The sequence below is a fragment of the Myotis myotis genome, unplaced genomic scaffold, assembly GCF_014108235.1.
Source record: "Myotis myotis isolate mMyoMyo1 unplaced genomic scaffold, mMyoMyo1.p scaffold_m19_p_18, whole genome shotgun sequence".
Lineage (NCBI taxonomy): Eukaryota > Metazoa > Chordata > Mammalia > Chiroptera > Vespertilionidae > Myotis > Myotis myotis.
This window is the reverse complement of record NW_023416322.1, coordinates 10,998,948-11,143,126: the sequence shown is the minus strand read 5'-3', so window position 1 is coordinate 11,143,126 and position 144,179 is coordinate 10,998,948. Positions and strand designations below refer to the sequence as shown.

Here is a 144,179-nt window from a genome sequence, read left to right as displayed (position 1 = left end):
TTGCGACTTTCTGACGAGACTGAAATAGGCTTTTGCGGGCTATCCTGGGAACCCAAACAATATTTTTTTTAGTATATTTCAATGGGAAAATGAAGATCAGCTTTTAAAGAGCAGATATGTCAACAATGCGAATTTGGGAATGCTGGCAGGGTCCTCAACTAGAATGGTATGTCTTGAGATGATGGCCTGTGTCTTACATTGTTTGCCGTGTGTGGCTTAGCACCTCGTAGGAACTTAAGAAATGATTTTCTGAGTGCTCGTCGTCTGCCCTCCCAGGCGGAGCACAGAAACACCTCGTCCCTGTGGGCCTGGGCCTGATCTCTCTCTGCAACACCCACTCGGGCCCTGATACTGGTGTGGCGTTTGGGATCAGCCCCGGCCCAGCTCCCCTGTCTGGAGAGAAACAGTTTCTGTCTGCATTAGAGCTCCTGTCCCTATAGAGTGGTCCTAATGAGGACATGAGAGGACGTAGAGGCTGCCCCAAGCCTGCTGTCCTGGCTGATGCCAAATGGGAGTCTGTGGCAGTGACAGGGTGCTTGCATTCCAAACCCTGGGCAAGGGCTGGGTAAAAGTTCAGCTCCTTCCCTTTAAAGAAAAAAAAAAAAATTCTTCGTCTTTGGCATCGCAAAGTTTTGACCCAGATCCGTCAGAGGCCATGGGGAGCTCGCGATGTTTGGAGGGCCGGGCTAATTTCCGAGGCCTGTAGCTGCAGAGGAGCCCGGGAGGACCAGTGGCCTGCTGGCTTGGAGGGGAAGCCCTGCCTTTGCAAGTCTGCCCCGGCCCAGCCTCCGCAGGCCCCCCGAGTGTGCCCGGGAGGAGCCAGCCCCTTCTCACTCACTCACAAGTTATCTCTACCCCCGAAGTCAAACACGGCACGCAGCACCCTGTAAAGTCGCTTCCTGGTAGGCTCGAGCGTGCTTGCTAAGTAAACATCCTCCCCTGGTTTTTTTGGAACCAAATTCGTTTCTGCTTCCTGGTCATCCCATTGGGCTGTTTCTGTTCTCGGTGCCGCGCAGAATCAAGTTAACAGAAGAAAGAGCTAGAACCGGGCAGAGGCACCTAAAATGACCGGTTCAATCCTAGCGACATGGTAAGAACGGTGATGGGGCTGTGGGAAGAAGAAGAAGAGAAGACTTAGGTGAAGAGTGAAACCTAACAAAAGCTTCCCAAACATAGAGCTTGTCATACTGCTTTGCAAGTCAGAGTCGGTTCCGGCTGAGCCCCTGAGACGGGGACCTTTCTTTGCATTTACCCAAGCTCAGAGGCTGACCACAGTCGGCCTCTACCTGCAACCCCTGTGGCTGTGAACGGCCCTCCTCTGACCCGAAGTCACTCTTGCTCCGTCTCTCATGACTGACTTGCCTCTTCTTTCTCACCGCCACCCACCCGTGACATCCCCAGCGCCATGGCAGTGAGCAGCCAGGTCATTCACCAGGTTCACCGGGTGATGGGCCAACTGTGCGCGGAGCCCTACTTCCCCCTGGTTCTCTGTCCTGGAGCAGGAGGCTCCCTGGCAGAGCTCAGAGCCCTTTGTTTATTTGATCCTGGGCTCTTGGATAAATCAGGAATGTCCTGACATGAACTTAGGCATGTTTTTCTTCCATGGAAAAGGAAACTCCGGCAAATGGTATTTAAGTAGGCAGAGGACCATTCCGGGGGGCTGGCTCTAGTGCCATCAAGGCCGCCTTCCTTCGGTCATCAGACCAGTAGGTAACTTCTTCATTGGCATGCTCTACCCTGGAGCCCAGAAGGTGTGAATTTGAAGCACTTTGCCCCCCGCGGGGAGCCTGGCACCGATGATGCCCTGGGCTTCTTTGAAAACCGTGGAGTGCCGTGGTTGTCTTCCAAGTGGTCTTCTTGCTGTGTGAAACCGGGGCCCAGGGTAGTTGCTTGAAGAAGGCGGCTGGGGAGGCAGTGCACGGGAGAACGTGGCTGCCTGGCCTCTCTGTCTCAAGCCATCTTCTTGGGAGTGGCAGGGTTCTTGACGTGATGTATTTTATGAGTCACCTGCCCCAGGACCCGAGTATCTCTCTCACTTCCAGTCAGGTCTAGCCTCCTATGGTGCAACTGGTTGTCAGAAACCTTTATGGGTCTGGATTCTTTGGATGTAGTGATGTGGGATCCAAGACCCCTTGGGTCTGCCTAGGTATACAGGGTCCAGAGATAGCATCGGAATTGTTCTGGAAACATATCTGGGTCTGTGCTTTGCTGTAGTGGAGACCTGTCAGTCTCCTAAGACAGTCTCAGGCCTTCTCCAGAGCATTGGTTTCCCCCCCTTCCCCCATCCCCAAAAGAGTGTCCAGGTATGTGAATACCCAGGCATTACCATCACAGGGGCAGTGGGGGTGGGCTGGTGGCGCCTTATCTCACTTGGCTGCCCACCCCCAGAGAGAAGAACCCAGTCCTTGGCCACTCCAGGTCCAGGCGTGGCTGCCGCTCTGTTTTGCTGCTTTTCATGTTGTCGGAGGATCTTCTTGGGAACAAATGACTCAGCAACCTGGATCTCCGGGACTGAGTGTGGCATAAGTGCCTTTTGAGGAGCGATTTGGACGGATCCACCCCGTCTCTAAAATTCTGAGCTCAGGAAGAATGGAGACCCAGACGCTTTTGCTCTGCATTCTTCAGGCTGCCATTCAATTTGGGCTCTCGGGTTCCTGCCCCGCTACAAGGATCTCACTCGTGGGATAAGCCAGGCAATGTTTTAATTACACTTCTTGTCTTTAGGAAATTCCAGGGAGAAAAAGGTCCTGGTTGGGGGCCAAAAAAGCAAAACACAGCACAGACCAGCTGCGCTGTGAATCTGGACTTGTCTGTGGCAGAAAGAGTTAACAGGACAGTGGTCTCAGGGTGAGGACCATTTTCTTCTTATGGCCAGCCGGGAGAAGCTCACAGGGCCTTCTCCCAGGGCTCAAGAAAAGATGACGCAACATTTGGTGTGGGACAGCCCTGTCTGCCTTGTGGGTGCTGTCCCTCAAAGAGTTAAGCTGGTCTTGTGGCTGGGAAGCCCTCAGGGAAGGTGTGAGCCTGCAGGGACCAGGCTCTCGATGCCCCAGAGCAGTGAGGTGTGGGGTAAAAATGGGACTGGGGAAAGTGTGGCCAGGGAGCCGAGTGCAGGCCCAACTTTTTTTTTTTTTTTTTTTTTTTTTTGCCTTGTTTGACCAGCCTTGGCACTGCCCTCAGGCTCTCCAGGGGAAAAGCTGCAGTTCTGCTCTTGCAACACAAGGAGCAGACTGGAGAATTTAGATCTGCGTCACAGAGCTCAGAGAGAGAGAGGGGGAGAGGGAGAGAGAGAGAGCGCTCCGTCGATAGGTCTGCTAGCAACAGCCGTGCTGCAGCAGAGAGAGAGAAATCAAGAAACAAGTCATAGCAACACCGGGCACCAGGTTCTGCCAGCTCACTTGCCAAGCCGTTCAGAAATCTGCTGGGGGCCGGAGGCCTCTGGGTAGCCTAGGCTATAAGAGGATGATACGCAAGGTGGCACGGGCGGTTCCCGTGGGGAGGAGGTGGGGGGGGGGGAGGTAGGGGTGGGAGCAAGAGGTGGTGGGGCCACAGTGGAAGACTTAACCGGACCGATTTCTGGAACATTCGAGACTGCGGCATCTTACAGCCGGACCAAGATTTGGGTCTGCGCAGCCGGCGATGGGCGGTCCGATGGGCTTCAGGACTTGATGGCGTAACCCTCTTCTTCCCCCACGTACGTATTTGCTGGGATCGGGGGCGATGTCTCTGCGTATGTGGGCGCTCTGTGTTTCTCACCCCCTTTCTCACTTTTTGCTATTTTTTTCTTGGAGAGAGAGCTTTTTTTCTTTTTTTTTTCCCACTTCAGTTTCTTTTCCCTTCGTGTCAGCTGCTCAGACCTGTTCAGGGGCGAGGAGAGAGGAGCAAGCTTTCCCAGGCGTCCCACCTGACCTCCTACTCTTTATCCTCCTGTTCTCCTGTTGGGCAGACACACGGACTGGTTTTCCAGGTTAAGTGTCAGCACTGTCTGTCTGTCCGAGCAGGTCTCAGGTGGAAGGGGGGGGCGGGGGAGGGGGAGTGAGAAGGAGAGGTGCTGAGAGGGAGGCCAGGGCACAGTTGCCCAGGGGCTGCCTTACTGAAACGCTCAGCCCTGGGAATCTGGCTGGTGAGGAGCAGGTGGGCAGGGTGGGGTGTGGGCTGGGAGACGTGGGGTGAAGCTGGTTGGCTTGTCACTGCGTAGTTGGGGAAAGTGGGGAATGGTGACGCAGTCACTGTTGCATCTTGTTAGGATCTCTGGGGGGACAGGTAGTGAGGTTCCCGGGGTGTGGGGGGCCAGCCGAGAGGGTTTAAAGACGAGCTGAGCGGGGAAGCCAGCATTTAGAGATTAAATGTCATCCCTTTGGCGTTGGAAAGTTGTTTACCTTGCGCGCTCTGTGTCTCCATGTTGGCACCCTTCCAGTTCACATGTGATGGCCTTCCTTGTACTGCTGCATCATTAACTAAGTGACTGAGCTGGCCTTCCATTGGCCAGGGGAGGGCTCTCACTCCAGACACTTCCTCTGATTGGTGGGTTGGCCCGTGGCAGGTGAAAACCTCTCTCTCATTGGCTGAGGGCAAGGTATCAAATCTGAATTTGCATTTCACTTGCTTAAAGGGGAGGGGGGAGAAGCCCAGCAGCTTTCTAAAATCTGTTTAGGGGTGTGCGTATGTGCTCCTGGGTGCCTGCTTTTGACTGACCAGCAGAATCCTCTTCCTGGGCCTTTTTATTTCATGCACTTTAAGGAAGGGGAGCTCAGGGCACCCCAAACTTCGTACAGGGGGAAGGGCTGGGGAGGTAGACAGGTGCACAGAGGGTTGGCCCAACTGGAAGAAAATATCTGTCCTTTAGTTTGGTGTCAGAAAAGGGAATTTTCCAACCAGCCACACCTCAGTGTTGCGGCAAAATAATTCTTGGCTCCCCTGGAAACGCCCGGGCAAGGTAGGGCAGAGCTGCTGCCGCTGCTATTGCCACCCCCCGGGCTTCCTGCTGACTCTGGGCTACTCCCAGGGGGGACCAGAGATTTGCATTGACGTCTGGGGCTGCCCAGAGCTGAGCCCAGTGTGGGAAGGACCTGCCTTCTGGAAGCTGCTGCTCCCTGGCGCTTGCAAAGGTGAGGATGGGACCGACCCCCCGGACGTTGCTCAGAAGCTGCGTATCAGGTGGGGTTTCAGGGAGAGCCCCTGGGGCCTGAGAGGTGAGCCAGGCTTGTCCTTCTGGGGAGAGACGAGAGTGAGAGCAAAACTAGGGCAGCAGGCTGTTCCTCTGGTTGGGGGGCAGGGGACGGGGGAAATTCAGGGTTCCAGCTCCCCATCCCGTCTGTGGTGCAGGTCTCACATTGGTGGGGAGGGGGTCCCCGAGCCCTGCCCTGCGCAGTGGCCCCCGCCCATGACTGCGCATCTGGGAGCACAATGCGCCCTGGGTCTCTGGCCTAGGGCAGCACCGCCCTTCTTCTTACATAACGGAGGGCACGGCTGCGCCTGCTCGGCCCTTCCTCGCCAGCCTACCTCCTGGCTCCCGGGGCCCACGAAGCTGGGGAGGGTCTCACAGGGGAGCCATGAAAGGTTCCGCTCTCGTCCGGTCAGAGGTAGGAGCTAGGTTTGCAGACAGCTGTTCCTCGTATTGGGGTGTAGAACGTAGGCTGTCCTTCTGAGTGCCCGGGGCCACCTCTGGCCCCCAGGACCTCCCGGGGGCATGGGCTGATGCCCTTCCTCCCCTCTTATGCTTCTGGCGTTTGAGAGGCAGTTTCTGAGGGGGACGATGTGCCAGTTGGGAGAGTGAGGAAAGGTTGGGAGGCCCCGGTGGGAGGTGGTTGGCCGTCGACTACTCTTGTCACTGGCCCTCTGTTCCCTAGGTGGGCTGATAATGTGCTTGGACTCCTTTTCTTGCAAGGCTGCCATTTTGGAGGTATGTGTGCTGGTCTCTGACATGGTGGCGTTGGTTTTTCTGGTCCTGCTGTGCCGGTTCTGCAGTGGGCGGGGAGGGGGGGTGCAGGGGCTGTGATGGGGGGGGGGGAGCGGGGGGGGGCATGCGGGGGGGCAGAGGTGGGCATCGGTGGCTGCCGCAGTGAAGGTGGCCCAGTCCCAACCCCAAGCACAGCCCTGGGGGGGGGGGGCTCACCACTGGGGCCCGGGTGTTGCCAGAGCATGGGCCCTGCTGAACCAAGGCCTGGGTCATCATGCCTCAGCCTGAGGCTTAGGGCTGTCGGGCGAACGGCTGGATCTTGGGGGTGGGGGGGCGTGGAGAGGAGGCAGAGCCATGGCAGCTCATCTTAGACGTGTGGGATCTGTGCTTGGGGTTCCCCAAATAGGTCTGCCTGGGGCAGGCAGCCTCCCACAGGCAGGGGTTGGGGGGTCCCTGGCAGTTCGAGGATCTGTTCGGATGACCCTGTCTGTTTGCCATTTTCCCCTCTGTTTGTGCTCAGGCCCCTGCCAGAGCCGATCCCCCGAGCCCAGCAGGCGCCCTGCCGTCCCCATCCCCATCCCCGTGCCATTCCCCGTGCCATTCCCGACCAGCTGCGTGCAGCAGCCATCTTGTCTTCCTGCCCAGAAACGTGAAATGGTTTCTCCTCGATCCAGAGGAGAGCCTTCCCCTCGCAGGCTGCCTGCCGGGGGCTGTCTGCAGCCAGCCTTAGATCCTGTCCCTAGGTGGCCACAGATTCTCGCAAAACCAGGTGACTTCCTTTTGCTTGCTTTTCCCGTCTCTGCTTTCACCGGTGGCATTTTCCGTGGCACCCACCCACCTGCCGCAGTGCCCGCTGTCCCCCGCGGACCTGTCCTCCCCTTCACCAGCGGGGTCCTCAGAGCCACCCCTGCCCCCTTGGGCCCAGCTCCCATGGGCTTCATCCCCCCTTTATGTTCCTTTAGTTGTTGTTTTTTATCTGTAAATCTCACGTCACCTATTAGATTGTGAGCTCACACGTAGCCAGTGGGTGCCTCCTCCCTGCTGGGTCCCCCATCCAGCTCTCTCACAGCGGTCATTTCATTTATTCCTCACCCCAACCCTGCGGGGAGCACCCATGGCCGGTAAGTGTTCTGATCATGGTTCGAACCCTGGTCTCTCAAAGCCTTTGTGTGTTTTTTTTCCCTCTCTCCATCCTCTGTGTCTGCAAAATGCCTTTGAACGACGAGGTAGGTCCCCCCAACATGACTATTTAAGGAATTTTGTAAGCTCCTCATGCGTGGTGGGACTTTGGGTAGCCGGTCCTTTTGCACCTACGGCCTGGGTCCCTTGGCTGGCCCATACCACCCTCATTGACTTTATCCTCTTCGGTTGTGGCCAGTTTCATTCATGAGGCCGGCTTCTTGCTTTATAGCTGATATGGATGGACTGACAAACCTCAGTGATCCTGGAAGAGGATGAGGGGGTTGGGTGGGGATGGTGTCTTCTGAGCAGAAATCAGCTCCAGAACCCAGAAGGGAGTGGAGAGCGTGGGAGGCAGAGAGCAGGGGCGTGGATTGCTCTTGCACAGACGGAGGTTTGCGTCTGGACCCTGCCTCGTCTTCACCGGGTGGTTTTAGACAAATTACTTGATCTTCCTAAGTCTCCGTGTCCTCAGTCAGGAAGACGGCGCCACTGTGACTACACAGAAATGCCTGATACCTTGCCAAGCAAATAGGTTCCCGACCGAAAGTGTGGCTCCCTTGCCCCTACCCAGTAGGTTTGCAGGGACGTGAGGAAGGAACACAGCAGTTGGCTGGGCTCGAGAAGAAATGGGGGCGAGGGGAGCTTGCGTGCCTTCAGGGACAGCAGAAGCAGAGCCAGGGGAGTGGGAGTGCGGAGAAGGTCTCCAGACAGCAGGCACCTGAAGCCTGCCAGGCGTGCCCTTCCCCACCCAGAGTAAATGCCCCTCCACCGTCTGCCTCAGAGCGAGGCCACGGGAACGGAGCCGGAGGACCGGTGGTGGCAGAGGGAGGGTTAACCGGGGCGCCTTCCTGGGAGCCTCTGGATGCCAGGTTAGTTTCCCTCCCCTCCTCGCAGCAGTGGTTGCCTGCTTCCTGCCACGCATCCGTGGGAGGGGAGCCGGGCACCCCGAGGCCCCTCGTCACCAATTCTGGGGCTGCAGAGCGGAGAGTGACGACAGCCATGAGTCGCCAGCCGACGGCAGTGGGGACCCTGGTGACGGCTGCTCTTGTTTTTTTCCTCTCTGGATGATGACTCAGTGCGTTGGGAGCAGGAAGATGGAGCGCTCAGCTGAATGGCCAGGACATTCTGTCAGCGTGAAAGCAGACGCAGCTTGTCGGGGCTGGGAGCTGACCCCGCGGCGGCCACCAGGGTCATTTTCAACACGGGCTGGGCAGCAAGAAGCCCACCGCTGGGTATCGGGGCCGGGGGGAGCCCCGGGGACTCACCAGGGTTCTGTGGGCCCTTGCTTCTTAGAATCGGAAAAGAACATGCAGCTGTTTGTATTTTTAGATGAACTTGACAAACAGGGTCGCTTCTTGAGCTCCTCTCATGAGTCCCAAATGGGAGACATCTTGCCAGGGCCCCTTGGGGATGCCTCCCTGTGGCTGGTTGCCTTGGACAGAAGGTGGGGGTCTCTTCTTGGGGTGGGGGCCGGGCTAGCAGGAGCGCTCCGGGACCCCACGGACAAATGCCCATCGTGGGGATGTGGCATCTTAGGTTTTTCTCAGCTGGCATCGTGTGAAGATGGTGGAGACGCATCCCTGGCCTTAAGCTGAAGCTCAGCTCTTGAGTAGCCTGCTTGGGCCTCCCCTTTCCTGCCTTCCCAAATCAAAGCTTATCTCCCCTTCATCTGCCTCCCTCCCTTCTCAGGGAAAATTATAGACCTTGAGTTCCTGACCTGGGGGTGTGTGTGTCATGGCGGCTCAGAGTTCTAGGCTTTTCCTGAATCTGCCGCATTGCGCTGAGTGCATGTGACCTGCCCCCAAGCCCCGCCTGCCCGCCGGCCCCGCCCCACCATCCCTGCTTGGGAGGAAGGGAGAACACGGAGCTCCATTGCCGTTGAATGGTGGCCAAACCATTATCCCCAGCATCTGGCTTCGCTCTCTCTCCTCCCCCTTCCGTGTCGCAGGGCAGGGGAGCCGACCACCTGTGGGTGGGGACGGAGGGGCAGCCTGGCCCGGGGCTCCCGGCCTCCCGTCCCTGTGTCCCCTTGCTCCGTCTCACGCGTCCCCACAGGCGATGCTGGCACCTCCTCCCTTCCCCAGAGACCTCGGGCGGGACTCACGGGGGACCTCTGGAAGGAGTGGCTTGGGGGCCTTGGGAGGCTGAGGGAGCAGGGAGACCTGACCGAGGTCACAGCGGACAGTTGGTCAGAGCGATGGGTGAGCCGCCGTCCCCACCCAGAGCTCACAGGCAGCACCAGCCCCTTTGCGTCATGTCTCTTTGAGCCTGAGTACAGAGCAACTTGACCTAAAAAAAAATCATCTATAGGTGGGTGTTGGATGCTTTGAGTCTCCTGTTTCCTTGTCCAGAAGCTGTGTGTATGAAGAGAGCCCCGATGCTGTAGTTCAGAGAGCTCCGTCGTCCCTCAGGTTTTGTTGTTGTTGTTTAATAATGTTATTGATTTCAGAGAGGAAGGGAGAGGAAGAGAAGGGTAGAAACATCAAAGATGAGAGAGGATCATTGATTCATTGGTCAGCTGCCTCCTGCGCGCCCCCCACTGGGGATCGAACCCACAACCTGGGCATGTGAATCCAACCATGACCCCCCTGGTTCACAGGTCGGCGCTCAACCACCGAGCCACGCCAGCCTCAGGTTTGTCTTTGAAAGAGCTGGTGGACAGGCCTTCCTTGACAAGACGCTGTGCCCAGTGGCACTGGTCTTTCCCCAGGACGATGGGCCCAGCAAAGTGTTGCTTCTGTCATTGGATGCTGAGCCGCAGCGGAGGGCCACGGTCCCAGGGCCACATCATAACCCTAATGGGGCCTGGCTGGAGCCTGCACAACGAATTGCTTGTGGTTGGCCCCGTAGCTGAGCCCACCTGTCTTCCTTTTGCTTCTTCCCCACAGAGAACTCAAGAGGAGTTGAGCTCCGTGAGTGACAACTTCGTGGAGACACGGCCCAGCTGAGGAGGGTGCTGGTTGCAGAAGACAGCGGCCATCCTGTGGGGTCCTGTGCGCCCGTTTGCATTTATTTGTAACCCCCCAAAAGAGACAGATGCGTGGCAGCCCGGCTCCGTGCAGTAAGTGTTTGTCTGCATTCTTTTATTCCTTCAGACATCGGGAGTGGATAGATGTTTTTTGACCCCAGCCAGCTGCTGTGGCGTCTCCGTTCTGTTCCGGCACGCCCCACCCTTGGTGCTCCGGAAGAGAGGACTGGATTGCTTTTCTCCTGCTGTGCGGAGAGCTGGAGAGAGGCTAGAACTCAGGGTTCAGCCCCCCCACACACACACACACCCCTCTCATTTCGGAGACGTCGGTTTTCCCTAAAATGGAGCCAAAAGCCCGTGTCCCTCAGTGCAGAGTGTTAATGGGCCAAATGGAAGGACCCTGTTTGCCCTCCCTGCCCCCGGCAGGGAGGTGAGGCTCTCAGTTGGCTGGCTGAGGGAGGCTGGTCCTTGCCAGCATCTAGCATGGTTCTCTGCCAAGTTCTAGCTCCAAATCTCTAGGCCGGTTGGAACCTAGACTATATATAGCCTTCGCTAAGCAGTTCTTATCGGACGCGTCTGCCCTCCCCTGTGGGAGAGCAGTAGTTCTACCGGAGGATCAGAACCTCGAGAGTGAGGCGTCTCTCAGGGGCCTTTCATTCTGGGAGGGGCGTGTGTGTGCGTGTGTGCATGTGCGTGTGTGTGTGTGTGCGTGCGTGCGCGTGTGTGTGCGTGTGTGTGCGCGTGCATGTGTGTGCGGCGTGCGTGTGTGCGTGTGTGCGTGCGCGTGCGCGTGTGCGTGCGCGTGTGTGTGCGTGTGCGTGTGCGTGTGCGTGTGTGTGTGTGTGTGTGTGTGTTCGCCCGATTCAGGGCTGCCAAGCTCTCTTCCCCTCATTTAGATGCGGATGGATACAAAGGTCATATGGATGAGGGTACTGATGTAGGAGGGGCTGACAGCCTGGATGGATTTGGACTTTGGACGAGGAGAGACCAGGCCCTGGCTGTGGCCCTGGATGTGGCTGAAGGCACAGCGTGACCCGTGGCGAAGACCAGCCTCTGGTATGTCTTCTGGGTTTCCTGTTTGCCTTGCCTTGACCTCCCCCTTCCTTCTGTTGGACCTCTTGTCTTCCCTGCCTTTCCCCACCCCTTCCTCCTCCTTCCTTTGATTTTCTTTAGGATACATGAGGGCAAGCTCAGCTCCGGCATCCGGGAACTGCGCCTGCTCCCTGCCCTCACCCCCCCCCCCCCCTTGGAGTTTCTGGAAATCTGCCTTCGCCAGGCAGAGGTGTCAGCCGACCTCAGGAGAGTTGGTGGTGACTGAGGGTGTCATGCTGGGTGGTACAGGCAGAGTGGGCTGGATTCTCTGCCTTCTCCCTCTTGCAGGTGCTGTTGAGCCACCGCTGCAGTTCCGGGACCCAAAGTGCTGATGGATGTGGCGCACCACCAGGCTGCTCCGTGGAAACCTGATGCAGCCTGGAAAATATGACTTAACCCCTTCCCGGCCGCCCGGGTAAGTCAGGTGTGGCCTGTCCCCTTCTCGTTTTTTCCCCAACCCCTTCTCTTCCCATGGAGGCCATTTTCCTTATTCGGTGAGGAATCCTTCAATGTCTTCATTCAGAGTCTCCCAAACGACTTTTCTCTCCTTCCCATTCTCTTCCTCCCAGCTCTTCTGTGAACGGGGTTAGTTGCCAGCAGATACCGGGGGCAGGTGGCCCACGAAGCGACCTGGCTGCTGGGGTGTGTGGGAGATGGCTGGGAGGTTGCTGGATGTGGCTGCCGGCAGAGCAGTTGTGTCTCCCGCGTCAGTGACGGGCTACTCTCCTCAGCCCCCAGTATATCACGTAGCCTGAGCTTCCCAGTAACCCCTCAAGGTCCTGGGAACCCTGGCACTGGGGTGTCCTCTTCCCGGAGTCATCTCTGGGGATGTCCGTTCTTACTCTAGCACCTTTAGTCTTGTGGCCTCAGTCTAGAGCTCAGTCTGGAGTGTAGACTGTGGCCTGGGCAGTAGATTTAGGGGCTCTTTCCCTACCTTTTAAAAAAAATATATTTTTATTGAATTCAGAGAGGAAGGGAGAGGGAGAGAGAGATAGAAACATCAATGATGAGAGAAAAATCATTGATCGGCTGCCTCCTGCACACCCCACACTGGGGATTGAGCCCGCAACCTGGGCATGTGCCGTGATCGGGAATTGAACCGTGACCTCCTGGTTCATAGGTTGATGCTCAACCACAGAGCCACACTGCCCGGGTTGCCTACCTTTGTGTGTGTGTGTGTGTGTGTGTGTGTGGGTGTGTGTGTGTGTCAGTGTCACTTTCTTCCTCTAAGCTATTATTGCCTTGGCCTTAAAAAAAAAATTCCACGCCCAGTAAGCCATGGCAGAGCATCTGTAGGCAGTGGATGTAGAAATGTTTTTCTCTGCCTCGCTTGAGGATAATAGCATGGGTGATTAAAAACGATGACGGCTGCAGAACTGGGGAGGCCTGTCGCCTTGTAGAGACAATTCAGAGAGCCGACTCCCGGCGCTGGCCTTGTCGCCGGGAAACCTCACCCCTACCAAGTAGATTCCGGCAACGCTCTGGGCCAGTAGCACTGGTTGGAATTAGCCAGGGCAGCTTTGTCTGGTGTCTGAAGAGAAAAGGAGGGTTGCTGCGTAATTTGATGACACCCTCGCTAACAACCGGAGGCCCTGTGGGGTCCCACCTCTCCGCTCTCTTCCTCACCCCACTCCCTCCCCTGGGAAGGCAGGCCAGTGCTTCCACCATGTTTCAGTTCTTTCATTTCTCTTCCCATCTGAGATGCATCTGTGAATTGGCTCTGAGCAGCCTGAGATCCTCCAGAGCAGTGGTTCTCAACCTTGGCTGCACAATAGAATCACCTGGGAATCTTTTTAAAATCCTGATTTCTGGGCCTCATCCTCCGGAAATTCTGTTTCTTTGTTACTAATGTTGTGGCCCCACCCCATAACAAAGAAACAGAATTTCCAGAGGATGAGGCCCAGAAATCAGGATTTTAAAAAGATTCCCAGGTGATTCTAATGTGCAGCCAAGGTTGAGAACCACTGCTCCAGACGGAGGCACCCAGGGCTGTGGGGATGAGTCGGGTTTCTCTTCCTTCAAGGAACTTGACCAGTCTCAGCCCCTCCAGCAGCCTGACGGGCTACTCTCCTCAGCCATGGAGCAAGCGATGGCTAAGGGTGTTGGGTCTGGAACATGAATAAAGAGGAGGGGTCGACTTTGGTGCTGCTGGGGAGACGAAGAGGCACGGGCCAAGTCCCTCCAGATGTGCCGGCTGTGGGGCTGGAGCCAGACGGAGCTGTTGGCCATGGTCAAGGGGCCTCTGCTCTCCCGTGTGCGGTGCATCCCTGGCCGGGCTCTGGGTGACCGCCACTCCCACTCGCAGCCCTGCCTGTCCAGATTGGGAGAGCCAGGGTGGGCAGCTAAGGTGCCTGTCACCTCTGGCCTTTCCAGACCCGGGTGGAGCTTCCCTGTTGATTTTCCTATGTGTGCTCCTCGCCTCATTCTTGTGTCCCTGCTCACCAGCCGGGAGCACTGTGTGTTGCAAGTCAGGCCAGCAGAGCAGTTGACACCTCCTGGGGAGGGCAGGAGGGGGGGGCGGCGGGGGGGGGGCGGTGCGGGTAGGACAGGCATATCTGGCACTTTTTCCTTGACCTTTGGAACCTTGTGGTCTGGAAGCCAGGAGGCAGGGTGAGGCCTTTCCATCTGAGTCCAGCAGAGGTTAACCGAGCTGGTGGCACCCGAGCTGTGGTGGCGTGGCTTGGGCAGCGGGCATTGGAGGCGGGGCCCTGCCAGGGGACCTGATTGGTCAGCACCTTCTCGGTCCCATTGAATCCTGGTCTGGTCGGGGCTGTGAACGGTTTAATGCATGCCTTGGCTCTGTCCCCTGGCACTGGTGCCCCCGAGGCTGCAGCCACAGCTTCAGAGAGGATCTGTACCTTGTGCCGGTCACTTCTGTGGGCACGTTGCCTTCCTGGGAGATATGTGAGAGATACCGCCTGCCCTTTCCCACCAGCTGGCTGTGCCAGGGAGGCCCTCGCTTCACTTTGCTCTTCTGGGACTTGCAGTGTCTGTGAGGAAAGCAGAGGCTGTGGTTGGGTTCCCGCTGGCTCCCTCCACGGGAGCTGCCTGTGGGCCGATAGAGCCGGGGAACACCTGCAGGCCCCAAGGCCCATGCAGAACCTGATGCAATCATGTTGAGCCTGGGCAGGGGAGGAGCGGGAGGATGAGGATGGAGAACGCCACGTAGGGAGATGGCTGTGTATTGATCGCAGGTTGAAGGCCAAGAGGGCGTGGGAGGGTGTATCCCGTGTCCAGCCAGGGCTGCCTGCTGGGGCCTGGAATGGACGTGTGAGCACTTGGAGCCCAGCTCAGGGCCCGTGCTGAGCCTGGGAGGCGTGGGATGGGCAGCAGAGCTCTTGGTCTCAGCAGGCAGTCCCGGGATAGGGAAACTGACCTGTGTGCAGAGCCCGCCTCTGCTTATCTGATTTCAGCGTCAGAACCACCGTATGAAGCAGGTGTTACTTCCCTCTTACGGTGAAAGAAACTGTGACTGTGAAGTGACTTCACCAAGGTCACTCACTCGGTAAGTGGGGTTGCTGAGATTTCAACCCAGGCACGTCCAAAGCCTGTGCTTTTCATTCTCGCCCGCTGGGGCTGGTGCAGACATTTTGGGGAGCTGAGGCCCTCCGTGGGGAGGCGGCCAGGAGAACGGATGTGAACAGAGTGGAAGGCCAGGCGCCCGTTTTGGGGGGAGGCTGGGCCCAGGAAGGCCCTCTGGGATATCCATGGACGGGCAGGATGGAGCAGGCAAATCCATCCCCTCCTCAAATCTGGATTCGGCCTCTGCAATGTGCCAGGGCCTGGACGGGGTGCTGGGGAGGCAGCATGCTGGTGTGGCGGAGGTAGAAAACAGGAATAAACAGAATAGAAAGGAACATAAAGTAGACGTTCCGGAAAAGGAGGACCCCCACGCATAAGGAGTGGGGGTCCAGATGTTGGTCGGGAGGGAATGTAGGGGCCCGAAGGACCTCAGCCACATGGGGAAGCCATAGTATTCAGGCCTCCAGAGAGTTAGGATGGAGATGGATGCCAAGCCCTCTCGTTCTGTCACCTAGGAAAGGCATCCAAGGTCCGCACAGCTCAGAGGAACTGGCACGGACCTCGGAGGCCGTAGCCATCAGGCCGTGGGTCTCCCGCAGACCAGGGTGTGTCCATTGGCCATGGCAGCCCTCGGGGCTCCGTCTCCCACCCTCAGCGGCGCCTGCTGGTGTCCCTGCCTCAGCCCGGTCACCGCGCCCCTTGCCCCACAGCACGGGCACCTCGGGATACGGCTTTGCCGAGTCACCGGTGAAATATGTGCCCGGGGGAGGCAGAGCTCTGTGCCCAGCCTCTCCTGGCACAGCACGTGCTTCTGAGATGGTGGCGATAGGGAAGGGACAGGCGGAGGGGAAGGGACGAGAAGTCACCCCGTGTTACCGAGGCCTGGGTGAGCCTGATGTCTTGAGGCGGAGGCAGTGGGCGGCTGGGGACGTGGGAGGGAGAGTTCCGTGGGGCCGGCTCCAGGGCCCAGGGCTTGTTTACGTGGCGCCAGCGGAACAGCGGCCGGGCCACGTGACTCAGGCCACGTGCTGCTCCTTCCCTCCTGGCCCCGGGTCACACCCGCTCCCCTCCCCACCACGGACACTGCCCTCTGCCGCCAGGGGCCTGGGGTGGCACGGGGTGCGGTGGGGGCTCAGGGAACGCCGGCTTCCGTGACTTGGTGGAGACGGGTCAGCAGGCCTTGGCTCCCTTGGTGAAAGCCCATTCGCTTTACCTCTTTGGGACTCGCTCGCATTCTCGAGAAAATGAGGGGGTTGGCAAAGAAGCCTTTGGGAGGTTCCTGCCAACTCCGGCAGGGGCTCCCTGGATGTGGGTGGAGGTAGATCTTAGCCAGAAACTCTGGACAAGGGCAGCTGGACCCCAGCTAGGGAGAAGGGAGGGGTCTGAGGACCCGCCTCCAGCGGCAGTCCTGTGCTCTGAAGAGGCACTGATGCTGTCAATCAGGGCAGGCAGGCGGGTGGGGACAACTTTCAAAGGCCCCCTCCCCCAGAAGCAAGTGGGAAGGTGGCTGATGAGGACCCTCCGGTGACAGAGGACGGGGACGCTGCTCCCACCAAGAGGCTTGTCTAGATGGGCCAGCGTGTGGGAGCTGCCGGGGCAAGCTGTGCCTGTGGGTTGGGGTGAGTTGAGGTGCCGTGTTCTAGAAAGATGCACACACTGCTCTGTCTGGCCCCGAGTCCGGAGAGAACATGGGGGTGCAGGCAGGTCCTGTGTGTCCTGGCCCTTCCCCGAGACACCTGCTCGGGGTCTGTGCCCTTTGCTGTCAGGAAGTTTTCCTTTATATTTAGCCTCTTTTCTCATGAGGTTGTTTGCGCCCTTCTATTTAAAAAGAGAGAAGAAGAAAAAAACACACACACAAAAACAAAAATATCTCAGAGCCGCCAGTTCCATTTTGGCTTTTGAGTCTTGAGTCACTAGTTCAAAGGTAGCAAAAATAACACGCGTGCGGGAGAGCCCAGGTCCAGGTCCTGCGGGCGGTTGTGCAAGGCCAGCCCGAGGCCAGCAGGGCTGGGAGCCGGGCCCTGGGCAGCCTCCATCCCCATGGTCCACTCCTTCTCCCCCGGGGCTGAGGGCTCACATCGTGCAGCCCGCTAACCAGAATGCAGGCTTTAAAAATGGCTCCATCTCTCCAAGATACCATCTGCTTACTAGACACTTACCTGGGCTTCAGCACTGTGAGCCCACCGCCCTCGCCCCAGGATGGGGATTTGGGCTGGGACTCTGGCAGGAGAGGAATTGATCGGCAACCGCCCTCTCTCACGCACACCATGTGATGCTCGCAGCTCTTTTCACGTTTTCCAGCTCATTTGGTCCCCACACAGCCCTGCGAGGGTAGATGGTGTTATCCCTATAGTTGATGAAGCTCAGCCAGAGAGTCCTGCCAAGATCTCATCCCTGGTACCCGCTGAATTTGGGTCCGACCCAGGTCCCGACTCCAGTTGTCATTTCCTTGGGTTCCAGCCGTGTTCCGTCGCTGGTCAGTGGGGTGGGGCGGGGCAGGGATGGGGAGCGGGTCTCGGCAGTTGCCTTGATCTCTGTCGGCTGCAGGTCTCTTCTCAGAACACCCGGGGTCTCGTGTTCTCTGATGCTCTCAGCTCCTTGGAGCTCCTGTGAGAACCCAGTGGTGCTTCTCGGCTGGGAAGCAGCCGTTCCCCGGCGTCTGCGAGGTCTCACGCTCCGCACCACTGACCCGGCTGCGCGGCACCTGGCGTGTGCACGCAGGCCCGTCTCCGCCAGGCGGCTCTCTGAAACCAGGCCCGTTCGCGGGGCCTTGGGGGTCTCTCCGGCCGGTGTGGGAGGTCTGCCCGGCGCCTTGCCCGGCGTGCACCTGCGCTGTGTGTGTTACCTGTCTGCTGGCGAAAGCGCAGCGCCTGCCGGGGGGATTGGCTCATGTCCAGTGGGAAGTAAGATGCCGTCCTGGAAACGGGGAACGTTGGCTTCATGGCTGACTCGAAGAGGCAGACCTCCCCCGTGGAGAGGAAGGCGGGTCAGAGAATTCCTGGGCACCTGTGCTCCCTGAATAGTGAGCCTGACCCCCACTCTTTCTAGGGGTGCTGAGGCAGAGCAGGGAACAGCCTGTCTTCTTGGCGGGGTGGCCCTCTGAGGGATCTTCAGTTGAACAGCCAGGGCTTGTAGGAAGGGGGCGAGGAGTGTTGTGTGTTTATTTACTTGACCCGGATGGTTCAGGCTGGATCTGCAGGTGTTCCCTGCGGAAGGCTTAGGATTGGACGGGGCCGCATGCCCGTGTTTGCTCAGGTCGGTCCCTCTGTGCCCCCCGAATCCAGCCTCAGCATGTAGAGCAGCCCTGTGATGGGGAACCCACAGCGGGTAGCTTTGGTGGACGAAGCCGTCTGTAAGGTCCCCTGCGGTGGAGGGAGGTTTGTCCTCTTGATCCCAGTTTTTTCCGTTCACCTGGAGGACGGGAGGATGGCTGAGCCTGTGCAGGGAGGGTGACTTAGGCTAGACTCCAGGGAGAACTGGCTGGCATCCCCTTTGCTGAGGGCTCCCTAACAATGACGAGTCCTCTTTCTCTGGGGGGCAGCGGGGCGGGGGGCGGGGCGGAGGATTGGATGTCCTCCCAGCCCCAGGCCCGTGGACGCTGAGGCTGCCTGGAACAGCATGAGGTGTGGGTCCCAGGGGCTAGAACGCCCTCGGACTGCACGGTCTGTCTTTCTTTCCTGCCTTTGAGGCAAGCCTAGGCTGGGGGGCGGGGGGAGCTCTCGCCTGGTTCCCCCTTGCAGAGACAACTTCTGGAACTGACCCTGTAGGACTGATACGATTTGCAAGTAAAAAAAGGGCAAAGACATGGTGCTCTTCATCCCTATCAGGAAAGAACCCTGAGCTGCTCTAGGCCTGTCTTTGTACCGCCCGCCCTGAGCTCCCCACAGCCCTAGGGACCTTCACTGGGCACTGGAGATGTGGGGGGTAGGAGGGGGTGGGACACGAGGCAGGACCGGGCCTGGTTTGCTGGGAAGAAGGTAGGAGGTAGAAGAGGACTATCTCAGGCAGATGCACTGCTCGGGGGCCACTGGCAGTACCTGCTCTGCTGGAGGCACAGGTGTGTGTGCACATGGGCATACTATTTAGAGGAAACCCGAAGCCGGAAATAAACCCGTTAATGGCTGCATGAGGGTTGTATTAAATATGGAGAACCGGGTAGCCTTTCTTGTTATGACTCCTGCAGCTTTAGCTTCGAACGGCCTGACAGGTGGGGGCCATTTCAGTGGGCCCTCCTTCCTGTAAGATCACGCTTGTTTTGGGTTGCCTTTCTCTCCTTTCTTTGCTGTCTCCACTCTCACCCGTTCCTTTAGCGAGTGAACATTTGCCCATGCACATGTTCTCTTGGGTGGGCGTGGGGTGTGGTGCTTTCCGTGTCTCTGGCATCCTTGAACGTATCACTTTTATTTCGGATGCGAACAAGCCACACGCTCACTGCAGAGATGAGCCATCTCTGAGGGGGCAGGAGCCTGTAGGCAGACCCTCCCCGCCCCTCCTAGTCCCCAGACCCCTGAGGAGGTGAGCATCAGGGGTCTTTGCTGGGACCAGCTCAGGCCACGCAGGGCAAGCCACCTCCTTTTTTTTTTTTTTTTTTTTTTTTTTTTTCAGAGAGGAAGGGAGAGGGATAGGGTTAGAAACATCAATGAGAGAGAAACATCGATCAGCTGCCTCCTGCACACCTCCCACTGGGGATGTGCCTGCAACCCAGGTACATGCCCTTGACCGGAATCAAACCTGGGACCCTTCAGTCCGCAGGCTGATGCTCTATCCACTGAGCCAAACCGGTTAGGGCCAGGCCACTCTTTGGGGTGGGGGTTGCTCACACATGAATCCCCCAGATACTAGCTGGTTCTTCTTTTCAGCATGGCCCCTGAGTAAGAGCCTTGGATGTCAGAGACCACCTGTCTCCCAGCTTGGGGAGGAGAGGACAGGCCAAGAGGCGGGGACACAGGCTCCTGGCCCCTGGCCTCTCGCGACAGGTGGGCTGTGTTCAAAAAGGAGCTCATTTCACCTCTTGGCCCTAATGGAAGTTATTTGTATTTTTCTCTCCCTCTCTCTTTTCCCTCCTCTCTCTCCTTCAACCCACCCCAGCCTCCAAAAGAATTTAATCTGCTGGACAACAAACAATACTGTTATAAAACTTTGAAAACAAGAGGGCGAGGCCTCCCTGACAAGGAGAAGGGCATGCCGGGTAACAGCGAGGGAGCCTGCCAGGCCACGGTGGAGCCGGGCAGGAGCCCAGTTGGCTGCGTACCTGGGTGCCTGCCCCCGTCTAGCCCACCAGCCGTGCCATCGCCGGTCCAGAGGGGAAGGAACTGAAAGGAAACGGGGGGGGGGGGGGCAGAGACGCGCTTGAAAAGGGGAAGTTGTATGTGTTCCCCGTTCTCTGATCTGATGGGAATGCACTAGACTGTGAAACTTCCTCCTCCCCACCTCCCTCCCTCCCTCCCTCCCCCCTCCCTCTCCTCCTGCCTCCTCCCACCACTCACTGTTCCAGGTTCTGAGACTGGCAAACAGAGGCCCTGAGAGCAGAATGAGGCTGGCCCAGCAATGTAGGCACAGCCACCAGCCCCGCCAGCGTCAGGGGAAGCAGGAGAGGAAGGTGCTCGGGTTGGCTTTGGACTCTGGACCTACCCCCCCCCCCGCCCCCATCTGCCCAGCCTCCCTCCCTCCCGCTAGGGAAGTGGAACCATGTCCCAGGGTGTGCCCCGTCCATGTGCTCAGCCAGGTGTGTGCCCAGGTACCGGGTAGAACGGCCACTCGGAGGTTAGTGGATATGCCCGGGCTTCCAGGAGGTGCTCCGGGAGGTGCGTGGCCTGGGGAGAAGCTCTGCTCTCCCTCCAAGAGCAGCGGGGCCTGTGCTGCTACCCAGGCCAGGCGCGGAGGGAGGGCCTCTCCCAGCAGCAGGCCTGCGGGGCTGCGAGTGGGGCGCCCACAGACGCCGTGTCTGCTGCTGCCTCTGCCTGGGGAGGTGGGAGGCTGGGCCTGGCCTCTCTCCCTGGACCTCCAGAGTTAGGTCTCACCTGCGGTGTCCCCTCTGAGTCCACCTGGACGGAGTCAAGGACAGAAGTTGGTGGTTTTCCTCTGGCTCCACATTGGCCTGGACCTGGCCACTGGGTGGTGGGCATTGTGTTTGTGTGACAGGCCGTGGGCACGCTCCCTTTTCCTCCCGTGGGAAGCTCCGGCTCAGGGCTGTGCCCATCCTCCGAGGTCCTGGGCTGAGCCGTTCCCACTCCATCCCGCCTCCTTCCCTTGGCTCCCCTCTGCCTCCTGCTGCCTCCCACGCCCACTGTACCCAGGGGCTGGGGAGCCATGGGACCTCCTCCCCTCCTGCCTGCCCGACCGAGGGTCCCCTGCCCTGAACTGAGTGGGTTTCCAGCCCCAGGTTCTTGCTGGCGGAGTCAGGAAGGGACAGAGAGCACCACCTGGGAGCATAGGCTTCCATACCCCGGGCTCCTGGGAGGCCAGAATTGCCGGCGCTGGGCCCCCACAAGTGAGGAGGCTGTGGCTTCTTGCCCTGAGGCCTCCATGGGCATTTAGGGGCTCTGCGTGGGGATCTGGGGCCTGGGAAGTGTGGTGGTCCCTGGCTGCTGAGCCCCCTTTTGGGGGACAAACAGCCCCAAGCAGAGAGCCATCTCCATGGTCCCCTTCACACGCCAGGCCTCCGTCCCCTGCCCTTCCTTTCACGACCCTTTCCTCTGATTCATTAACCACAGCGAGTTGGCACAGGCCGCACCCTGACAGCTCAAGACAAAGTGTCCAGGACACTGGGCCTGGGCGAGAGCAGGGAGTGACAGGAAGCGGGGCCAGGCCTCTGGGTCCGTACAGACAATGGACTGGGGCTGTCTGGAGGGCAGAACGTTCCGCTTTTTCCGAAGGGCCTTCCCCGGGCCCCTCTCTCAGCACGATGACCCGGCCAGGCCGCCGGGAGCCCTGAAACCAGCATTCCCAGGGGCAGGAAGAAGCCTGATCGGGCTCTGCTTCCGGCACCCCTCCCCCGCCCGGGCTGGAACTTGCGTCAGTCAGTCACGTAAGTGGCTGTGACTCAGCACCCAGCCCTGCGGGGAGGGAGAGCTGCTGCCTCCACGGAGCCTCAGCCTCGGGCTCTGGCTGTGCGCGCGGCCTGGCTGCGCAGAGCACATCAGCTGCGCTGGTTCCTGGGGGGGATATGTGGGTCCCCGGGGCTTGGTGACGGGTTTCATCCACCAGCGTGCCTCTCCTGCCCACTCTCCTCCGGGCTATCTCGTGGGCACCTGGCTGGGCCTGCGATCGGTGGGTCATTAGGGCTTTGAAAGACACAGCGTCCTTTAGAGAATGGAGCGGGAGCTCTCTCTGCCGTCTCCAGACGGTTCTGTCACCGACAGCCAGGCACTGAAGTTAACCCTCGATGTTTCCGTGGGGCTGGCACCGCGGCTGTTGCTGCTGGACGTGTCTGACTGGCATGCCTTCAGACACCACGTGGCCTCCCCGGGCACGCGGCTCCTGGCGCTGCGGCCGCTTCTCTGTCTTGTTTCCTGCAGGGTCCGGCGCCCGACGTGCGGTGACCAGTCTGCACCAGCCTCCGCCGAGGAACACTCCGGGGCCGTGCCAGGGAGGCGCTCAGAGTCGCGAGCAGGAAGTAAAGGCCTGGGTTCTCATTCACTGTGTGGTGACCTATCCTCCGAGCTCGGGTCCCTGCCCAGGCTGGGGAGGGTCCCGGGCATTGGGGGGTGGCGGGTGGGGGGTGGACAAACTGCAAACAGAATGTGGGCACAGAAATGCACTGGGGCTGCGCTTGGCTCCCAGAGCCCCGTTTCTGTACGGGGGCACCTCCCAGGGTGACAAACCCCCTCCTTGGGGTGGGCACTTCCCCTCCCAGGCTGCCCACCCAGCCCTTCTCCACTGGCCCCAGTGTGTACGGGGCCCTTAGGCCAATGGGAGGATCCTGCCCCCTGCAGGCGATGGCAGAGCTCTCCTGAGCTGCACAGACCTAGGTGCCAGGGAGAGCAGGCCCTGCAGCCCTCAGCGGCCTCCCCAGACCCCACCAGGGAGCCCAGCAGCTGCTTGCAGGTGCATCCGTGCTCAGGCTCAGCAGCTGAGAGAGAAGCCTGGTTCTGAGAGAGAAGCCTGGTTCTGAGAGAGAAGCCTGGTTCTGGCAGGAAAGCTGGCACCTCCGCAGACGGTTTCATCCCATAGGATGGGAAGGGCGGACCGTTTGGTGCTGAGATGACCTCCTCTCCCCTCTTCTTCTTGAAGAGAGTTCCCCGTGATGCTTCGCTAATGATTTTGTATCTCTTCTTCCAGAGGACTCGGAGTATTTTAGAACCGGGAGGCTGGGAGCCCACACCCTGGCTGGTGCCCCCTAGTTCCCTGTGACAGCGACAGGGCCCTGGGCTGGCCAGCCGGCCTCTGAACTCCTGGCTGGCGTTCCCTGGGCAGCAGGAGAGGCATAAATTAATCACCCAGATGATCAAATGACAAGTGTGCTCTAAGGAACAGAACTAGACGCTGAGCTGGTGACTTCGCCGGAAGCTGGGCTGAGGGGGTGGGGGCGAGGGGGTCGTTTTCCTGAGAGGGGAAACCTGAAGGGGGACCCCTGCATTGCTGGGGTGGGGGGGGGTGTTGACAGGTAGTAGCAGTGGGAGAGTGGATGGAGAATGTCCCAGAAAGTGGAGCGGCATATGCAGAGGCGGGGTGCTGCCTGGATCCCTGCAGGGTGTCTGTGTGACAGCATCAAGGGGAAGGTGGTAAGGATACTGGCATTGGAAGTTGCTAAGGAAGGAGCGCTTGGCTGGAGAAAAGCTGAGAATGACCCAGTGTAGATCTCTTCGTTGTACACGATTCAGACCGCATGGTAATGGCTGCCATTTAGCACTCGCTCCTGACCTTCCACCCCAGCAGGAACCTGGTTAACAGGCCCCGCTGCTGGCTGGAGGGTCCTCACTCGGCAGAGCCCGCCCAGCTGAGGCCTGGCAGAGCCCCGGGCTGCAGAGCCTGGTGCTGGGCTTCCCAGCGTAGGGGGAGGCTCCTCTCCAGGGGTGCCCACTCCCCACTCCCCACTCGCGCAGGCCGGCTGTGAGCCACTGCAAAGCGCCAGAGGTGCAGGAGCATAGGACCCGCTGCCCAGCCACGGCCCCTGGCGGGACCAGGCGTGCCCCTTCCCAACGCCTATTGTGAGGGTTAAAGAGTGCAACTCGGTGTTCAGACGCTACCGCCGCCTCTTCCCCAGAGCAGGACGTGCCGTTACCTCCAGGAACCATAGAAAACAGAAGCCTGTAGCTAGAGGCCTGAAGGGGGTAAGGAACCTGAAAGATACGGATGCTACTGCCTCCTCTTCCTCACGGTCATGGCCTCAGAGGAAATAGAGACGTGTTTTCTGAGCTTCAAACAACCAGAGGAGACGGGGCCCGCTAGGAGATGGGAAACCTAACTTAAACACAGTTTGAAAAATCTTATTTTCAGGCAGGTGTCCAAAGCAACACGAAACAAAACTCGGTGCTTGCGTTAGAGGGTGATCTACTTGCTACAGGTTTCGGACGCTGGTTTCCTTGGGTCGCACCAGAGGTTAAGTAAGACGGTGGGGTGGTGACACCTATGTGTGTCACGGTGGGGCCCGCGTCCTTCCTGAATAGGGCACAGGAGGGGGTGCCCCGGCCCGGGTGGCAGTCACCTTTGTGTAGTGCTAGCGCCTCCCACGCAGAGCAAGCGAGATCATGCCAGAAAACATCCCGCGTCCTGTGTAGATCTGACGTAGGGCGATCCCGACGTAGAAATGCATGGTGACAGCAGCCACGGCTGCTCGAGCTCAGCACGTGCACGCTGATTGGGAGGGACTAGTGGGGTTAGACGGGTTAGCGGAGAGTTGATGGATTTGTGCGGCGGCGTCAGCGTGAAGCGTCAGCCGTGACTTTCACGCGCCCCGAGCTTCGTTGTGGACCCTCCCGTCTGCCTTCCCAGCGGATCTGGTGACGCCACGCCTGGAACCGCAAGAAGATGTCCTCTCCGGGCCAGAGGCCGGGCCCTCCGATCGCACCTCCCTCTTTTCTCCAGCGAGACCCTCTTCTTCTGGAAGCTGGTTTCACATGGTGGCTTAGATTTTTCCATCTTTGTATCTAGCACCATTTGAAATCAGTGTTTTAGGAGTAAGAATTGCAGCACAGCCGAGGGCCGGCGACGGGAGCTGCGGCTCTGGGGACGGGCTCCTCCGAGGGCCGCCTGAGCCGGGTCAAGACCGAAGCAACTGGAAAAAGCAAAGCACCCCCTGGAGTCTGTTGGGTTTGGGGTAACAGTGTGTGTGTCAGGGGGTTTGAGCAGGGGCCGGGTCGGGATACCGCCGACAGGTAGCCACAGCCACCTGCTGGCAGGGCCTCTGAGCGCAGTGAGGGGCACTGCTGGGCGGGTACTTGCTTGTCGAGGGAGGGGAGAGGGCTGTGCACCTGGAGGACAGATTCGTCGGTCAGCGCTGTCCGCCTGCTCCCGGGCCCTGGGACACGCCGCTGCGTTGGCAGCGCGGCAGACGCAGACCTGCCACCTGCACGGCAGAGGGCAGGACCCCGGACCGCCACTGGAGCCATCTCTTACACAGGCTGACCGATTTCTCCTGGTGTTCAGAGTCTGTTTTTGTCTAGCACCATTTGAAATCGGTTATGATGTAGGGGGAAAAGCAGCAGCCTCGAAGCCTCGTGCCAAGTCTGCTCAGCCACGGCCTGTGCTTGCCTGGAAGATGGATGGGCGGGGGGCGGGGGGCGGGGGGGGGGCGGGGGAGGGAGGGCACGCTGTTTCCTACTAACTTCTGTACCTGCATTTGTGATACCGTACTGCGGAGGCAGGAGATGATGTGATGGATTTTTAAGAACAGATCGCTAACTTCTCGGAGGCCCTCGGTTGCCTCTTGCTGGAATGTAGTCCTGCTGTAAGTTCTACAGATTGGTTGCTTGTTGACTGACCTTTCTGTTAAGAAATAAACTGTCCGTGCATCTGAACGTAATAAATATTTTACTGTCTTCGATGTATCATGTCCTTGTTTTTCATTGTATTTCCCACTCAGAGTTCTGTGATGATGAGAAGCGGGGGGCCTGAAAGGTTAATTTCCTATGCAGATCTTACCTGCCTTATGAAGCATTCTAGTGGGTTGCAGCAGACACACAGTGAAAACGAAGCCCAGCCCTGGCCGGTTTGGCTCAGTGGATAGAGCATCGACCTGTGGACGGAAGGGTCACAGGTTCAATTCCGGTCAAGGACACATGCCCAGGTTGCGGGCTCGATCCCCAGTAGGGGGCGTGCAGGAGGCAGCTGATCAATGATTCTCTCTCATCATTGATGATTCTATCTCACTTTATCTTTCCCTTCCTAAGGTCAATAAAAAATTTTTTTTTTTAAAAAGCCCATTAAGGCAAAATGGAATTCTGGGAGCCAGGAAACAAGATGAGAGAGGATGACAGAGATGTGGGCCACCTGGGGCTAGGGAAGCTACACCTGATGGGGAAACCCACCTGGGCCCGGCCGCCCTGATCCCGGCAGGCAGCGCTCCTGCACGTGGCCGTAAAGCAGCCGCCTGCTGAGTTCCAGTGTGAGCCAAGCAGGAGAGGTCCGCTTGCTGCTCGGTTTCTCGCAAGGACAGGGCGCCGAGCTCCGGAGAGGGGCTCAGACGTTAGCCAGAGCTGACAGTACAGGGGCCGAGGCCTGTGGGGTCTTCAGGGTGCAGGGCCGTGGGCCCTTGCTGGAGCTTTTTGCACGGAACGTGCCCTGCCAACTGTGAAGGGCCTGCGGTGGTTTCACTTCGACCCCGTGGTTCCCGGTGAGTGGTGGCAGCTCAGCCACGCGGGCAGCGTCTCCTCCCAGCTGGCCCTGCCGGCCGGGTGAGGGGGGAAGCGCCTGCTGGGAAAACTCCCTGTGGATGCGATTCCCGCGGGACGGCAGCTCCAGGCCCGTGCACGCTGCTGATGGAAGATTCCATGTTCTGATCCCCAGGATGCGGTGGGGGGAATAGGTAAGACCCTCGGTGGTTTTGTTCACTTCTCTGGGAGGTAGTTGCTGAGCGCGTTGGGTTGGGTCAGTTGTAACAAATTGAACAATGTTTGCTCCATGCCCTGTGTCCCAAGCTCCAACCTAGGTACCGGGGGCGGGGGGGGGGGGGGTCCAAAAAAACAATAAAGACATGGATTCTGCCGACAGGTTGCTCTGATTCTGGTCGCCAGATGACTAAGTACTAGAAGTTCAAATTAGCAGGATGCTGCTTTGGGGCACATCTCGGATCTGATTTTCAAGGCCACGCACTTGAAAACGCTTCGTTGGCTGGGAGTCCCGCTTAGCTAAGATGTACCAGCTGGTTGGCTGTAGGTGTGTAAGTGGGAAGGCGTATTGGATGGAAGGCTCACCCGGGCCCGTGCAGGCTGTACTGGCAATAGCTCCCACCTGTGGAAATAAAGGCTGCGGCGTTCTTCATAAGCCCGAGACAGCAGAGCTGAACACAATTGAGGTGAAATAATGTGTTAAGTCTCGAACCTGGTAATTCTTCACATGAGGCGTTGGCCCAGGCCTCACTGAGAAGCCGGCATATAGTTCAGCGGGGCAGGCGGGGTGGCGGGAGAGAGACTAGTGTGTCCATATATTGGGGAGCTTAAGAGTTTTCCTTGAACACAAGGAAAGTTGTATTTTGGGTTTATTCTCATGAGACAGCTCCTCCCTACCTTCTGATCAGATTCACCCAAGGAGCCTTTAGAGCAGTGGTTCTCAACCTTCCTAATGCCGCGACCCTTTAATACAGTTCCTCATGTTGTGGTGACCCCCAACCGTAAAATTATTTTCGTTGCTGCTTCATAACTGTAATTTTGCTACTGCTATGAATCATAATGTAAATATCTGATATGCAGGATGTATTTTCAGTTACAAATTGAACATAAAGCATAGTGATTAATAATTAATATATTAATTATATATGTGTTTTCCGATGATCTTAGGCGATCCCTGTGAAAGGGTCGTTCGACCCCCAAAGGGGTCGCGACCCACAGGTTGAGAACCGCTGCTTTAGAGTGATGCTTAGCCGCCACCCTTACAGGTTCTGCCTGCACTCTTCCAGCAGTGGGACCTGGGCATTGCTTTTTGCTGTTTGTTTCAAACTCATCCCAGATGATGCTAATGCGTAGCCAGGGTTGACAACCACCTGTCTGTGGCTTGGCTTGTAGGTGGCTTTGCTCCTCACAGCGTGTTCTGAGGACCCATAGCATTGGGGGCTCATTTCCTGTGGCTGCGGTAACAAATCACAGCAGATTGGGCGTCAGTGTCTTCGGGCCTCTAGAAAAAATACTACAGACTGGGTAACTGGTAAATAACAGAAATGCGTTCCTCGCAGTTCTGGAGGCTGGGAAGCCCAAGATGGAGGCCCTGGCAGTGTCGACATCTAGTGAGAGCCAGCTTTGTGGTTCATGGACAGGGCCTTCTAGCTGTAAGTTCACATTGCAGAGGGCTGAGGGACTTTCTTGGGGTTCTGCTATAGGGACACAAATCCCATTCATGAAGCCTGGGCCCCCATAACCTAGTAACCTCCCAGTGGCCCCTAATGCCATCCCATTGGAGGTTAGGATTTAACACAGGAATGTTGGAGGAACACAAACATTCACCAGTGTCTCAAGACAACACACATTCTTTTTGTTCTGGAGGTCAGAAGTCTGAAATGGATTTCACTGGGTGGAAAGCAGGGTATTGGTAGGGACTGGGAGAGATTCAGTTCCCTTGCCTTTTCCAGCTTCTGGAGCTGCATTCTTTGTTTTTTGGCTCCTGCCTCAATCCAGCAGCATTTTGCTTGAGTGGTCACATCTCCCCCTGCCTTCCTCTTAGAAGGAGATTGTGATTACATTTAGGGCCCCACCTGGATAACCCAGGGTAACCGCCCCATCCAAGGTCTCATCAGAGAAAACCCTTTGCCGTGCAGGTGACATCACAGGTCCCAGGAATAGCATGGCCTCAACCCGGTATCTGTGAGGCCATCATTCAAACTACCACAAACAGCAGACCTGTTGAATCAGAATCTGCATTTTATCAAGATCACCTTGTGATTCACCTACACACTAAAACGTGAGAAGCAGGGTTCTGTGGGACCTTATCCAAAGATTCTCTTATAATGGAGTCCCATGTCAATGGCAACTTGAAGGAGTGTTTTCCTAGGAGCTTTTTCATTGGTGGTAGGTGGTCAGAGACCAATCCTTTTCTCAAACACCATAAACAAGTGCTCATCTAAATGGCAGTGGTCTCCAAAGGAAGCAACAAGCCCAAAGTCCCAGGAGAGTGGAGCTGTTGCTTGTTTCCGGTATTTGGCACAAGGCTTGCCACTGCAGCATACAATAATTCAATTTTTTAAAAAGCTACATAAAAGTAACATAACTATAAGCGGCTCCTCTGCAAACGTGGGTGTGACTACCCCGCTGCAGGTTTTCTTGGGCAAGTCGGGAATCGGGGTGGGTAACTTTCTCAGTGTGATCTATGCTATGGTAATTCGTTCCCTTTCTGCTGGTATGTAAACGAGGGGGAAGGGAAAATGGTTTACTGACCCCAAACCCCAATCTGGTACTTCCCCCATATTAAGCAATAAAGGACAGACTATAGACAGTAAAAACTGTTAATTTCACAGAAGGAAACCAGAAAAGAGGTAGTTAATACTAGACCCAAAAGGAAATAATAAAGGGCTTCTGGTAATTAGTGACTCAAACATCTGAATAAAGAGTGTGCAGGGCACCCAGCTGGTGTGGCTCAGTGGTTGAGTGTGGACCCATTCACCAGGAGATCACGGTTCCATTCTTGGTCAGGGCACATGCCTGGGTTGCGGTTTGATTCCCAGTGGATATATGTATGTTCAGGAGGCAGCTTATCAATGTTTTTCCCTCTGAAATCAATAAAAACATTTTAAAAACAAAAGAATTTGAAGGGCTAAGGAAGAGATTGTCCAATACTCCAACTGTCCACATGGGGGCAGCAGTGCTACGATTTACAAAAATAGCGCGCGCGCGCGTGTGTGTGTGTGTGTGTGTGTGTGTGTGTGTGTGTGTGTGTGTGTAAGAAACTTTTCATGGACAAGACTGGAAATGAAAGTAATGTAGGTTAGGGGAAAAAAAAATGAGTACCCTCAATTTTGCATGATTTCAGTACACTAGGTTAAATCCTGTTCAAATATGCAAATTCTTAAAATATGTAAAAAAGTTCATTCTGAGTTACCATATTAGCTGTCAGGCATTAGGCATTACTAAATTTTAGAATACCAGTTCCTTAAACCTAACATCTCCTTTAACAATGAAAATTCAAATTCCTCCCCTCCCACTTTTTAGCATTTTCGTAGAAGACTTTTATTGTCACCCACCTTGAATGGTCTCCTATATATTTTATACCAATATACAAGTATAAAAAATAACCTCAAGATAAAGCCAAATAAAATTTAAGCCCTAGCCGGTTTGGCTCAGTGAGTAGAGCGTCGGCCTACGGACTGAAGGGTCCCAGGTTCGATTCTGGCCAAGGGCACATGCCTGGGTTGCAGTCTTGATCCCCAGTGTGGGGCGTGCAGGAGGCAGCCAATCAATGATTCTCTCATCATTGATGTTTCTATCTCTCTCTCTCTCTCCCTCTCCCTTCCTCTCTGAAATCAATAAAAATATATATTTTAAAAAAATTTTTTAACAAAATGCTTTGTTTATAGTCAAGTTAATTTTCCTCCAGTGTCGGTATTAGAAAGATTGCTTCTTGTATTTTTTAAAAAATATATTTTATTGATTTTTTACAGAGAGAAAGGGAGAAGGATAGAGAATTAGAAACATTGATGAGAGAGAAACATTGATCAGCTGCCTCCTGCACACCTCCTACTGGGGATGTGCCCGCAACCAAGGTACATGCCCTCGACGGGAATCGAACCTGGGACCTTTCAGTCCACAGGCTGACACTCTATCCACTGAGGCAAACCAGCTAGGGCGCTTCTTGTATTTATAAGTTTCCACGTAGAAATGGACTGTGGATGAGAGTCACTAATGCAGAGGTTTCAACCTTAGCTGCATATTAGAAGCACTTGGGGAGCTTTAAAAACATCCCTCTGCCCAGGGCACAGAGCAGATCCATTATGTTGGGAAACGCTGGGTGAAAGCTCTGCCAGTGATTGCAGCCATGGCTGAGTCCCACGGAGCCGGATCTCAGAGGTTCAGCAACCTGATTTAATGTCAAGAGTAAGGGTTTTTTGTTTGTTTTTACCTAAGTAAAAAAAAAAAAAAAATCCTATTACACAAATCAAATCTTATAATTTCACTAGAGGCCCGTTGCACAAAACTCATGCACTGGGGATGGGGGGGGTTCCTCAGCACCATCTGCACCCTCTCCAATCTGGGAGCCCTCAGGGGATGTCCTACTGACAGCCTACTCAGAGCAGACACCAGGGCCCACTCCCTCTGGTTCTCTGCAGACCTGCCTGCCTGTCTGCTCTCTGACTCATAGCCACGGCCAGGGGCAAGCAGGGCCCTGTTGCCTGCTCTCTTCGGGGGCCTGCTTGCCCCTCACTACGGCAAGGGCTAAAAGGACTACTCCGGCGGGGCTGAGGGGACTGGGTGCCACCATCTTGTGGCTATGGGTGCCGCCTACTTTTGTGATGGAGGGATGGTCAATTTGCATATTCCATCTTTATTAGATAGGATTGTTGGACTTGGGATTGTAAGTACTTAGCCATACCCACACATTAAACTGATGTGGAAGGTATGTGTCCTAGCAGTGTCTACAGATACTCAGATGTGGTTGCCTCAAGCTGGGTGATAGGACACCTGGGCAGAAATCAGGAAAAGCTTCACCCAATGGGCATGAGGCGCTGGCCCTGGAAGATGCCCAGGATCTGACAGGACCACAGGCCTCTCAGGCACCGGTGAAGCAGGAATGCAGCACAGGGCAGATGGCACAGCTTGACTAACAGTGTGTTACTTAGAGAAATGCAACAGAAAGAGGAGCCCTGGGGAGAAAATTTGGGATTTAATTGTGGAAAGTCTTCAAGCATCATGCTGAGGAACTTGGACTTCTGCTGTAGGTGTCACTGAACACCTGTGAGCAGGAGAGGCAGGTGATGGGCCCAATGGGCTGGGAGTGGAGAAGCCTGGATGTATGTCAGGCTCTGAGATGTGAGGAGGAGTCATGACTGTGAGAGTGGAAAGGTTAGAGAGGGTGGGACCCCATTAGAAACATACTCTGATTTGAAATCAAGCACACTGGAAATGAGCACATTGACAGAAAGCAAATTTAAACCACTCTACATTTTATTTTATCAGATTTTAAGAACACATTTTTCAAAAAGCAATAAAGACCTCCATTCGTGGGGCTTCCCACTTCAAGCAAATACATTCTTGTCGTTTTAAGAAACATTTAATTCAAATATACTTCCTCCTCTGTCATTTAAACAAATTTTTCTACAGAAAAGTGGTTTCCCCATATATTTCAGTAACAGAATTTCACAACATAATAGTTATATGCATGTATCTCATATAAAATTTAAAAAGAGTAAACTTGAAGCACTCTTATAAAAGTTAATTTGGGGAAGCATAACAATCTTTGGTTGAAAAATGCCCCTCCCCAGAGATTACAAAGGGAAGGAACACTTTATAGAGTAAAATAGTATTTACTCTGGGCCACTCAGATTTTCCAAACATGTCCCTTTCAGGGCAACATTTCTTCAGACCAATTTGAGTCACTAAAAATAAAAATATAAATAAAAACAACCCCTTTAAGAATAAATGAGAGTGGCAGTTCCTCCTCTTGACCCATGGCTCATCTGAAAGAGACCCTGTCAGGTGTGAGGACTCAGAGAGGGAGGGAGCATGAAGTGATACCTGAGCTATGTGATTTCCCTTCCCTGCATAGGACCAACCACCAACACACAAAGTTTAGGTTTTTGTTTTTCTGAAATATGTGGCTTAATGTTTACTCTGCCTTTTAGCAGGTGAGGTGAGACCCACACAAAGAATAATTCTGATGCAACTTGGGACATCTGTTGAATTTACTCCCTACAAACTACTGTCAGGTGACTTACTGAAGTGAGAGCTTTTTATTCAAGTCAGGAGAGAAAACCCCCTAGGCCAGAATTCAGAGCGCATTCTATGTTCTCTTAAAGAGGGGAATTCTCCCCCAAAAAACTACAAGGCCACAGTGTTCACTTTGTACCAAGCGGGCATTTGTGTTAGGAATGTTAGCGCCCTCTAACTTTTCACAGAAGCAAGCAACTGAGCCTAAGTTGTTATTCTCAGGCTGGTTTGTTGATGTTAGAAAAGGTGAACAAATGCCACACGTTAACTTCATGGCTTCTCTAAATCACCAAGAAGTTAAAATATATTTTGCAAAATAGAAACTTATCCCATCCCCTGTAAAATTACTTTCCCATAATATTCTTAGTTAAGGAGGTCACACTTACTCAAATTCCCAGTTTTCAGTGATAATTGTTTTTAATTTTTAAGGGCTGAAGCAGTATACACATATCTGTACAGACTTTTTACAATAAACTATCTACAATACACATAATAGAGTTGTTAAAAGTCTTGAAAGTTGGTATTAACTTTGGAAATGAACATTGCAAAGTCACATTCTTTATAGATGAAATGTCTCATTTTAAACTATACTTTACTTCTCTAAATATTCAGAGTTTATAAAAAAACATCATTTCCCTACCATAATCCAAGGGCACTGTGTTGAATTGCTCTATAAATGCAAATTTTTTAAGGGATAACAGGCTAGATGTTCATTCCCAAGTTCACACCCATTTCAGAGGGGTCAAAGGATAGTGACTACATCCAAGCAGCATTGAGATGTTAGCATTATGCCTTCATAGTGAAATAAACCAGAGAACGCCTTTGTAGATCTTTTCCCCCTTCTAGTTCATTGAGATGTAATTGATATGTAAGATTATCAAAGTTTAAGGTGTACAGCGTAAGGATTTGATAAGTTTATTATGAAATGATGAGCAAATTTTAGTTACCATCTATCAACTCATATAGTTACAAAAAAAATCTTTTTCCTTGTCATCAGAATTTTTAAGATCTATTCTTTAAGGAACTTGCCAATATGCAATAAAGTATTACTAGTTATAGTCACCATGCTGTACGTTACATTCCAATATGTGCTTATAACTAAATTTGAATCTTTTGACCACTACCTTCATCCAATTCTCTCACCCCACCACCCACAAATCTGATTTCTTCTTTGATGAGTTTAAAATAGACTCTACATATAAAGGAGATCATACAGTATTTGTCTCTTTATATATATGACTTATTTCACTTAACAAAATGTCCTGAGGGCCAATACACGTTTTCCTTTTTAATGACTGAATAGTATTTCACTGTACGTGCATGCATCTCCCTTATCCACTGATTGGTTGACGGACACTTCAGACTGCTTCCATGTCTTTGTTATTGTAAATGGTGCTGCAACAAACAGGGAGGGGCCGAAGATTCTCTCTTCCACAGTGATTTCCCTTCACTCAGGTATATTCCCATAAGATCATAGGGTGGCTCCGGTTTTAATTTTGAGGGCCCTCCATACTGTTTTGCATAGTAGCCATCGAATTTAATGTGGGTCTTTCTTGACATTTTAAAAAAGATGAAGTGGTAGAGCATTCTGGAAAGTCCGTCAGAGAGTCTACGGTGCTGGAGTGCTTGATTTATTCTGGTATGTGCTGTAGGCAGCAGTGCCTTCTGTTTTCCTAAAGGCAAAATAAAGAGGTAGCATCAGAGACAAACACAATTTAAGTACAGAAGTTACATTCAGAAGCCTACCTAGAAAATGGACAATTCAACTGTAGAACCCCTTCTTCTACCCCTATATTGTATTATTTACTCCATGCAAACAAGAATTTTTAGAGCAGTTGTATATAAAGTACTTGGTAAATATCTCATAAATTATATTTAGGGCCAATGGGAAAGACTGGGGAGAAACGTGTTCTCCTAATATAGCAGTTTTAGATCTACCTCTGAGATAAAACTTTTAAAAGGTGATGATTCCAACAGTGTTCCTGCTCAATGATGCCTTTCTCCCATACTGTCAAGGAAACCACAGGTTCCCGTAAGGGATGCTCCTACCTAACTGACGTGGCCATCACACCATTATTGTAGCAACAGACATCTGCCTAAAACCTGCTATTCTAGCCCAGTGCTGTCCAAAAAAATGTGAGTCATAGGGGTAATTTTAAATTTTCTAGAAGCCACATTAAAAAAGTAAAAGAAACTGGAAAATTAATTTTAATATATATTTACTTGTCCCAATACAGTGAAAATATTAACATTTGCTACGATTTTACATTTTGTGTGCTAACGCTAAAATCTGGTGTGTATTTCACACTTCCAGCACATCTTGCATTGGACTAGCTACTTTTGAAGTCCTCAATAGGATTATTAACTACTAAATTGGAATATTAACAATCACTAAGTATTAAATTGGAAAATGGCAGCCGTAGTCCCTGCCTCAGTGAATGCACCATCGCAGGCAGGCTAAAGCTAAAATGGCCCAGCCAGTGATTCAGTTTGCTCCTCAGAGCAGGCACTTCAGGGACGCCTCCCAGTGCAAGGGCTCCAGGTTGGTTTGCATATTAGAATATTTCTCTTGGTGGGAGACCAGCTCTGTGAACCACCACTGTCACAGGACTGCCCTTGGGACAGAGCCAGGTCCTGAGGACTGTGGTGGGGAGGGAGGCAAAGGGTAGGCCTGTCACTGAGTTCTCCAACACCGCTTCCTTTTTCTGTGTTTCATAGTCGATTCATTTTATTTTCTGAAACTTCTTTAAAAAGAATTTGAAATATAATTGCAATATGTGATAAAAAGAATTCACAAATGTCTAAAAACACCTGATAAAATAACAGTGAAGCTACTTGATGATAAAAATCTGAAACCCAATTACTGGTTATTTTGTATTAACCTTGCCTTTCATTCAATTAATTTCAACTGTTTACAGACACCATGAAGCTCACGGCAATCTGAAAACAACAGTCCTGGTTGGCTTTAGCCTCAAGAGAATCCTGAGAGACCAGGAAGACAGGGGGGCTGGGAGGCCCAGCTGCCCGTCTAATTGGGATGTCACTTGCCTTTGCCCGGGGATCAAAGACACCACTTTGCTTTTACTAAGTTGCCCTCCCCAATGGGCTTTGTAGAATCTGCCCTAAGCTTCTGATTGTGACCTAGGTAGGGCCTCACATTACAGCTGTTGGATACAGATCTCCCTCTCTCCCTGCTATGTAGGCACAGTCCGCCACAAACAGGGGGGCACTTCCAGCTCCTGTCATTCAGACAGAAGGTGGAGGGGGTCATAGGGCTTAAGACAGTGCAATTCAAAATGTTTCAAAATCTGATTTTTTAAATTGCCTTCTCTTTCATATACTAAAACTATTCTGGTCAAGGGAGAGACAAATGCCTTCAGGGAGTCAACATTTGTAAGTTAAAATTGAACACATTCGCAAAATTAAGTAAAGCGTCTTTTGATTTCTGTAAAAGGAAACTTTCCCTCCCTGTACTTAACATGAACAAATTTATGATTATTTCCCATTGGGCTAAAAAAGTCCTCATTTATGGATGTACAGCTGCTAGATAAAGACAAGAGAACGTCACTCTAATGAGCCCACCTCAAACCAAACCCTGCCAGTCCACACTACTTTCCATTAAAACTGGAATGGTATTAAGTCGGTAATTTAGCAACGGAGACTGGAGTCTAAGTGTCCTTGTTAATGTTTACTGTCATCATATCTTAGCTGAGGTGACTGACATCTACATATTCACTCAACATTTTTCAAAAGAAAGGACATCTGAAAAGAAACACACAGGAAGCAGATACCTTATGATGATAAAAGCAAACCTTTCTCTCATCTCTTCTTCTCATAGAGAAATAAATTTTACTTCTTTGTGGCTCTCACCAGTTAGGTAGGTGCTGAACAGAGGAAGGGAAAAGGGCTGAATAAAATAGTGGTAACAAATCATAAGGAAGAGTGGCATAATAACGGGGATAAAATCAATGACAGGGCCGAACAGAAGGAAAGCTGACAATTAGCTCCAGACATCATGACGTTTCTGCCTCTTAGGAACTGGCAAGAGGAGCGTGGTGCCAGAAGCTACTTTCCGCCAGAATCTTACAGATCCTGAAGTGAACAAACTCTTTCACAGGCTAGCACGGTGGGGAGGAGAAATGGCCTGGGCTCTAGCACCTTAGGCTCCGAGGGAGCACACGGCACAGTATTAAATGCACGTAGTACTGTCTTAGAAATCTGCTTTATGACAAGCTGCACATCTGTAGCTGCTTCCTGACTTCTGCACTGAGGGAAGATCTCTGTAAACTCGTTATCAGACCTCTCCCATTTTCCTGGGCTGGGTCTAAATCTCATAAATGTGCTCTCTCCACTAACTACAAAATCTTTGTTTCTTCTTAGTCTTCTGTTTAAAATATTTGAAGAGTTTGTTGAATGCTTCAGAATTTGAGACCCAATTAGAAAAATGTGCACGTTCATTTGATCCTTCTGTTGTTGTGTCCCAGGTCACTATTCTGCCAGCCACCTGCCCTGGCCACTATATACAGTTAATCCCCCAAACCTGGTGACATTCATTTAAGCAGGTGGCTTAAAAACCACAGTTACTGCATCAGGCATGATTAACCTAATATTAAAAACGGGTTTATGCTATAACAAGTCATTAAATATCTTTAATGTAAGAAAGCAAAACGATTTAGTCACATTATTAAAATACATAAATTATGCAGAGAATTCTAATGAACATGGCAAACTCATACTTATCCTGGAATGATATAACTAGAATAAAGAAAACCATGCATCAGTGAGGAAAGTATTCACTACAAATGAGGGAAAATATTAATGTAAACAAAAGGCAGCTGGCAGCGCACAGTCAAGACACGCAAAACGTGACGGCAGCAATAGCGAAGGACAGGTCAAGGGCTGTGCACACCCAGACTGGAAAGTTCAGGGTAGCAGCTCAGGACGGAAACCGGACGGACGAGGAAGGAACGTGTAGATGGGGCCCATTTCTGACCAATTTGGGATCCTATTGTTAGTATTCTTAGCTGAGAGCTAAGAAATAGAAGAACGTACCAGAGTACTTAAATTTTGTGGCCATTTTCATCACGATAAAAAAAAAAAAAACATTTTAAAAAATATATTTTTATTGGTTTCACAGAGAGGAAGGGAGAGGGAAAGAAACATCAACGATGAGAGAGAATCATTGATTTGTTGTCTCATGCATGTCCCCTAGTGGGGATTGAGCCGGCAACTGGGGCATGTGCCCTGACTGGGCATGCAACCATGACCTCCTGATTCATAGGTTGACACTCAACTACTGAGCCAAACTGGCTGGGCTTCACCATAATTTAAATGATACTTAATAATCTTAAAAGGACTACTTATTCTATTTTGTACTTTGGTTTTTGTTTTGTTTGTCCTCTTTCTTTAGCCAATGGATGAGGGACAGTTTCCTTTTGATAGCAGTTTCCTCGTATGTAATCATTTTTGGTGACATTATCCCATACAGACTCCCAATCATGTGCTTTTTAGAAAATGATACAAGGGCCTCTAATCATTAGAGTCTAATGTATTCTCCTGCCCTCACATACCCTCTACCAAATGTTGCCTTGTACATTCTAGCAGTAATGTCTCCAAAGAAGTCTAAGGTATAATCAAGTCTTACATGTACATGGACGTTTTGTTTGTTTTGCTATACTATGTCTCATTCTTTACAATTTCGTGTTTCATTTCATTTCTTCATTTCAATGCACCGATCATCCCAAATCACTCTCCTTTTGGCAACCCTCAGCTTATTCCCTGTATCTACGGGTTTGTGTATGTTTTGTTTTCTTTCATTTTGTTTTCTTTTCATTTGTTTTGTATTTTTCAGATTCCACATATAAATGAAATCACATGGTATTTTGACTTTGACATATTTCACTTAGCATAGTACCCTGTAGACTCACACACATTGTTGCAAATGACAAAATCATTCTGTTTTTCGTTATTGCCAAGTAACATTCCATTGTATATATTAACCACATCTTCTTTACACATCCACCTATCAATGGACACCTAGGTTGCTTCCGTATCTTGGCCACTATAAATAATACTGCAATGAACGTAAGGCTGTATATATCTTTAAAAATTAGTAATTTTGTTTTCTCTGGACAAACATCCAGAAGTGGAATTGCTGGGTCATATAGTAAGTCTATTTCGAATTTTTTGAGGAATGTCCATATGTTTTCCATAGTGGTTGTGCCAGTCTACAATCCCACCAACACTGCCGGCATCCACATCCTTGCCAGCACTGACTTGATAGCCACTGTAACAGGTGTGAGGTGGTATCTCATTGTGATTCTAACCTGCATTTCCCGGATGACTAGTGATGTTGAGCATCTTATCATATGCCTGTTGGCCATCTGTATGTTCTCCTTGGAGAAATGTCTGCTCAAGTCCCCTGCTCATTTTTAAATTGGGTTGTTTGGATGTTATAGTTGTATGAGTTCCCTATGTATTTGGATATTAACCCCTTATTGAATATTGGAAAATATTTTCTCCCATTCAATAGGCTGGCTATTTTCTTGATGATTTCCTTACTCTGCAAAAACTTTTTACTTAGATGTAGTCCCATTTGTTTATTTTTGCTATTGTTTCCCTTTCCTGAGACATATCCAAACAGATATTTGCTAAGGCTGATGTCAAAGAGTTTACTACTTATGTTTCCTTCTAGGAATTTCAGGGAATCAGATCTTATATTTAAGTCTTCAATCAATTTTGAGCTTATTTTTGTATCTGGTATAAGAAATTGGTTCAATTTTACTTTTTTTGCATGCAACTCTCAATTTTTCCAACACTTTTTTTAAAAAAATATCTTATTGATTTTTTACATAGAGGAAGGGAGAGGGATAGAGAGTTAAAAACATCAATAAGAGAGAAACATTGATCAGCCGCCTCCTGGACACCCCCAACTGGGGATGTGCCCGCAACCAAGGTACATGCCCTTGACTGGAATCGAACCCTTCAGCCCGCAGGCCGACGCTCTAGCCACTGAGCCAAATCGGTCAGGGCCCAACACCTCCTTTTGAAGAGACCTGTCTTTACACCCATTGTATTGGCTCCTTTATCATAAATTAACTGACCATATAAGTGAGAATTTCTGGGCTATTTTATTCTATTGTTTAGGTGTATTTATTCCAGTACCATATTGTTTAATTATTATTGCTTTGTAGTCTAGTTTGAAATAAGGAAGTCTGATACCTCCCACTTAATTCTTAAAGTTTCATTTGCTTTCAAGGTCTTTTTTTTTTTTTTTACAATTACTAAGCATATATCTTTCTATTTATTTGTATCCTCTTCAGTTTCTTTCAGGATACAGGTTTTTGACCTCTTTGATTCAACTTATTCCAAGGTATTTTATGCTGTTTGATCCTTCTGATTGTTCATTACTGATGTGTAAGAATGCCATGGATCTCTGTATATTTGGTATCCTGCTACTTTACTCAATTCTTTTCTATTAATTTTTGGTGGATGACAGAATCATTGATCAGCTGTCTCTTGCACACCCCCCACTAAGGATCAAGCCCACAACCCAGGCATGTGCCATTAGCTGGAATCGAACCCAGAACTCTTCAGTCCACAAGCCGATGCTCTATCCACTGAGCAAAACTAAAACTGGCTAGGGCGCAGGTATTACTTGTTTAAATATTTAGAATCCACCTGTAAGCCCTCTGATCCTGAAGTTTTATTTTACCCCCCAACCCATTTCAATTTCATTGCTAGTAACTTATCTGTTTAGACTTTCTATATCTTCCTGGTTTTGTCTTGGAAGATTGTATGTGTGCTTTTAGAAATGCATCCATTTCTTCCAGACTGTGGCATTTTTTTGGCATACATTCACAATATTCCTTAATTATTCTGTGTATTTCTTTGGTGTCATTTGTAACTTCTTTTTCGTTTATGTATTTCATTGGGTTCTCCTTTTTGCTTGATGAATTTAGCTAAAGGTTTGTCAATTTTGTTTCGTTTTCAAAGAACCAGCTCTTACATTCTTTTCTTTTTTCCTATTTCGTTTATTTCTGCTCTGATTTTAATGATTTCTTTGCTTACTTTTGGTTTTGTTTGTTCTAGTTCCCACAGGTGTAAAGTTAGATTATTTGGGATTTTTCTTGTTTCATGATGTAGGCCTGTATAGCTATGAACTTCCCACCCAGAACTGCTTTGCTGCATTCCATAAATTTTAGTTGTGTCTTCAATTTCATTTGACTCAAGACAGCTTTTCATTTCCTGTTTATTTTTCTCTTTAATCCATTGATTGTATAGAAGCTAGTATTTAGTCTCCACATATTTGTATTTTTCCAGTTTTCTTCCTGTGGGTGATTTCTAGTTTTATGCCACTGTGTTTCAAAAGTTTGCTTGACATGATTTCAATCTCTTTGAATTTGGGGGGCATACAATATGATCTATCTTGGAGAGTAGTATTCTATCTGCACTTGAAAAAATGTGTACTTTGCAGTTTTGGATGAAATGTGAGACTTAAGGGCATTATTTTCTTATTAATTTTCTGTCTGGATGGTCTGTTCATTGATGTGAATGCGGATGTTAAAATCCCTTACTATTATTGTATTGCTGTGAATTTCTCCCTCTGAAGACAGCATTTGCTTTATATGTTTAGGCACTCCTATATCGGGACTCTCTGCGCATCCTAGACCTGGATGTCTGTTTCCTTTCCCATGTTAGGAAAGTTTTCAGCTATTGTTCAAATAAAGTTTCTGTACCATTCCCTTTTTTTGCTTCTGAGATTCTTACAATGCAAATCTTAGTGCACTTGATGTTGTCCTAGAGATCCCTTAAGCTAGCCTCATTTTAAAAAATCCTTTTCTTTTTGCTGTTCTTATTGGTTCATGTCCACTAGCCTGTCTTATAGGTCACTGATTCTTCTGTTTCAGCTAAACTGCTGTTGATCCCTGTGTTTATTGTTCGTCTCAGTGGTTGCATTCTTCAGCATACTTACTCTTTGCTGAAGTTCTCCCTAAGTTCCTCTACTCCACTCTCAAGTTGGATAAGCATCCTTATGACTGTCTCTTTAAATTTTTTCTCAGGCAGAATACTTCTCTCCATTCATTAGGATTTTTTCTGAGACTTTTTGTCTCTTCATTTGAGAGATATTCTTTTATGTTTTCATTGTGTCATTTTCTATGTTCGTTAATATCAATTAGACCAAATAGCGCTCTCTCCGTCTTCACAAAGTGGCCTCTGTGTAGGATGTGTCAGGTGGTTGTTGGTGGGGTACTTGGACCCATGCAGGTGCCTACAGTGCCTGAGGCATGGGGCTACGGAGATGGAGAGGCTCCAGGTGGGGAGGTCAGGTGTGTGCCCTAGTGATCCTGTTTCCCCGCTTTGGTTCAGATAATTCTGAAAATGAGAGGCAGCAAACTTGCAGGTAGGCCCGAGCACCTAGTTAGAGCTCCGCCCACTCTTTCAAGGTGTAGAGGATATACAATGGTGCTCACTGGTAACGCCAACCTCAGAGAGTTCCATACTGCTCTTGCAGCTCATCTTCTCTACCAGGTCTCTCCCTTTTGTTGTGTAAAAGTGAGTAGCTGTGAGTACTGGGTAGTGTTGGCAGCCAGGGGGAGCCAGGCGGGCGCATAGGGCTCTGGACTGTCGGATGGAGGAGCTCCGGTCACGGACACCTTGTTCACACTGCTTACGCCTTTCATTCAGACCCAAAATGGGCTACAGGGAGTGTGGCTGAGAACACACTGCGGCCATCTTGCAGGTGGGCCAAGGCACCCAGAGAGAGCTCCCACTCACCTTATCCAGGTGGAGGGCGATGTATACAATGGAGTTTACCTGCACCTCCTCTCACAGATTTCCTGCAGGTTCGGGAGAGCCGCTGTGGTTTCCCATTTCTCTATTTGGTCTCCTCCTCTTGTTTGTTCTTCAGAAGCTGTTCAATGAGCCCTCAGTTGCCTATCAGGAGTTACTGCTCTTTATATAGGTGCAAATTTTGATGTGCTCGTGGGAAGAGGGGAGTTCAGTGTTCACCTATGCCATGGACATCCTGTACCCCCTCACTATTTTGTACTTTGGCATGAAGTCCATAGAAGGGCTATTGTGTTGCCAAATCATCATAAATACAAGTTTACATCAAATCCAATTTGTGCCTAGTTTAAACAGCAATTTGGGATTATCTGTGCCTGGTGTCCTGCTTCCAGAGTTACCCCTACAAATGGGGAAGAAACTGCATGCATCTTATAGTTCTGAAAAGGAGTTTCTAAGGCCACCACAACCAGTTTGCAGGAAGGGAGGAACACAGACTATGAACACTGAACAGTGCAAAGAATATAAATATTTAGTTTTTAAAAAAGCAAGATAAAACTAAGTTTTAACCCAAATACTCTTAAGGAGTCTTTAAAAAATCTATCTTAAGAGAAAAATTTGCCTATAAACTTCATTGTATTTCCTCATATTGAAAGTATACTGGCACATCACTAATGTCTTCACCCTGGTTGCTCGAACTGTAGGCCAGGCCCAGCAGCACCACCACGTAGGGCTCATCGGAAATGGAACCTCAGATCAGTTGTGGTGCTGAACACTGAATCCGGGCATACAGCGCTCAGATACTTCTTCAGCTTTAAAGTAACCTTCAACTGACAGCTAGAGTGTGGGATTCAAACGTGTTTAAGAATCTTTATGATGCAGTGACGTTCTAAACAAAGAAGGAAAGTGAGGGACACAATGCTATATTACTTTGCTTTCTTTAGAAATTATTTCTACATGAACCTTTTGGAATTGTAAAAGTACTTCCTACTCAGGCTGATGTGTATGGATAATTTAAAAAATACTACTAAGAGGGAAATAGCATGTGTTCTACAAATATAAGATTGAAGACTCAAATGAAGGCACTGCGAGTACTTAAACCCAATAATATAATGAAGTTTGAGCTCTCTCTGAGTGCAGAACATACTTTTACTACATAGTCTAAACACAATGATTAATAAAAAAAATATATCATAAAATCATGAATACCAAGATTCTTAAAATTATTGGTTTGAGCATCATTCTGTACACCAAAAAATTGTGGGTTCGATTCCCGGTCAGGGCACATATGTAGGTTACAGGTTCGATTCCCGGTTAGGGCACATACGAGAGGCAAATGATAGGGATGTCTCTCTCTAAAAATCAATAAACATACCCTCAGGTGAGGATTTAAAAAAAAAGTATTGGTTTGATTTCAAAGCTATTTCCAAAGTAATTGGGAAGAATGAATAATTAAAAATCAAATTTCAAAGTACCTAATCTTGTCTGTGCTCCAGGATTTATTCTCTTTCATTAAATTATAAATTATTTCATTTGAAATTAAGATTAATGTTTACAAACCCTGTGACCTTAGGATTTATACATTATTATTTTCTAAGTTTCCCATCTTTTTTCATTTTTTATAAATAAAAAGACAAAGTTAATGAGGTGCCTTATAAATCTTACCCCTCTCAGCAAGTTTAACCCCCATCAGTTTTTCTGCAACCTAGTAAATTAAGAGAACATAAGAGGGAAATCAAATAGTGTTGCTTTTAATTCCCAAGTTTAACTAGTATAAATAATAATTCTAAATGAAAAAAAAATTTGATGACATCTACATAGCTTCTTACAACTACTTAATAAAAACAAATGGAACGTTTTCATAAAAAAGTTCCAGTGAATATACCTGTCAAAATTTCCAGTGAACAATTTTAAATTTAATTCTGGCCACCAGCCTAATTTGGAATGTAGGGTTTACCTACAGTAGGGAAGGTCCCATCATGGTCCATGATTTGTTGCAGAACTGAAACCCCAAATCACACAGAAATTTTTCTTACAGACATATAGCTGAAGCAACTCTACACAGATTTCTCTTGTTACAATGATAGTATAATTTGCTGTAAATATTTTTAGTAAAGAAATGCAATTCTGAATGCACAGTCATGTAGGCACATTGAAAAAAAAATGCATGCAATACAGAGTGTAAACACAAGCTGCACAAAAGTACGTCAAGAGGGAGAGGCACCAATATGTTCAAGAAACGTGCTATACGTTACCCTTTCCTCTTCTTCTTATAGTACACCAATAAGGCGATGGGTCCCGAGACAACAACTACTATAAACCAGAGAACAAATGAAATGTAACTGAAAACTAATCACCAAGATTCAAAACCTAGCAGAAGAAACTTATGTTCAGTGGGCAGAAAATGCTATTTTATTTAAGCACATTGCCCTGGCCATTCATTTGTTCCATCTGGACTCTTCACTGTCTAAGTGCAAGTCTCTGGAATCAATTCCTTAGTCCACAGTAAGCCAGAGAAGAGTCTTTTCCCAATTTAAAAAAATACCCAAAGCATATTTGGCATGCAAACTCATATGACTAATCATCTTGAAAAAACATGTATTTTTTAGGATTTGTTACTAAGTGGACATATAGAATATAAATGAATATATAATCAGCAACACAAGGCAGTATCTATATTATAAAAAGCCAGTGATCATAACGCCATCGACCAAACTACCCATCACCAGGAGGTGCACTGATGGGTCTCACAACATGGTGGGTCTCAGTCTTGCGCGATTTCGCGCACTGGGCCTCTAGTCTCATATAAAAGGTGAGGTGTTTCTAGACTGGTTTACTTAATTTCAAGCTATAGAAACTGTAGAAATTGAAAAACTGTTGCACAAATAATGCTCTTCAATTAATATTTTGATTTAAGTGGGATCCAAGTTGGGACACTTACCAACAGCTAGCGTAATCCCAACAATGGCTCCTGCACCTGAGAAAAATAAAACCAGTTTGAAGATAACTGAGCACATGTGGGTCTCCAGGTGGCAATTACATTTTAGTTAACCAAATCCTCTATAAACTACAGCAAAAAAAAATGTTTATCAGTCTAGTTTAGTATGACAGTGCATCCAGCTCATTTGATCATACGAGCCCAGAGCCCTTCTCATACGATTCCAGGCTTAGGGCCCAATACTGTTTTGTGCTGTAGCTATCACACTAGGTTATTAGTAAATATTATAACAATTAGAATTCACGAGATTAGTGGGAAAATCATTTTAAAAATGTATTATTCCATCTTAGTTGATATAGTTCAGTATTCAGTCTATCATTTCTTATGACTTTATTACAAAATATTTTTTCACCAACAGTGGTGGATCTGTGCAATAAGTCATAATAAAGTTCTATTAATTTATTACAGAAATGTAGTATGTTGAATCTTCACAAATAATACATGATCTTATCATCAATCCTTCCTCATGCATGCCCACCTTCAAATTAAGAGAGACCAAGGAGATTCTAAGAATGCAAAAGAAACACCAGGGCACATGGATAAAATTATGCTTAAACAAGTATTTTTGTCTATCAAGAGAGCAATAAATAATTCTACAAAATCTTAATTATATCTTAAATTTCTATGAGTCAAAAAATACAATGTCTTGTTTACCTCTACGCTTTTTACTTCATTAAAAAAATTGTCAAGTGTTTAATGAATGAAGGTGCTTTGGATTTACTGGCACAGTGACAGTTTGACCACAGCGTTCAGAGGAAAAACTTAACGAGCATAAGGTGCATTTTATAAAAAGACAAACCTTACTAAACTAGTCTAATGTAAAGAAAAGTAATACACATTTTTCTTTATCTATTCATCAAAAATCCTTATACTTCATTTAAATGACACAACTATAATGATCAGTTTCTTGAATATATATTGTGTGTACTATGTGAGTCTACATAAAGTGTGATACATCAGCTTTGTTATGAAAAAAAAATTAACCCAACTTATAGTACGTTAAGGCGTGTGTATACAAGGTATGAATAGAAAGAAAACTTACCTACCAGTTGCCATCACAAAATGACACTACCACATGGAAAGAAAGTTATAGCCTATAAATTTTAACCTATAAATAAATACAGCATTTGAGAAAGTTACCTCAGCTTACAAGGAACCCTCTTAAAAACTGTATTAATTACATGTGTCTACACATACTACTGTATATTTGTCATGGTATCTACACTATTACTAGTAAAATTACCAAATGTTAATTCTCACACTTTAGTGATAGATTATACCCTTCTCAAACTACAGGTAATCAAAATATATTTCCATGTAAAACTTTAAGATCTCATACTGCAGAGCATTACAAACTAAAATAATACCTAATGATTGAGATGGTGTTTCATCAGGAGGGGGATGTCCTAGAAAAAAAGAAAAAAAAGTAAGTAAAAAGAGAAAGAAGACAATAACAAAGATTGAGACCTCTAAATTATAAGTTTAGAATTTTTACCTTTGAATAAAAACTCTCATAATTTTATTTTCTTCACATAAATTATATTAGTTTCTTTTCCAAATATCATAAAATATTGTAAATTTATATTCAATGTCATCAGAATTCTTCCTGTCCAGTAACACTTCCTATGACAATATTCTATGGTACAGTAATTAAATTTACCATTAGATTAACATCAAAATTAGCCTATGGATTGATGTGATTCTACATAAAATTAAAAGACATAGGGCCTGGCTGGCGTGGCTCGGTGATTGAGCTTCGACCTATGCACCAAGAGATCATGGTTCCATTCCCAGTTGGGGAATATGCCCAGGTTGTGGGCTCGATCCCCAGTGTGGGGCATGCAGGAGGGAACCAATCAAGGATTCTCTCTCATCATTGATGTTTCTATCGATCTCTCCCTCTCCAATCCTTTCTAAAATAAAAAAAACAAACAAAAAAACCCACACAAACAAACAGGAAGGCTTAACAGGATTTAGAAGTTAATCTATAGTAGAAGGAAACTTACACATAAGGCCATTTATGAAAAACCAATAGCTAATATCATACTCAATGGTAAAGGAATGAAAGTTTTCCCCTTAAGATCAGGAACAAGACAGGATGCCTGCATTTCCTACTTCTACTGAACATCATATTGGAAGTGTTAGTCACAGAAATAAGACAAAAAAGTATAAATAACCAGCACCCCCAAACTGGGAAGGAAGCACTAAAATTATCTGTTGCAGATGACATGATCTTTTACATAGAAAACTCTAAAGATTACACAAACATAAACCTGTTGAAACTAAAATATAAATTCAGCAAAGTTGCAGGCTACGTAATGTACACCCAAAATCAGTTGCATTTCTAGAACTAAAAATGAACAATCCAAAAGGGAAATTATGAAAACAATTCCATTTACAATAGCATAAAAAATAAAATACTTAGGAAAAAACAATCAAGCAGGTGAAAGACTCCTACACTGGAAAGTACAAAACAGCTGAAAGTAATAGACTACATGAATAGAAAGATATCCTGTGCTAATATTACAAAAAACCTACAGATTACATGCATCCTATCACCATCTTGAATATGCTTTCTTTAGAAATAGAAAAATCCAACTTATAATCGAACCCAGGACCATTCAGTCCTCAGGTTCATGCCTATCCACTGAGCCAACCAGGTAGGGCCCAATTTATAAATCTTAAAATCCAAGGATCTAAAAATCGCCTAGACAATCCTGAAACAACTACACAATAGCATAGTTGAGGGAACTCAAACTTCCTGATTTTAAAACTGACTAAAAAGCTGTAAGAATCAAAACACAGTGATACAGGCAAAAAGACAAACCAAATGAATAGAAGCCCAGAGATGAACCCTCACATAATATGGTCAAATGTGCACAAGGATTCTAAGAATATCTAAAGGGAAAAAACAGTCTTTCAACATGTGGTTCTTAGAAAACTGGATATCTACACACAGAAGAATGGAGTTGGTCTCCTGCCTTTTACCATACACAAAAATGCAAAATGGATCAAAGAACTGAGCATAAGAGCTAAAACTATAAAACTCTTGAGAACAAAACAGAGGACAGGCTTCATAATGTTGGACCTGGCAATGTGACACCAAAAACACAGGCACAAAAGAAAAATAATAGATACATGGGACTTCATCAAAATTAAAAACATTTGTTTATCAAACGATGCTATCAATAGAGTAAAAAGGCAATCCAAGAATGGGAGGAAACATCTGCAAATCATACAACTGACAACGGATTAATATCTAAAATACATAATGAACATCTAAAACTCAGTAGCAACAACAAAAACACACCAAATCAAAAAATGAGCAAAGGACTTGAATAGACATTTCCCCAAAGAAGCTATACAAAACATCAATAAGCATATAAAAATATGATCACTGCTGGACCAGTGTGGCTCAGTGGTTGAGCGCCGACCTATGAACCAGAAGGTCAGGGTTCAATTCCCGTCAGAGCACATGCACAGGTTGCAGGCTCCATCCCCAGTGGGGGGAATACAGGAGGCAGCTGATAATTCCCTCTCATCATTGATGTTTCTCTCCCTCTCTCCTCCTTTCTCTGAAATCCATAAAAATATATTTTAAAAAATATGAACACTAATCATTAGGAAATGCTACAAAAATGACAATGAGATTCCACTTCATATACATTAAAATGGCTAGTTCAAAAAAACAAACAAACAGAAAATAACAAGGTTGGTAAAGGGCGGAAAAATTGGAACCTTTGTGTACTGGCAGTGGGAATATAAAATGTATGATAAAAATTGGCATTTCAAAACAGTTGGAGAGAAGACAACTTAACAAATAGGGTGGGTGCAGTGTAAAGGAACTGTATCTTATTCCATATAACGTAAGTATTTCAGATGTACCAACAATTTAAATGCAAAGAATGCAACCAGAACACATGATTGAAATGTTTATGTAATTTGAGTATTGAGAAGATCTAAAGCTTTTATAAGACAGACAATGGTAACACCCATAGCCATTAGGGAAGTGATCAATATAGCTAGCTACCTATTAATGTGAAGCTTCTGCACATATCCATGACCACTGATAGAGTAAAATATGGCATATATTAAAGTCATCATTAAAATGATGGGACCAAGTCTAAATACAAACCCCAATCTTTTTTAAAAATATATTTTAATCTTTAAATATTTTTATTGATTTTAGAGAGGAAGGGAAAAAGAGAGAGAGAGAGAGAGAGAGAGAGAGAGAGAGAGAGAGAGAGAGAGAGAGAGAGAGAAACATCAATGATGAGAGAGAACCATTGATCGGCCGTCCCCTGCATGCCCTACAGTGGGGATGGAGCCTGCAACCAAGGCATGTGTCCCGCCCGACATGGAATCGAACCGTGACCTCCATGTTCATAGGTCAATGCTCAACCGCTAACCCTAACCCTAACCCAATCTAAGATGGTAAGTGTAAAAAGTGTTAGAAAAATATCAACAGCATGATGCCATTTCTGTGTAAAATAAAAGAAAAACTGCCAAAATATGTAGATCTACACATACAAGATATTGATGTATAGAAACAGATACAATGGACTAAGAGAAGATTCTTTTACTCTATAATGTTTGAAATTTATATTCATATACACTACTTATGTAATTGAAAGTAGTTATATAAAGTAATCTATATCCAATAGTGTAAAAATCTTAAAAGGAAACTGGGAAAAATAATGGGGGGAGGGGGGGAAAATAGAAAAAAGTGTTCCTTCTAGGCAGCGGTTCTCAACTTGTGGGTCACAACCCCTGAAAACACATCCTGCAGATCAGATATTTACATGACGATTCATACCAGTAGCAACATTACAGTTATGAAGTAGCAACGAAAATAATTTTATGGTTGGGTCACAACATGAGGAACTGTATTAAAGGGTCGCGGCATTAGGAAGGTTGAGAACCACTGCAAGGGGCTTTAATTTATATAAAGTTCTGATAAATCAACACAAGTAATTCAGAAACCCAACAAAATAAAGGACATGAATAAGTAATTTAGACAAAAAGCTTATCTGATCATTAAAAGAATGCAAATTAATACATAACATGAAAATGTTCCACCCGCCATATTATAAACTTAACAGTAGAAGTAGAACAAAGAGTTTTTGAACCTGGACTACTTGAAACTGGAGGCTTGGTTGATGGACTAGGCGTGACACCTGGAAAAGTAAATTTGATTCCATTCACCGGCCTTATCAATATATTATGGGTTGAATTTTTATTTATAAAAATGTTAGTCATTAACATAAAAAATACATATACTTTCTGAACTTTGCCATTCCACTTCTTGGCATTTAACCTAAATATATATTTTAAAAATACATAACAATGTATGCATAACAGTCTTCACTACAGTTTTGTATTTTTCAATGGGAATCACAAGTTATTTAATAATAGTAAAAAAAAGTATTCAGAATTAACATTTGTATCTTATTATTTTTTGAAATATGTTTTTATTGATTTTTAGAGAGAGAGGAAGAAAGAAGGACAGAAAGAAACATCGATATGAGAGAAACATTGATCAGCTGCCTCCTGAACACATCCCGACAGTGGATTGAGCTTGCAACCTGGGCACGTGCCCTGACCAGGAATCGAACTAGCAACCCTTTAGGTGCTTGGGAGGATGCTCAACCAACCCAGCCATACCAGCCAGGGCTAAATATATGTATCTTTTTAAAAATATCATTCAAGCAGCATTATGCTGCTTTACATAATTTCTATCCTTTTCTTTTCCTTCAGCACTTCTTGGGTATTTTTTAATATGAGGAGAATTAGATATACCTTATCACTATTACATGTTACTACTGATTCTTTCTTTAATAACAAAATATATTTTACAGGCACATGAAGAATTTTGATTTTTGATATTTAAACTGATGAACTGAGTGGATCCAGAGACATGGAAGCATGGAACAGAATCTCAGAAGGAAGGCCGGAGAGGGTGGGTGGATGGGAGGTAATCAACCAAAGACTTTGCATGCATATAGGCATAACCCATGGACACAGACAACAGGTTGCTGAAGGCCTGAGGTGGAGGTGACTGGAGGGGGTAAGTAGGGGGAAAAAGTGGACATATGTAATACTTTCAACAAAAAAGAATAAAAATAATTAAAAACCCTATAGTTTAGAAACATCTCACAATCAATTTGCTCCTCTTCTTTCAAATGCTAAATTATAAAGGTGTTTTATAAACCCTTTATGAATTCTCATGGTTAACGCGTTCAAAAGAGCATATCAACAAACAGTATCCCACAGTGCATATACCCACTAGGACATGTGCATAAACACGATGGGTCAATGAGTATAAACTTCACATGCAAAAACCATCTCTTCTCACCCCACTCCCCAGACCTCACAGCGCTCAACTGAGACACTCAAGGAGACTACCAGGGGCCACATACACAGGGATTATAAAAAGGTGTTCTAATTACCATGTTAACATGCGTAACTTCCCTCAATTTTTAAGGTCTTAGGAAAACAGAAAATATACAAGCAAATTGAAAGTCACGGATTGAGATTTGAGTTCAACACCCTCAACCAATAGGAAATTAAAGCCCACAGAAATGATGTTCCATGAGAAAGCAGAACCAATCGAGGGCCCTTAGTGAGGTCAGCCCAGGCGAATGCTCTTCCCACTACTGCTCCTGTCTCTTGTTTCTGCTGAAACCAAGAAGCCAAAGAAAGCAGCACTGAAATCAGGAAGACAACTCCTTCCACCACATGAAAATAATCTCTCAAGTCTTAGGCTGAGCCATTGATGAGTAGTCCATGCAACAAGTCCTCCATTTCATTTCAATAAGTAAGTTTTTTCCCTGTATTTCAGTTGCTATAAAATTTAGTTTCTATTCCCAAATGAAAATGCTAGTGAAGCCCTGGCCAGGTGGTTCAGTTGGTTACAACATGTTCCCATAAAAGAAAAGGTTGAGGTTCAATTCCCAGGCAGGGCACATACCTAGGTTGTGGGTTTGATCCACAGTTGGGGTGCATATGGGAGGGAACCAATTGATAATTCACTCTCTCTCTCAAATCAATAAAAGCATCCTCAGGTGAGGATTGAAAAACAAAGGGAGGGGCCCAGTAAAGGCAAAAAGAGTAACTGTATGAGATGGGAGTGGAGGGTAGTAGCAATACGGGTCTTGTTCTAGAGCAGGGGTGGGCAAACTTTTTGACTCGAGGGCCACAATGGGTTCTTAAACTGGACCGGAGGGCCGGAACAAAAGCATGGATGGAGTGTTTGTGTGAACTAATATAAATTCAAAGTAAACATCATTACATAAAAGGGTACGGTCTTTTTTTTTTTTTTTTAGTTTTATTCATTTCAAACGGGCCGAATCCGGCCCGCCGGCCGTAGTTTGCCCACGGCTGTTCTAGAGACACCACCCAAAAGTACCAGTTGAAATTGCACTATAGAAAAAGAATGGAACTGTTTGCACTCCAGGAAATGAACTTTGTCCTGGATCAGGAAGATACCCTATAAAGGTGTCACCAGATAGATCACTTTTAAAATGGATAAAATAGCAATGATGATGACAGAAAGCAAACATTAAAAAACAGAAGCCATGGATCTTCTTGTTCACTGACGTACTGGAGCGATGCTGTTAAGGCATGTAGCTTCCTTTAACAACTTCCTACTAGGATATGCCAGATACTGTGCTAAATGTTTTAATGGATCCCACTTAGAGGTTCCTGCCATCCAGTGAGGAAGGCAGTGAACAATTTTACATGTAAATAAACACATTTAAGGTTTACATAACTTGCCAAGTTGTGGCAAATCAGTTTAGAATCATTACGTAAAACAAGTAGGATGGCTGTAAAGACGTGCTTCCTCCTTTTATTACTAAAAAATGATGAATGAGTGTAAATCACCAGATAGTTAAAGGATTATGAAAAAAAGTAGGATGGCTGTAAAGATGTGCTTCCTCCTTTCATTACTAAAAATGATGAATGAGTGCAAATCACCAGATAGTTAAAGGATTATGAAAAAATATCTAGGAATTAAAATGATTTCTAAAAATCACCAGGGATTTAAAAGGTTTTGAAAAAATATAAGTAGGAAGTTACTAAACCTGTGACACTGGAAATTGGAGGTTTTGTGCTGGGAGGAGTTGACACTGGAAAACAAAATAATGTAGAGTGGATCAAATTACTTGGGAGTTATCGCTGGCATTAGCACCAAGAATTCAAAAGAGTTTTGAAAATGTAAGCAGGATGTTACTAAACCTGAAGGACTCAAAATCGGAGGTGTGGTACTGGGAGGAGAAGTCACCACTAGAAAAGAAAATAATTTCAACTGAATTAACCGCTTAGGAATCAAGGTCTTTTCATTCCTAACTTATTCAGATGAAAATACCCATGCTTCAATTTTCTTAAAGATGGCTGCTATACAGTTTTCCACATAAAGTCAAAGAAGAAAAATTTATAACCTGTGTGATATACATAATGTGCCAACCCTATGAAAATACACAAGTAACAAAAGCAGAATCTTTCTGACTTTGACATGTGTCATGAAAAGACATAAATACTAAACGTGCTTCACTTCAATTACTCGGTCATTTATATTTCCAAGATATCAAATCTAAACAACAACAAAAAAGTAAAAGACACTCTTTGTACCTTTAAGACAGCGAGGAATCTCTGGTACCCAGGTATTATCAGCTTCACAGACAATTTTGCGGCTGCCTTGAAGGGAATAACCCTGGTTGCATTCAAACTCAACTTCTGCTTTGTAGTAATATTTTTTCCCAAATCCTGACACAATAGTTCCATCAGGGAGTGATGGATATGGACATTTGACCACTGAAAAGTGAAGAAATTTCAGAATTAATGAAAAGCTGTTTTAGCCGAGGAGAGAAAACCGAGTGCGAGGTAGTCATTTCCACTGTGAACGAAGAGGCAAGGAATGGAAGGCAGGATGTTCCTCTTCTTTTAAAAACTTTACTCCTGCATTTTAATTCCAGGTAAATAGATTTCACGCCATCCAACATCTTCTCCCACCTAGAAGAGATGTCATTAGGTTTATTGGCTTTCCTACATTTCCCCCCAGTATTCACAAGTTTTGAGAAAGGTCTGCCTCCCAGGGACGATTTCCTAGTAAGTTCAAACACAGCCTTTGAATGCTCTTTGGCCCTACGGCTCTGTTACAATTTCACGCTGACACTGAGTCCAGTGCCCTGCTTCTGTACAAAGGCAGGAGAGGCTCTTGTGATGAGAAAACGCTTCCGCTCAAATGTGAAAGCTGGAAAGCAGCTGGCTCTGCAGAGATGCAGAGAGAAGGTTCTCAGCGACTGACAACAGACAAGAACTGGGATGTTCAAGACACAGAAAGGCCAAGGAGTCAGGGCAGTGTTTCCATACAGTTTGGCTTCCAACCCAGGAATCAAAAACGACATTTTCCTTTGTAAACCAGTATGTAATCCTACAGGCCTGACATAAAGTTAAAAGTTAATACTGAGACTCTGGTATTTCCCATTGTACTCTACTTCTCAAGAACAAAAACCCTGGTCCTGACCTTCTAGATTGATTTCAGGATCCAGTAATGGGTTTGGCAGAATTTGGAAAAAAATAAAACACTGACTGGCAGTGAGTACAGAGAGCATCTTATGAGAATAAACTGGACTGAGCTCTTCCTCTTTGCATGTGGACCTGAATGTCCATCAGGTATCTTTTCCCCTCAGCCAAGAGAACGTCCTTTAGCAATTCTTGTAGTGCAGGTGGGATGGTGACAATTCCCTTAGCTTTAGTTTATCTTAAAAAGTTTTTATTTCACCTTCAGTTTTAAAAGATTTCTCCTTAAAAGATGAAGGGATTAAGAAGTAGCAACTGGCAGTTACAAAATAGTCACGGGGATGTAAAGTACAGCATAGGGAACACAGCCAGTAACCCTATCCTATCTAATAAAAGTGTAATAAGCTAAGTGTCCGACCCCTAGGTCCATCATTCTGTCTACAGCTCCACCAGTTGCTAAGACGTGCACTGACCACCAGGGGGCAGACACTCACACCTGTAGGTTAGCAATATTTTCCCTTGACAGAGGGATGTCCTGTTTTATTTTCTGTCAGCACTTTAGTAGATGTTATTGTCTTCTAGTTACAAGTTCCTTAAGAGAAGTCAGCTGTCATTCTTACTGAGAGGGGTGGGGCGAACATAATATGTCGGTGTTGCTTTCCCCCTCACACTGGCTGCTTTTTGTTTGTTTTCAGAAGTTTTACCATGATTGGTTACTTCAGCGGGGGGTTCTTGGTAAAATTTCAAATGTATTTATCCTGCTAGGGTCACTGAATTTCCTGGACATGGTTGTTTTGGATCAAATGTGGATAATTATTCAAATAATCACCTATACTGCTGTTTCTCCTCTTTCTGATCTCTAATGACATGCATACTTGACTCCTTGCTATTCTCCATGCACATCTGACTGCCAGTTGTTCCCCAGGTTATGTCTTTCTAGATGTAATAAAAAATAATTCTTTCAATTCATCTGGTTGGTTTCTATTGTCCTCACGTCAGGTACATTGATCTATTCTCTGTTGTGCTAAACTGATATTAATCACAGAAATGTTAAAACTCATCCTTATCAGTGCACAGCTGAATGAGGTTTGATCAATACAAATACTAACCATGTAATTATCACCACAGTAAAGACACAGAAAAGTTCCATTACCTCCAATATTCCTTCATGCCACTTTGTAATCAACTCTCCCCGTCCCCATCCCTCAACCACCTTCCACCAGCTAACCATTGATCTGTTTTCTATCCCTGTAATGCTTTTTTCCAGAATGTCATAATGGGATCACAGCCTCTGAGTACAGCTTATTTCACCTAGCATAATGCATTGGAGATTCACTTCTGTACTTGCAAGATTAGATGCGCAATCCTTTATATTACGCAGCATTATCCCATTATATGGATGCACCATGGCTGTTTGGCCATTCACCAACTGAAAAAGATGGGTTGTTTCCAATATGAGACGATTATGAGTAAGGCTGCTATAAATATTCTCATAATAGGGCTCTATGTGATCATCTTTTAATTTACTTGAATTGCTGAGTTGTATGGTGAGTGCATGTTTTTTTTTTTTAATATATTTTATTGATTTTTTACAGAGAAGGAAGAGGGAATAGAGAGTTAGAAACATCAAGGAGAAACATCGATCAGCTGCCTACTGGGGATGTACCCGCAACCCAGTTACATGCCCTTGATCGGAATCGAACCTGGGACCCTCCAGTCCGCAGGCCGACACTCTATCCACTGAGCCAAACCGGTTCCGGCATGGATATTGTTTTTAATGTTCCTGAAATGTTTGTCTGGTTTTAATATGGGAGCAATACAATCCTCATGAAATGAGGTGAGATGTATTCCCCCTCACACACACTTTTGGATTTTCCTGAAGAGTTTGTGTAGAGCTAATATTATTTACTCCTGAAATGTCTGATAGATTCCCCAAGGAAAACAGATCTCTTTATGAGAAGGTTTACGTTGTCAAATCTATAGGCAGAAAGCCTTATCATCCTTTAAATACCTGTCAGATATATTTAGTGATGTCTTCTTTTTCATTCTTAATATTAGCAATTTGTATTTTTTTTCTTTTTGTCAGAATGGTTATATGTTAAAACATTTGACTGATCTTCTCTAATAACTAGGTGATTTCATTAATTCTACTTTTTTCTCTTTTCAATTTCATTGATTTCTATCTTTATTCTTTCCTTTTGTTTCCTTATTTGGAGTACAATTTGCTATTCTTTTTTTAGGTTCAAACAGAAGTATACATTATTGATTTGAGATGTTTCTGCTTTTCTAATAGAAGAATTTCATGCTATTAGTAGCCCACTAATGCTTTTTGCTGTATCCCACAAATGTTGATGTGTGGTATTTTCATTTTTATTCAATTCACAATACTTTCAAATTTTCATTGAGAAGTCTTCTTTGTATCATGAATTAGAAGTGCCTTGCATAACTTTCATATATTTGGGGATTTGATATCTTTATTTTGATATCTATGTTCACTCCACTGTCATCAGATAATGTATAGTAAATGATTTCAATATTTTGAAATGCCTAGAATATGTAATTAGAGAATGGGATGTTCCATTTGCCCTTGACAAGAGTAATTATTTTGGTATTACTCAGCGGTTCCATTCTTTCAAGAGTCAAATACCATCCATTGCCTCCCTGTTTCAAGTCATGCTCTACGGCCTTCAACATTGTTTTTAAAGTACAGGCATATGTCAAAGATATACCAGGTTTGGTATCAAACCACAGCAATAAAATGAGTATCATAATAATAAAGCAAGGTATAATCTATTTGCTGTTGAGGGTCTTGCATTCAATTTTTAAAAACAAAATATCTGTGAAATGCAATAAAGCAAATTGCTATTAAACAAGGTATGCTTGATGTTTTGTCCAGAGTTTATCAATTGTACTAGTGAAAAGGTTAGTCTTTTATAATTTACCATTTTTTCCTAGTCAGTACTCTTAGACTTCTTGCAATGCAAAAAAAATCTGTTATTCTTACACCAATGTGTGTTGAGTTTTTTAATGTTTGGAAGAAAAAAAATCCCAACTCATGCATCTACAAGAGTAATTCACAATGTATAAGTTGGAATGCCAAGAATATATATGGTGAAGAGTGGGGAACAATACAAGTAAATTTAGTTTTCATTCAATTTTACCTTTCTAAAATTAAATTAGAAAACAATTTAACAGGGTGAGGGAGCATATATAGTTATTCTGTTTATTTGTTAGTCAAGTATTTACAAAGTATTTCCATACTATTTACAAATAAAGAATAATAAAAAAAAGTCATTACCTTTACACTCAGGAGGGTCACTACTCCATTTGTTTGGCCCAGAACAACTCAGTGTGCTCTTTCCAACAAGGGAATATTCATCTGGCCCATTCGAAGGATTACAACGGTAAGTGACTACTTCACCATATTCAAATGTATCCTTGTGGCTATTGCTGAATGTTCCATTGCCTATTTGTGGAGGTGGTTGACACAAAATCTCTTAAAAAGATAAAAAAAGAGGACAGGAAACGCAAAAGAAAAGATAAAAATTAAGAGAGCATTAGTAATGCCTTATGAACTGCTTCAATAAATTCATTAACATATGATTTCTACAATCTATTTGAATATCCAATATCTATTTGAAACAAAGTTTCTATGAAAAAAAAGTATGATCTTTTTCATCCATACAGTATGTAGTGCAGTTTCCCAAATGTGCAAATGGTGTGTTAATGCAACAGCCCAAATTGAGGTCTATATTGAAGCCACATATTGATGAGTTTGCAAACATGTAAAACAATGTCAATATTCTCACTTTTTTGAAAATTTTGGTTTTCCTTTAAAAATATGTTATATACATTGATAGGTATTGTGCTTACTGTTCTTAATAATTATTTTAAAAACTTTTCAAGGTGCCGAAACCGGTTTGGCTCACTGGATAGAGCGTCGGCCTGCAGACTGGAGGATCCCAGGTTCGATTCCGGTCAAGGGCATGTACCTCGGTTGTGGGCACATCCCCAGTAGGAGATGTGCAGGAGGCAGCTGATCGATGTTTCTCTCTCATCGATGTTTCTAACTCTCTGTCTCTCTCCCTTCCTCTCTATGAAAAATCAATACAATATATATATATTAAAAAAAAAACTTTTCAAGGTTAATTCCAATATAATGGAATAGCAATAGCCATAGCCCACCTGAAGAAAAGCTATGTGGGAGTCTTTTTAAATTTAAAAGGATAAAGTCAAATTAAGGCCAAAAGTTTGAGAACTGCTTGAAATTCTAAAGACAGAATATACTTACTTTCACACTGTGGGGGGTCACCACTCCAAGCCACATTATTCCCATCTCCAGCAAGTTCACAATGTAGAACTGGTGTTCCAACTAAGTTATATCTAAATAAGAAGAAAAACAGATTACTGTTGTGCTGTTTTTGTAACCAGTTAACACGATGCATATAATATCGAAGAAAAATTTTATATGGTTGTTTTTCTGCACTAAAGTAGTTTGAGGGAAAAGTTTCTTAAATAGCCTATCATGAAAGTACTAACTAAATCGATAACTTAATGGAAGAGAGAGTTGCTGCATTTGAGCACACACTGACCTAGAGCAAACTATCTACACATGTGCTTGTCGGTCTGGCCTCTCTGCTATCTGCAGCAGGCACATCAACATTCCCATGTGCCCGAGTTCATGCCATTCTGCCCAGGCAGGACAATGACTGCGGAGAGAGGTCAGGACCGAGAGCTTCCCTGCCTGCATTGGAGTCCAGCCCACAACTGACTTGCTCTTGGAGCTGGGCAAGTCCCTTTCTCTTTCTCAGGTTCCTCATCTATGAGAAGAGGATAATAGTATATACCTCGTGGGATTGCTGTGAGTAGATGAATTAGCATGTGGAACGTGCTCCCTAAGTTTCAAGTCTTATGAATACTCCTCAGGTCCTGGTTAGAGTGGCTCCGTTGGTTGGAGTGTCCTCCTGTACACCAAAAGGTGTGGTTTGATTCCTGGTCAGCACACACCCAGGTTTCGGGCCCAATCCAGTCTGGATGTGTAGAGGAGGCAACGAATTAAGGCTTCTCTCACAATTGATCTCTCTTTCCCTCTGGCACCCGGGACCAGGGCTTCTCTTGCAGCCCTGGCTTCATCCAGAAGGTCATCAGGAAGAACGTCTGGTCCAATTAGAATATTACCCTTTTATTATTACAGATTAGGAGAGGAGTCGGGGATGATGGTAAGGTGGAAGCACCAAGAATCTCTCTTCCCACCCAAACAACAATTACAATGCTAGAATGTGCATGATGTAACTATTTTCCAACTCTGGTGTCCCTGAAAGGTTTGTAGTTTCTAAGGCAGGACTTGGACATGGAAATTGATTTAATATCAGTCACTTTCAGCTCTGAGCACAATGGCAGCTACCCATCCCACTCCCACAGCAGGCAGCTATGCATGTGCTCCTGCGGCAGCTTATAAACAGCCTGTAGGAACCAGGGAGTGAAAAAAGAACCCTGTCCTCACAGATACCAGGGATTTATGCACTTATTACTGACTGCTACTTCTGATCACAAAAAAACACTAACTCAAAGACAGCAAGTGGGCAGTCGTTATTGTCACATGTCCCCCACTCTTGCAAGCCCATTTATTGCCTACTGAAGTGACTTCCAGATATTTAAGGATCCAGTGTCCTTTGCTCCCCTTTCAATTTTTGCTTTTTCCCCTTTCGGGAGACAGACATCAAATCTAGGACATACACAGGTGGGGGAAATTAGGTGACTGTGCCTGCCCAGGGAAAGGCTCAGGAAGACCTGAGAAGACCTTCAGTTTACGTATCTGGCTGATCCTCATACCCTACAACAATCAAAACACTAAAACGAGCTAAGAAAATAACAAGCCCTGGGAAGGAGAATTTGATTTCCAGAGTGACCTCATTATTAGAATTCAAGTGTCCAGTTCAAGAAAAGAATCACAAGGCATACAAAGAAATAGGAAAGTATGGTGCCTTCAAAGAAAAAAAAAAGATTAATAGAAATTATCGCTGAAAAAAAGACCTCATTCCAGAGCAAATACACAAAGACTGTAAAATAACTGTTACCTGGATGCTCAAAGAACTAATGGAAGAAATGTTGAAAATCAAGAAAAAAAAATGAATGTATTAGGACAAGAAAAAGGCCTCTTTTCCCTCACAGTAACCTTGCATAAGCTATGAGAAGCATGTGGAGATTGCAGACTTCCCTATTCAAAGTGCCTCTCTATTCAAGCAGGCTTGAAAAGCAGGCTGTACTTCCCCCATTACCACCTTCACTGCCGTTTTAATGATTCCAGCGAAATTACAACAGAGTTTCTAGTTAGTAGAAGAACTCTACTCCCTCCTACCCTTTGTAACTTTCCCTGTAAGAAGGTTTTACAGGCTTGTGAAGATGCTAATAGACACCTCTGTAGGACATCTGTGGCTAAAGGACAAACAAGCCATAGCTCCCAGGACAGCCTCCAGGATCTGGAAAACGTCAAGGTGAAGTCCCCAATCCCCCTCCCTTCTTCATCCATTTGCCACAGCTGCCATTTACTCCCTAATACACTTATAGAAGAACAACCCCCCACCTTGGGCCCCTTGTGCTGCCAAAAGGCACCTGGCCCTTTCCTCCCTTGGAAAATAAAATAAACTGCCTCTCTCTGCATCTATTCCTTCTCAGTTGTGAATTCTTTCACAGCCCATGTCCCTGGCCAAACCCTAACAGAATGAATACAATGTGAATATCAATTCAGAGATGGAAAACCTGAAAAGAAACCAAAAGGCAATTTTGGAATTGAAAAGTACACTAACTTAAATGAAAAAGGCGAAGAGATCAACCAAAGGTTATCTATTCATGCATATAAGCCTAACTAATGGACACAGGCACCAGGGGGTGAGGGCATGAGTGGGGGGGTTGGGGGGGGGGCAATGGGGGGATAAGGACACATATGTAGTACCTTAATCAATAAAGGAAAAAAAAAAATGAAAGATTCACTACAGGAATTAAAGGTAGTTTTTAGCAGACAGAAAAATGATTCAGTGAACCTGAAGAAAGGCCAATGGAAAGTATTGAGTCTGAAGAACAGAAAGAAAAAGGAATGAAGACAAGTGAAGAGAGCCTATGGGACCTGTGGAAAATCGATAAGCAGATCACATACGCATTGTGGGACTCTCACAAAGAGAAGACAGAGAGGAGGGGGCAAAGAAAATATTTGAAGAAACAATGGCTGAAAGTTTCCCAAATTTGATGGAAGACAGATAAAAATATTCAAAAATCTCAACATTCTCTAAGTAAAATGAACTCAAGAGATCCACACTGAGAAACATAAAGACTGACCTTTCAAAAGCCAGTGACAGAATTTGAAAAGCTGTGAGAAGTGAATCATCAGGTATAAGGGATTCTAAATAAGAATATCAGCAGATTTCTCATCAGAGTCTTGGAGGCCAGAGGACAGTGACCTGATAGACTCAAAGTGATTTAAAAAACAGAAAAAAGCCAACCCAAAATCCTCAATCCAGCAAAACTGTGCTGAAACATGAGGGAGATATTAAGGTTTATTCACAAATAAAAGCTGAGGGAGTTGTTACCACTAGACCTTGCCTTCAAAAAATACTAAAGGGAGTCCTGAAAGGTGAAATTAAAAAAAGTAACCCAAAGGCATATGAATAAATAAGCATTTCACTGCCGGCACATACACAGGCAATTATTAAAGCCAGTATTATTGTAACAATGCTTTGTGCCTATAATTTTTGTTTTCTGTGCGGTCTAAGAGAATAATCCTTCAAAGGAAGATAAATACATTACTGTGGAGGCTAGTATTACAATTATTAGTGTAGAGATTAGTATCACATTAACAACCAAAGGTGGTGGGGATAGAGTTGTAAAGGTGCAGTTTTTACAATTTATTGAAATTAAGTTGGTATAAATTCAAATTAGAATACTCTAACTGTAGGATTTTAAATATAAAATCTGCATCATAACCACAAACAAAAACCCTATAAAATGGACAATATGTAATAGTAAAGAAATGTTGGCATTTCACTATAAAAATCAACTAAACAGGAAAGGGGGGTCAAAAAGCTCTGAGGCATGTAGAAAACCAGTAGCATAATCATAGAAAACCATCCTTCTTGTCAATAATCCTTTTATATTTAAAATGATTATATTCTCCAATCTGAAGACAGACATTGGACGGACAGGTAAACACAAAGGATCCAGCTGTATGCTGTCTACAAGACTCACTTGAGATACAAAAACACAAACAAGTTGAAAGTAAAAGAATGGAGAAATATATTCCACGCACATAGTGATCCTGAGAGCAGAGGTGCTACACTAATTCAAACAAAATACTTTTTATTTTGCACCTAATGACAGGCCTTCAAAATATATGAATTGAAAACTAACAGAACTGAAGGGTGAAATATACATCTACACTAATAAAAGAGAAAAATGGTAATTGGCGTACGACGCTACCCTTTTCATTGGCTAATCAGGGCTATATGCAAATTAACTGCCAACTAAGATTGACAGTTAACTGCCAACAAGATGGCAGTTAATTTGCATATGTAGGCACAATGCAGGGAGGCGAAAGGGAAAGCAGGAAGAAGCCCCCTGCCACTGACAGTGATCGGAAACCCAGGGGGGAGCTAAGAGCCGGGGGGCAGGGCAACGGCGGCAGGGCCGCCTTTGCCCTGCCCCCCAGCCATGATCGGAGAATCAGGCGCCTTTTCCACCCTGGCCAGTGATAGCAGGAAGTAGGGGTGGAGCCAGCAATGGGAGCTGGGCACGGTCAAAGCTGGCAGTCCCAGGAGCTAGGGGTCCCTTGCCTGGGCCTAAAGCAAAGCCCACGATCGAGGGGCCGCTGCAGCTGCGGGTCCCCTGCAGCTGCGGGTCCCCGCTGCCCGGGCCGGACGCCTAGGCCAGAGGCCTTAGGCCTGGGCAGGGGCGGAGCCTGCAACTGCGGGGAGCTGGGGGTCCCCTGCCCAGGCCTGACACCTCTGCCGGAGGCCTCAGGCCTGGTCAAGGGGCCGATCCGGTGATTGGTGATCGGAGGGTGATGAGGGTCAACTCCTCTGGCTGAGGCATCAGGCCTGGGTGGGGGGCGGAGCCGGGGATTGGGGGAATATGATGGTCCCCTTGTCCAGGCCTGAAGCCTGGGTCAGAGGCGTCAGGCTTGGGCGGGGGGTGGAGCAAGCGATCAGAGGGAAATGGGAGTCCCCTGCCCAGGCATGATTCCTGGGCCAGAGGCCTCAGGCCTGGGTGGGGGTCAGAGCCAGTGATCGGGTCAACCAAGCCTCATGTTTGCTTCAGCTGCGTGGCTGCCGGCCGCCATCTTGGTTGGCAGTTAATTTGCATATCGCCCTGATTAGCCAATGGGAAGCGTATCAGAGGTATGGTTAATTACCCTATTTGTCTTTTATTACATAGGATGAGAGAGGCCTCATGCATGGGTGGGAGCCGGCTGGTTTGCCCTGAAGGGTGTCCCAGATCAGGGTGGGGGTCCCGCTGGGGTGCTTGGCCAGCCTGGGTGACGGGCTGAGGACTGTTTGCAGGCTGGACAAGCCCCCCAGCAGGGACCCTCACCCCATGAAGGTGTGGCCAGCCTGGGTGAGGGGCTGATGGCTGTTTGCAGGCTGGCCACGGCCCCCAGCCACCCAAGCTCCCAGTGGAGGCTGGCTGGAAGCAGGTATCTGGGATTTATTTATCTTCTATAATTGAAATTTTGTTGCCTTTAGCGGAAGCCACAGCCAGCCAGGGCAGGCAGGAAGCTTGGCTTCCTCCATCGCTCGGGCAACCAAGCCTTCTGCTCACTCCAGCTGCGTGGCTGCCAACCGCCATCTTGGTTGGGTTAATTTGCATATAGTCACTCTGATTGGCTGGTGGGTGTGGCTAGGGGTGTAGTGAAGTTATGGTCAATTTGCATGTTTCTCTTTTATTGGATTAGATTCCACTTACTGTATAATGCACATTTTTCATAAATTTCCAATATCCCAAATATATACTATTATATGAGCCCCATGGAACAAAGGCTACTATTAAATGCTCACTACCTCTTTTTGACATCTTCACTCCTTTGAAGCAGTCTCAAAAATAAGGCTTTCCCCTAAGATCTCTTATTTTTTTAAAAAATATTTTTATTGATTTCAGAGAGGAAGGGAGAGGGAGAGATAGAAACGTCAATGTTGAGAGACAATCACTGATCTACTGCCTCCTGCACATCCCACACTGGGGATTGAGCCTGCAACCTGGGCATGTGCCTTGACCGGGAATCAAACAGTGACTTCCTGGTCCATAGGTTGATGCTCAACCACTGAGCCACGCTGGCTGGGCTCCCCTAAGAGATCTTGAGCAACATTATGGTCCAGGCTAACCAGGTCAACTTTTGTCTGGTTAACACCTGACAGCCTATATGATAAAAGTCTAATATGCTAAGTGTCCAGTAGACCTGTCAGCTGTTCAACCAAAGTGTAATATGCTAATGATATGCTAAGGCTGCTCAACCACTCTCTATGACATAAACTGATCACCAAGGGGCATACAGTCAACTGGTCGACCAGTCTCTATGATGTGCACCGACCACTAGGGGGCAGACACTCCAACCACAGGTTAGCTTGCTACTGGGTTCCAGCTGATTGGGACTGAGCAAGATGGGCCGGACACATCCTAGAGCATCCCACAGTACCTCCCCACTGGCCAACATCCTGCCTCCCTCCCCAGCCCTAATCGTGCACTGGTGGGGTCCCTCGGCCTGGCCTGCACCCTCTCGCAATCTGGTACCCCTTGGGGTATGTCAGACAGCCAGTTTCGGCCCGATCACACAGGCCAGCCTGAGGAAGCCCAATGGTGCATGAATTCGTGCACTGGACCTCTAGACTCAATAGAAGATTATTTTTGGCTGACAATTCTACCTCCCATTTCTATAAGCCCTTCATCAACTCTGAAAGGTGGCCATTTTAAGTAGGGTGCAACTTGTCAAGGATAAAGTCACCATGATTACTACATTTTTAACGCTAATAGTAGGCTTATTATTATATACTAGAGGCCCAGTGCATAACATTCGTGTCCATCAGCTCGGCCTGCGCCCTTTCACAGTCCAGGAGCCCTTGAGGGATGTCCCACTGATGACCGGCAGTCGGACAACCTTGGCACTGCCGTGGAGGCGGGAGAGGTTCCTGCCACTGCCACTGTGCTCGCCAGCCATCAGCCCGGTTTCTGGCTGAGCGGCGCTCCCCTGGCTTCCTGTGTTGAGAATCTGTCCACTGATGGTCAGTGCACATCATAGCAATCAGTCATTCCACTGTTTGGTCAATTTGCATATTACCATTTTATTATATAGAACTAGAGGCCCGGTGCATGCATTTGTGTACCAGTGGGGTCCTTCAGCCTGGACTGCAGGGGCCGATCAGGGCTGGCTGGCCAGGGAGAAACTGTGGGAGGGGGCTCCAGGGCGTGTCTGGCCTGTCTCTCCCAGTCCCAATTGGCCGGACCCCAGCAGGAAGCTAACCTGCCGGTCAGAGCGCCTGACCCCTAGTGGTCAGTGGGCATCATAGCAACTTGTTAAACGAAGGGTCGGACACTTAGCATATTAGGCTTTTATTATATAGGACTAGAGGCCCGGTGCACGAAATTCATGCACTGGGGGGGGGGGGAGGGGTTTCCCCCTCAGCCCAGCCTACCCCTCTCACAGTCCGGGAGCCCTCAGTGGATGTTCTACTGATGGCCACAGTCTGGCAGCAGAGGCTTGGAGCAGGCGTCCCGTGTGTGTGTGTGTGTGTGTGTGTGTGTGTGTGTGTGTGTCTGTCTGCTAGGGCCTGCCCCCAGCCGCGCCACGTATGCTCGAAGCAGTCCCCACTTGTGGTCTGCCCCAAGCCACATTGGAGGCTCAGAGCAGGCACTGTGAGTGTGTGTGTGTGTGTGTGTGTGTCTGCTGGGGGCCTGCCCCCAGCCACACCATGGAGGCTTGGAGCAGGAGCCCCTCTGTGTTGATCTCTCAGGCTCCTGGCCTCCACTGCATGTTGTACTCTCCCTTGAGCTATGGCCAGGATGGGTGTGCTGCTTGCAAGCCAGGCTTTCCTGCTCCCGGATTGCCATGGCAACCGGGGAGCAGGCCCAGCTGGGGGCTGCCCACAGGCCGGGCTTGCTGTCCTGCTCCCAGATCAGGCGCAGCTGGGGGCTGCCTACAGGCCGCACTTTTCTACTTACCGATGGCCGAATCACCACAGTGACCCAGGGCCCAGTGGCACTTTCCTGCTCTCCAATAGTCATAGGGTCCCGGCTGGGGCAGGGCTTAGCAGTGCAGGGCTTAGGCGGCACAAGAGTCCCAGCTGGGGGCTCAGGTGGCACACAGAGGTCCCGGCTGGGGGCGGGGCTTATGCCCCGCTGCCCAAGGCTGCACATGGGGCCCGGATGGCAGCTCGCGCTGTCCCGCCCTGCCTGTAGTATAGGATAGAGGCCTGGTGCACGGGTGGGGGCCGGCTGGTTTGCCCTGAAAGTGTCCCAGATCAGGGTGGGGGTCCTGCTTGGGTGCCTGGCCAGCCTGGATGACAGGCTGAAGGCTGTTTGCAGCTGGTCACATACCCTTCAGGGTGGCGGTCCCCACTGGGGTGCCTGGCCAGTCTGGATGAGGGGCTGAGGGCCATTTTCAGGCTGGCGGGTGACTGAAGCTCCCAGCCTCTCCTTTTTTTCTTTTCTTTTCTTTTTTTATTCTGGGATTTATTTACTTTCTATGGCTGTCACTGGAACTGAGAGCCAGCTTTAGTTCTGAGGCCGGCTCCAGCTTGAGGCCTCGGCTGCTGAAAGCAGGGATCTGGGCTTTGTTTAGCTTCTATAATTGAAACACTGTTGCCATCACTGCCACTCTAAGCTCTGAGGCCGAAGTTGGCTAAAAGCAGCTATCTGGAGCTGGTTTAGCTTCTATAATTGCAACACTGTTTCTTAGACTGCAGCTCAGAGGCCGGCAGCAGCAGGCGGGGAACCTTGGCTTCCTCCATCACTGGAGCAAGCAAGCCTCCTGTTCACTTCAGCTGCCTGGCTGCCAGCCGCCATCTTGGTTGGCAGTTAATTTGCATATTGTCCTGATTAGCCAATGGGAAGCGTTCAGGGGTATGGTCAATTTGCATGTTTTTCTTTTATTAGATAGGGTAGTATTATACAGTTCTGCTTTACTTCAATGGAAATTTCCTTCTACTCGTTACACATCTTTTCGGTCACTATAAGAAGCCCAGAGTTGATTGGCTATAAGTACAACTTCTACACACAAAGCAAAATTAAATCAACATTATGGGAATATTTAGAAAATAAGCAAAACAAAAATAGAAGTAGTAACATTTACCTATTTCCTCTACTTACCCCTCATTACAAGAGTAGCTAGCCTGTGAACCAAACTGAAAATTTCCTTCTACGCGGCCATTTAGGGGCTCTGCTAGCTGTGGACATGATTTTCCTGAAAGAAATTTTTTAAATTTGTTGATTTACACAAACTCCAAAACAGATCTGAATCAAAACCAAAATTCTACGTTGCTCTACTGTGGGAATACTATTTTTCTTTCTTTAACTATTAAAAGGCCAAACTTAAGATTCACATTTACCCAGACAACTAACAAGAAAAAGATTACCTGGAAATTTTTCAAAGCTTGAAAAAATACATGACTGTCTAAAACTTACCTCCACGTGAGAAAACCATCATTGTACTAGCAGAATATGCCATCTAAAATGTATGAAAATCTTTAGAGCAATAAAAATAAAAATTTTATGTACTTACTTGTACAGGCCTCCTGGAGAGGAGGTGCCCATGTGCCATTAGACTGACAAACAGCAGAGGTGGGACGAACAAGAGGAACAATAAGCCTGTATCCTGGGCGACACTCATATTCTACTGCAAACCCAGCACTTACAGGGGGCACAGGATTACCCTTGCCTTTCATAGAGTCATATCTTGGTATCTCATCACAGGCATCTGGGCATGAGAGAATAAGACATGAAAGTCAAGTATTTTCTCTTTTCCATCAGCCACGGATTCTGGCCTGGCAGCTGGCAGGTCCTTGGTGAGCTTATGGTTTCTTAAGGAATAAGGCGAATATTCATTCAGCAGTAAATTAAAGAGACAGCAGCAACAGGTTTGGTGTGCGTCCTTTCCCAGTTTTTCTCAGTTCATTTCACACTCACCTGTCCCCTAGGACATCATCTACAGTATGCAGCCCTAGATCAGGGTCCTCGTCCACAGTTTGAAATGCAAACTGATGGTGACTTGTCACCTCAGGCTCAGCCTCCTCTTAGGAGGCAAGTTCCTAGAGGTCAGAGTCATCTGCCTTCTTTTCCTGCTACACTCTGCACCCAGTGGGTACTCAAGAAATGCTATGTGTAGAGGTAATTATGTAAGTATTGGGATTTCGTAGATAGAAATAATATGGACTAAATTATTTCAAAATATAAGACTTCATATTAGCGAAGTAAGCATTTTTACAAGTGAGTAAACGCCATTTAAAATAAAATTGCATTATTTTGAATAGCCTCACATGAAAAAAAAATTCTGCTTTCTTAACATTACTTTAACTACACAATTGACCCTTGAACAATGCAGCAGTTCAGTCAGGGGTCCCCACACAGTTGAAAATCCACAGATGACTTTTGAATTCCCCAAAACTTAGAGTGTTTCCTTCGTATCAGTGAGGGATGGGTTCCAGGACACCCCATGAATACAAAAACCCCTGCATGCTGGTCACTTATATGAAGTGGTGAACAATGCCTATAGTGTGTCCTCTGCATTGTCGGATTCCCAATTGCAGATGGAAAGTACTGTTGGTTGTTTCCACAGACGTGAAACCTAGGTACCAGCAGTTTCTATATATTTACTAGAGGCCCGATGCACGAAATTTGTGCAAGAGTAGGCTTCCTTCCCCTGGATGCCGGCACAGGCTTCCCTCCTGCACCAGCACCGGGGACCCGGGCTTCCCTCCAGCCGCTGGCAGGCACCCGGGACCCACCCTGGCAGCCCCAGCTTCATCCAGAAGGTCATCCGGGAGGACATCCAGCCTAATTAACGTACTATGCTTTTATTATTATAGATAGAAACAAATGCAGGCATAAAGAAATTCGGGTAGTTCAAACCAATGTTGTTCAAGGGTCAACAGTAATGTAATCTTCCTTCACAGATCAATGGATCATACAAGACCTCAGAAGCTCCCTGAGGTAGCTGTGTATCCGATATATATCCCTCCAGTAAAGCTACTTCACTGCTACGCTTTTAGAACTTTTTACCCCTGTTATTTTTAGAGGGGGGTAGTTTTCACTCCCTTGACATTTCTACTTAAGCAATTTGCCTTCCTTTTCAGCGGTTCTTAACCTTCTGGCCCTTTAAATACAGTTCCTCATTTTGTGACCCAACCATAAAATTATTTTCGTTGCTACTTCATAACTGTAATGTTGCTACTGTTATGAATCGTAATGTAAATATCTGATGTGCAGGATGGTCTTAGGCGATCCCTGTGAAAGGGTCGTTCGACCGCCAAAGGGGTCGCGACCCACAGGTTGAGAACCGCTGCTTAAAATTATCTGTGGGCTTGAAAACCTAACCAATCTCTTAGAACAATTACATACAATAATGTGATGGAGACACATCAAGTAAAGCCCTAGAAGACTAAAAGAATGCAGAGGCCTCGCCTATAAAGTTTAAGGCCTAAGGTAGATCTATTTTGCTCCCTAAGGAATCTTTCCTCTTTTACTTCCTTAATCTTGGTCTTATTTCAGATTGAGAGACCAGTAAAGAGAATTCTAAACACGTGAAATTTTACTCTTTTGTCTTATCATGTTCTAAATTCTAAAACTCTATACCCAGTCCAACATTTCATTTCCATCATCCACCTACTGGCAAATGTTTTCAATATTTCCACTATGCTGCCCTTGATATCCGAATGTTCCTCAATCAACTGCTCAAAACAAAACAAATGCAAAAAGCAAACCAAAGCCCCTAGTAATTAAAAGCATTGTTTGAAATAACATTGATGAATGTTATTTTATTGATGAATAACATTACATTTACTTGAATACCGTGAGCTAGATATTGTCATTTTCAATAGGAAAACAAACATGGGCTAGAAATTCTATACAATTGTGTTCAGATACAAATGCACAACAACATTCTAGAATTTCCTGGAACCGCCACGAAGAAATCATGTAACAGCATGCCCACAATTAAATTATACAAGTATCCTTTGTTTTATGCATTCAATCTCAGTAACTATCTTGAAAGCAGATAAAGGAGAGAGGATTCCTAATATGACTTTCACATGTAGTGTCTATATGGAAAAGGAAAAGTCAGTAAGATTGTTTAATCCATTCAACTAATTCGAAGTATTTCTTCCCACTAACATACACCATGAAAGACATGCTTCCACCAATGTGCATGTCAGTGTTCGGCAACCAGCTGATCACAAGCTATATACAATGTAATAATTGAATGCAATACCACATCTTTTAATAAGCAAATTTCTTCCCTTGCTCAGAACACTGAATTTTTTTCCTATGTGAATGTTTATAAACTAAATATTCCAGGACCCAGAAAAATAGCACCTTAACTTAGTTTTTTCTAGGTAGTTTAAATATAATTATTATTTGGCTGCAATGCTACACTTTAACATAGATGACATTAAGTAAGACGATGGGCTGCATTCAGAAAACTCGCCAATGTTCTAGATGGGTTTCGGGAAAATGAAATCATTTTCTGCTATGGATCAAGAGAACTGCTCACCTTGTCTACACTTGCCAAAACTGAGTAAGCACTCTCTCCCTGCTTGCAAAAATTAAAATCACTTTTTGTTCCTCTTATTGTTCCTCTTATTCAAACTGCTTAAGTAGACACCTTTAGCAAATCATGGTGCCTCACCAAACCGGAACCCCAGTGAAACCTGACAATCGTGCTCCTCCTCTCACTGTCTACACAACACCCTCTCTTTAAACTTTCTTTGCTTCCCAAAATGCAGACACTGGCATCTACACCTGCCAATTATTTCTCACTGCCTCATTTGTAGGCCTACAAAAAATCACTAAATTACTTTCAAAGTCATTAAGTGGCCTCCTTGTTCTTCAATGACTCCTAACCCTTTCTTCCTTGGTAGTTTTAGCTGCTGTCCAGAACACCTGGAGCTATCGGTCACTCTGTCTTGGCTCCTTTCTGCCTGAAAAGCTCTCTTTGGTTCCCAGGACAGCATGACCACCTGGTTTTCAGCTTGTCCTGACTGCTCTCCCTTCTCTGCCTGATTGGATAATGTGATGTTTCTAATAGGCAGTTCTCTTGATATTTCACTCTGCAGACTCCCCTGGGCAGGTAGATATACTCCCATGACTTCATTACCCCTAAAAAGAGCTACCTCTCAAATACCTTTCCATCCTAGATCTCCGGCTGGGGTGCCAAACCTATGTATTAAATTGACACCCCACACAGGTCCACTTGGAAAGTGTTATGCTGTCTCAAATAACATAACGAATGTGCTCTATTGATTCTTCACAGGCATACCAAGCAAACTAGTTCAAATGGTTTCCAGAACTGAATGTCTGCTCAGCCTCTAGTTCAGCGGTTCTCAACCTGTGGGTCGCGACCCCTTTGGCGGTCGAACAAGCCTTTCACAGGGGTCGCCTAAGACCATCCTGCATATCAGATATTTCCATGACGATTCATAACAGTAGCAACATTACAGTTATGAAGTAGCAACGAAAATAATTTTATGGTTGGGTCACAACATGAGGAACTGTATTTAAAGGGCCAGAAGGTTGAGAACCACTGCTCTAGTTCTATCCTTACTTCTACAGCCACTATCATTTATCTGGATTGTGACCAGAGTTTCTGGATAGGTCTCCTTACCCACACCTTGGCACTATTCACTCAATTCATGTTTCATATTGTTACCTGAATAATATTGATATGACACAGTGACCAAGGACTTTCCAAGTCAGGTACTTTGCAATGGATCCCCAGTGCCCTCAGTATCATGTCTAAGGCTCCTTGGCATGGCTAACAGACTTACAATCTGCCACTATCTCAATCTCTTGCACACTGCTGTCAAGCTATATTCAATCCCTTGGGGCCCATTAAATTACTTTAGCATTGCAGGCCTCCATGCATTATTTTACTTCAGTTTTGACCAGAAACCCTGCCATCCTTCCCACCCACTCATCTTTCAGTTACATCTTAGATGCCAGTTCTTCCTTGAGGCTCGACATCTGTCACTCAAAATACTGGGATGTCATCATGATACCCCAATATACTTTTCATATTGTAATTCTTTATTATTCTCATTCCCCTCAAGACTGTCTCATTCATCACTGCATTTCTGGTACCTAGAACCAGAGCTGAATGAGCACAGTTGTCAGTTCTATACACTCTTAGACCAAATTTAAATTCTTTATGGTTCAGCCAGCTTGTTCCAGAGATATCTGCAAAGCATAATTTTTTCTTCAGGTTTTGCCTGTATTCAAAGTGTTTTTTTTTCATTGGTTTAGTTATAGATATTTAGTTCCCTTTACTAGAGTTTTAAATTTCTATCATGTCAAAATACTTATGCTTAGATGAACCCATTTCCCATTACTGCTATTATCAGCAATAGCATTTTAACATTATCAAAGATGGATTGTAGGCCAGCAAGTTTCAGCAGCAGCAGCAGCCTGGCTCCAAAAGGAAGAACATCATCACAGTCGCAGTGAAACAGCCTGATTTTAAAAGTCAGGCAAGTGCCAACTGAAGCCACTCAGCGAAAACAAGGCCTTGACCAGAAAAGGATGAAACCTTAAATTAGATCTGGAGGACAGTCCTTCCGGTAAGGCTGACTTCTCATGTCTCAGTAATAATTCTTATTTAAATGGCAAATATTTAACTGTATATGCAATATCATCACTTTTTGATGTAACTGAAGTGGAATCTTTGCCTTTGGCTACGACAGTCCCCTAAGCTCATTCTGACCTGCACTTTAGCCGAGGGCCTAACTGCTGATATTTCTACTGATAGGAGAGATGCCTTTGGAATAGGTCATGATTTGGAATGTTGTCGAAGCAACATGCCTTTCTTACTTCCAGCTGAAATTTTAAAATGGCCTGTATGTTCAGAAATTACTGGATGCTATACTTTTAGCTATTATTAAGATCCCAGGGCATTCTAAACCTGACTCCACAAGGAATGCAGTCCTTAAAAGGAACCAACAACAGTCAAACCTCTGGTATGGCCAAAAGGATATTTCCTCAAATGATAACATCAAAAAACTGGCTAGCGATGTCCAACAATTGGCCTCAGGAAAAGAAAAACAAAATTGGAAATCTGACAAGTGTTGGTTTGATATCAAGAATCTCTGGTTCAGGCCAAATAACAGCCTAGACCAACCAGCGGCTCTAAAATTCCCACTCCGAACTACTGCACACGCATTAAACCACTGGCCCACTGACAAAATGATAGCATCTATGCATCAATATTAATGGGCACCTATTAATAAGGCCCCAAAAAGTACCTATTTGTCCCACTTGTCTAAAGTACGAGCCAGGAAAGCCTGATCCAACTGCTGCCAGATATTTTAAGTTGCCTAACGGACCATTCTCAGTCCGGCAAATGGATTTCGTACAGCTTTCCCATCTCGTGGATATGAATATATTTCAGTCGTGGTCTGTATGTTTTCTCACTAGACTAAAGCTTTCCCAGCAGACAGGCTACTGCTTCTGCTGTGGCTAAAGTTCCTGTGAGAAGATCGCCCTCACCTAGAGAAGCCCTCCAGAACCCACAGGGGTCAGGGAACCCATTTTACCAGTCAGGTGCTTTCACAGTTTTGTACTGTATGGCCAGTTTGACAACACTTTCACTGCACTGAGCATGCTCAGTCCTCAGGTTTAGTTCACATGCACGAACAGCATTAAGACTCGTTGACAAAATTTGCAGAAACCCTCCACGTACCTTGGCCACAAGCACTGCAGTTGGTCCTTCTAAATCTCAGATTCTCCTCCTTTAGAACTCAAACTCTCACAGAGCCCCTGCCTCTTTTGATGGACAACAGGTCAAAGGAAATATACTTCAATATTATAATGGCCTAAGTTCTTCTATCAAAATTAACCACTTTCTGCCCTGGCTGGGTAGCTCAGTTAGAGCACTGTCCTGATACGCCAAGGTTGCAGGTTCGATCTCTACTCAAGGCTCCTACAAGAATCAACCAGTGAATGCATAAATAAGTGGAACAACAAATCGATGTTTTTCTCTTCCTTCCTCTCTCTCACTCATATCAATAAATAAATTTTTTTTAAAAAGAAATCTTTAAGAAAATTAATGTTTTCGTAAAGCAATCTTTTCACAGTGAACTCCAGGGAGATGAAGACCTTAAACAACACACTGTGCACCCTGGACACTTCATCTATTGGAAAAGACTCTTTGCAACCTCGCTACAAAGGCCTCTATCAGGTCCTGCTAACCAACCCTTCTGGGGCCAAACTTCAGGCAATACATTCCTGGATTCAGGTGACACATCTAAAAAAAAGCACCTAATCCTGACTGAACCTGCACCCCATCTAGGGACCTGAGGGCAAAAATGTCCCAAAACGGATGCAGAGTACACCTGATGAGATAGCTACCCCAGGATGTTCAGACCAAGCCAATTAGAAGGTTTCAAACTCACGAAAGTCTCTCTTTCATAGACTATTAACTGATCATGGATTCTTATCCAATTCAGTCTCTGAATTTGCAACCTACAGGCTTACTGATAAGACATTTTGTTCCAGTTTCTTTTGAGAGAGCAGTATTGCTTAATTGCTTCATGTTTTATACCGGCAGTGTGTCTTCCCAAAGCTCTTAATTCTTTCTGTGCTGAGTATGCCTTTGGGGATTCAATAATTCTACAAGGCAAACTGGAGAAGGGTTAATTCCTGGGAGATCTCACTGCCCCTCCCGATTCCTCATTACTCAAATGATAGGTTTACAACCTGTACATTTTCCTCTGACATGGAACATGACACTCAGAAACGGTCGTTCCTGGCATCAACGAACAAAAGGCCACTGAATCCAGAAAGACCTGACTCTTGATCAGCAATGATTTTGGAGAAAAATCATTCAAAAGGGGTCATGTGAAAATTAAAAAATAGAAATCTCATTTAAAATGGAGTCAGGAGGCTAGACGAGAAAACTCACATACACATTAAGCAACACTTATGGATGATCCCAAATGTGAGAGACCTTACCATGTATTTCCCACAGAAAGTGATACTATTTTGCTGCCTCGACAGGAGGAAGAGAAAGATTCCTCCTTGCCTATACAGCTGATGAGACTGCCAGAACTCGGCCAATGAGAAGTCACTATACTTCAAACTTTCAGTTCCTCTCCTTTCCTTCTCTGGGCTTGTTGTTGGTTCACCTTTAGACCATTGTCCTGAAATACAATTCTTTGTTGTTTCTGAATAAACTCTTTCTGCTGGACAAGTATGTGGCTATCCATTTGTTTAAGGAAAACATGATTACAGAAGCTTCCTCCTAGAGGCCGGAGGAGTTTTGTTCCTGAGCTTTTCAAACTCAGCTGAATGTTATATTTAACTTCCTGCTACTTAATAGTTATACAACAATGTTGATACTGAGGCAAAACAGTGAGCATTTGTAATCACAAGTGTGACAAGACACACAAGATCTCTGTATTCTAGTGGGAAGGGAACCAAAAACATCATTTTGGAAGGGTAATTACAAGTTAGGATGAGTGTGAGAGTGTGAGTGTGTGTGTGTGTGTGTGTGTGTGTGTGTGTGTGTTTACCTGAGATAGGATGGTCACAGAAGGTCCCTCTGATGGGGTAACAACACCAATGAGTTGGAAAGAAAAGAAGAAGCCAATTATGCAAGAGGCAGGAAGACAATGCTCCTAGACTGAGGAACAGCAAGTGCAGAAGCCCCAAAGTGGCAGAGTTTGTTCCGTCTCAGAGCAGAAAAGCCTTCCCTTCCACCTGGCGTTTGTTAAATGCTGTCAGAGAATCATGCTCCGTCCCTCCAGAGCACCTGTCTGGGGTTATAACACTAGTAACAAGCCCAGCTGGAGTGGCTGGGTGGTTGAGCATCGACCTATGAATCAGGAGGTCAAGGTTCGATTCCCTGGTCAGGGCATATGCTCTGTTTGTGAGCTCCATCCCTGGTGGGGGAGGGGGGTGTGCAGGACGCAGCAGATCAGTGATTCTCCCTCATCATTGATGTTTCTATCTCTCTCTCCCCCTCCCTTCCTCTCTGAAATCAATTAAAATATATATATATGTATTTTATTTTACTTTATTTTTTTAAAGACAAGTATTTTGGCCCTGGCCAATGTGTTTCAGTAGGTTGGGTGTTGTCAAAGCATGGAAAGGTTACCAGTTCGATTCCCGGTCAGGGCACATGCCCAGGTTGTGGGTTCAATCCCCAGTTAAGGTGGGTTCAAGAGGCAACCAAATCAATGTCTGTCTGTCTGTCTGTCTGTCTCTCTCTCTCTCCCTTCCTCTCTCTTTAAAGTCAATTAAAACGTTTTGTGGTGTGTGTGTGTTGTTTTTTTTAAAAAAAAGACTTGTTTTATGGTTTGGTTAGTCAGTCCCAATAAATTTTAGCAAATATTTTATTTACTGATTGCCTCCTATGTGACTGGCATTGGAGATCTAACAGTGAGAACAACACCGTTCCTGTTTGTGTGTGTGCAAACGGACAAAGAGTGAAATAAAGATCATGAAAGTAGGAATGGTCACCAGTGTATCCCCCGAACCAGCACAGGACCTGGCGCATACAAGGCAAATAATTCATTGAATGAATTCTCCTAAAGAAAGCATGCAGCATACAAACTGTATACCGTGTAGTACGACCCTAAAAATCACTTGGGTATATGAACACGCATGCATTAACGACAGCTGGAAATACACTGAAGTATTCAATGGTTGTCCTTTGTGTATATTTTACACAATAAGCATGTTGTTGTTTTTTAGCATATTAAGTACTTAATCCAGTCAACGAAAAACGAAACTTATTTCGTAAATAAGCCCCAGCTTTCGTTTATGACCTGTAGGGGAAAACCATGTTAACATTATTTATTGTCCATTTCTTGGGATACTAATTTCTCACTGGGTTTGCCTACCAACGTTTTTAGGTTACTTTGGATAGCCCCTCAAATATGACTCAACCTAAAACAACAACAACAAAACACACGCCAAAAATAGATTTAGTAATTGAATAGGTTATTGCGTATGTTACATGGGAACAAGACCACACCGGGCGCAACAGTCAGCAAATCAATGCCAATACGAACCCAGGCAACAAGAAGCCCGTTAACTTAATTACAAAAGCACTGAGCGCCCTTCCAAAACCACACCTCTCACTTAAGGGCTCCGCATGCGCTCCCCAGCCCCCACAGGAGCAAGCGCGCTTCCTTGCCCCACACTCCGCACCCCTGCCCAGGCCACTTCCCGTAAGCACACACCGGATAACACCTGCCGGGCTTCCCCAGCCGGCCCCTGGGGCACCAACACATCACACCGCCCAGGAAACACAGCGCAAACACCCACGGCGGGCGGGCACGCGCGGGCCCTGGCGACACCCCCACGCGCTGGGGCACTGCAGGGCAAGCCCTCACCTGGAGCGCCGGGTCTGCGCTGCCCATCCTGCTGGGCTCCGTCCCGAAGCACCTGCCCGCTTTCGCTGAGGACAAGCTTTTGCAAACCCCGGCCGCGCCCAGCGCCCTTCGAGGCTCCTTACAAACCACAGAGCAAACGCTACCGCCCGCACTTCGGGGTCCTCCCTCCCCTGGAGCCGCGCACAGCACCACCCGGGGCAGCTCCGCCCAAGCCCCGTCCCCCTTAACCCAGCCCACCACCCCAACCTCTCCCCGCCCTCGGCTGCGGGCGGGCGGCTCCCCAACCCGTTCCAGCTCGCTCCGGGAGCGCACCCCTTCCCCAGGCCCCTACCGGTGGATGCGGGTAACCAGAGCGCGAGCGTCACCAAAAGATTCCCAACGGAGCTCCAAGAGGGGAAGGGACGGCGAGGCGTCCTCCGAGGCCCGCGAGAAGCCGTCATTTTCCGGGAGGTGAGCGGGAAGCCGTTGACCAGCACCCGACCCAGCAACCCGGAGACTCAAAAAGCCTTGAAGGCGGAACCCCAAGTGGCCAGGACCACGCCCGAGCGTAAGCGACGCTAGGGGGCGGGGCCTCGGGCCGGGGCGGAGCCTTCGCCCAGGAAGGAAAGGGCCGTGGCCTGGCCGCGCTCTAACCCGGCGGGTCATTGGCAGCTCAGGCTCCGCCCGCGCCGGACAGGGTTTGCGGGAAATGCTGGTTCACCCCCGCGTCCTTAAACGGGCAGTTACCACTCCACTCAGAAAGGGTGGAAAGGAAACAAGAGCTGGCCCAGTCATCACTGCGCCCTTTCCGGAGCTCGGGATGGAAACATAAAGCTCATGGACCTGAAAATAGAAACCCAGAGCCCAGACCGGGGTCGCCTAGGGACCAGCACCCCTAGGGGGTTCCACTTTGGTCCTGGGGCCACCGGACTGCCAGTAGTACCAGGGCCCTTGCTCAACATTTGGCATTAACTCGGCATAATTAGGGACGACGCCTGAGATCTCCGTGGTTGAAGGCCTGCTATTGGATCCTCTCGCTGCCTGCTAGATTTCAAAATCACCAAGATGGTGTGGCCACTGCATTCCCAGCCCCTCATGTAAATGCTCTGCCCCTTACTCCCTTGAGAGGACCCCTGGGAAGGTAAATTAATACCTGGCCATAAACATATGGGCCCTTGCTCTTCATCAATTAACTGTTTTGTTGAAGAGGAAATGCACATGAATGAAAAAGTTAAGGACAAGGATGTATTAATGGCAAATTCTTGGAAGTGATGAATACCATTATTGTTCGGATATAGGAATTAATAATACGGAGAATTTTTCTGATGAAACAGTCTCTCAATGCTAGAAATATAAGAATGAGCAAGATTTATTTGTAGAATTGTGAGTAAGCCTGTATTAATAAAACAAAAGCCGGTAATATGACCAGTATTAACAGAACAAACAAAAAGAATTGACATTTTCTTCCTATTGGTTGCAAAGGATAAAAATGTCAAACACTGAGAGTAAACATTGGGGGGGGACCAGGACCCACAAAACTTTGGTTTGTAACATAATTTTTGTGTTTCTGAAGTTTTTAAATAGATCTGACTTTTAAAGCAAATAGTTACATTTAGAGTCATCCCACAGAGACCATCAGTCCTGTGAGCCAAAATGTGTAATTTTGGGGGAAAAAATAAGCTCTTAAGTGTCTAGCAAAAGTATAAGGAATTTTTGCCAGATGGCTAATGGGATGGAATTCTGTGCAGTGAGCAGTGTTAAATATATATATATTCAACGTGAGAAACTATTCTTTAGTGGAAAAAGCAGACTCCAAATCAGTATGTGCCTTTTGGTATTCCTTTTATAAGGCAAAAGTAGTTTATTGATACAGGTAAAGAAAGATTAGATGGAAATATACCAAAAAAAACACACAAAACCTAACAGTTGATAGGATTGTGCATATTTCATTTTTTGTGCTTTTCAGTTTTTTATATTGACTCAGGGATACGTTTGGAATCAGGTAAAGAAATTTTGTTTTAATAACCCAACTTATATATCAACATCTACTTTGTTCATAGAATGGTGATAGAAACTATCACAGAAGGTTAAGGAATGAGAGGATGATGAGGAAATGGAAGCTCTCAATACAAACCTCAAACACATCTCCTGGAATTAGAAAACTGTACCTATATTTAAACAGTTTAGCATCTGAGATGTACTAACGACTTTCAGGGCTCAACAAATCATGCAATTTCCTCTTCCTCTCAGACCAACACAATGTTTGGATTGTTCGCTGCGCTGTAAAACAGTACCAGTGTGTGTGGAGGTGATGTATAAAATAAAGGCCTTAGAATCTTGGATTATTAAGTGCAGACACTCCATGATGACACTTACTTGCAGGAGGTATAAGTAAGACACAAATAGGAAATTCAATGAGGGGGATTTAGACTCTGTCTTCATTATTATAGTTGTAAAGGTATAACAGAAATGTTCTGTGGCTCAATGTTGGCACTTATTTGTGCAAACAGAGAATCTATTCTCTACAATCATCTATACACTATGTTATATGTCAATTATATCTCAGTAAAGCTGGGGGAAAACTTTCCCATCTATTTCTAGGCTTGGAAGTAAGGTGTATGTTTTGTTTTGTTTTATTTTCATGAGAAGATTTAACAGGGGAAAAAATATAGCTAGTGTTCAGTTTCCTAGTTATAGGTACAGTGGGGCCTTGACTTACGAGTGTCCCGACTAACGAGTTTTTTGAGATACCAGCTGTCTCTGGGCTGATTTTTTGCATTGAGTTGACAGAGTAATTTGAGTTAACGAGCTCCTTAACGAGCTCCTTAACAGGCTCAGACTCGGACGAATTAAACTCATAAGTCAAGGCCCCACTGTACATTAGATTCAACCATTGGGATTTACTTGAACTTTCTTCCTACCAGTGAAATTTCTATACCTCGGAATCATCAAACCATTTTTTTAAATTCTCACCCAAGGATACAATTTCTAGAGAAAGTGGGGAGAAGAGAGGGAGGAAAGAGGGGGAAAGACAGAGAAACATTGACCTGAGAGAGACACATCAATTGGTTACCTCCTGCACGTTCCCCTACAGGGGCTGCGGAACCTGCAACCAAGGTACCTGCCATTGGATCCAACCCACAAACCTTCGGTCCAACGGCCCACACTCTAACCAATGAGAAAAACCGGCCAAGGCATCAAACCATTCTTAGCATCATAAATGGTATCCTTGTTGGTTTCTTTAACTCATTTGGAGTTGACTCACCTGAGGCTCCAACTGATATGTTCTGAACCTTGTTCCTTGTTTTTCTGGACAAGCTCCATGAAGGAGGGATAGAGTTTTCTTGCTTTTTCTCAAGTGCTCAGATAGTTCCAGGCCTGTAGTAGGTACATAATAAATACATATTAATTACTAAATAAACATGTATTGCTAGCAAATGATTTAACATCTTCTTGCCCATTCTTTGTGAGCATGAGAGATGTCTGAGAGATTTTAATTGTAATAATAATTAGACACAGAGAACAAAGCTGGATTTGCCTCTAAAAGGAATGAACTACAACTGTCTGCACAGAAAACCCTCCTAAATCAGGCAAGGAAGCTAACTAATCCTTGAGGTGGAGCTAATGTCCGCCTCTAAGTCTTGAGATGACTTCCGATGGAATTCACAGCAGGGTATTGACTCAAGAGAGTCAATGACTTGAGGAAAATAGGGGAGTAAACACTAGAGCAGTGGTTCTCAACCTTCCTAATGCCACGACCCTTTAATACAGTTCCTCATGTTGTGGTGACCCCCAACCATAAAATTATTTTCGTTGCTACTTCATAACTAATTTTGCTACTGTTATGAATCGTAATGTAAATATCTGATATGCAGGATGTATTTTCATTGTTACAAATTGAACATAATTAAAGCATAGTGATTAATCACAAAAACAATATGTAATTACAGATGTGTTTTCCGATGGTCTTAGGCGACCCCTGTGAAAGGGTCATTTGACCCCCAAAGGGGTCGCGACCCACAGGTTGAGAACCGCTGCACTATTGGTTCCTCCAGTTTCCCCTCAAGGTGTTGTCAAACTACCGAAATAAAATGAGAGAATGGAAAATATGCATGTTTGTAGACCAGGTTTTGAGCTGTGTTAGACCTTCTTTAAGGCTTTATGAATGGAGGTAAGGATGTGTATGGATGTCATTAAACAGAGGCCAACTTCTTTAAAATAAAACAATGTTAGATGATTCTTTGCCGCTTACATTAGTATATTTACATGAGGCTTTTCAGAGGTGGGGTAGCAGCATGAATGCCCCTGTGAATGCCCTCGGAAAAGGCCTCCTACTGTCCTGGTGAATTACACAGCAGGTGTTTGTGGAAACCTGAAAGAGAGTGGCTACAGGGAAGAAAACCATCTTTTTTGATGTTGGCCCTGGGAGCCATACCACCTCTATTTGCACCTGGTAAAACCTGCCAGTCAATAGCTGTTATCAGAAGAGCATTACTGTGTATGCCACACCCACAACAGCTATTCTGAAGCCAGTCAAATACAGAAAGGGCATTTCTCAGAAGGGATGTATTTTCATTTTGTTTCCTGTTGGCTTTGGATCACTTGAAACAGTAAACATATTACAAAGCATATTCCGTAAGTAGATTTGCAAAGATAAAACCTTTTATTCCTTTCTCATGATAATGGTGCAGATCATTTAAGCTTCACAGTCTTAAATGAACGTCCATCTCACAAGTGTACAAAAAGGCAAACAAAACAGAGTTAGAATACTAGCTCTAGAAAGAGCTTTTGGCGGCAATTGGCCCAGCCCCCGTGGTTCCTATCTTACTCTTGCATTTTCCAAATTCTCCTTAATGAGCCCAATTCCATATTACACACATTTGAAAATAAGGAAAACGACAAACTTGTAAACAGAAATCTTAGGCAACACTTTCTTCCTTTGAGTAACTGAGACTAGTTATATGTCCTAAGTGCAGTCTTTCCCCGGACTAGACAGTGTGTTCATTTCAGCACAAAAGAAGGAAGAGTGACAGCATCCACCCCCCAAGGAGGGAGCTTCCTTTAGGAACTGGGAGAGCTCCAGCGTCTTCCTGTGTACATGTTGGCAGCTCTGTGAAGTCACTTCAAGGATTTTGAGTCTCAGATCTTATTCTGTTGAAATGAATTGGCTCCTTTCCGACGAGCATTTTAATTCGAGGTGTTCTCCTGCTTTATAGTTTTTGTCAAGGAAGGACACTGAAGTAACCGGAATTTTCATGTGGATGGCAGCGTGGTCGACAACTGAACCACCCAGAATGTATATGTTGGTCATCAGTGCTAGCATTACACATAAGTTATAAGTTCAGAATACTGTGGAGGTTCTTTTGTCCTCTGCTGTGGTAGGGCACAAGACAGTATGGCATACACTACGTAGATAAGAGAGATTAATTATTAACTGACCTTTCCTCGTTGCTTCTTTTGTCAAAAGTGTTCTCAGAGGTGAGCAAATGAATCAAGAGTCTTATTCCAGAAAACCTACAGGTCCATTATAACACATGAATCATTTCCTTCAGTCTTGTCTTTTCTGAACCATGGCTGTGGCAGGGGAGGTAAACAGGATCCAGTAGTTTGGAGGAGGCTTGTCATCCTGCACTGAACACAGTCAAGACTGAAAGGAGTATTGCAAAGTCTAAGGGGTCCAAATGCTTCCTTGGTCAGGATGAAACCTCTCCTCTTTCTTAAAGCCCGGAACACTGTCCTTCCACCAAGGCACAGACCCCTGATGGGGCCATCAGTTCACCTGACACCCCAAGCAATTACTGCCACCTGATCCCTCTTTCTAGCTCATAAATGATCCCAACATCATCTGTTACATACATCATCGTTGAGCATTCTCACGTCCTTCCACACCTGTCTTTGGAGGGTGCCTTTTTACCAGTATCACCCCCACTACTCCTGTCCTTGTCCTGAGCGCACAGGTTTTCAGCCGAGTACAAACTCTAAGTCACACCTTGTCTCTGAGATATTGCCACAAATGATTAACCGTCTCCTGTACAACACCTGTGTTCAAAACTCCACTAGTAAAAGAGCACGTTGAGATAAATTCATTAAGGAATTCCTACCTTTTTATTAAAAGGTGGCCAACCATCGATGTATGAAATTTGAGATTCACCTTGATGTAAAAGAATGTGCTCAAAAAGTTGAGAATAAAATTAAATTTTGAAAATTCATTCTCAAATATTTCCCAAATACTCCTCATTTGAGTAAGTCTATACTCAGAAATTTTGGTAACGTTAAAAAGTGGTCTTTACTTGAGTTAATTTAGCATGGGAAAGAAAACAGATAAGCACAACTTATGGTATTTTATAAGTGACTGATCATTGCTTAAAGAATGAACGAATGATCAAGAAAATGAATGCCGTAGAGTTAACAGGCAAAAAACAACAAATGGAAGGTCAAATACAATGGGATGTGTTTATATACAGTTTTTAATGAGGAGGAAATGATTGTCATTTGGCAGGGAAAAAAACACAGATTCAATATTATACAGTGAACATAACTTCAAGGTGAGATCCTGTAAATGTAAAATATAAAGAAGCTTAAAAAATACTAATCAGTGGGTGAAGACTATTCTAGGTAATTTTTATATTCTTTATGTTTTTTTGCATTTTCCATGTTTTCAATAAGAAGCACAGATTACTTTAAAAGAAAATCGTTTACTTAAAAATTGGAATAGACAGGGAGTTCTGTGAGTTCCAAAAAGAGACATCACTTTGGACTGGAGTTATTTGGGAATTTGGGGGAGCTGCTTGGGTCAGTGAATCCCGAGCTGGGTTCATGGAACTTAGGTCAGAAGGAAGATGGCAATGTGTTTTAGGCAGGAAACCTGGCAGGAATAGGGTAAGTCAAATGACATTTTAAGCAGTCTTCTATAATATTTTAAAATAAAATCTTTTAAAGACAAACATTTCCTCACAGTCTGGTTATATAGCCTTTTATGTTTGGTGGCAGCATAGCTGGCTATGAATCAGTTTTGCACAACTTTTCCATCAAAGTCCCCCGATAAGAGAGGAAAACAAATGCGTCACCCCAAGAGCGTTGGAGGCTAACTTACAGCATCTGGAAAACACGACATTTTGTGCCTTATTTTATCTTCAAATCTCCTACATCATTTGCCTTCTTCTCCCTTATAATGCATTTGTGTTAATACAGAAGTAATGTTATTTCTCCTTCAAACTACTGTAAAAACATTAGGAAAAAATATTTCCCTAGGTGACTATGCCACTTTCCCTCATGACTTCCATGTCTCCTTGGTATACTAGCCACACATTCCCCAGGCATATGTAAACGCCTTGTGAGCATGTTGACCACCACCCTTGTTTTGACCTGCCTATAAAATAAAGCCTCAGCTTTAAGGCTGGGTCTTTCCGTGTCTTCATCCAGGCCTGGGAGATCCACTGAGCCTCACCTCTATTCTCTTGTCTGTCTTTTCTTTAATCCCTCACTGCCCTTCCTCAGGCTCACCGAACCTGAACCTGCCCGTGCTGGATGGGGCACATTACAAGACTGTGACATTTGAGCTTCACAATGTAAATAACTTTGTTCTGCAATCTTACACAAGGCTTCCTTCCCCCTTATAATGAAGATATAAATTCTGTTTTCTGTACAATTAGTACCCACAGTAATGAGAACATCAGTTTTCATAAAGGTATATGAGAATGGACAGTTAAAAGAAGTATTTAATCTCTTTTAAATGTCAATAATAACAGTCATGTATAAAAAAAATAGCTAACATTTTTTTTTTTTAACTTTCATCACAAGTGAGACACTCTGTTAGGTGAGGTTGAAACTATTATTATCCCTATTTTTCAGGCAAGGAAAATTAACTTTAGAGAGATTAAGCATCTTAACCAAGGCATTAAAGCTAGTGAGTGAGTATGAACACAGGTCTTAGTGACTGCAAAGCCCACAGTTTCATGTGATATGCTACACTGCCCCTTTGGGGGTTAATGAGCACTTCATTTTACACAAATGAAATGATAAAGACCAGTACCTTTAGATTTTTATGCATTGGTATTAGGGATTTAAGAACGGAAGCCCAAAATGTAAATCTCTTTACCACGTTCTACTGCTTCCTCATTACCCAGTCTTTACCCTCTCATGGAAAATAAATGAGGGCAATCCTTGAGACAAAGAAGAAGACTGTGATTCAGGAGTCAAAGTTGTCACAGGATGAGGAAGGGCAAACTTGAGATCCGTGTATGAAGGAGTCGAGAGTTGTACAGCTCTGTGGGATGGGCCTCCTAGGAACAATGACTAAGTGGTTATAGAGTTATGGCCTGAAAGTCATCTTGGATGATGCGGGTTACATGGGGTGTGAGAGAATACAACCTCAGGGAGTATGTGTTGAATGAATGGCTGCCCAGTTAGTTAATAATGGTGGTTAATGTGAATAGAGGGTAATGCAAGGAGGTTTTACAGATTTGGCCTGGTTAGATTTGTCACTCCAAGCTTCACACCAAGGAAAAGTTTAAAGCTTTATCTGACTATGAACAAGGAGGCTGTTTTGCAGATAAATGGGAACGCATAAGAGGCACAAGGACAAATAGGCTCTGAATGGAACGGTCTAACAGTATTATTCCTCAAATATTGGTTCATGACTAATCTTGTTTAACATTTATCACAAATTATTGATATAGTACATACCAGTGAAGTATCAAATGTGCACATAGAAGTATTTTTTTCATCAGTGAAATGTCAAGCCAGTGATGTTAAACCACAGAAAGAACTTGCAAGTCTGTGTAAACAGAGAGGGACGTTTTCATTAAGCCTTAATATGAACAGAGGCCCTTACAGAAATATTATAATTTCCCAACAGGCTAATAACTCAGAATAGTGAATAAAAGGAGACATCACATACTCTTCTACAGAAGGATATTGGCTCAAGATGCCCAAGTAGCCAAAACAAATTCAACAAAATAGAGGTCGGGGGTGGGGGATATGAGGGAAAAAAGGAAATACTTCAGTTTTGTGCTATACACAGTTCTGGACACTGAATTTCAATGATATAGAATCAGCTTCAGAAATGGGCAACTAAAATTATCAATGGAATAGCTGAATGGTTTCAAGATTTTGAGTCAGTTAATTGGGAGTAAAACCCTAACTCTTAACAACTTCCTCCTGGTATGATTTTAAGTCAGTCGCTGAATTTCTCTGAACCTGAGTCTTCTGTGCTTTGGGATAACAACATTATTGGGCCTTTCTACCTCTCAGAGTTGTTTTGAGAACCAAAGAAGACAATAAATAGTAAAGCATTTTGTAAACAAACCTATTAGCTGTTGCTATTCTTATTGTTTATCTTGACTACTGTTGACTACTGTACAACTGGAGGTCAACAATCATTAAATAAAAATTATTTTTGTGTGCCTATACGTGATCTCTGCTCACAAGGACCTGACAGGGTGGATGGTGAGGAGTGTAATGGGAACCAAGAAGATAGAGATAAATTAATAGAATGTGGGAAAGCCCAATGCTGGGGCAAGGGAGGAAATACACAGAGTAATTAGATGTGTGAATCTGGGAAGGCTGACAATGGAGGAGACATACAAAGTCATCAAAAATGTGGTATGAGATTAAAACAGATTTGCTCGCCAAGTTCCGTGTTGGTCTATTAAAACAATGAGCATCCTGAGGTAAGTTTAGAACAGGTGAAAGAGGTACTAGTTCGCCTGGCAGAGAGTTATAGCAGCATTCCCTGATGGAGAAGAGTGGCAGTTGTGTGGACCGTCGCACAACTCTTGGAAGATACCACGAATTGTCACAACGCCGCTTTGTGCTGTAGACTCTCTATGTACTACTTCAGCCCATTTACTCATACTCTTTCTGGCCACTTCATTCTCGCTCCCTTCTCCAAACACAGCATACAAAACTTATCTCTATTTAAAAAAACAAAACATAAGCGGTTAGAGGATTTACTAACAAATTAAAATGAGACAAAAGCAGAAAGAACATACACACAGTTATGATTTCACTTTAGAAAACTACTCAGTGAGGCTGACTCTAACCATCATATTAAAATGCCATCTCCCCTTTGCTCAGGCTCCTAATCTCTTACTCTGCTCTATGTCTTCATTGCCTTTATCCCACTTTTTTTGGTTTGTCTGTGTGTGTGTGGGGGGGGGGGGGGTGAGGTGAATATTTTTAAAAAATCTTTATTGTTGACAGTGTTATAATGTCCCCCCTCCCATTGTCCCCCTCCACCTGGTTCCCATTCTACCCCAGGTCTTCACCACTCTTTTGTCTCTTTCCATAGGTAATGCATACATGCATATATGTTCTTTGGTTAATCTCTTCCCACCCATCTCTTCCTCCCATCCCTGTGAGATTTGTCAGTCTGTTCCATGTTTCCATGCCTCTGGTTCTATTTTATTCATCAGTTTATTTTGTTCATTAGATTCCTTGTTCATTTATTTTGATTTTTTTATATATATATATTTTATTGATTTTCCACAGAGAGGAAGGGAGAGAGATAGAGAGTTAGAAACATCGATGAGAGAGAAACATCGATCAGCTGCCTCCTGCACATCTCCTACTGGGGATGTGCCCGCAACCCAGGTACATGCCCTTGACCGGAATCGAACCTGGGACCTTTCAGTCCGCAGGCCGACGCTCTATCCACTGAGCCAAACTGGTTTCGGCTTATTTTGATTTTTTGATTCAATTGTTGATGGATATATATTTATTTCCATTTTATTGTTCAATTTTTTTATTTCTTCTTCTCCTTCTCCTCCTCCTCCTTCTTCAAATATACCCTTCGACAGCCAGCTGGGCTGGAGGTCAAATCCCCCTAGTATTAACTACAACAATCAAGGCTTAACTACAGGAGGACTGCACACAAAGACCACTAGGGGGTGCACCAAGAAAGCATAAAAAATGCAGAGACAAAGAAACAGGACAAAACTGTCAATGGAGGATATTCAGTTCAGAACCACACTTTTAAGGTCTCTCAAGAACTGTCTAGAAGCCGCTGATAAACTTAATGAGATCCTCAACAAATCTAATGAGACCCTCGATGTTATGATAAAGAACCAACTAGAAATTAAACATACACGGACTGAAATAATGAATATTATACAGACTCCCAACAGCAGACCAGAGGACCGCAAGAATCAAGGCAAAGATTTGAAATGCGAAGAAGCTAAAAACACCCAACCAGAAAAGCAAAATGAAAAAAGAATCCGAAAATACGAAGATAGTGTAAGGAGCATCTGGGACAGCTTCAAGCGTACCAACATCAGAATTACAGGGGTGCCAGAAGATGAGAGAGAGCAAGATATTGAAAACCTATTTGAAGAAATAATGACAGAAAACTTCCCCTACCTGGTGAAAGAAATAGACTTACAAGTCCAGGAAGCATGGAGAACCCCAAACAAAAGGAATCCAAAGAGGACCACACCAAGACACATCATAATTAAAATGCCAAGAGCGCAGAAACCGGTTTGGCTCAGTGGATAGAGCGTCAGCCTGCGGACTGAAAGGACCCAGGTTCGATTCCGGTCAAGGGCATGTACCTGGGTTGCGGGCACATCCCCAATAGGAGATGTGCAGGAGGCAGCTGATCGATGTTTCTCTCTCATCGATGTTTCTAACTCTCTCTATCTCTCTCCCTTCCTCTCTGTAAAAAATCAATAAAATATATATATAAAAAAAATGCCAAGAGCAAAAGACAAAGAGAGACTCTTAAGAGCAGCAAGAGAAAGAAACTCAGTTACCTACAAGGGAGTACCCATATGACTGTCAGCTGATTTCTCAACAGAAACTTTGCAGGCCAGAAGAGAATGGCAAGAAATATTCAAAGTGATGAATACCAAGAACCTACAACCAAGATTACTTTATCCAGCAAAGCTATATCATTCAGAACTGAAGGTCAGATAAAGAGCTTCACAGATAAGGAAAAGCTAAAGGTGTTCATCACCACCAAACCAGTATTATATGAAATGCTGAAAGGTATCCTTTAAGAAGAGGAAGAAGAAAAAGGTAAAGATACAAATTATGAACACCAAACATGCATCTATCAACAAGTGAATCTAAGAATCAAGTGAATAAATAATCTGGTGATCATAATAGAATCAGGGACATAGAAAAAAAAATATACCCTTCAACATTTCATGTAATGCTGGTTTGGTGGTGATGATCTCCTTTAGCTTTTTCTTGTCTGTGAAGCTCTTTATTTGACCTTCAATTCTAAATGATAGCTTTGCTGGGTAGAGCAATCTTCAGGTCCTTGCTATTTACCACTTTGAATATTTCTTGCCACTCCCTTCTGGCCTGCAAACTTTCTGTTCAGCTGACAGTCATATGGGCACTCTCTTGTAAGTAACTGACTGCTTTTACCTTGCTGCTTTTAAGATTCTCTCTTTGTATTTAATCTCTGGAATTTTCATTATGATGTGTCTTGGTGTAGGCCTCTTTTGGTTCCTCTTGTTTGGGACTCTCTCCACTTCTTGGACTTGTATCAAAGACAAGAAAAAGGACCATTCAGAAATGAAGGATACAATAATGGAAATGAAGAATAATTTACAGGGAATCAACAGAATAGTTGAGGATGCTGAGAATCACATCAGCAATTTGGAATATGAGGAAGCAAAAAACAGCCAACCAGAAGAGCAAAAAGTAAACAGAATACAAAAATATAAAGAGAGTGTAAGGAGCTCTGGGACAACTTCACGCCTACCAACATTTGCCTCATGGGGGTGCCAGAAGCAGAACAAACAGAGCGAGATATTGAAAACCTATTTGAAGAAACAATGACAGGAACCTTCCCCTACCTGGTGAAAGAAATAGACTGTCAAGTCCAGGAAGTACAGAGAGCCAACTTTATCCCCTTTAATAGAAATGATTTAGTGTCTTGTTTACAGTCTCTCTCCCTCCACTAGAGTGCAAAGTCCATAAAAGGCAGGGATTTTTGCCTGACTTCACTGATACAGAACAAGCCTTAGGTCTTTCCTGCCCAGAGCGGTGCTAGGGAAATCTTCACTCAATGAAATGAGTGTGCTAAACACCACCACCAAATGAATCCTGGGTGGTTTCTGAACTGTCTCCTGTGTCAGAGGTAGACTTCACCCTGCACCCTCTCTTCCAGGCCTGGTTGGATCCTGTGTCTCCCACAAAGCAGGCCATCTGGTTCTATACTATTCCATCCCTGTCCGGTTTTCTTTGGCTCTGAAATAAACTGCTCTCTGGCTAGACAACTACGGAGGTCCTCTCCACTCTTCTATTCTGTGTCTCTCACCGGGCTTCCTTCTTCTTTACTGTGAGGCCCTTTATGCCCTTCCCTTCTTCCAAGGAAAGCTTGAGCCCCAGATAATAATAATCAATCCTCCCAATGTAGCCCCACCTCTCAGCTTATCAGCCTGGGCCTATGACAGAATGATTAATCAGCCCAATTGCCTCCAAGAGAAGGGACTTCTGCATTCTGATTATTGAAGCTCAATACCTCCTCCCCCTATTTGTAGGTATCATTATTTCTAACAAGAAAATAAGTGGCATTTTGTTAAAGTGAAGCAGGTCAAAAGAAAGAGGTCAGAAATGTTTTGAAATCTTCCTGGATTACACACATGTAGTAGGTTTTATGGGAGGTGACTTAGATGTTTTGCTCCCTGACCTTTCAGGTTAAAGAGGACCATGATCTTTTCCTTGCCACATCCCAGGTTGCCACTGGTCAGAGAGAAAATGGTTGTGCCATAATCATGTGTAAATAAATAATTTTTATGGAACAATTATTCAATCTTTTTTATACCTGAGGATGACTAATAGGAGGAGATTATCTTAAATGATGTAGGTGAAATAAATCAACGGTCAGACTTGGGAATTGGATCCTCCGGTTCACTAACAAGGAATAGGCATAGAGGTGAGGAATGATGTAGTTGGGAGGGAGGAGATGGGAGGTCATCTTGACTATCTCATTTGTGCTGGGTGGTTTCCACTGGAGACTGGTACAGAAAGAGAAAACTGGAAGCCCCAACTACTTGAATCCAGTCTTAATTTTTAGGAGCCTTAAACATAAAAAAAAAAAAAGAACTCCTAAGTTGCAGTGGTACTAAGTGAAAAATGTAAGGTGAAAAGGTTATTGGCACAGGACATTTGCTCATGTAAGTCATCAGGCAATGTCCATTTTCATTTTTGGAATGAAGAAAGGCGAAGTGTACTGACATGTCAAGCCAAACACACAGAGAACATTAGTTAGGAAGGATGAAGAGTTAACTTCAATTGACATTTCTACTAATTATTTTATCATGAAATTGGTGTCCTGACAAGATGGTTCATAGAAGCTCTGCTGTGAAATTCTGTTTTTAAAGTTCGTGTTGGTATCTTCTGTGAAATATTAAGACGTCCATCGCTGTGAAGCTTATTGTAGGAAGATACACTTGTTTAGACTGTGCTACAGAAAATTGCTCACTTAAAGTGATAAATGGCTTTTCAGGGGGATACCATTTGCTCATCAAGCTTATAACATGGATCTCATTGATTGTGATCTGTATTTTGTTCTAATTAAATTGAATACAAAAGCTGCATATATTCTCTTCTCAGTTAAAATGTCTATTTTAGATCTTAATCCTTGCGAAGTTTTTGCAAGTTTAAAAAGTAAATGGTGTCACCCTGGCCTGTGTAGCTAAGTTGGTTGGAGCATTGTTCCATACACCGAAAAGCCTGTGGGTTCGATTCCTGGTCAGGGCACATACATAGGTTGCCTGTTTAATCCCTGATGTTCTCTCTCTCTCTCTCTCTCTCTCTCTCTCTCTCTCTCTCTCTCTCTCCTCATTGCCCTCTCTCTCTCAAATCCATAAAACATATCCTCCAGTGAAAATTTTAAAAAAAAGTAAATGGTGTTTATAAGAGATTTATTAAAAAATATTTTTAAACAGTATTTTTTTAATCCTCACCCAAGGATATGTTTCCATTGATATTAGAGAGAGGAATATCAATGTGAGAGAGAAACATCTATCTGTTGCCTCCCACACGCTCCCCAACCAGGGATGAAACCAGCAACCCAGGTATGTGCACTCACAGGGAATCGAACTTGCAACCTTTTGGTGTATGGGACCACACTCCAATTAACTGAGCTGCCCAGGCAGGGCTGAAACTATCATTTTCATATCCAAGGCAAAGCCTCAGTTCTCCCTCACTGGCAGCTCCCACCCGGTGGGGCACTCTATCAAACTTCACTGACACTCAGCTTTCTCACTTCAGTCTAAATACTGTTTGGTTTTGAGATTGAGGTCCAGCTAAGAGTCTCTGTTCACTGGGGACCAGAATTCAGTAGCTGACAGGAACTTGTTGCCAAATTATTCTAAAGAATCACTGTATCCTGTGATGGGCAAAGCCATCAGAGATGGTAACTCAGTGGTCCTACAGACATCATAGTCCAGTGTCACCTACAGAAGTCGCTGAACATAGAGCTGGGCCCCTCCCTGTGCCCTAAACTCAAACCCCATCTCAGACAGTCCTGTGACATCCCACTTACTCTCATCAGTGAGTCACCAGGAAAAACAGCTCTCCATCTGGGTGAGCAAAGCAGAGAACGTCTATAGAGACCTGCCCTCGTCCTTCTTGCCACTACATTTGTAATGGCCAGAAAGAGGTTCACAGAAGCACAATGAGCAAATGTTCAGGAACAAAAGGATGAGGGGAGGAAGCTTTGCCTTCTTAAATGCCCAGATTATTCTACTGAAATCTGCTGATCATTATATAGACCTTGTAAATGTCAAAGATTCCTTGGCAATTACTCTATTTTTATTACCTTCCACAGACAGTGCCTCCCACTGTGAGTACTAAATCATAAACAACTTCTACAACTGCCTGAAACAGTTACTGGTCATTATAATGTCAAAGATATTACTGATGGCAAAGACACATGATTAGATTAAAAGTGATTATCCATACACTATTACAAATTCCACTATGGGTTGATTTTAAATTTCCTGAAACAGCCCTCATGTAACATCATTTTTTTGAGAAAATAATAGCAAGAGGATGTCATAAATTACAGGAAAGATTAAAACATGGGAGACTTCAAAGGAGAAATGCCACTAACATGTACAAATTATTCCTTTGTTTCTAAGGTGCAGCTCAAATTCTTCTCTCTTTAATCCATCTTTTTTCCTAGTCCCTCACAACTCAACCCAATAATTCCACTCATCATGGAACATTTTTGTACTTGTCCGTAAGGAACCGCAGAGTCACGTTATCCATGTGTACTTTCATCGAGGAAATGAAAACTTTCATGATTAGCAGGCATGAGGTCCTAATGACACATGTACCCACTCTAGCTCTAGGTAAGAGACTTTCAAACATGGGGCTCTCATAAAGTATGTGTTGATTGAAGGCGAGAATGATGACTTTACCCTGAAGATTCAGTACAGGGAAGAATGGTGGCTTTACCCTGAAAATTCAGAGAAAATAGTGAATCATCTTTGCACTTTAAGTGTGAAAGGCAGGGGGTTCACCCATAGTGCCATAAAACCATTCAAAGTAGGCCACGGATTTGGAATATTTCATCATTATTTTTTATTTATCATGTCCCTATACTGTTACTACAAGAAATGTCACAAAGGATACTTGCTAAGCTAGTCAAGTGTTCCAAAGTACAGCAGGACTAACCTCGATTAAGTGAAAGGTAAGGTGTCTAATGCAATGTCATGTAACAGTGAGATAGTTTCTGGACCAGCTAAGAACTTTGCCTCTTGATTACGTAAGATACATGATCAGGGCAGTTAACCATTTGTAGCAGAAACTCTAAGTGTCTCCAGTATCCACTTTGCTCTTCCTCATCAGTTACAGAATCCTGTGTTTGTAACTGGCCTATGCCAACCCTCAGTAAAGGCTTCATTTCTCAGCTTCCCCTATGGCCGGTGTAGCCATCTCACTGCTTTCTTGTTAGAAGGATGTACGTGGGGTGTCTGAAAAGTGTCTCTAACGGAATGGGTGTTACACTCTTCCATTCTTCTTTTGCTGGCTGGAGTTCAGACCAGGAGATGAGATGGAACCTCAAATGGAAAAAAATCCCAGGTTTCTGTGGATTGTGGGAACACCATATGAGGTACCTACATTGCTCATGGTTCTTAACCTGAGAGAGAAATAAACTATTATCTAAAGTTCCTGTCGTTTGGTTTATTTTTTCTCTGTCTTTTATAGCTTAATCAAATCTCAACCGATAAATTATCTCATCCAAAACAGTGACAAAGATGATGGGAACCAGGTAGGTATAACAAAGACAGTGAATACATTTGTAGACACATCGAGTCACGTTTATATTTAGGTAGTGATTGCATTTTACTTATTATTAACTTGTTTTTTATTGGCTATGTTGGAAAATCTTTTCAACTGTTCCAACAAGTATTGAATCTTCAAAATTTCTGCAAACTAGCAATTTGAGAGCCAGTAGAGTAAGGAAAGAAGATAATCAGACCTGCACTACATGTGTTTGCTCTGCCTGTCTCCTATCAGCCATTTAAAATTTACCTTAAGAGCATAGGATCATGACTTTTGACCTTATCAAGGTTGCTCTTAATCTGTCCATTATGATTAAGCTAGAGCAATGGAGTAACCACGTGAAGCAGGACTCAGCCTATGTGTGGCTGTAAAAACAGTGAATGCTTTGAAGGTATTGCAAGACTCTAATACGCTGTAGTAGCCATGACGTTGTAAATTTTCCTGAGCTGATCTCTACCTCTCTGAAGTTCTTTTATTGGAGCCTAATTATTAGCACCCCTGGGCATTAGAGATTTGGTTAGCCATGAAGTTAAACCTTTTTCCAAGAAGAGAGATGAGATTCCTTTCCCTAGAATCAATATAAACACTGTGGAGAAGTACGCAGAGGCCTTGGAGAGCCCATCAGGGATGTAGGACATCAGGATGTAAAGCCTCCCTCTCTGGAATAATAAATATCTTACCCAGATATAATAAAAATAGTAATAATAATCCATAACAGAGTTGTCCTACCCATATTTAATCTCCATTTTTTCTCAAAGTAGTTTCTTAAACAAATGTAGTTTCTTTCCTAAGAGGATGGGTAAAATTTTAACCTCATCAAATCTTCAACTATTGTTTAAACCAAATGTTTAAATTTCTATGTACTTGTTTTGTAAGTAACATCAGGGATGAGGGGATTAAGGTCTGGGGATTAATAGAGTGCCATTCTTATCTTTTCCTATCCATGTACTTTCAACTATTTAGCAGTAGATGGAATCTATAAAGACATGCAATATGCTGTCAATTATTAAAACTAGCTCACAGATTTGATTCTGCAGCAGGCCTCCTCTTATTTTAGAAATCTCTACTGAATTTTATACAGGATTATGAAAGTTAACATATTTATTATAGACAGATTGAGAAGTCATAAATTACCCAAAGATAAAAAAATACCACCATTCATAATTCTACCGCTCATCACAGGTAATAGTTTGCTATGGATCCATCTAGCTTTTCATCTAAAAAAAAACATGTAGCCAGAACCGGTTTGGCTCAGTGGATAGAGCGTCGGCCTGCGGACTGAAGGGTCCCGGGTTTGATTCCGGTCAAGGGCATGTACCTGGGTTGCAGGCACATCCCCAGTGGGAGATGTGCAGAAGGCAGCTGATCGGTGTTTCTCTCTCATCGATGTTTCTGACTCTCTGTCTCTCTCCCTTCCTCTCTGTGAAAAATCAATAAAATATATTTTAAAAAAAAATAAAAATAAAAATAAAAATATACATGTAACCCAATGCCAACTGGGCTCACTTACCTTTAGAAGCCAGAGCTGGTTAAATTGGAGCACAAATTTCACAACTGTTAAGTATACATTCCTATCAGCCCTCACCAACCTCTGCCCAACGGCCATGAGTTCTCAGATTTCTTAGGGCTTACTTCCTCATGTTTCTCTGTTTCTATGGCTCAGGGTTCTATAGACAATATTCAGCTACAAAGCCCAAGTCCTTCAGGAATTTCAGGAAAAGTTCCACTCACACCCAAATATTTTATGACTTTATTACGTTCACTAAATATTTGGAGAGGGTCACATTTTGAAGAGCATCTCTGGCCATCTTTTTGGCTCCTCTTTCCCAAAGCCTCCCTCTCTGGAATAATAAATATCTTACACAGATATAATAAAAATAACATTAAAAATATGTAACAGAATTGTCCTACCCATATTAAATCTCCACTTTTTCTCAAAGTAGTTTCTCAAACAAATGCAGTTTCTTTCCTAAGAGGATTAAAACTTCTAATTTTCCTAAAATTAAAACTTCTATGCACTTGTTTTATAACCTTTTAAAATTTTAAATAGTTTTATTTTCATTTTTATAATTAAATTTATTGGGGTGACATTGGTTAATAAAATTATGCAGGTTTCAAGTATATAGTTCTTTGGTGCATTATCTATATACTAGAGGCCCAGTGCACGAAATTCATGCATGGGGGTGTCCCTCACCTTGGCCTGTGCCCTCGCACAATCTGGGGCCCTCAGGTAGGGTTCCTAGGCCTGGCTGGCAATCAAGGCCTATCGGGGCTTTCTTTCCCCCAGCTGCTAGCAGTTGGCCCCACCCTTGCCGCTGCCACTGCTTGCCATCTGTGCAGCCCTCTCCCCCACCACTGGTCGCCTCCCTCTATGGGCAATAGGTGTGAGGTGCAATCATTTGGCTGGTCTGTGCATCCCTCTGCAGGGCGATCGCTGGCCAGCCTCGCACATCCGCCACAGCATCACTGGCTAGTGGCCTGGCCTCCCTCTGTGGGGCGATCGATCGCAGAACCCCCCCATCAATCACCCCGCAGAGGGTGTCCTGGGCCTCCCTCTGCGGGGCGATCGTGGGGTGATGGCAAGCCCTCTGACCAATTGCATCGCACCCGCCTTGGCTGGCATGGCACCAGTGCGTGTCATTGCATGGTCATCTGGATGGTCGTTCTGCTGTTTGGTTGTTCAATCGATTTGCATATTATGCTTTTATTATTATAGATTGCATTATGTGCCCAACATCCAAAGTCAAATCTCCTTCCATCACCATACAATCGACCTCCTCTACCCTGCACTACACCCTCTACCTCTCTTTTCCATACTGTTGTCTGTGTCTATGAGTTTTTGTTTGTTGTGATTCTTTTCTTATTTTGTTTTATAGTCCACTTGAGTGAAATCATATGGTTCTTGACTCTTTCTGTCTGATTCATTTTGCTTAGCATTATGAACTACATTGTGAAATATTTTCCTCATTACCCTATAGTATTCCCCACATCATTCTTAGTGGCTGTTTATTGGTTATTATTTGGATGGACCATAATCTATCTACTTTCTATTGTTGGAAATTGAAATTGTTACTCATCTTCATTGTTAGAAAAAAAAAGAAACACACTAGAAAAACATGAAAAGAAAAAGATAAAACTTTACTGACTTCAAAAAAAGCTTGATGATTCAGATCTTAATGACTACCCAAAAGGAAGATTTGTAGATTTGGCAAAGGCTATGCATAGTTTTAAGTCTTTTGCTGTATATTTCCAAATTGCCCTCCAGAAAAGTTTCACTGTTATCTACTAATAAGTCTCAGCAGAGCATTTTTTTTTCTGAGCCTCCATTACCTCTAAGTTTTGTCAGTTTTCCTATCTTTTTTTTTTTTTTTTTTTCAGTTGATCAGCAGCCTAGCCAGGATCTCTAGCCAAGTTCTGGTCAGGATCTCCAGCGAAGTTCTGGTTAGGATCTCCAGCCAGGTTCTGTGTCCATGTTCTCTTGCTAGGTTCTCCAGCCAGGTTCTATCCAGGTTCTCCAGCCAGGTTCTGTAGCCATGTTCCCTCGCTAGGCTCTCCAGCCAGGTTCTGCCCAGGTTCAGTCACCAGGTTCTAGTCAGGTTCTCTTGCTATGTTCTATCCAGGTTCTGTAGCCAGGTTCTGTCTCTAGGTTCTTTAGCCAGGTTCTCTCGCTAGGTTCTGTCTCTAGGTTCTGTGGCCAGTTTCTGTCCAGGATCTTTTGCCATGTTCTCTCCAGCGAAGTTCTTCTGTCTCTACGTTCTGTGTAGGTTCTGTGTCTAGGTTCTGTGTCTCCTATCATTTTTAAAAATATTTTTATTGATTTCAGAGAGGAAGGGAGAGGGAAAGATAGAAACATTAATGATAAGAGATGGAATCTGCAGGATGGGGTGTTTCTTTGTTCCACACCACCCTCTGGTGGTCAGCACAAGTCATAGCGAGTGATCAAACTCCCAAGCCGGGGCTTTGCATATTAGGCTTTTACATATATAGATTTCAGTTTATTTGTTTTCAATAATTTAACAACATCATTTTAGAATATATGTATTCACTTAGAATACCATCTATTTTTGTCACTTTCAGCCCATCTCAGGTAACTCCACCTTTTCCAAGTACATTCAAACACATATGCATATTGAATACCTCATCCAAATTTATTATTTTTCCAATTGAGAACAAATTCTATATACTTCTCTGCAAATTGTTTTCTGAATAAATTTCACACCCATCCCAGAGGTTGAATATAGGATTTAATTAAGTTGTTTTGATTGTTGCAAAATAGTTTATAATGCAGGTATCTTACCATTTCTGCAATAGCTACACAATTTTACATTCCCACCTGCAATGTAGAAGAGTTCCAATTTCTCTATCTTCTCACTTAAAACATTATTAAAGCCATCCTAGGAGGTGTGAAGTGAGTTTGATTTGCATTTCCCATATGAATAAAGATATTTAGCATCTTTTCATATGTTTATTAGCTATTTGTATATCTTTTTTTTGGAGAAATGTCTATTTAAGTCCTTTGCCCATGTTTAAGTTGGATGATTTGTCTTTCTACTGTTGAATTGCAAGTGTCTTGATATCGTGCATATATTTGCCCGTCAGATATATGGTTTGCAAATATTTGTCCTTATTCTGTGAGTTGTCTTCTCACTCTCTTCATAGTGTCTTCAATAGTCTAAATGTTTATGCCCCCGCCCCCCCCCCCACCCCATTCATGTTGAATCCTAATCTCCAAAGGTGGTGATATCAGTAGATGAGGCCTTTCCTAGGGGGATTGGTCATGAGGATGGAGCCCTCATGGATGGGATTAGTGTTCTTCTGGAATAAACCCAACAGCACTCCCTAGGCCCTCCATCACGTGTGGACACAACGAGACGTGTGCAACCTGGAAGAGGGCTGGAACTCAGCATGGATGAGACTAACTCCATTCTTATCTGCTGATGCTGCTTCAGCGAGAGACAGAAAGCTTCCTCACTCTTTCTTCTCTCACTTCCCTTTCATCATATAGACCAAGTAGTTTTCCTCTTTTGATTGTCCTTGTAATTTTGAAGTTACATATTTCAATTTTATACTAGTGTCAAATAGCATTTCCTCTTTACTCATCATGTCAAGAACGTGTATTATCTACTTTTTTCATATATATTATAAGCTTAGTTTTTTTTTCTTTACTTCACCCCCAACTTCCTAGTTGTACTGGTAAAATCAATTATTTTATATCAAGGTTATTATTCTCTTTTCATATTCCATCAGTCTTCTTTCAAGAATTAGTCCTGTCATTATACTTAGTTTCACACCTATATTAAGAACAATGTTGGTAACTCTATTTAACTTGTTTTGTGCCACTTAATATTTTCTTTGATTTCTTCTTTAAAAGTTTACTGTTTGTAGAAATCATTCTTTCTTCAGAAAGTATATCTAATTGGTATGTATTTTGGTTCTTGCTTGGTGAGACTCTACTTCTGTGCTTTGTAGATAAATGATAGCTTGTCTGAGAACAGAGATTCTATGGTACAATATTTCCTCTCAATTTCTGGTATTTAGTGTATGGAGGAGACTTTTTAAAAAAATTTTTTTTTAAAATATATTTTATTGATTTTTTACAGAGAGGAAGGGAGAGAGACAGAGAGCCAGAAACATCGATGAGAGAGAAACATCGATCAGCCACCTCCTGCACATCTCCCACTGGGGACGTGCCCGCAATCAAGGCACATGCCCTTGACCGGAATCGAACCCGGGACCTCTCAGTCCGCAGGCTGACACTCTATCCACTGAGCCAAACCAGCTTTGGCGGAGGAGACTTTTAATGCCACTGTAGATTTTATTTTTCCTTTTCTGTTTACCTCTGGATAGTTGCTGTATTTTTTAATATCTGGATTTCATAAATTTTCTCCGTGTGGAACAAGAACATGTTTTTAATAAGCTTTTAAGATTCGAACAAGCTAGTCTTTTTCTTTAGACCGGAGAAAATATCTTCCATTATATGCTAATTAGTGCTTTACCTCTTTCTTCTTTCGTTTTTCTCACATTGAGATGCGTGTGTGAGGAGTGTGTGTATATATAATTTCCAGTTTTATCCTCAGGTAATTCTGGAGTATTTAATCCTGGTTATGTGTTTTTTGGATTCTTTTTTCAGGATTCAATCCCGATTATTGTTGCATTTTTTAGACTTCTGTTTTTTCATATATAAACTTTACTGCTATCAGTTCGTTAAATCTTACAAATGCCTCCTATTGTTTCATAGATCTATGTCAACACACAAGTATCCGATTTTTAATATCCTGTTTATTCTCTGGTTCATTGGAGTACATTGATTTGTGGAGGAATATTTTCTCTGATTTCTCAGATTGGTCGCTTTTATTTTCAATTGATATGTCTTCTTTCCTTTGTTTGTCCTGATGATTTGTTTGCTCATGAAAGAAAAGGCTCTAGGCTTACTCACAATGGGAGGTGAGAAGAGATTGGAGAAGGGATTGTATGGAAATGTGTTAAAATCTTCAGGCTCAGACAAAGTAAGCAGGGGTGAATGTTCATTTATCCTAGTTTATTAAATTTGCCAAGTCATAGGTATAATCCCTTGGGTAGAATAGGATGGGGCCAATCACCAAGGGCAGTTTTGCAGGAAGATTTAATATACACAGCTACCTTTTATTTCTCTGAATTTATGATGGTGACTAAAAATTAGTATATATTCTTTATTTGCTCCAATTTGAGACAATGGCTTCTGCTCAGTTACTGTCCCAAGGAAAAGTCAAGAGCAAGAACTCCATTACAGTCCCCTCTCTGTGTATTTTAATGCTTACAGTTCCTAGAGCTGCTATTACATAAAACTTATCTCCCAACCATTTCAGGGTCCTCCAGCTCAGCTACAGAACTCACTGACCTCAGTTAAGGATGATTGCATAGTTCAACTAGTATTTTTCCTCCTACTGACTTGGAAAGCTGGTCCTTTTTATCTAGTGCAGTAGTTCTCAACCTTCTGTGTGACCCAACCATAAAATTATTTTCGTTGCTACTTCATCACTGTAATGTAGCTACTGTTATGAATTGTAATGTAAATGTCTGATATGCAGGATGGTCTTAGGCGACCCCTGTGAAAGGGTTGTTCGACCACCAAAGGGGTCGCGACCCACAGGTTGAGAACCGCTGATCTAGTGGCTATCTTACCAGATTTCACATGGACTACCTTTGGCAAGAGCACGGTGCCCTCCCTGGTTTATAATACAGATACAGATTCCTCCTCCTTTTTTAGATTCCTTTGGTCATGTGCCCATGTTCAAGCTACCATCTCTGTCCAGAACTCCTATTGCTTACTTTTTCAAGTACAGGGGGCAGTCGTCTAGTTTGTATCTTTAAGGCTGGGACAGAGACCGACACTGCTGTTCTAGGACTCATATTTCAGTGCTCCCAACTCGCCCTTCATTATAAGAATAATTAACTATTGATCCAAACTGGCTTTCTCTGTTTACATGCACCATGCTATTGACAGGTTCCGGTGGAGATCCACATGATTTTCCTTTGAGAAAGAAGCAGAATTTGGGACTAGGTGTAGCGTTTTATCTTTGTTTTTAAGATCAGACTGGAGTGTAGAGCACTGAACAGCCTATATACTGCAGACTACCAGTATTCCTGAGAACTGACCACTTGGAGGAAACACCCTCCAACCTTAGCACTGAGCAGCTACAAAGCACTAGCTTTAAAAAGACTGCACTTCCCAATAAAGGTCACTTGCTGCTAAAGGGTTGTTTCCTCATTCACGGACATATACCAGTCCTGAGTCATCACAGAAATAGGGGAGGTGCATCTCCAGCGGTCCCCACTCCCCACTCAGGCAGAGATGCCAGAGGTGCAGGAGAACAGAGCCAGCTGCCCAACCACCCGATCGATCCCTTGCAGAACCAGCGTGCTCCTGCCTCCACCCGAGTTTCACAGGTAGTCAGTGACATCCACTTCCATGCAGAAATAGTGCCTTGAATCTCCTTCCCCACCCTGATCTTGCTCACACTGAAGTTCAAGGGCAGAAGGAGATGATATGCCGCTATGGAGCAGGCAGCAATAGGGAACCAAAAAGATACAGATTCCACTATGTCTCCTTCTTCTCTTGGTTATAGTCTCAGAGAAATACAAACAACCAAAGATGATGCATTTAGGAGATGAGAAATCTAGTAAGAGCACAGTTTGCAAATCTTAATTTTAGGCAAATATTTAAAACAACAGAAAATAAAAAATTCCTATTAGAGGATGATATAATTTTAGAACACCAGGTTTTTGTGTCACACCAGAGTGCAGGACAACAGTGAGCAGGAGAGGCACGTGACAGGCTGGGAATGGAGAAGCCCGGATGTATTTCGGGCTCTGAGATGTGAGAGGCACCAGTGATGAATGAGCAAATGGAATGGTTAGAGAAAATGGGCCCAGATTAGAAACATATTCTGAGCTGAGATAAAACACACTGGAAATAAACACATCATCACAAAGGAAACTTCCCCAATCCTACATTTCATTTTTACCAGATTTAAAGATGCTATTCTCAAAAAATGAACAACAAAGACCTCCCAGTGTGGGACTTCGCATTTCTTCCAGCTTTGAGAAACTTTTAATTAAAACCTACATTTTCCCTGCCATTTACTAGTAAACAAACTAGAACACTGATTTCCCATATCCTATCTAATAAAGAGGAAATATGCTAATTGACCCTCACGCCATCGCAAAGATGATGGTGCCCACAATCAATATGGTGGGAATATGCTAATTGACCGTCACACCCTCAAAAGATGGCGGCACCCACAGCCAATAAGGAGGAATATGCTAATTGACTGTCACTCCCTCAAAAATGGTGGTGCTCACAGCCACAAGATGGTGGTGCCCAGTCCCCTCAGCCCTGCCAGGGTGCCTGCCTCTGGTGACCCCCAATCCCTTCAGCCCCCCAGCCGCCCAGGGCTGGCCCAAAGTGCAGGCAAGCCTCAGTTGGCGGCCACCCAGCCGCCCAGGGCAACCTGAGGCTCAGGTAACCAGGGCTGGCCGAGGCTTGTGCTGCCGGCAGTGGCAGCAGCAGAGGTGTGATGGGGTGTCACCTGCCCCTGGTTGCCGAGTCACCTCTCACCCCTGAGGGCTCCTGGACTGTGAGTGGGGGCAGTCCAGGCTCAGGGACCCCCATCCAGTGCATGAATTTTCATGCACTGAGCCTCTAGTATTTAAGTAATTGACAAAATATGTTACAACAGAGCATAAGTGATATTGACACATATATTTCAATTTCATGTATAAATATATTCAAATAAAAACTAAATTTGAAGCAGAACCTACTATAAAAGTCAATTTATGTTTACTAGCAAAATAAACTTTGGTTGAAAAATACCTCATTAGGCTTTTTTAAAAAAAATCCTCACCCAAGGATATTTTTCCATTGATTTTTATAGAGAAGAGAGGGAGAAAGGGGAAAGAGAGAGAGAGAAATATCGATGTGAGAGAAACATATTGACTGGTTGCCTCCCCCAGGCACGCTGACTGCAACAGGGATCAAACTTGTAACCCAGATACATGCCGTTAACCAGGAATCGAACCTGAGACCCTTCGGTGCGTGAGCTGACACTCTAACCACTGAGAGACACTGGCCAGGGTTCAATTAGGTTTCAAGAAGATAAGTAGTGCAGCTGTCCTTGCTTCTAAGCCAGTGCTACATTCTTGACACTAAATATGTGAAAACAAATTCATTATAAACTTCAACTCTATATTTAACTCAGAATTCCAGCTTATTCTTGCTCAAATTCATCCTCCTAATACCCCTCACCAGAGATTACAAAGGGAAGGAACACTTTATAGAGTAAAATAGTATTTACTCTGGTCCACTCTGATTTTCCAAACATGTCCCTCTCAGGGCAACATTTCTTCAGTCCAACTTGTGCCACTAAAAATAAAAATGTAAAAAAAACACAACCCTTTAAGAATAAATGAGAGTGGCAGCCCCTCCTCTTTGCCCATGGCTCATCTGAAAGAGACCCTGCCAGGTGTGAGGACTCGGAGAGGGAGGGAGCTGGCCCACCTGAGCATAAAGTGGTACCTGAGCTACGTGATTTCCCTTCCCTGCATAGGACCAACCACCAACACACAAAGTTATGTTTCCTTTTCTGAAATACGTGGCTTAATGTTTACTCTGCCTTTTAGCAGGTGAGGTGAGACCCACACAAAGAATAATTCTGATGCAACTCCAGGCATCTGATGGATTTACTCCCTACAAAACTATTGTAAGGTGACTTACTGAAGTGAGAGAGTTTTTATTCAAGTCTGGAGAGAAATCCCCCTAGGCCAGAATTCAGAGCGCATTCTATGTTCTCTCTTAAAGAGGGGAATTCTCCCCAAGAAAACTACAAGGCCACAGCTGGCATTCCTGTTAGGAGTGTTAGCGCCCTCTAACTTTTTATAAAAGTAAGCAACTGAGTCTAAGTTTTATTAATTCTGAGACTGGTTTGTTGATGTTAGAAGAGGTGAAGAACAAATGCCAGACATTAATTTTATGGCTTCTCTAAATCATCAAGAAGTTATGAAAATATTTTTCAAAATAAAATTTTACCTTATTTACTATAAGATTTACTTTTAATAATATTTTTAGCAAAGAAAGTAAAATTTGTTCAAATTCTGAATTTCCAGTGTTCTTGTTTTTAGTTTGATGGCTCAGGTGACATACACATAGTGTAAAAACTTCATACAATATACAATATATAAAACACATTTTGGAGTTGTTGAAAGGATTAATCTTGAGAGTTGGCATCAATCTTTGAAACAAGATTTCAAAACAACTGTCTACACAAACAAAATGTACTTTCATTTTGTATTACATTTTTCTAAATTTGGAGATTTTATTTAAAAGATCACTTACCCACCTCGATATCACCAGGAATTCCATGTTGACTTGCCCTATAAATGCAAATAAGAAAAACAGACATGTTCAGACCCAAATCCATAACCATTTCCAAGAAACATCACAGGAGGTTGATTACATTCAAGCTACATTGCAATGTTAGCATTATGTCTTACCATCTGCATTCATGATAGGAAAGAGAATTAGAGATTCCCTTTGTAAATCTTTTTTCCTTCCAATTTATATTGAAATATAATTGGGATAGTGTATAAATTTAAGATATACAGCATAATGATTTGATAATGTGTATACTGTGAAATAACTACCACAATAAATTTAATTAATATTCATCACCTCACATAGTTACAAAAAATATTTTTCTTCCCTGTGATCAGAGTATTTAAGATCTATTCTATTAGCATCTTGCAAGCCTATATAATAAAGAGGTAATATGCAAATTAACCCTCACACCCTCACAAGATGGCTGCCTATGACCAGGCCGGCAGAGGGGTTAGTGAGGGACAACCAGACGACTGAACAAGCAGGCTGTGTGGGGCAACCAGGCTGGCGGGGGGGCCGTGAGGGGTGAACAGGCCAGCAGGGGGGGCAGTTGGGGGCAACCAGGTCAGCAGGGAGGGGGCAGTTAGGGGTGACCATCCAGCAGGGGGGGCACTATGGGGTGGGGTGACTAGGCTGGCAGGGAGGGGGCAATTGGGGGCAACCTGGCTGGCAGGTGGGCAGTGAGGGGTGATCAAGCTAGCAAGGGGGGGCAGTTAGGGGTGACCAGACAGCCAGGCAGGTGTGCAATTAGGAGCCAGCATTCCAGGATTGTGAGAGAGATATCCGACTGCCAGTTTAGGCCCCAATCCCTAAACTGACAGTCGGACATCCCCCAAGGGGTCCCAGATTGGAGAGGGTGTAGGTTGAGCTGAGGGGACACCCCCCCCTATGCACAAATTTTCTGCTCCAGGCCTCTAGTATACAATATACTATTACCTATTATAGTCACCATGCTGTACGTTACATTCCAGTACACCCTTAATTTATAACTATTGACCAACTTCATCCAATTTCCTCAACTCCCTAACCCTTGGCTCTGGCAACTACAAATTTGATTTCTTTTTGGAGGAGTCTGGTTTTCGGATTCCTATCTGTGAGGTCAACAGTATTTGTCCTTCTCTGTATGACTCAGTTCACTTCACATATGCCCCCAAGGTCCAGCCATGCTGTTGCAAATGGCAGGACATACATAACCTTTTCTTTATCTAGTCACATGTCAATGGACACAGGGTGTACCATGTCTTGGTTATTGTGAATAATGCTGCACTAACCAGGGTGGTGCAGATACCTATTCTTCCACATAGTGACTTCATTTCCTTTGGATATATTCCAGGAAGTGGAATTGCTGGACCAACCGGTAGTTCTATTTTTAATTTTATGAGTAACCTCCACACTTTTTTCCATTTAGCTAAACAAATTGTTGATCTTGCCCTAGCCGGTTTGACTCAGTGGATAGAGCATCAGCCTGTGAACCAAAGGGTCCCGGGTTCCATTCCTTAGCATAATCCTCTCAAGATTCATTCATTTTGTTGCAAATGGCAATATTTAATCTTTTTATGGTTGAGTAGTATTTCATTATATATATGTACCTCTTCTTCATCGAATCATCCGCTGAAGGACACTTAAGTTGTTTCCATGTCTTAGCTATTGTGAATAATGCTGCCATGAACATAATGTTCCATATATATTGATGTGTTTTCAAAATTTTCAGGTAGGTACCCAGAAGAAAGAATGCTCGTTTGTATTTTAGCTCTGTTCTTAAGTTCCTGATGAACCTCCATAGTGGTTTCTATAGTGCCTGCACTAATTTACATTCCCACCAGCAGTGCATGAGGGTTCACTCTTCTCCATATTTTCTTCAATAGTTGTTACACCTTGTCGTAATGATAGACATTCTAACAACTGTGAGGTGGCACCTCACTGTGGTTTTGATTTGCATTTCCATTATAACTAGTGATGTTGAGCATCTTTTAATATATTGATAGGCCATCTGTATGTCTTTTTGGATAATTGTCTGTTCAGGTCTTCTGCCCATTTTCAAATCAGATTTTTTTGTTGTTGTTGAGCTTTATGAGTTCTTTATGTATTTTGGAAATTAGGCCCTTATTCAAGGTATCGTTTGCAAATATTTTTTTCCCATTCAGTTGGTTACCATTTTTGTTGTTTTTGTTAATTCTTAGTCAAGGACATTTTTTTCATTGATTTTTTTAGAGAGTGGAAGAGAGGGAGGGATGGGGAAAGAGAGGGGAAAGAAAACCCACATCTATGTGTGAGAGACACATCGGTTGGTTGTGCCCCAACCACGGCCAGGGATCAAACCTGTAACACAAGCACATGCCCTTGACTGGGAATCAAACCCATGACCCTTCCATATGTGGGCCAATACTCTAACCACTGAGCATTGTTGGCCAGGGTAGTTGCCTTTTTGTTTTATTGATTTGTTTTTGTTTTTTGGGTTGCTTTTTTTTGTTTTTTTTCCGGTGTAAAAGCTTTTAAAATTTATGTAGTTCCTTTTATTTCCTTTTTTACTTCCTGTGCCTTTGGGTTCAAGTTCACAGAAACCCCTCCTAGACTAGGTCCAAAAGTTTAATAGTTATGTATTTTACTGTTTCAGATCTTATTTTCGAGTCTTTAGTCCATTTTGAGTTAATTTTGTGTATGCTATCACATAGAAATCTAGTTTCATTCTTATACAAGTGGCTTTCCAGTTTTCCCAGTCCCATTTATTGAAAAGACTTTTGTTTTGCCATTGTCTGTTTTTGGTTCCGTTGTCAAAATTAGTTGTTCATATATGTTAGGGATTATATCTATGCTCTCAATTCTGTCCAATTAGTCTGTGTACCCGTTTTCCTGTAAATGCCATACTGTTTTGATTATGGTAGCTTTGTAGCATAGTTTGAAGTCAGGGAGTATGTTACTGAAACCAAGGTTCAGCTGCCTGCTGCCATGAAACCAAATTCATGAGAGAAGCTGGTAAAAAGAAAAGAGGTTTATTCAAGCTGTAGCTGGTTTGCCTCAGTGGATAAAGCATTGGCCTGCAAACTGAAGGGTCCCAGGTTCGATTCCGGTCAAGGGCACATGCCCGGGTTGCGGGTTCAATCCCCCATAGGGGGAGTGCAGGAGGAAACTGATCAATGATTCTTTCTCATTGTTGATATTTCTCTCTCTCTCTCCCTCCCCCTTCCTCTCTGAAATCAATAAAAATACATTTAAAAATAATAACAATAAAAGAAAGATTCTTTTTAAAAAAAGGTTTATTCAAGAGTTAGTCACCTGAGAAGATGGGGGACTGGTTGCAAAGGCCATCTTAACATGTCAGTGCAGGCAGGGGTTTTTGCAGGGAGGGAGAGGGAAAGCAGAACAAAGAGATCAGGAGAGGCTGTTAACCTGTGTGTAGGCAGTGTCCTTGCTTGTCTCAATATGGATCTTAAAAATATATATATATATATATATATATATTAGAAAGAGAGAGGAAGAGAGAAACAGCAATCAACTGCTGCCTGCACTCCCCCTGCTGGTGAACAAGCCTGAAACCCTGGCACGTGCCTTGATCAGGAATTGAAGTCAGCCCTTCGGTGAATGGCATGACTCCCAACCAACTGAGCCACACCTGCTAAGGCCCAATATGGATCTTTACTATCAACATACTGGGATAGTCAGTGCTTGGCAAAGCCGTGTATTTGGGTAATCTACATAAACTTAAGTCTTGTTGAGGCCATTTTTGTACAAGCAGTAACTGGAACTGCTGATGCCTGTGATAAAGAAACTGCATGTGAATTCCTTTTACCAGCTGGTTAGGAGACTTTATTCAAATTCCATTTCATGGATAGAGTAACATAACATTTTTATGCCCTGTTACAATAGCTTTAACTTTGTTTTTTGTTCCTTAGGATTGCTTTGGCTATTCAGAGTCTTTAGCACTTCCAGACAATTTTATAAATTTTTGTTCTCATCCTTTGAAAAATGCCATTGGGATTTTGATGAAGATTGCACTAAATTTGTATACTGCTTTAGATATATTTCCATTTTAACTAACTCTTCTAAGCCATTAACATGAAATATTTTCCCATTTCTTTGTCTTCTTAGATTTCTTTCAACAATGTAGTTTTCAGTCTAAAGGTCTTTCATCCTTTGTTAATTCCTAAGTATTTTATTCTGTTTGTTGCAACTGTAAACAGGATTGTTTTATTTCTCTTTCTGATACTTTGTTAATATATAAGAACAGAATGGATTTTTGTACATTGATATTGTATTCTGCAACTTAATGTATTTGTTCATCTTTTCTAATAGTCTTTGGTTGGAGTTCATATATATAGAATTTTGTCATGAAAATAGTGACAGCTTCACTTCTTCAACCCCAATTTGGATACCTACCAGAAGGTGTTCTTGCTCATTTCCCCTGGCTTGGCTTTCCATTACCATGTTGACTAACAGTGGTGAGAGTGGGCATCCTTCTCTTATTTCTGATTTTACAGGAAAAGCTCTCAGTTTTTCACCATTGAGTATGACATCATACTTCTGTGCCCATTTTATTGTGTTTTAGTCATAAATAGATGTTGTATCCTGCCAAATGCTTTTTTTGCAACTTGAAGTGGTCATATCATTTTCCTATTTTTTGTTAATGATACCACATAGCATAGATTGATTTGTGAAAATGTTGAACCATCCTTCCATCCCTGGAATGAACCCCACTTGATCATATGTGATCCTTCTAATGTATAGTTGTATTTGGCTATCTTGTATTTTGTTTAGAATTTTTGCATTGATGTTCATCACAGACATTGGCCTGTAAATTCCTTTCCTGTGTGTTGTCCTTGCTTGGTTTTGTTATCAGGATAAAGTTGGCCTCATGAAATGGGTTTGTAAGTATTCCCTCCTCCTGAATTTTTTTGGAAGAATTTGAGAAGAATTGGTATTAAATCTACTTTGAATGTTTGTCAGCATTAGTCAGTGAAGCCACCCTGGGCCTGTACTTTTGTTTACGTTTATGTTTTTGATTACTGTTTCAATTTCCTAACTTGTGATCACTCTACTTATTTTTTCCAATTTTTTAAAAAATTTTCAGTATAGTTGGTATATAATATTATACTGATCATATTAGTTTCAGGTAAACAATACAGTGATTTGAAAATTTTATACCTTACAATGAGATCATATCACTAATTCTAATATCACCTGTCACTTTGAAAAGTTATTACAATATTTCCCTTCACCTTTTTCATGCACCACCACCCCTCCCCCCACTTCCCCTCTGGCAACCATCTCTTTAGTTATTGCTTCTATGCATCTGATAGTTTTGTTTTGTGTGTTTCTTTAATTCCACTTATAAGTGAAATCATATGGCAATTGCCTTTCTCTTTATAACTTAGCATAATACCCATCTATGTTGTTGCAAATGGCAAGATTTTACTTTTATACTGTAGTGTAATATTCTACTATATGTGTATATATCACAAATTCTTTATCCATTCATCTACTGTTGGATACCTAGATTGCTTACATGTCCTGGTTATTAGAAGTAAGGCTGCAAGGAACCTATGTGTGCATGTATCTTTTTTAAGCAATCAGATAAATACTCAGAATTGGAGCTGCTGGGATGTATAATAAATGTATTTTTAGGCTTTTCTTTAGTCTTTTTTTTTTTTTTATTGATTTCAGAGAGGAAGGGAGGAGAGATAGAAACATCAATGATAGAGACAATCATTGATTGGCTGCCTCCTGCATGCCCCACACTGGGGATCAAGCCAGCAACCCAGGCATGTGCCCTTGACCATGTGCCCTTGACCAGAATCGAACCCAGGACCTTTCATTCCACAGGCCAAAGCTCTATCCACTGAGCCAAGATGGCTAGGGCATATTTTTAGTTTTTTAAGGAATAGCCATATAGTACCAAATTTGTCCCTACAACCGTACACATGAGTTCTACTCTATCCTTCATTGCCAACACATGTTTTTGTTGACTTTTTAAATATAGCCATCCTGAATGTTGTGATGTGGTATCTCATTGTGCTTTTGATTTTTATTTTCATGGTGATTAGTGGTACTGAGCATCTTTTCATGTCTGTTGGCGATAAGTATGTCTTTTTGGAAAATGTCTTTTCATGCTACTTCCTATTTTCAAATCAGTGATTTAATTTGTATTGCTGGCATTATTACAGATGTCTTCCATTTTCCCCATCTTTCCCCCCATCTACTCAGAACCCACAGTCTCCACCTTCCCCTCTGGGCCTAACTACATAGTTTTCTGTGTCCATGGGCTGCCAGTTGAAATGTTAATGTTTTGGAAATACCGGGTTAAAGAAAATATTACAGTTAATTTTGCCAAAAAAGAAAACAAAACGAAACAAAACACGTGGTCTTGTGTAGAAGCAAGTAGAAGTGAGTAGCTGTGAGTACTGGGCAGTGTTGGCAGCCAGGGGGAGCCAGGCGGGCGCATAGGGCTCTAGACTGTCAGATGGAAGAGCTCCGGTCAGGGACACCTTGTTCATACTGCTTACTCCTTTTTTTCAGACCCAAAATGGGCTACAGGGAGTGAGGCTGAGAACACACTGCAGCCATCTTGCAGGTGGGCAAAGGCACCCAGAGAGAGCTCCCACTTGCTGTATCCAGGTGGAGGGCGATGGAGTTTACCTGCATCTCCTCTCAAAGATTTCCTGCAGATTCAGGAGAGCCCCTGTGGTTTCCCATTTCTCTATTGGGTCTCCTCCTTTTGTTTGTTCTTCAGAAGCTGTTCAATGAGCCCTCAGCTCTCTACATAGGTGCATATTTTGATGTGCGTGTAGAAAGAGGCGAGTTTAGCATCCATAGACGAAGGACATCCTGTACCTCCTCACGATTTTGTGCCTTGGCATGAAGTCTGTAGAAGGGCAACTGTGCTCCCAAATCATCATAAATACAAGTTTACCTCAAATCCATTTGTGCAAATTTAAGCAGCATTTGGGATTATTGGTGCATGGTGTTCTATTTCCAGAGTTATCCCTACAAGTGGGGAAGAAACTATATGCATTTTATAGTTCTGAAAAGGGGTTTCTAAGGCAACCACAACCAATTTGCAGGAAATGGGGGGCACAAAGACTATGAACATTAAACAGCGCAAAAAATATAAAATAAACTTTTAATTTTCAAAAAAGAAAGCAAGGCAAAACTAAGTATTATACCAAATACCTTTAAGAAATCTTTAGGAGTCTTTAGAAATCTAATTATCTTAAGCAAGAGAAAATTTTGCCTATAAACTTTACTGTATTTCCTCAAATTGAAAGTATACTGGCACATCACTAATGTCTTCACCCTGGTTGCTCGAACTGTAGTCCAGGCCCAGCAGCAGCACCACGTAGGGCTCATCAGAAATGGAACCTCAGATCAGTTGTGGTGCTGAACACTGAATCCGGGGCTACAGCACTCAGATACTTCTTCAGCTTTAAAAGAGCCATTAGTTGATAGCTAGAGTGTTGGATTCAAACGTGTTTAAGAAACTTTAAGTATTCTGATGCAACGATGTTTTAAACAAAGAAGTGAGGGACACAATGCTATATTGTTTTGCTTTCCTTAGGAGTTATTTCTACATGAACCTTTTAGAATTGTACAAGTATTTCCTACTCAGACTGACGTGTACAGACAATTTAAAAAATACTACTGCAAGAGAAACCGCATCTGCATAGCACGTGTTCTAAAAATATAAGACTGAAGATTCAAATGAAGGCATTGTAGGTACTTAAAAAAATCCAATAATAAAAAAGAAGTTTGAGTTCTTCATGAGTGTAGAATTTACTTTTATTACATAGATGAAACCCAAAGATTAACAGAAAAGAAAAATATATCATAAAACCATGTGTACCCAAAGTCTTAATATTACTGGTTTGAGACCTGGCCGGGTGGCTCAGTTGGTTGGAGCATCGTTCTGTACATCAAAAGGTTGTGGGTTTGATTTCCAGATCTGAGAGACTGCACCACTGGGTCCCTTAAAACACGTACTACATGGGACTACCCCCCAAAATCTGGGATGCATAGCAGTTTGATCTAAAACAGAAACAAATGTAATGAGACAGCAAAAATAGGGAGACAAATAAACAATCCCCAAAGGAAAGAAAAGGAGTAATTGCCAGAAAAGAAACTAAATGTAACGAAGGCATGTAATTTGTCAGAGAGAGAATTCAGAATAATAGTTATAAGAATGCTCAAAAGTCTGGACAACAAATACATGCAACTCAATGAGAATTATAAGGAGCTGAATGAGAAGTTCATCAATAGGAGTAAAAATCAAGAAAAAATGGAGAATGACATAGCGGCAATAAAGAACACAACAGAAGGTTTCAACAGAGGAGTAGGAGAAAGAGGACCGAATCAGTGAGTTAGAAGACAAGGTAGACAAAGGAGCCAAGCAGGGCAACAAGTAGAAAAAAACCCTTGAAAAGCAGGAGAGTTGAAGGGAGCTTTGGGGCAACACGAAATGAAACAACATCCACACAGTAAGGGTGCCAGAAGGACACGAAGCTAAGCAAGGATTAGAAAACCTGTTTGAAGAAATAATGACAGAAAACTTCCCTGACTTGGGGAAGAAAAAAGTCACACAAGTTCAAAAAGCACAGAGTCCCAGTCCAGATGAACCCAAAAGACACATCAATTAAATTGGCCAACATAAAAGACACAGAAAGGATGTAAAGGCTCAAGAGAGAGACCAAGTTACCTACAAGAGACCTCCCATTAGACTATCAACTGATTTCTCAACAGAAACACATCAGGCCAGAAGAGAATGGAATGAAGTATACAAAGTGATGCAAAGCAAGGGACTGAAACCAAGAATAATCTATCCAGCAACGCTATCATTCAAAATTGAAGGTAAAATCAGGAACTGTGCAGACAAAAAAAGGCTAGGGGAGTTTATTACCACCGAGCCAGCAATGCAAGAAATGCTAAAGAGACTGTTGTAAAAAGGAGAAATAGAAAGGGAAGAAGGAACACAGGCATAAAGAATAAAAATGGCAACAAACAATTACCTATAACCTTAAAGATAAATGGATTAAATGCTCCAATCAAAAGACACAGGGTAGCTAAATGAATAAGAAAACATGACCCATGTCTATGCTATCTACAAGAGACTCACCTTAGAACAGAGGACTCACACAAACTGAAAGTGAAGGGATGGAAAAAAATTCTTCAGCCAAATGGAAATGAGAAAAAAGCTGGGGTAGTATAATTGAATCTGACAAAACAGACTTCAAAGTGAAGGCCATAACAAGAGATACTAAAGACTACTTCATAATACTAAAGGGATCGATACAATAAGAAGATATAACTCTGGTAAACATATATGCACCTAACACATGAGCATCCAAATGCAAAAAAAAAATTTCTAGAAGATATCAAGGGAGAGATCGACAGCAATACAATCATAGTAGGGGCCTTTAATACCCCATTGACATCATTGGATAACTCTTCTAAACAAAAAATCAACAATAGTGATCCTAAATGGCTCAATAGATCAGATGAAACTAATTGACACCTTCAGAACATTTCACCCCAAAGCTATGGAATATACATTCTCCTCAAGTGCATGTGGGACATTTTCAAAGATAGACGACATGTTAGGACACAGCCTTAAGTCTCTACAAATTCAAGAAGACTGAAATCATATTAAGCATTCTCTGACATCACAATAGCATAAAATTCAAAATCAACTAAAATAAAAACACTAAAAAACAATCAAACATGGAGGCTAAATAGCATGCTATTAAGCAATGAATGGGTTACCAAAGAGATCAAAGAAGAAATAAAAAACATCCCAGAAAAAAATGACAATGAAAACACAACAATCCAAAATCTATGGGACACAATAAAAGCAATCCTGAGAGGGAAGTTCATAGCACTATAGCCTTACCTCAAAAAAACAACAAAGACTTGTAATAAGTTATCTAACCCTACAACTTAAAGAATTACAAAGATAGCAACAAGAAACGCCCAGAACAAGTAGAAGGGATTATAAAATCAGAATAAAAATAAGTGACATAGACACCAAAAAAACGATACAAAACATCAGTAAAACCAAGAGCTGATTCTTTGAAAGGACAAACGAGACTGATGAACCCTCTGACAGACTAACCAAGAAACAAAGAGAGAGGACCCAAATAAACAAAATCAGAAACAAAAGAGGTTAAGTAACAACGGACCCCACAGAGATACAAAGGATCTTAAAAAAATGAATGAACAACTGTATTCCAACAAACTGGACAACCTTGACCAAATGGACATATTCCTAGAAAAATACAATCATCTAAAACTCAATCAGGAAGAATCAGAAAACCTGAATTTTCCAATAACTACTGATGAAATTTAAGCAGTAATGAACTCCCAGCAAACAAAAGCCCTGGTCCAGATAGCTTCACAGAGGAGTTTTACCAAACATTTAAAGAAGAATTAAAACCTATCCTCCTCAAACTATACCAAAAAATTCAAGCGGAAGGAACGCTTCCAAGCTCTTTTATGAGGCCAGCATTACCCTAATCCCCAAACCAGATAAAGACACTACAAAGAAAGAGAATTATAGGCCAATATCCTTGATGAACATAAATACTAAAATCCTCAACAAAATTCTAGCAAGTTGGACCCAGCAATGCATTAGAAAGATCAAACACCGTAACCAAGTGGGATTTATTTCAGGGATGGAAAACTGGTACAATATGCACAAATCAATAAATGTGATGCATGACATAAATAAACTGAAAGATAAAAACCACATGATCAAATCGATACAGACAAAGTATTCAACAAAACTCAACACCCATTTTTTATAAAAACTCTCAGTGAAATGGCAATAGAGTGATAAGACCTTAACATAATAAAAGCCTTATATGTCAAACCTACAGCCAACATCATACTCAATGGGCAAAAACTAAAACCATTTCTCCTAAGAACAGGAACAAGACAGGGATGCCCATTCTCACCATCCTGTTCAACATAGTACTGGAAGGGCTAGCCATAGCAATCAGACAAGAAGAAGAAATAAAAGGCATCCAAATTGGAAAGGAGGAAGTAAAACTGTCATTATTTGCAGATGACTTCACATTGTACATAGAAAACCCTTAAGATTCCATCAAAAAACTACTCGATTGAATAAATGAATTTGGCAACGTAGCAGGATATAAAATTAATACCCATAAATTCATGGCATTTTTATACACTAACTAGAGACTGAATGCATGAAGATTTGTGCAAGAATAGGCCTTCCTTCCCCTGGCTGCTGGCACCACCTTTGTTCTGGCCGGAGCCACCTTTCCACCTTCGCTCCATCCCGGAGCCACTGCCTTCCACCTTTGTGCACTACCCAGAGGCCCGGAGCGGCCAGGGAAGGGTGGAACACCTGCATCATTGCCATGGCAATGATGCAAGCTTCCCGGCCTGGCCGCTGCTATCTTCGTCATATCAATCTGCATATTCCCTCCTTATTGGTTTTGGGTGCCGACATCTTTGTTGTGAAGTGATGGTCAATTTGCATATTCTATCTTTATTAGATAGGATAATGAACTCTCAGAAAGAGAAACTAAAGAAAAAATCCCATTTACCATTGCAACAAAAAAAAATTAAGATACTTAAGAATAAACTTAACCAAGGAGGTAAAAGACCCGTACTCCAAAAACTACAGGACATTGAAAAAAGAGGTAGAGTAAGATATACACAAGTGGAAAAATATACCATCTTCATGGATTGGTAGAATCAACATCATTAAAATGGCCATACTACCATTTATAGATTCAAAACAATTTATAGATTCAATGCAATTCCTATTAAAATACCAATGGCATATTTCACAGACCTAGAACAAATATTCCAAAAATTTATATGGGATAAAAAAAAGACCCCAAATAGCCACAGCAATCTTGAGAAAGAAGAACAAAGTTGGAGGGACCACAATACCAGATGTCAAGTTATACTACAAAGCCACTATATTCAAAACAGCCTGATACTGGCACAAGAACAGGCATATAGACCAATGGAAAAGAACAGAGACCCCAGAAATTGACACAAGCCATTATGCTCAATTAATATTTGACAAAGGAGCAAGAGCATACAATACAGTCAAAACAGTCTCTTCAATAAATGGTGCTGGGAAAATTGGGCAGATACATGCAAAAAAATAAAACTAGACTACCAACTTATATCACACACAAAAATTATCTCAAAATGGATAAAAAACTTAAATATCAGTCGTGAAAGCACAAAAAATCCTAGAAGAAACCATAAGCGGGAGAATCTCAGACATCTCTAATGGCAATATGTTTACGGATACATCATAATGGAAGGTAAGGACAATGGAAACTAAGGAGAAACTAAACAAATGGGACCACATCAAAATAAAAAGCTTCTGCACAGCAAAATAAACCATCAACAAAATAACAAGAGAGACCACTGCATGGGTAAATATTTTCGCCAATGATATATCCAATAAGGGGTTAACTGCCAAAATTTATAGGGAATTCATACAACTTAACAAAAGAAAAATTAAGCCAAGTAAAAAATGGGCAAAGGACCTAAACAGATAGTTCTCCAAAGTGGACATACAGAAGGGAAAATGGCATATGAAAAAATGCTCAAAGTCACTAATCATCTGAGAGATGCAAATCAAAACAACAATAAGGTAGTACCTCACACCTGTCAAAATGGCTATCATCAACATATCAACAAGCAACAAGTGTTGGTGAGGATGTGGAGAAAAAGGTACTCTCATGCACTGCTGGTGGGAATGCGGACTGGTACAGCCTCTGTGGTAAACAATATAAAGTTTCCTCAAAAAATTAAAAATGGAACTCCCATTTGACCCAGTGATCCCACTTCTAGGAATATAGCCTAAGAAATCAGAGACACTCATCAGAAATAATATATGCAACGCTGAACTGATAAACAAAAATAAACCCAGAGACATAGAAGCATTGAACAGACTGTCAAACCTCAGAGAGAAGGCAGGGGAAGGGTGTGGGGGGTGAGGAAGAGATCAATGAATGAATTCATATGCGTATACGCATACGCATGGTGAAAATACCCATGGCCACAGACAATAGGGTGGTGAAGGCTGGCAGTGGGGGGCAGGAGCAGGATGGGAGGGATCAATGGGGGAAAAGGGAGACATATGCAAAACTTTCAACAATAAAGATTAAAATAAAATTAAAATAAAATTTTTTTAATTTTCTGTATAGACATATAGCTGAAGCAGCTCTACACAGATGTCTCTTGTTACAATGATAGTATAATTTGCTATAAATATTTTTAGTAAAGAAATGCAATTCTGATGGCACAGTCATGTAGGCACATTGAAAAAAAATGCATGAAATACAGAGTGTAAACACAAGCTGCACAAAAGTACGTCAAGAGGGAGAGGCACCAATATGTTCAAGAAACGTGCTTTAAGTTACCCTTTCCTCTTCTTGTGTCGATACAGGACTCAGATGACAATAAGTTCCAGGAAAGCACCTACAATAAACCAAAGAACAAGTGAAATGTAACTGAAAACTAATCACCAAGATTCAAAATCTGGCAGGAAAAATTAATGTTCAGTGGGCAGAAAATGCTATTTTATTTAAGCACATTGCTCTGGCTATACATTCATATTCTTTCTGGACTCTTCACTATCTAAGGGCAAATCTCTGGAATCACTCAGTCCACAGCAAACAGAGAAGAGTCCTTTCCTAATTTACAAAGATACCCAAAGCACATTTGGGATGCAAACTCATATGACTAATCATCTTGAAAAAACACGTATTATTTAGGATTTGTTACTAAGTGGACATGTCCTATACTATATAATAAGAGCCTAATATGCAAATTGTCCCCTTAGGCAGTCGTTCAACTGGGAGTTCGACTAGGAGTTCAATTGGGCGTTCGACTGCTTGCTATGATGTGTGCTAACCACCAGGGGGCGGAGCAGAACATGGCAGGCATCACTGATGTGGTGGTGGCAGCGGGTGACAGTGGAGGCGCTGCCGACCCCAATGGGCCCTGATGACAGTGGGACCGTTGGAATGGGCGTAGCCACCACCCGGCTCCCAGGTGCTGAGGGAGCCGGGGTAGGGGGGGAAGGGTGCAGGGGGGCAGGAGCCCTGGCCCTGATTGATCACTCTGCAGGCGGAATGGTGAAGGTGAAGGGGTGGTGCCAGGCCAAGGCAGGGTGTCAGGCGGGGCTCTGGAGCTGCGAGGCTGGGATGCAAGCTTGGGCCCGATCCCCACAGGCCACCCCGAGGGACCCCACCTGTGCATGAATTTGTGTACCAAGTCTCTAGTCTATATATAAAAGCCTAATATGCTAAGTGTCCCTCTAACCGTTCATTTGACCAGTCACCATGACCCGCACTGACCACCAGGGGGCTGATGTTCCAACCGGTAGGTTAGGTTGCTTCTGGGGTCCAGCCAATCGGGACTGGGCAAGATGGGCTGGACACACCCTGCAGCCTTCCCGAAGTCCCTCCTCAGCCCCATTCATGCACAGTGGGGTCCTTGGCCTGGCCTGTGCCCTCTTGCAATCCAGGACCCCTCGGGGATGTCAGAGAGCCGGTTTCAGCCTAATCCCTGCAGGCCAGGCCAAGGGACTCCTCTGGTGCACAAATCTGTGTACCGGGCCTCTAGTAGAATATAAAGAATATATAATCAGCAACACAAGGCAGTGTATCATATAAAAGGTGAGGTGTTTCTAGACTGGTTTACTTAATTTCAAGCATAAAAACTGTAGAAACTGAAAAACCGTTATGCTCTTCACATTAGTATTTTGATTTAAGTGGGATCCAAGTTGGGACACTTACCAACAACTAAAACAATCACAACAATGGCTCCTGCACCTGAGAAAAATAAAACCAGTTTGAAGATAACTGAGCACATGTGGGTCTCCAGGTGGCAATTACATTTTAGTTAACCAAATCCTCTATAAACTACAGCAAAAAAAAAAAGTTTATCAGTCTAGTTTAGTATGACAGTGCATCCAGCTCATTTGATCACAGAGCCCTTCTCATATGATTCCAGGCTTAGGGCCCAATACTGTTTTGTGTTGTAGCTACAGCACTAGGTTATTAGTAAATATTATTTGAACAATTAGAATTCACTAGATTAGTGGGAAAATCATTTTAAAAATGTATTATTCCATCTTAGTTGATATAGTTCAGTATTCAGTCTATCATTTCTTATGACTTTATTACGAAATTATATTTTTTCACTAACAGTGGTGGGTCTGTGGAATAAGTCATAATAAAGTTCTTTAATTTATTACAGAAATGTAGTAGAATCTTCTCAAATAATACATTATCTTATCATCAATTCTTCCTCATGTACGCCCACCTTCAAATTAAGACATACCAAGGAGATTCTAAGAATGCAAAAGAAACACCGGGGCACATGGATAAAATTATGCTTAGAAACTTAAACAAGTATTTTTTACTATCAAGAAAGCAATAAATATTTCTACAAAATCTTAATTAAATTTCTATGAAACAAAGCATAGAAATATACAATGTCTTATTACCTCTGCTCTTTTTCCTTCATAAGAAAAATTGTCAAGTGTTTAATGAATGAAGATCACTTTGAATTTACTGGTGCAATGAGAGTTTGACCACAGAGAGAAAATTTAATGACCCTAAGGTGCATTTTATAGAGACCAACCTTAAAATTTTTCTTCATTTAGTCATCAAAAATACTTGTATTTCATTTAAATGACACAACTATACTTATAATTTTCTTGAACACATATTGTGTGAACTACGTGAGCATACATAAAGTGTGATACACCAGCTTCTTATTTAAAAAAAAAAGTAAACCAAATTATAATTACATTTAGTCTTGCGTATATAAGGTATGAATAGAAAGAAAACTTACCTACCAACTGTCATCACAAAAGCAGTGTTACATGAAAAGCAAGTTATATTCTACAAATTTTAACCTACAACTAAAAATAGCAGTTGAGAAAATTACTTCACCTTACAAGGAATCTTAATTTGTGGCACCTCTTAAAAGCTGTATTATCTATATGAGTCTATACATACTACAGTTTACATTTGCCATGGTATCTACACTATTAAAATTAAAAAATTTTAATTCTCCCCATTTGTGACAAATTATACCTTCTCAAACTACAGATAATTGAAATATATTTCCATGTAGGACTTTAAAGTTTCACACAGCAGAGCATTACTAACTAAAAGAATACCTAATAATGAAGAGAAATAAATAAAATAAAATAATACCTGATGTATTAGATGGTGTTTTATCACTAGGAGTGGGGCGTCCTAGAAAAAAGAAAAAAAAAAGGAAATAAGTAAAAAGAGAAAGAAGACAATAATAAAGATTAAGACCTCTAAATTATAGTTTAGAATTTTTATCTTTCAATGAATACTCTTATCTTATTTTCTTCATATAAATTATATTAATGTTCCTATTTTAAAGTAGTATTATAAAATATTATAAATTGACTAGAGGCCAGGTGCACGGATTCATGTACATTGAAAGGAAATTATTTAGAAGGTGACTGGCATATGTCTGAGATTTTGCTGCCTGTGGATTCCTCTAATATTTTTATGGTTTCCCACCTTACATTTAAGTCCTTTATACATTTTGAGTTTATTTTTGTGTATGGTGTGAGTTGGTAGTCTAGTTTCATATTTTTTTGCATGTAACTGCCCAATTTTCCCAACACCATTTATTGAAGAGACTGTCTGGACTCCATTGTATGCTCTTGTCTTCTTTGTCAAGTATTAATGGAGTATAGTGGTTTGGGTCTATTTCTGGGCTCTCTATTCTATTCCATTGGTCTATATGTCTGTTTTTGTGCCAGTAACAGGTAGTTTTGAGAACAATGGCTTTGTAATACAGCTTGATATCTGGTACTGAAATCACTCCTAACTTTGTTGTTCTTTCTCAGGATCGCTGCAGCTATTCGGGGTCTTTTTTTATTCCAGATGAATTTTTGGACAGTTCGTTCTAGGTCTGTGAATATGTAACTGAAGTGTGGGGTAGACCTAAAGCTTTTATAAAAAGACACAACACTCATAGCCAGCCATTAGGGAAGTGATGGATATAGCTAGCAACCTATAAATGGAAAGCTTCTGCACAATCAATGACCATTGCAAGAGTAAAATATGGCATATATTAAAGTCATCATTAAAAGGATGGGAATAAATCTAAATACAAACCCAAATCTAAGATGGTACATGTAAAAAGTTTTAGGAAAACATGAACAGCATGATGCTGTTTTTAAGATAAAAAAAAAAAATTGACAAAATATGTAGATCTACATATATAGGATATTAATGTATAGAAACTGTAAAATGGACTAGAGTAAGAGGAGATTCTTTACTCTGTCATATTTGAAATTCTAGAAATTTATATTCATATACAACTACTTATGTAATTGAAAGTTCTATAAAGCAATCTATACCCAATAGTATAAAATTCTTAAAAGGACACTGACTGGTAAAAATAACGAAGGGGGGCCGGGGGGGAAGGGAACCTAGAAAACAATGTTCACTTCAAGTAAAAGAGGCTTAAATTTATAATGACTTCTGATAAATCAACACAAATAATTAAGAAACCTAACAGAACAAAGGACATAAATAAGTAACGTAGACCAAAAAGCTTATCTGATAATTAAAGAAATGAAAATTAATACATGGCTTCATTTTCCACCCATCATGTTATAAACTTCTTAACAGTAGAAGTAGGACAAAGAGTTTTTGAACCTGGACTACCTGGAACTGGAGCCTTGGTTGGTTGAACAGGCTTGCCATCTGCAAAAACAATTTTGATACCATTCATTAGCCTTATCAATACAATATTATGAATTCAATTTTTATTTTTAAAAAATATTAATTAGTCATTAAAATAAAAAATTCAGATACTTTCTGAACTTTGCAATTCTACTTCTGGGCATTTAATCTAAATATGTATTTTAAAAATACATAACAATGTAGTAGAATCTTCACTACAGCTTTGTATTTATAATGGAAATAACAGAAATTAACTAAAAATAGTTTTTAAAAGTGATCAAAATAACCATTTGCATGTTTATTATTTTTTAAAATATGCTATTATTGATTTTTAGAGAAAGAGGAAGGGAGAGGAGAGAAAGAAACATCAATGTGAGAGAAACATTGACCGTTTGCCTCATGAACATAACACGATAGTGGATTGAGCTTGCAACATGGGCATGTGGCCTGACCAGGAATCCAACCAGCAACCCTTTCGGTGTTTGAGAGGACGCTCAACCAACCCAGCCACACCAGCCAGGGCTAAACATATGTTTCTTTTCAAAAATACCATTCAAGCAGCATTATGCTACAGTACATCATTTCTATCCTTTTCTTTTCACTCAGTACTTTTTGGATATTTTTTTCATATAAGCAGAATTAGACCTACCTTATCATTATTACATTATTACTGATTCTTTCTTTAACTAATAAATTATATTTCACAGGCCCATGAAAAATTTTGATTTTTGATATTTAAAAAAATGCTATAGTTGCCCAGCCAGCATAGCTTAGTCGGCAGCGGTTCTCAACCTGTGGGTCGCGACCCCTTTGACCATCGGAACACACCTATATAATTACATATTGTTTTTTTGTGATTAATCACTATGCTTTAATTATGTTCAATTTGTAACAATGAAGTTGGGGGTCACCACAATATGAGGAACTGTATTAAAGGGTCGCGGCATTAGGAAGATTGAGTACCACTGGCTTAGTGGTTGAGCGTCGACCCATGAACCAGGGAGACCATGGTTCAGGGCACATACCTGGGTTGCAGGCTAGATCCCCAATGTGGGACCTGCAGGAGGCAGCCAATCAATGATTCTCTCTCATCACTGATGTTTCTCTCTCTCTCTCCCTCCCCTTCCTCTCTGAAATCAATAAAAAATATTAAAAAAAATAAAAAACTCTATAGTTTATAAACTTGGCCTGGGTTGAGGGGAGGGAGACTGGAAGGAGTCAATGGGGGGGGGGGGGGGGAAGTGGGCATATAAAAACTATATAAACTTTCAACAATAAAAAAATTATTAAAAATACAAAACCCCTATAGTTTATTATAAAGTTTTCTCACAATCAATTTGCTCTTCTTTCAAATGCTAAATTATAAAGGTGTTTTATAAACCCTTTATGAATTCTCATGGTTAACTCGTTCAAAAGAGTATATCAACAAACAGTATCCCACAGTGCATATACCCACTAGGACATGTGCATAAACACGATGGGTCAATGAGTATAAACTTCACATGCAAAAACCATCTCTTCTCACCCCACTCCCCAGACCTCACAGCGCTCAACTGAGACACTCAAGGAGACTACCAGGGGCCACATACACAGGGATTATAAAAAGGTGTTCTAATTACCATGTTAACATGCGTAACTTCCCTCAATTTTTAAGATCTTAGGAAAACAGAAAATATACAAGCAAATTGAAAGCCACTGATTGAGATTTGAGTTCAACACCCTCAACCAATAGGAAATTAAAGCCCACAGAAATGATGTTGCATGAGAAAGCAGAACCAATCGAGGGCCCTTAGTGAGGTCAGCCCAGGCGAATGCTCTTCCCACTACTGCTCCTGTCTCTTGTTTCTGCTGAAACCAAGAAGCCAAAGAAAGCAGCACTGAAATCAGGAAGACAACTCCTTCCACCACATGAAAATAATCTCTCAAGTCTTAGGCTGAGCCATTGATGAGTAGTCCATGCAACAAGTCCTCCATTTCATTTCAATAAGTAAGTTTTTTCCCTGTATTTCAGTTGCTATAAAATTTAGTTTCTATTCCCAAATGAAAATGCTGGTGAAGCCCTGGCCAGGTGGTTCAGTTGGTTACAACATGTTCCCATAAAACAAAAGGTTGAGGTTCAATTCCCAGGCAGGGCACATACCTAGGTTGTGGGTTTGATCCACAGTTGGGTTGCATATGGCAGGCAACCAATTGATGTCTCTTCCCTTCCCTTCCTTCCCTTCCTTCCCTTCCTTCCTTCCTTCCCTTCCTTCCCTTCCTTCCTCCCTTCCTTCCCTCCTCCTTCCTTCCCTCCCTCCCTCCCTCCCTCCCACCCTCCCTCCCTTTCTCTCTCTCTCTCTCTCTCTCTTTCTCTCTCTCTCTCTCAGCAATAAGCATATCCTCAGGTGAGGATTTAAAAAAAAAGGACCCAGTAAAGACAAAAAGAATAACTGTATGAGATGGGAGTGGAGGGTAGTAACAATGTCTTGTTCTAGAGACACCACCCGAAAATACCAGTTGAAATTGCACTATAGAAAAAGAATGGAACTGTTTGCACTCCAGGAAATGAAACTTTGTCCTGGATCAGGAAGATACCCTGTAAAGGTGTCATCAGATAGATCACTTTTAAAATGGATAAAATAGCAACGTTGATGACAGAAAACAAACATTAAAAAACAAAAGCCATGGATCTTCTTGTTCACTGACGTACTGGAGTGATGCTGTTAAGGCATGTAGCTTCCTTTAACAACTTCCTACTAGGATATGCCAGATACTGTGCTAAATGTTTTAATGGATCCCACTTAGAGGTTCCTGCCATCCAGTGAGGAAGGCAGTGAACAATTTTACATGTAAATAAACACATTTAAAGTTTACATAACTTGCCAAGTTAACAGAGCTGTTTCCACCTGAGGACCATGGAAAGTAAGTTTAGAATCATTACGTAAAACAAGTAGGATGGCTGTAAAGATGTGCTGCCGCCTTTCATTACTAAAATTGATGAATGAGTGTAAATCACCAGATAGTTAAAGGATTATGAAAAAATACCTAGGAATTGAAATGATTTCTAAAAATCACCAGGAATTTAAAAGGTTTTGAAAGTGTAAGTAGGATGTTACTAAATCTGAAGGGCTCAAAATCGGTGGTGTGATACTGGGAGGAGGGGAAGTCAACATTGGAAAAGAAAATAATTTCGACTGGATTAACCGCTTAGGAATCAAGGTCTTTTCTTTCTTAACTTATTCAGATGAAAATATCCATGCTGCAATTTTCTTAAAGATGGCTGCTATGCAGTACACATAAAGTCAAAGAAGAAAAATTTATAGCCTGTGTGATATACATAAAGTGCCAACCCTATGAAAATACACAAGTAACAAAAGCAGAATTCTTTGTGACTTTGACATGTGTCATGTTAAGACATAAATACTAAAACTGCTTCACTTCAATTACTCTGTCACTTATATTTCAAAGACATAAAATCTAAACAGGAAAAGAAAGTAAAAGACATTCTTTGTACCTTGAACACAGCGAGGAATCTCAGGTACCCAGGTATTATCAGCTTCACAGACAATTTTGCGGCTGCCTTGAAGGGAATAACCCTGGTTGCATTCAAACTCAACTCCTGCTTTGTAGTAATATTTTTTCCCAAATCCTGACACAATAGTTCCATCAGGGAGTGATGGATATGGACATTTGACCACTGAAAAGTGAAGAAATTTCAGAATTAATGAAAAGCTGTTTTAGCCGAGGAGAGAAAACCAAGTGCGAGGTAGTCATTTCCACTGTGAACAAAGAGGGAAGGAATGGAAGGCAGGATGTTCCTCTTCTTTTAAAAACTTTACTCCTGCATTTTAATTCCAGGTAAATAGATTTCACGCCATCCAACATCTTCTCCCACCTAGAAGAGATGTCATTAGGTTTATTGGCTTTCCTACATTTCCCCCCAGTATTGACAAGCTTTGAGAAAGGTCTGCCTCCCAGGGACAATTTCCTAGTAAGTTCAAACACAGCCTTTGGATGCTCTTTGGCCCTAGGGCTCTGTTACAATTTCACGCTGACACTGAGTCCAGTGCCCTGCTTCTGTACCAAGGCAGGAGAGGCTCTTGTGATGAGAAAACGCTTCCGCTCAAATGTGAAAGCTGGAAAGCAGCTGGCTCTGCAGAGATGCAGAGAGAAGGTTCTCAGGGACTGACAACAGACAAGAACTGGGATGTTCAAGACACAGAAAGGCCAAGGAGCCAGGGCAGTGTTTCCATACAGTTTGGCTTCCAACCCAGGAACCAAAAACGACGTTTTCCTTTGTAAACCAGTATGTAATCCTACAGGCCTGACATAAAGTTAAAAGTTAATACTGAGACTCTGGTATTTCCCATTGTACTCTACTTCTCAAGAACAAAAACCCTGGTCCTGACCTTCTAGATTGATTTCAGGATCCAGTAATGGGTTTGGCAGAATTTGCAAAAAAATAAAACACTGACTGGCAGTGAGTACAGAGAGCATCTTATGAGAATAAACTGGACTGAGCTCTTCCTCTTTGCATGTGGACCTGAATGTCCATCAGGTATCTTTTCCCCTCAGCCAAGAGAACGTCCTTTAGCAATTCTTGTAGTGCGGGTAGGGTGGTGACAATTCCCTTAGCTTTAGTTTACCTTAAAAAGTTTTTATTTCACCTTCAGTTTTAAAAGATTTCTCCTTAAAAGATGAAGGGATTAAGAAGTAGCAACTGGCAGTTACAAAATAGTCACGGGGATGTAAAGTACAGCATAGGGAACACAGCCAGTAACCCTATCCTATCTAATAAAAGTGTAATAAGCTAAGTGTCCGACCCCTAGGTCCATCATTCTGTCTACAGCTCAACCAGTTCCTAAGACGTGCACTGACCACCAGGGGGCAGACGCTCACAACTGTAGGTTAGTAATATTTTCCCTTGACAGAGATTTCTAGGTGTCCTGTTTTATTTTTCTGTCAGCAGTTTAGTAGATGTTATTGTCTTCTAGTTACAAGTTCCTTAAGAGAAGTCAGCTGTCATTCTTACTGAGAGGGGTGGGGCGAATGTAATATGTTGGTGTTGCTTTCCCCCTCTCACTGGCTGCTTTTTGTTTGTTTTCAGAAGTTTTACCATGATTGGTTACTTCAGCGGGGGGTTCTTGGTAAAATTTCAAAATTTATTTATCCTGCTAGGGTCACTGAATTTCCTGGACTTGTGGGGTGGTTGTTATGGATCAAATGTGGATAATTATTCAAATAATCACCTATACTGTTGTTTCTCCTCTCTCTCTGAACTCCAATGACATGCATACTTGACTCCTTGCTATTCTCCATGCATATTTGACTGCTAGTTGTTCCCCAGGTTATAAGTCTTTCTAGATATAATAAAAAATATTTCTTTCAAATCATCTGGTTGGTTTCAACTGTCCTCACTTCAAGTTCATTGATCTATTCCTTGTTGTGCTGAACTGATATTAATCACAGAAATTGTTTCTGTAATTTAGAATTACTGGATATAACCTACATATGTTAAAATGCATCCTTATGCACAGCTGAATGAGGTTTGATCAACACAAATACTAACCATGTAATTATCACCACAGTAAAGACACAGAAAAGTTCCATTACCTCCAACATTCCTTCATGCCACTTTGTAATCAATTCTCCCTGTCCCCATCCCTCAACCACCTTCCACCAGCTAACCACTGATCTGTTTTCTATCCCTGTAATGCTTCTTTTCCAGAATGTCATAATGGGATCACAGCCTCTGAGTACAGCTTATTTCACCTAGCATAATGCATTGGAGATTCACTTCTGTACTTGTAAGATTAGATGCGCAATCCTTTATATTACGCAGCATTATCGCATTATATGGATGCACCATGGTTGTTTGGCCATTCACCAACTGAGAAAGATGGGCTGTTTCTAATGTGAGACGATTATGAGGCTGCTATAAATATTCTCATAATAGGGCTCTATGTGAACATTTACTTGGATTAATTTACTTGGATTGCTAAGTTGTACGGTGAGTGCATCTTTAACTTTATAACAAATCATCAAATGCTTTCTTAAATACACATACCACTTTGATTCTTAACTTTCAATGTATGAGAGATCTAATTACTCCATATCTTTGTAATGGTATGGTTTTTTCCCTTTTAGTTTTACCATTCTAATAGGTGTTTAGTTGTATATCATTGTGCTTTTAAATTACATTTCTGTGACTAATGCCATTGAGTAACTTTTCATGTACTTTTTTGCCACCCATACATCTTCTTTGGTGGAAAAGGTCTATTCAAATATTTTGCCCATTTTTAAAAAATTGGTTGTTTTCTTACTTGTTTTCAGAGATCTATATACATGTGCTTTGCAAATATCTTCTTCAAGTCTATCGCTCATATTTATATTGTAACTAGAGGCCTGGTGCAGGGGGTCCCTAGTCTAGCCTGTGCCCTCGAGTCCAGGACACCTCGGGGGATGTCCGACTGCTGGCTTAGGAGAAGCGGGCCTAAACCTGCAATCAGACACACTCCAAGGGGTCCTTAGCGCTGCTGCAGAGGCAAGAGAGGCTCTGACCACCACTGCTGTGCTCACCAGCTGTGAGCCTGGCTTCTGGCTGAGCGGTGCTCCTGCTGTGCATTGAGCGTCTGGCCCCCGGTGGTCAGTGCGCATCATAGCAACCAGTCGTTCGGCTGTTTGGTTGATTTGCATATTAGCCTTTTATTATATAGGACTAGAGGCCTGGTGCACAAAAATTTGTGCACTCGGGTGGGTCCCTCAGTCCAGTCCCTCGGGGGCCCCTTCCCCTGGCTGCTGGCACCAGTTTTCCAACGGTGCCCGGAACCCAGGCCTTTGCTCTTCGCCGGGAGAGGCTGTCGTGGCGGGCTTCGCTCTTCGCTCGCCACGCCGGCCTTCGCTTGCTGCTCCTGCCCAGGGCCAACAGGCTTCGCTCCATTGCTTGGCACCTACATATGCAAATAAGCCACCACCTTTGTTGGCGGTTAATTTGCATATCACGCTGATTAGCCAATGGGAAGTGTAGTGAAGATACGGTCAATTAGCATGTTTGTCTATTATTAGATTAGACTAGAGGCCTGGTGCACAAAAATTTGTGCACTCGGGGGGGGCGGGGGGGAGTCCCTTGGCCCAGCCTGTGCCCTCTCAGAGTCTGGGACCCCTCGGGGGATGTCCACCTGCTGCTGGCTTAGGCCTGCTCCCTGGGGGGACTGGGCCTAAGCTGGCAGTCAGACATCCCTCTGGCAGGCTGGGAGCCCTCAGGGGATATCCACTTGCCAGTGGGGAGCAGGTCTAAGGTGCAGTCAGACATCCTTAGCGCTGCTGAGGAGGCAGGAGAGGCTCCCACCACCACCGCTGTACTGGCAGCCATCAGCCTGGCTTGTGGCTGAGCAGAGCTCCCCCTGTGGGAGCGCACTGACCACGAGGGGGCAGCTCCTGCATTGAGTGTCTGCCCCCTGGTGGTCAGTGTGTGTCATAGTGACCAGTCATTCCCAGTCGTTCTGCTGTTTGGGTCAATTTGCATATTACCCTTTTATTATATAGGATAGAGGCCTGGTGCATGGGTGGGGGCCAGCTAGTTTGCCCTGGATGGTGTCTTGGATCACGGTGGGGGTCCTTCTGGGGTGCCTGGCCAGTCTGGGGGAGGGGCTGATGGCTGTTTGCAGGCTGGCCAAGCCCCCAGCGGGGACCCTCACCCCATGGGGGTGTGGCCAGCCTGGGTGAGGGGCTGAGGGCTTTTTTCAGGCTGGCCACACCCCCTTCAGGGTGGAGGTCCCTGATGGGGTGCCTGGCCATCCTGGGTGAAGGGGAGAGGGCCGTTTTCAGACTGGCCACACCCCCTTCAGGATTGGGATCCCTTCTGGGGTGCCTGGCCAGCCTGGGTGAGGGGCTGATGGCTGTTTTCAGGCTGGCCACACCCCCCAGCAACCCAAGCTCCCAGTCTCTCCTTTTCTTTTCTTTTTTTTTCAGTGCCTCCTTGAGCGGAGGCCAGGGTGGGCTGGAAGCAGATATCTGGGATTTATCTTCTATAATTGAAACTTTGTAGCCTTGAGCGGAGCCTAGGGCTGGCCAGGGCAGCTGGAAAGCTTGGCTTCCTCCATCGCCGGGGGCAACCCAAGCCTCCTGCTGACTACAGTTCCAGAATAGCATATATAGCTATTCTGTTTACTTGTTAGTCAAGTATTTACAAAGTATTTCCATACTATTTACAAATGAAAAAATAAATAAAAATGTCATTACCTTTACACTCAGGAGGGTCACTACTCCATTTGTTTGGCCCAGAACAAATCAGTCTGCTCCCTCCAACAAGTGAATATTCATCTGGCCCATTCGAAGGATTACAATGGTAAGTTACCATTTCATTATATTCAAATGTATCCTTGTGGCTATTGCTGAATATTCCATGTTCTATTTGTGGAGGCGGTTGACACAAAATCTCTTAAAAAGATAAAAAAAGAGGACAGGAAACACAAAAGAAAAGATAAAAGATTAAGACAGCATTAGTAATGCCTTATGAACTGCTTCCATAAATTCATTAACATATGATTTCTACATTCTAGTTGAATATCCAATATCTATTTGAAACAGTTTCTATGAAAAAAAAGTCTGATCTTTTTCATCCTGAAGAGTGTGTAGTGCAATTTGCCAAATGTGAAAATGGTGTGTTAATGCATCAGCCCAAATCGAGGTCTATATTGAAGCCGCATATTGATGAGTTTGCAAACATGTAAAATAATGCCACTATTTTCACTTTTTTGAAAATGTTGGTTTTCCTTAAAAGATATGTGTATAAGTATGTATTGTTCATACTGTTCTTAATAAATAATTATTTTTAAAACTTTTCAAGGTTAATTCCAATATAATAAAATAGCAATAGCCATAGCTCAACTGAAGAAAAGCTATGTGGGGGTCTTTTTAAATTTAAAAGGATAAAGTCAAATTAAGGCCAAAAGTTTAGGAACTGCTTGAAATTCTAAAGACAGAATATACTTACTTTCACACTGTGGGGGGTCACCACTCCAAGCCACATTATTCCCATCTCCAGCAAGTACACAACGTAGAACTGGTGTTCCAACTAAGTAATATCTAAATAAAAAGAAAAACAGATTACTGTTGTGCTGTTTTTTTAACCAGTTAACACAATGCATATAATATCGAAGAAAAATTTTATATGGTTGTTTTTCTGCACTAAAGTAGTTTGAGGGAAAAGTTTCGTAAATAGCCTATCATGAAAGTACTAACTAAATCGATAACTTAATGGAAGAGAGAGTTGCTGCATTTGAGCACACACTGACCTAGAGCAAACTATCTACACATGTGCTTGTCGGTCTGGCCTCTCTGCTATCTGCAGCAGGCACATCAACATTCCCATGTGCCCGAGTTCATGCCATCTGCCCAGGCAGGACAATGACTGCGGAGAGAGGTCAGGCCCGAGAGGTTCCCTGCCTGCATTGGAGTCCAGCCCCACAACTGACTTGCTCTTGGAGCTGGGCAAGTCCCTTTCTCTTTCTCAGGTTCCTCATCTATGAGAAGAGGATAACAGTATATACCTCGTGGGATTGCTGTGAGTAGATGAATTAGCATGTGGAACGTGCTCCCTAAGTTTCAAGTCTTATGAATACTCCTCAGGTCCTGGTTAGAGTGGCTCCGTTGGTTGGAGTGTCCTCCTGTACACCAAAAGGTGTGGTTTGATTCCTGGTCAGCACACACCCAGGTTTCGGGCCCAATCCAGTCTGGATGTGTAGAGGAGGCAACGAATTAAGGCTTCTCTCACAATTGATCTCTCTTTCTCTCTGGCACCTGGGACCAGGGCTTCTCTTGCAGCCCTGGCTTCATCCAGAAGGTCATCAGGAAGAACATCTGGTCTAATTAGAATATTACCCTTTTATTATTACAGATTAGGAGAGAAGTCGGGGATGATGATAAGGTAGGAAGCACCAAGAATCTCTCTTGCTTCCCAAACAACAATTACAATGCTAAAAAGTGCATGATGTAACTATTTTGCAACTATAGTGTCCCTGAAAGGTTTGTAGTTTCTAAGGCAGGACTTGGACATGGAAATTGATTTAATATCAGTCATTTTCAGCTCTGAGCACAATGGTAGCTACCCATTCCACTCCCACAGCAGGCAGCTATACACGTGCTCCTGGGGCAGCTTAGCAACAGCCTGTAGAAAACAGGGAGTGAAAAAAGAACTCTGTCCTCACAGATACCAGGGATTTATGCACTTATTACTGACTGCTACTACTGATCACAAAGAAACGCTAACTCAAAGACAGCAAGTGGGCAGTCATTATTGTTACATGTCCCCTACTCTTGCAAGCCCATTTATTGCCTACTGAAGTGACTTCCAGATATTTAAGGATCCAGTGTCCTTTGCTCCCCTTTCAATTTTTGCTTTTTCCCCTTTCAGGAGACAGACATCAAATCTAGGACATGCACAGGTGGGGGAAATTAGGTGACTGTGCCGGCCCAGGGAAAGACTCAGAAAAGACCTGAGAAGACCTTCAGTTTACATATCTGGCTGATCCTCCGACCCTACAACAATCAAAACACTAAAACGAGCTAAGAAAATAACAAGCCCTGGGAAGGAGAATTTGATTTCCAGAGTTACCTCATTATTAGAATTCAAGTGTCCAATTCAAGAAAAGAATCACAAGGCATACAAAGAAATAGGAAAGTATGGTGCCTTCAAAGAAAAAAAAAGATTAACAGAAATGATCCCTGAAAAAAAGACCTCATTCCAGATCAAATACACAAAGACTTTAAAATAACTGCTACCTGGATGCTCAAAGAACTAATGGAAGAACTAATGGAAGAAATTAATGGATAGGGCAGTGAAATTCAAGAAAAGAAAAAAAAAGAATGTACAAGGAGAAGAAAAGGCCTCTTTTTCCTTGTAGTAACCTTGCATAAGGTATGAGAAGCATGTGGAGATTGCAGACTTCCCTATTCGAAGTGCCTCTCTATTCAAGCAGGCTTGAAAAGCAGGCTGCACCTCCCCCATTACCCCCTTCGCTGCTGTTTTAATGATTCCAGGGAAATTACATCAGAAAGTTTCTAGTTAGTAGAAGAGCTCTACTCCCTACCTTTCATACCCAAGCCGCCCTGCTCCTGCCTTGAACCCTCTGTAACTTTCCCTGTAAGAAGGTTTTACAGGCTTGTGAAGATGCTAACAGACACCTCTGTAGGACATCTGTGGCTAAAGGACAAACAAGCCATAGCTCCCAGGACAGCCTCCAGGATCTGTAAAACGTCAAGGTGAAGTCCCCGATCCCCCTCCCTTCTTCATCCATTTGCCACAGCTGCCATTTACTCCCTAATATGCTTATAGAAGAACAACCCCCCACCTTGGGCCCCTTGTGCTGCCAAAAGGCACCTGGCCCTTTCCTCCCTTGGAAAATAAAATAAACTGCCTCTCTCTGCATCTATTCCTTCTCAGTTGTGAATTCTTTCACAGCCCATGTCCCTGGCCAAACCCTAACAGAATGAATACAATGTGAATATCAATTCAGAGATGGAAAACCTGAAAAGAAACCAAAAGGCAATTTTGGAGTTGAAAAGTACACTAACTTAAATGAAAAAGGCGAAGAGATCAACCAAAGGTTATCTATTCATGCATATAAGCCTAACTAGTGGACACAGGCACCAGGGGGTGAGGGCATGTGTGGGGGGGGTTGGGGGGGGGGGGGCAATGGGGGAATAAGGACACATATGTAGTACCTTAATCAATAAAGGAAAAAAAAATGAAAAATTCACTACAGGAATTAAAGGTAGTTTTTAGCAGACAGAAAAATGATTCAGTGAACCGGAAGAAAGGCCAATGGAAAGTATTGAGTCTGAAGAACGGAAAGAAAAAGGAATGAAGACAAGTGAAGAGAGCCAATGGGACCTGTGGAAAATCGATAGGCAGATCACATACGCATTGTGGGACTCTCAGAAAGAGAAGACAGAGAGGAGGGGGCAAAGAAAATATTTGAAGAAACAATGGCTGAAAGTTTCCCAAATTTGATGGAAGACAGATAAAAATATTCAAAAATCTCAACATTCTCTAAGTAAAATGAACTCAAGAGAGCCACACTAAGAAACATAACGATTGACCTTTCAAAAGCCAGTGACAGAATTTGAAAAGCTGTGAGAAGTGAATCATCAGGTATAAGGGATTCTAAATAAGAATATCAACAGATTTCTCATCAGTCTTGGAGCCAGAGGGCAGTGAACTGATAGACTGAAAGTGATTTAAAAAACAGTGGTCGCCTTAGACCAAGGGTCCTCAAACTACGGCCCGCGGGCCACATGCAAATACAAATATTGTATTTGTTCCCATTTTGTTTTTTTACTTCAAAATAAGATATGTGCAGTGTGCATAGGAATTTGTTCATAGTTTTTTTTTTTTAACTATAGTCCGGCCCTCCAATGGTCTGTGGGACAGTGAACTGGTTCCCTGTTTAAAAAGTTTGAGGACTCCTGCCTTAGACCATCGGAAAACACATATATAATTACATATTGTTTTTGTGATTAATCACTATACTTTAATTATGTTCAATTTGTAACCATGAAAATACATCCTGCATATCAGGTATTTACATTACGATTCATAACAGTAGCAAAATTACAGTTATGAAGTAGCAACGAAAATAATTTTATGGTTGGGGGTCACCACAACATGAGGAACTGTATTAAAGGGTCGTGGCATTAGGAAGGTTGAGAACCACTGGGCTATAAGTACAACTTCTCACACACAAAGCAAAATTAAATCAACATTATGGGAATACTTAGAAGAGAAGCAAAACAAAAATAGAAGTAGTAACATTGACTTATTTCCTCTACTTACCCCTCATCACAAGAATAGTTAGCCTGTGAACCAAACTGAAAATTTCCTTCTACACGGCCATGTAGGGACTCTGCTAGCTGTGGACATTGTCTTCCTGAAAGAAATTTTTAAAATTCGTTGTTTTATACAAACTCCAAAACAGATCTGAATCAAAACCAAAATTCCACATTGCTCTATTGTGAGAATAGTATTTTTCTTTCTATAACTATTAAAAGGCCAAACTTAAGATTCACATTTACCCAGACAACCAACAAAAAAATACATGACTATCTAAAACCTACATCCACATGAGAAAACCATCACTGTAGTAGAATATGCCGTCTAAAATGTATGAAGATCATTAGAATAAAAATAAAAAGTCTTGTGTACTTACTTGTACAGGCCTCCTGTAGACGAGGAGGTGCCCATGTGCCATCAGGCTGACAAACAGTAGTGGTGGGTCGAACAAAAGGAACAATAAGCCTGTATCCTGGGCGACACTCATATTCTACTGCAAACCCAGCACTTACAGGGGGCACAGGATTGCCCCTGGCTTTCATAGAGTCATATTTTGGTATCTCATCACAGGCATCTGGGCATGAGAGAATAAGACATGAAAGTCAAGTATTTTCTCTTTTCCACCAGCCACGGATTCTGGCCTGGCAGCCAGCAGGTCCTTGGTGAGTTTATGGTTTCTTAGGGAATAAAGTGAACATTCATTCAACAGTAAATTAAAGAGACAGCAGCATTAGTCTTGGTTTTCAATGACTTATCGGTGTGCTTCCTTCCCCAGTTTTTCTCAGTTCATTTCACACTCACCTGTCCCCTAGCTCTAGGACAGGGGTGGGCAACCCCTGGCATGTGTGCCAAACATGGCACGCCAGTTAACTTTTGCTGGCACGCGAAATCCTCTCTTATAATCTTCCATTTACAATTTTTTTTTTTTTAAATATATTTTATTGATTTTTCACAGAGAGGAAGGGAGAGAGATAGAGAGTTAGAAACATCGATCAGCCGCCTCCTGCACATCTCCCACTGGGGATGTGCCCGCAACCCAGGTACATGCCCCTGACCGGAATCGAACCTGGGACCCCCCAGTCCGCAGGCCGACGCTCTATCCACTGAGCCAAACCGGTTTCGGCTACAATTTTTTTCTTAATATCGACTTTTTTATTTTTCAGATAAATTCAGTGTAGGTGCATCTTAGATAAATTAATAATTTTACATAACAAGTTATCTTAAAGACCATAGATATGGATTGACGAGAGAGTGGAAGAGCAATTTCAATAGTGTTGAAAACGAACTATTGAGGACTTGGAATGCCATTTCAGAAAAATTGTTCTGTTTAAAAAACTTTGCAACAGCATTACTCTCCATGTTTTCATCCACATACACTTGTGAATCTTTGTTCTCAGTGATGAATTTTGTTAAGTCTCGTAATAGGAGTAGCCTGACGGATGAAAGTAGTAGCTCGTGCGTATCTCTAAAGGTCACGAAATATAAACCGGATATAAAATCTCTGTCATCAGTGATGCAGCAGCAAAAGTCCCCTGATAATATCAAACGGAGTCATAAAGTTTTCTGTCGGACTATCAGTGGACATGAATACATTAAAAAATAAATGTATTTTTCATCATCATATACTGTGTTTTTGTCGTTCGAATTAATTTTATTATTTCTTCAAGGTTCTTCACATACGTACACCTTGAGAGATATCAAGTAGGCGTAACATGTTCTCAAAAAATTAGGATTGGCACGCAGAAGAATTTGAGTCAGAGATTTTTTTGCTGGTTTTAGCGCGCACTCAGAAAAAGGTTGCCCACCCCTGGTCTAGGACATCATCTACAGTATGCAGCCCCAGATCAGGGTCCTCGTCCACAGTTTGAAATGCAAACTGATGGTGACTTGTCACCTCAGGCTCAGCCTCCTCTCAGGAGGCAAGTTCCCAGAGGCCAGGGTCATCTGCCTTCTTTTCCCGCTACTCTCTGCACCCAGTGGAGTGCAGACATGCTATGGGCAGAGGTAATTATTATTTAAGTATTGGGATTTCACAGATAGAAATAATATGGACTAAACTAGTTCAAAATATAAGACTTCATATTAGCGAAGTGAGCATTTTTACAAGCGAGTGAACGCCATTTAAAATAAAATGGTATTACTTTGAAAAAAAGTCTGCTTTCTTAGCATTACTTTAACTACACAATTGACCCTTGAACAATGTGGCGGTTCGGTTCAGAACCCCCCGCCCCCAGTTGAAAGTCCGCAGATGACTCCGAGTTCCCCAAAACTTGGCGGCCGGCTCCCCAACCCGCTGCAGCCCACTCCGGGGCGCACCCCTCCCCAGGCCCTTACCGGTGGGTGCGGGAAACCGGAGCGCGAGCGTCACCAACAGGATCCCAGCGGAGCTCCAAGAAGAGAAGGGACGGCGAGGAGGTGCCGCTCGCAGCCGGCGAGAAGCCGTCATTTTCGTGGAGGTGAGCAGGGGAAACGAAGGGCGTCGCCCCACCTGCAACCCTCAGACTTACAAAACCCAGCAACCCTCAGACTTACAAAACCCAGCAACCCTCAGACTTACAAAACCTAGCAACCCTCAGACTTACAAAACACAGCAACCCTCAGACTTACAAAACCTAGCAACCCTCAGACTTACAAAACACAGCAACCCTCAGACTTACAAAACCTGGAATGCGGAACCACAGCTGGGCACGGCCTGGGCCACGCCCGAGCGGAAGTGACGCTTAGGCGGGCGGGCCAATCGCGGGCCGCTAGGCGGGGCCAAGGCCCTGGGCGGAGCCTTAGCCGCAGGGAAAGGGGCGTGGCCTGGCCGCGCTCTAACCCGGGGGTCTGCTGGCAGCTGGGGCTCTGCGCTTGCCCGCCGTCAGCTGACCATTCTCCACCTGCGCAGGTTTGAGGGACATGCTGGTGCACTGCTTATAGGCTTATCGAGGTCTCCAATCAGAAATATGTTGGTCTATATGTCCACCTCGTCCTTTTATTTGTAACATTAACCTTTCGTCCATATGGACTTGGCTTCGGTGAATGACCTGAGGCAGGGATCTAATTTCCTTTTTCAGATAGTTGCCTTCTTATTACATAATTCCAGTTTTCCATGACTTGAAATGTCATGTTTATTGCGGCCGAAATCTTACCCAAACTTGTGCTTTTTCTTGGGCTCTGTGTTTTGTTCTATGGGTCTATATCTCTATTCCTGCATTATGTCAATTATTTTATTCTTTGAAATAAATATTAACAGCACTTCTGTTTTGTAATCGCATAACGTTTACAATTATGTTGTTAAATTTAAAACAATGCCGTTGGACCTCTGATTGAAATTGCATTAAATCTGCACACTAATTCAGAGATGACTAACATCTGTTGAACAAAATTAACCTTGACAGTTGGCACCAATCTTTGAACAAAATGATTTCAAAATAACTTTCTATACTAATAAAATGTATTTTCATTTCATTCTAAATTTGGAGATTTTATTTAAAAAATCACTTATCCCCCTCAATATTGCCAGAAATATTGTGTTGACTTGCCCTGTAAATGCAAATGTTAAAGAAAAACAGACAAAATATTCAGACCCAAAATCATACCCATTTCAAAGAAGCATCTTAGGATGGTGACTATACTCAAGCTACATTGCAATGTTAGCTTCATGTCTTAACAGTTGCATTCATGATAGGAAAGGAAACTAGTCGTTCCTTCCTAAATCTTTTCTTCTTCCAATTTTTATTGAGATATAATTGCCATAGTGTATAAATTTGATATATAGCATAATACTTGACAATGTGTATATTGTGAAATAACTACAATAAATTTAATTAACATTCATCACCTCACAGTTATATTTTTTCTTCCCTGTGATCAGAATTTTTAATATCTATTTTCTTAGCATTTTGCCAATATACAGTACACTATTACTGGAGTAATTATAGTCACCATGCTGTACATTACATTCCAGTACTTGCTTAATTTATAACTGTTAACCAACTTCATCTAATTTCCCTGAGCCCCTATCCCCTGGCCCTGGCAACTACAAATATGAATTCTTTTTGTAGGAGTTTGGTTTTCAGATTCCTATCTGTGAGGTCAACAGTCTTTGTCCTTCTCTGTATGACTCAGTTCGCTTAACATAATGCCCCCAAGGTCCAGCCATGTTGTTGCAAATGGCAGGACATACATAAATAACCTTTTCTTTATCTAGTCACACTTCGATGGACACAGGTTGTACCATGTCTTGGTTATTGTGAAGAATGCTGCACTAACCAGGGAGGTGCAGAAATCTTCTTTTCTTAAATATTTTTACTGATTTTAGAAAAAGAGGAAGGGAGAGGGTAAGAGAGAAACATCCATGCGAGAAAAACATCAACCAGCTGCATCCTGCATGTCCCATTCTGGGAATCACACCTTACAACCCAGTCATGGGCCCTGACCTGGAATCGAACTGTGACCTTTTGGTACATAGGTTAATGCTTAACCACTGAGCAACAAGGGCCAAGTGTAGAATCTTTTTATTCAAATACTTTTTAAAATAAAAATCCACTATATGAGATAAATGAGCATTAATATAAATTTAAGAAACATTTATTTGATAAAACAATGAAGGTATTTGCAGACAATGAAAATCTAAAGCTGCATTTTTCTTTCTTTATTCCTCACCTGAGGATATTTTTCCATTGATTATTAGAGAGAGTGGAAGAGAGCGGGAAAGACAGAGAGAAACATCAATGTGAGAGAAACACATCAAGCACCCTGACCAGGGACAGGGTGAGGGAGGAACCTACAACCGAGGTACTTACCCATGACTGGAATTGAACCTGGGACCCTTCATTCTGCAGGCCGACGCTCTATGCACTGAGCAAAACCAGCTAGAGCTAAAACTTAATTTCTAATTACAGCTATTTTATATTAATGCCAGCATTCATTAAATTAACTGTGAGCACTTCTGACACCTTGAAGCTCACAACAGTCTGAAAACTGGTTGGTTTTAGCCTCAAGGAATCCTAAGAAATCAAGTAGAGGGGACTTGGAGACCCTGACTGCCCTTCTAGTAGGAATGTTTGTCTTCACCTTTGTCACTGAGATTAAAGACACCACTTTGTTTTTTCCAAGAAATTGCCTTTCCCACTGGCCTTTGTAGAATCTGCTAAAAAACTCTGGATTGTAACTTAGAGTAACTAGCTCCCCACATTATATACGTGGTAGGATATATATCTTCTTACCTCATGGCCATTTTTCATCAAGTGATTTAAATATGTTTAATACTCTTAAACATGAGTACTTATGGTATTTTTCTACTTTAGTACTTATACTTAGGCTGTAGAAAGGTAAGTGCATTCCAAACCTTCATAAGTACAAGTTCACATCAAGGCATATGGTACCAGGTTTGTTGGTTTTTAGCGATTTGTCTTTATTTATTTATTTAGTCCTCACCGGGGATATTTTCCCATTGATTTTTAGAGAGAGTGGAACAGAGAGGGAAAGACAGAAATATCATTGTGAGAGAAACACATTGATTGGTTGCCTCCTGTACGAGCCTTGACCAGGGCCCAGCCAGGGTGGAGCATGCAACTGAGGTACATGCCCTTGACTGGAATCGAACCCAGAACCCTTCAGTCCACAGGCCGACACTCTATTCACTGAGCCAAACCGGCTAGGGCTGGTACTAAGTTGTAACGGCAACATTTGCTTCTCTATGCCTAGTACCTTGCTTCCAGAGTTACCCTTAGGAATAAAGAAGTATCTCTATACGTTAGAGTCTCATAAATTAGTTTCTAAAATGATGGCAGCCTTTCTTTCTTTCTTTTTTTTTTTTTAGGAGAGATTATGGACATTAAACAGTGCAGAGAATATAATGGAAATCTTAACTTTCCCTAAAAGAAAGGAGGTAAAGCTAAGTGTTACCCCACCTCCTTTCTGGAGCATGTACACAAGGTGAGGAGTCTTTAAAAAATCCAATTAGCTAAAACAGGAGAAACATTTGCTCATAAACTTGAAGGTGCTTATTCATATTTCAAGAACACACGCACATCCATGGTGGTCTCCACCTGGTTACTCACAGGAGTCCAGGCCCAGCAGCGGCAGCACTTGGAGCTCAGCAGACATGGAACCTCAGGTCAGTTGTGGTCCTGAGCCTTGAATCCAGGGCTACGGCGCTCAGCCACCTCTTCACCTTTAATGAGCCCTTACCTGGCAGCTAGAGGGTGTGAATCATGTTTGTTTAAGAACCTTTAAGTATTTTGATGCAGTGATGTTTTAAAGAAAGTGAGGGACACACACCTGTCTTTGCTTTCTTTAGAAATTATTTCTACATCAGTTGTTTGGAATTGTAAAAATATTCCACTGAGAGCATTTCCTACTCAGACTGCTTGTGTATATGTCGTCTTAAAAATACACTACAGCCAGAACCGGTTTGGCTCAGTGGATAGAGCGTCGGCCTGCGGACTCAAGGGTCCCGGGTTCGATTCCGGTCAGGGGCATGTACCTTGGTTGCGGGCACATCCCCAGTGCGGGGCGTGCAGGAGGCAGCTGATCGATGTTTCTCTCTCATCGATGTTTCTGGCTCTCTATCCCTCTCCCTTCCTCTCTGTAAGAAATCAATAAAATATATATATATATTTTTTTTTAAAAAATACACTACAAACAGAGAAATCGAATACGCCTATCATGAGTTCTACAATATGATATAAGATTCAAATGAAGGCACCGCGGGCATTTTAAAAAGATAACCAATATTATAAAAAGAGTTTAAGCTCTTTATGAAGAATGTACTCTTATTACATAGCCCAAACCCAATGATTAATATAGAAGACATATTATTAAACCACAAATACAAAAAGTCTTTAAAAAGATTAGTTTGATTTCAAAACTATCTCCAAAATGACAGGGGAAAACAAATGGCTGAAAGTCAAATATTTCAGTCTTTGTCTATGCTCCAGGTGTTATTCTAAATCTTTC

General features: G+C 43.9%; 1 protein-coding gene and 1 long non-coding RNA gene across 36 annotated transcripts; one reads left to right on the top strand and one right to left on the bottom strand.

Annotated features, from left to right (window-relative positions):
- Positions 1 to 6,136: 6,136 nt before the first annotated feature.
- LOC118672835 lies at positions 6,137 to 20,093 on the top strand. Its single transcript, XR_004973223.1, has 4 exons — positions 6,137 to 10,142; positions 10,946 to 11,105; positions 11,430 to 11,556; positions 19,752 to 20,093. It is a non-coding gene; the product is annotated as an uncharacterized LOC118672835 (long non-coding RNA).
- Positions 20,094 to 31,884: 11,791 nt separating this feature from the next.
- Positions 31,885 to 139,909, bottom strand: LOC118673464 (membrane cofactor protein-like). 35 transcript variants are annotated; one of them, XR_004973376.1, is made up of 20 exons: positions 139,569 to 139,909; positions 137,611 to 137,808; positions 137,238 to 137,331; positions 133,398 to 133,489; positions 132,644 to 132,841; positions 127,917 to 128,099; positions 68,731 to 68,925; positions 68,319 to 68,412; positions 59,266 to 59,357; positions 58,273 to 58,470; positions 54,084 to 54,266; positions 53,691 to 53,738; positions 53,537 to 53,581; positions 50,582 to 50,629; positions 46,820 to 46,858; positions 45,396 to 45,431; positions 44,710 to 44,767; positions 44,416 to 44,456; positions 44,120 to 44,159; positions 31,885 to 34,341 (listed from the first exon to the last, which is right to left on the bottom strand). XR_004973376.1 is itself a non-coding variant. In XM_036344280.1 (19 exons), the coding sequence occupies exons 1-18, from the start codon at positions 139,678 to 139,680 to the stop codon at positions 44,144 to 44,146; spliced, it is 1,929 nt and encodes a 642-aa protein (XP_036200173.1). In that variant the 5' UTR covers positions 139,681 to 139,909; the 3' UTR covers positions 31,885 to 34,341; positions 44,120 to 44,143. The 35 variants fall into 35 exon arrangements, 32 of the variants coding, with proteins under 32 accessions (XP_036200173.1, XP_036200168.1, XP_036200169.1 ...); XR_004973377.1 differs by having other exon boundaries at positions 44,710 to 44,764; XM_036344280.1 differs by lacking the exon at positions 44,416 to 44,456.
- Positions 139,910 to 144,179: the final 4,270 nt, after the last annotated feature.

Excerpts from the sequence above, each read along its gene's own strand:
- LOC118673464 (XM_036344273.1), bottom strand. The coding sequence starts at position 139,680 with ATGACGGCTTCTCGCCGGCTGCGAGCGGCACCTCCTCGCCGTCCCTTC. Across the intron at positions 137,809-139,568 it reads CCGGTTTCCCGCACCCACCG|ATGCCTGTGATGAGATACCA; the intron begins GTAAGGGCCTGG and ends TCTCATGCCCAG. Across the intron at positions 132,842-133,397 it reads TGACCCCCCACAGTGTGAAA|AGATTTTGTGTCAACCGCCT; the intron begins GTAAGTATATTC and ends TATCTTTTTAAG.